This window comes from Sorex araneus, chromosome 1 (genome assembly GCF_027595985.1).
Source record: "Sorex araneus isolate mSorAra2 chromosome 1, mSorAra2.pri, whole genome shotgun sequence".
NCBI classification, from domain to species: Eukaryota; Metazoa; Chordata; class Mammalia; order Eulipotyphla; family Soricidae; genus Sorex; species Sorex araneus.
This window is the reverse complement of record NC_073302.1, coordinates 274,415,988-274,560,166: the sequence shown is the minus strand read 5'-3', so window position 1 is coordinate 274,560,166 and position 144,179 is coordinate 274,415,988. Positions and strand designations below refer to the sequence as shown.

The 144,179-nt window shown below is 39.9% G+C and overlaps 1 protein-coding gene across 12 annotated transcripts; it reads left to right on the top strand.

Moving 5' to 3' along the window:
• The first annotated feature begins 40,812 nt into the window (after nucleotides 1–40,812).
• Nucleotides 40,813–128,898, top strand: RBM26 (RNA binding motif protein 26). Of its 12 annotated transcripts, none has more exons than XM_055130628.1 (24): nucleotides 40,815–40,965; nucleotides 65,145–65,263; nucleotides 66,049–66,185; nucleotides 68,544–68,632; nucleotides 70,481–70,698; nucleotides 73,678–73,938; nucleotides 75,002–75,241; nucleotides 75,684–75,824; nucleotides 76,164–76,304; nucleotides 78,204–78,315; nucleotides 79,803–79,962; nucleotides 83,940–84,104; nucleotides 84,858–84,989; nucleotides 86,937–87,008; nucleotides 93,676–93,801; nucleotides 94,393–94,467; nucleotides 98,571–98,738; nucleotides 100,542–100,646; nucleotides 101,960–102,160; nucleotides 104,857–104,943; nucleotides 118,222–118,335; nucleotides 119,913–121,083; nucleotides 121,706–121,764; nucleotides 125,758–128,898. In XM_055130628.1, exons 1-22 carry the CDS (start codon nucleotides 40,895–40,897, stop codon nucleotides 120,000–120,002), a joined length of 3,024 nt encoding a protein of 1,007 aa, XP_054986603.1. In that variant the 5' UTR covers nucleotides 40,815–40,894; the 3' UTR covers nucleotides 120,003–121,083; nucleotides 121,706–121,764; nucleotides 125,758–128,898. The 12 variants fall into 12 exon arrangements, with proteins under 12 accessions (XP_054986679.1, XP_054986747.1, XP_054986603.1 ...); XM_055130563.1 differs by having other exon boundaries at nucleotides 76,149–76,304; XM_055130418.1 differs by having other exon boundaries at nucleotides 75,654–75,824; nucleotides 76,149–76,304; nucleotides 121,709–121,764; nucleotides 125,761–128,898.
• Nucleotides 128,899–144,179: the final 15,281 nt, after the last annotated feature.

Sequence of the window (144,179 nt, the reverse complement as noted above, 5' to 3'; positions counted from 1 at the left end):
AACCCAGGCCTTCTGCGGCATTCCTCCAGTGTTTACGTGGGTCATTAATTGCTAATAAGTAATTACAAATTAATTAATTAATAGTAATATCTAATAAGTAAGTTATTAGGACAGTAGAAAGAGAAACTACTTCTACAGAAGTAGGAAAGTAGTATATAATTGTTTCTGATTCAGAGTGTATATTCTACAAGACACAAAAGACATACAGTGCAGAGTATATTCTGTAATAACCCCATATGTGTAGGAAGGTTCCTTCACACACACATGAACCATATGTGAATTTTCAATTAGCTATTTGCTAACAGTTAAGCCATTACACGAGGAGGTACTCAGAAGAATACTATTGACTAACTAATGTCTTACACTCCTGTAAACGGCATGAACCGTGATATGGTGTTGAGGGTATACTCTCCAAATCTGAGGACTGCACAACATTTGAAGGAATGTAGAATCAATTGAATAAGTATTAAGATAATTTATAACCTTAAAATTAGAATTTATTTAGCTGAATTACAAGTTATTATGGAGCTCACAAGTTATTGTAGACAAGTTGGTATTAAGATTATAGAGAAAGACAAACAGGCCTGAAAAAGCAGGAAAACATTGAAAAATTAAAAGCAAGCAACTAGAACTAGTCCTCCCTGACATAAAACATAGTATGGACAAATCCTCTGTCGTTAACACACAAGTACGGGAATAGTGTAATAGAACCAAGCCGAATGTTGGAACCCGAGGTGAGTCTCATGACGATGTGAAAAGTGCAAAAACAAGAACAAAAATGGCAACAGTGGAAGATCTCTGAACTTGCAACCAACAAAGCTTAATTCAAAATCAAATGCATAATGAATCTGAGGTGTTTCTGTCAACACTTGCCATGTTGCATTTCTGGATGAAAAGGGATATTTAGGGGGAAAGTTTAAGAAGTCATGAAATAGAAGAGCCCAAATTAATTCCAAATGCTTATGAAAACATATGGCAAAAGCAAGAGGTCAAAGTTACTCTTCACATCACTAGGTTGAAGAGAAGTTTTTAAAATGGTTCAAAGTTGGGCCTGAGCCATAATACAGAGGGCAAAGTTCTTGCATTGCACACAGCCAATTTAGGGTTCAATCCCTGGCATCATCCCACATGGTTCCCTGAGCCCCGCCAGTAACAATCCCTGAGCACAGAGCAAGGAGTAAGCCCTTACCACTGCTGAGTGTGGCCCTCCAAACAAAAATAAATAAATTGGTTCAGGATTTGGGCCAATGAGATAGTACAGCAGAAAGAGAGCATGATTTGCACGAGGCTGACCCAGGTTCAGTCCCTAACACCACAGATGGTTCCCTGAGCCCTGAGCCCTGAGCACAGAGCCAGATGTAATGCCTGAGCACTGCAGGGTGTGATCTAAAATAAAAAAAAAAAAATCCTCGGGGCTGGAGAGATAGCACAGTGGGTAAGGCGTTTGCCTTGCACGCGGCCGACCCGGGTTCAAATCCCAGCATCCCATATGGTCCCCTGAGCACGGCAGGGGTAATTCCTGAGTGCAGAGCCAGGAGTAACCCCTGTGCATCGCCAGGTGTGACCCAAAAAGCAAAAAAAAAAAAAAAAAAATCCTCCAAGGTCTACTGGTAGCCATTTGGAAAAACATAAAAATAGATGTACAACTCACACCCAAAATTTAAATTTCAAATATATTTGGAATCAAAATATAAATTTTTATTTTTTATTTTTGCTTTTTGGGTCACACCCAGCAATGCTCAGGGGTTACTCCTGGCTTTGTACTCAGGAATTACTCCTGGCGGTGCTTGGGGGACCATATGGGATGCCGGGGATTGAACCCGGGTCGGCCGCATGCAAGGCAAACGCACTACCCGCTGTGCTATCGCTCCAGCCCCCTCAAAATATAAATTTTAAATTCTTAAAGTATTAAAAAGAAAATGGATGTCTTCTCTTTAACATGAGTGTAATGAAAGGCTTTCTAATCATGACTTAAAATCCAGAAACAACAACAACAAAATAATGCATTTAATTCTTCTTTGTGCCTCAAGAAGAAAAGCCAAGGTACAATGACCAAAAAAATGACAAAAATTATCTGATTTTTATGAAACAGATAATTTGTTGTTTATGACAAATTATCTTAAACAACAAATCTTGAAATTGGGAGACTGTAGCTAAAGTAGCGATTTATAGCATTAAATATTTATGTCAGAGGGAAAATGTCTCAAATCAATAATGTATGTTTCCAATTTTAGAACTCGCAAAAGAAGAGAAAAACTATAGGTAAGAAAAATAAAGGTATTAATAAAGACTTCAATCAATCTAAAGTAGAGAAAGGAAGTAAAATCAAAAACTAGTTCTATAGGGAGAAAGTGATAAACTTCTAGCAACACTGGCAAAAAAGGAAAATGCATTAGTCATAGTAGTAATATCAGAAATTCAACAGAGTATTTTGCTATAGACATCAAAGAAAATAAGTAAATATTATGCACAATTTTATGAACATTAACTCATAGATATTAAGATTCAAAGGGTCAATTACCTGAAAATTATAAATCACCAGATTTACCTAAGCTGAGACACAAAACCTACATTGTATATTCACCAGATCAACTTCATGGCTTATATTCCTTTGAAAAATGAATATCTAGCTGAATTATTTTATAGAAAATTCTAATATCTAAAGAGTAAAAATGCTTGTATACAATCTCCCTCAGGAGCTAGGAATGGAGAGAGCACTTCTCATTCTAAGAAGCTCTATACCAAATCCAAAGGCAGAAGAAAACTACACACTCATACTCTCAAGAATCTATACACTTAAGTCTTAACTAATTATTAGCAAATAAAATCTAACAGTATTTAAAAAGAAAAAATATCACAGCCAAGTGGTGTTTATTTCAGACATACAGAACTCCTTTGCTCAGTATTGAAAATTTGATCCTTGTCACTCAGCATGTAACCAGGAAGGGTCAGTCCATTTCCTCTTGCAGCTCTGCGGCCAATCAATGGAGAGACGTGGTGACGGGTGGTGAAAACATTTTATTAGCAGGCCCACAGGTCAGTAGGTGGTGGGTGCATCCTCATGCACCTGTCTACACAATCACAAGAAGTGGTTTTTATGGAGAGAGATAACACAGAAGTATATCTTGAGAACAGATGATTTGCAGGCTAGCTTGTCTCCAGAATGAAGAATGAATTTCCTCTTAGCTGGTCTCCTGAAGCACACTCTGTCCTACAGCGGCTCAAACCGTTTGTTTAAAAGAGGGAGGGATGAGATGAGGACAGTTGCCCTTACTTCTAGACTGGAAGAGGGGTAAAGCCAGGGAAGTTTTCTGATTTCTAGTATTGAACTCAGCTCTCTTTAGGATGAACATCAACAGATGAGCAGTCCTTTAAAAAACACCACCTGGTGGGGCCGGAGCGATAGCACAGCGGGGAGGGCGTTTGCCTTGCACGCGGCCAACCCGGGTTCGATCCCCGGCATCCCATATGGTCCCCCAAGCACCGCCAGGAGTAATTCCTGAGTGCAAAGCCAGGAGTAACCCCTGAGCATCGCTGGGTGTGACCCCCCCCCCCAAAAAAAAAGCAAAAAAAAAAAAAAAAAACCACCACCTGGTGACCTGAGCAAGAGAACTAAGGGTGAAAGGTGCTGGGACGGAAGACCTGTGTAGGACTCTAGGCATCCCATATGGTACCCCGAGCACTGCCAGAAGTAATTATTGAGTGCAAAGCCAGGAGTAACTCCTGAGCATCACCCAATGTGTCCCCACCCACACCCCCACACAGAAGAAAAATGAATAGACAATTCCTCAACCTAATAAAAGGTATATACCAAAAACCCATAGCTAACCTCTACGCTAAAAAGCCTTCAGTCAAATATATATACATATATACATATACGTATACGTACATATTATGTATGCTGTAGGCAAGATATCACTATTTTATAACTTTGATACAAAGGTTTCTCTAACAGATGATGTGAATCCCATATTTGCCTGCATAATATATGAAAAAGAAAATCTCTCTTTTCTCCATTTCCCCGGGATATTATTAAATTTTCTTTGATACATTTTCTTATAACTTTGGTTTTTAAAAAGTCAGAATTTCAAAGAATATTTTGTTTTAACTTTTTCCCTTTAATAAGGCAGAAATGGTTCCATTATAAGAACAACAATGAAAAGCAATTCTGCTGAGAAATACCCCTAGGTCTTCCCTTTATGTTGTACTCAGTGTAATTTGATCATTTCGTTTGCATGCTGAAAAGGTAATAGAATTTTCTTACTTGTTTATGAAACACAGCTCATGATGTTCTGTAATTTCTAAACCCTGCTTCAAGTGTTGTTAAATGTTCCCTTTATAAAAGGGATATCAAAAGGCCAAATTTAATTCAATCAGTTTTATATTCTATTTATATGGAATTTTAAAAACTGAAGCTCAATTTATCTTATAAGCCTCAGTAATATTTGCTTCTGTCCAGATAGAATGTTAGTAGGATTCATAACAACTACAAACTGATAGTTCATTATAAATGTTTTTACAATTAAATAACTAAAAAGAGGGGCTGGAGCGATAGCACAGCGGGTAGGGTGTTTACCTTGCACTCGGGCGACCCGGGTTTGATTCCCAGCATCCCATATGATCTCCCAGAACTGCCTGGAGTAATTCCTGAGTGCAGAGCCAGAAGTAACCCCTGTGCACTACTGGGTGTGACCCAAAAAGCAAAAAATAAACAAACAAACAAACAAATAAATAAATAAATAGATAAATAGATAGATAAATAAACAAATAAATAAATAAATAAAAGGAGAACTTATAAAATTTTCTAAATGTTTTTATTTTCTCTTAGTATAGAAGCTTGACTGAGAGTTAAAATGTGTAAGATCAACATAAGATCAACATCACTGTCACTGTCATCCCATCGTTCGTCAATTTACTTGAGTGGGCACCAGTAATGTCTTTATTCCTCTCAGCCCTGAGATTTTTGTTTTTTTGGCTTTTTTGGGTCACACCTGGAGATGCACAGGGGTTACTCCTGGCTCTGCATTCAGGAATTACTTCTGACAGTGCTCAGGGGACCATATGGGATGCTGGGAATCAAACTCGGGTAGGCTGCGTGCAAGGCAAACCCCAATCCCCTGTGCTATCGCTCCAGTCCCCCACACCCATATTTTTTAACAGAAGAAAATTGTTTCCTCTTCATGATGGCTGAAATTAATCCTACAATCTTTTGGATCATAATGCATAAGACCCCACAGTGCAGGGGACAAAGAAAGTCAAGTACAGCAAATAGGGCACTTGCTTTGCAAGTGACTGGCCCAGGTTTGCTCCCCTGCAGTCCATATGGTCCCCTGAGCACTGCAAGGAGTGATCCCTGAGCACAGCTGTGTGTAGCCCAACCCCCTCCTCTGTACAAACCAACAAGCCCACAACAATGTAAATGTAGCTTAATCAAAAGAAAATTATTAATGAAAAACACTTTTTCAGTTCAACCCCACTTTCACACGAAGTACCAAGTGGGTTTTTTAATTTATTATTTTTTAAATTTATGAAGTACCAAATAAATGCAGTAAAATTTAGGCTAGGCTGTGGTTTGAGTGCTAAACGACATGCTCGCAGGTGGGAGGTGCTGGGTCCAAGCTCCAGTACCAGATGCTACCTGAACCAAGCACTGTCAGGAGTGGTCAGCTCAATAAGTTTTCTTAAGTAGTAAAATTTCTATGATTTTAACTGAGAATTTCCTAATAATCTCCAAACAGGTGCTTATTAAAACTAAACTCCACTAGGGGCCAGAGCGATAGCACAGCGGGTAGGGTGTCTGCCTTGCACGCGGCCGACCTGGGTTCGATCCCCGGCATCCCATATGGTCTCCCCAGCACCGCCAGGAGTAACCCCTGTGCATCGCTGGATGTGACCCAAAAAGCTAAAAAAAAAACTAAACTCCACTAGAAGGTAATAATTTGAGACCAGAAGGCCGATCATAAAGCTAAATAAAAAGAGAGTCCTTATACCAATAGAACTATAATTCAATCTGTGCTATTCAAGATTTTGTTTTTCTTATAAGATTATAAGAATGGTTCTTGTGTTCATGATTATTCTGAGAAATAACTGGAGACAGTTCCTCTTTAGTAGAATAAGGTTTAAAACTCATGCAACGTCTTTATCTTTTTAATTCTTTTAAAAGACTGTTATTAATTTTTTTTCAAAGGCATGCTGAGAAATGATAGTTTTGTCTATTTCCTGGTTTGGTACATACTGTATAACCCAGTGCAGCCCATTCATCTACATTACTCATATCTATCACTGAATAATTGAAAGTAGACCTCACACGTGGGCACTTATTGCATTATCTTCTCATACATTCTTAATATTGTATTGCTGATAAGTTGATGATGCACACCTTTATATTAGTGATAAATCTTTAATCAGATGTGCTGAACTTGAAATATCTGCTTTCTTTCTTCCCCAAATATTAAATTCATAATTTTGATTTGTGGTTAGGGTTGGTCTATATCCTCTGAATATTGAGTGCTTAGGGGAATCTCTTTCCGGAAATTAATTATACCAAAAAGAGAAGTAACATTACAAATACGTCTGTAACATTTGATAAGAAATATTCCTCTCGCTGAATTATAGCTGAAAACCATGAGAAGTGTTTTAAGGTTTTGCCTGTGACTTTCACAATTAAGTCTATTTGTTTATTCAATCTACAAAGATTTCCTGAATTACTCCCTAGAAGCAGAGTCTGAAGTGGGAATTCTTTTGTTTGTTTGTTTGTTTTTGTCTTGAGGTCACACCCAGCGATGCAGGGGTTACTCCTGGCTCAGGCAATCAGGAATTACTCCTGGCAGTGCTGAGGGACCATATGGGATGCTGGAAATCGAACCCTCACCCGAGTGCAAGGCAAACGCCCTACCCGCTGTGTTATCTCTCCAGCCCCTGAAGTGGGAATTCTTTTGGAAAGGATTAGCTGAGGGAGTAGGCAAAATAGCACAAGATGAAGGTGGGGGCCAGGGGATAAAGTTTAGCCAGGCTGGGGTCTCATCAGGACAATAACTTTAGTCTAGTCCCACAGGAAGTTTGGTCCCATCTTGAGGAAACGGGGCTAAAGTTGTATGCAATGAGTTTAAGAGAAAAAAAAAATGGGTAGCTAAAATGGATACATAATTATAAAAATAAACTAAAAGTTATCCCCAAGCAGGAGGTAAGAATAAAAGATAAGAGAAGAAGACTTAGTGGTCTATTTTCAAATCCCTAGACTTACATAGCCAAAATTGGGAATTTTCCTTTTCTCTTAAAATCTTTTGACTTGAGTATTCATGCTGTCTCTAGGTATTCAGCCACTATTCCAAACAGCCAAACTTTGGAGTTTGGGCTCTGTTTCTTTTAAAAATTCCTCTTTTTGTTTGTCTTGGTTTGGGTTTAGGGGGCACACCTATAATGCTGGGAGGTAAGGGGGCTACTCCCAGCATCCTCAGAGAATTGGACCCAGGGCTCCTGCATGCAAAGAATATGGTCCAGCTTTTGAGAGCTCTTTTCCTGGTTATATACCAGAACTCCTAACATTGAGTTCTTGGATGCCCAAAAGGTCTCTGTATAAAACTTAAAGGGTAATTTTAATTTGTGAATATGTTTTTTAAAACTATGTTTTTAAGTGACTTGTTTCAGTTTGGGGGCCACACCTAGTGATGTTTACCATATTGTAAATACTCATCTGTCACTGTCACTGTCATCCTGTTGCTCATTGATTTGCTTGAGTAGGCACCAGTAATGTCTCCATCGTGAGACTTGTTACTGTTTTTGGCATGTTGAATATGCCACGGGTAGCTTGCCAGGCTCTGCCATGCAGGCAAGATACTCTCGGTAGCTTGCCAGGTTCTTGGAGAGGGATGGAGGAATTGAACCCGGGTCGGCTGCATGCAAGGCAAATGTCCTACCCGTTGTGCTATCGCTCCAGCCCGTGAAGGCTCATATATTCTTATATTACAAATACTACATTTTAAAGTGTTTTAAATATAGTTGATTTTCTTTGTAATCTTGCACTTATTCCAAATACTATTCTTCTGTTTTATTTTTGGGTTCTTGCGGGGGCCACACCTGGTGGCCCTGTGCTCAGGGATCACTTCTGGTGGTGCTTAAGAGATCATGTGGGTGCCAGGGATTGAACTAGAGTTGGCCACATGCAAGGCAAGCACCTTGACTCATACACTCTCTCCAAGCCCATATTTATGAATTACTCTTGCCAGGCCTATATTTATGAAGATTTATAATCTTTAGCTCATTTTTAAGCAAATTAAAATTGCATCTCACCACGTCATCATTCATTTTAGTGTTATGATAGTATAATATCTCATTAATAATGAAATTCTCATGGTTATGCTAATAGCATGGCATGATTGCTATATGTCTTAGAAACATTTAATGATTAAAAGATATTTATTCTGATTAATTCATGCAGTAGTTATCAATGGATGATAAAACAAGTGTGCGAAAGTTTGAGAAGTAGCTGCTGGAAAGATAAAGTGGTGGGTTAAATACTTGCCTTGAAGCTGACCCATCAACAAGAGTTTGATCCTCAGCACCCTGACATCCCCACCCCCACCCAGGAGAGATCCCTGAGAGCAGAGTCAGGCATAAACCCTGAGCACTGCTAAGTGTGGACCAAAACCTAGGGGGAAAAAAAGCTTAAGGAGTAACAGAATAGTTGCATACTTTTAAAGTGTTGCTTTAATAGAAGTTTATTCATTATAAGAGGTAAACTTAGTAATGGCAGAGTGGAGAAACATGCAGACCCCTCCTTGGCCAAATGAGCAGGTTCTCATTACCAATAGTGAGATAAATCGATCACCGTTGCCTTTTAGTGTATGCACTAAGAACAGGGCAGCATTTCTAGCTTAAGTGCATAACTGAAGCGAGTCATAGAAAGACATCAGACACACCCTAATTCGAGGAACACTACAAAGTAATTGCCCAGAACTCTTCGTAGACATCAGCTTTATGAAACACAAAGAACATCTCAGGACTTTGGAATGGGGGGGGAATGTAAAGCAATATGACAACCGCCTATCATGCACAGACTTACATTTCTTTTGCTATCGTTGGCATTGCGGTAACAAAGAGTAAATCAGTAGAAAGGCAAAATAGTCAATTATGGTATCTGTCCTACTTTCCAAATCTGGAAAATTGTGCTGTAAATATATGGAAAATATTCTTGATTTAAGGAAATACGCATTGGAGTGTGTAACAGGAAAAAGTATCCTATCTGCAACTTATGGTTTAATAGTCTAGAAATGTTTGTGCATGTGTTTGTCTATGTATGGAGAGAGTAAAGCTAAAGATGGTGAGAACAATGAAAGATAACATTTTTGGAATAGAGTGAAGGTTATTCTAGAATCCTTGTCCTACTTTTGAAACTTTTCTGTAAGCACACAATTATGTTAAAACAAAAGACTCATAATCCTAAATATACTCACCATCATATCAAACATTGAAAAATATGATATCTCCATTTCTAACCCCACCATCAGTTATTTTTAGGTACTGGAAAATTTTCTTCATACCTTTTTTTTTTGCTCTGCCCCATTTTCTTATTTCACTGGAGAACTTGTGCTGTTCTCTTTTGTTTATTATTTCCCAAGGGCAGATAATGCTGAGTTTCAAACATATGGTCATTTTCATTTTCTGCCCATCACCTGCAAAAATATCCCCCCCAAAATCCTTGAGATAAACTAAAATAAGGATTAGAAATTTAGAGCAGCATGACTCATATATATTTGGAGTCAGCACTTTTGGTTGTTCAATGATTCAATTCATGACCTTGGAAAAAAACATTCAGAGCTTTGTGCCCTGTTCTCATAATCTTTCTCCCAGAGCTGTCACTGCAGTGTTGAATTAACTTAGCATCGTGCTTTAATTTGAATCCCCATGATTTGGGCATTAAAGGAGTTACCACAAATATCCCTATCAACTGGAGAGGAAAAGTCTCTTTATGATATAGAATTACCAATATTGGCTTGTGATATACTGTCTCCCTGTAGGTATGATGTTTTGAATATTACAAAATAGAGATCATGCAAGAGATTTAAGGACATGGTTATTTTGCCTCTTTTTGTCTTTCTACTTGTAGACTAGAAATGAACTTTTATTTCTGGAGCTGCCTAAAATAATTTTTTCTTTTCCCTTTGAAGTGTTTAACTTCTATACCAGGCCTGCTGTTTTCTGCATGACATCTAGTCACTCGGTTTCTGATTTTATGTTTCTTTTAAAAAAATTTTTATTAGAGAATCACTGTGATGTACTGTAAAAAACTAAAGCTCGCTGAGGGGTGTGAGCACTCGCGGGCTCTCCGGGCGGCTCTGTCTCACCACCCGAGTTCGGTGCTCTGGAATAGCTGTGTATGGACTGGATCGGGATGGCCATTGGCCAAGGACAGGCGAAGGAAGAACGAGGACCAAGCTGGTTGCTGATTAGTTACCGTTTATTCAATCTTCCATCTTTCCCATCTCCCGCACTCCCAGATCCCTCCTCTCTCTTGATCTACTCCAGCCTCTCTGGCTTCTCTAGTCTCTCCTCCTACTCTCTTCCACCTTGCCCTCTAGGCTACACCCAGCCAGGTAGCAAAATCAACATAAGAAAGCCCTTCCTGAGGGCAGGGCATTCCAAAGCCCTTCTTGACTCTTAAGGTTTTTTTTCCTTTCCTTAGTCCAAACACTTATTAACATCTTACTACTAGTTATTTTTGTATGGACATAGCAAGAGGTACATTGAGGCTAGCAAGGCAGCTCTCCTGGCAACATCTTGCCACAGACTCAGACTACAGCACTCAGGCCAGATTAATCACTCCTAACCCTAGCAGGGTCCAAATCTAGTTATCACTGTTTGGATCATGACAACATTTGTCCATGATCAAGCTCTTAACTTATAGTTAAGCATTAAGCACTTTGGCCAGGCCCATCTCCATGCCAGGGTAGCACACAACTCACCGCTTGCCCTGGGTCCGTCTCATCCCTCCTCAGGACCCTGCTTTTGGGGGTGCTAGGAAGAAAGGGCAGCTGAGGCTTAGGTCGAGAGAACAGATGCCCAGGAGGAAAATATCATGTAGAGTCAAATGACTCCCAGGTTACAAAAGCACAGCATTTGCTAAGTCTTCCTGTGTCCATACAAAAAGGACATTGCTCTGAATAATCTCTGCAAAGGACTCAAGGAGAAGAGAAAAACAATATTTACAAGTCAACAGAACACTAAGAAAGAAGCTACAAATAAACACAGAGGAATGGGAGCACCATAATGGGAGTAACCCAATAAACCTAAATTACCTGAGGCTATGTAATCCTACAATGTACAGTTAAAATTTATGAACTTTTGTGTTGGCATTTCACTCATACAGTGATTGTTTACCCGTCCCTCCACCAGTGCCTATTCACCTCCACGATTTTGTGTTTTCCTTAGGGCAATATGCTTCCCTGAGATCAGTTCCTGTGGTTTCTGTGTGGCAGATTCTAAACGAAGGAGAGTCATGAGTCAGATCTGACCACTGAGAGCAGCAACTGACCGTGTGCAGTGACAGGCTCTGGAGCAGACAAGGAATAGCCAGCAGGGTGAGCATCTTTGCTGAGTCATCCTAAGGTTACTAAGGAACTTGAACGGGAGGATTCCTTTCCACTGGGCTCGCTGCTCTGGGCCATTGAAAGCCCAGTCTTCCTAGTAACTCTCTTGCCACCACGAAGGAGAGAATGCCTCATCTTATTTTCAGTTTAGATAAAAGCAGAGCTAAGAGTTCCAAGGATGCAATTCCCTAATTAGACCGTATGGGATCTAAACTGCCTTTGCCAGTGTAGAAATAACTGCAGTCTGCTAAAGTGGACCATTAGATTCAGTAACTATTCAATATCCATTTCACACTAATACTCAGTAATGTCAATGCAATTTCATTCAAGGTGCCAATTATTCCTTTAAAAAAAAAAAAACTTCCCAGCTTCCTTTTCTTTATTTTTTCTTTTTGGGTCACACCTGGCGATGCACAGGGGTTACTTCTGGCTCATGCACTCAGGAATTACTCCTGGCTCATGCACTCAGGAATTACTCCTGGCAGTGCTGGGAGACCATATGGGATGCCAGGGATCGAACCCATGTTGGCTGCATGCAAAGCAAATGCCCTACCCACTGTGGGATTGGTCCTGCCCCCCAGCTTCCTTTTTATGTGGATACACCCATGCAACCCAGGGAAGAATACACAAGTAATAGTGAGATAACAGCAGAAATTAGAGGTTGAGGTTGAGGTAATTTTTTAAAATTTCATTTTTATTTAGTTTTGTATTTTTACCAGTTTCATTTAAGTACTGGGATGTTCAGTACTGTTAATTGCACTTTTCATGCATATGTCATTCCAGCATCAGTCACTAAGGACCCACCTTTCTCAACCTGCATCTTAAGGACTCCTCCCAGCCACCCCCTCCTCCAAAAGTTCAGTTCCATAAACAAAATATCCAGTTCTGATGCTGTCAGCCTCACTATGTTTTCCCCTTACTATATTTCTTTATATTCCACATATGAAAGAGATTTTTAAAAAATTATTGTGGAGGTGATCAGACCTTTATCCATGCAGATAAACAGAGCTGAACTCCTGAAACTCCACAAAATTATAAAATAAGTTGATAAAGCATTTCTTTTTAAAAATACTGTATGTTTTTCTCCTTTTACAAGCATACATTTTTAAATGTAATATAACTAATTCTATGCAAATACACTTGAAATTTATAATATACTAAGAATGAAAAGAGAATTAAAAAATTTCTTATTGAATCACTATGAGATACATATTTACAAAGTTGTTTATGATTGGGTTTTAGTCACACAGTGTTCCAACACTGGTAGTTCCTTCACCAAGTGTACATTTCCCAACCTCCCCTCCCCCCACACTGACCCCTGTATGTCTCTATGACAAACATTTTTCTTCACTCTCTCAGGAGAAAAGAATTAAGAAAATTGGTTTGTTTGCTTACTTAATTTGGGTGCCACACCCAATGTTGCTCAGACGTTGCTCCTGGCTCTGTGCTCAGAGATCACTCCTGGTTCGAGGCAAGCATTCTAACCACTGTGAAAAGCTTGGGATGGGAGATGTGTGCTTAAAGTAGATAAAGGACCCAACATGATAGCCTCTCAGTATCTGTATTGCAAACCATAATGCCCCGAAGTAGAGAGAGAATACGGGGGAAATTGTCTGCCATAGAGGCAGGAGGAGGGGTGTGTGTGGGGGAGTTACTGGGACATTGATGGTGGAAAATGTGCACTGATGGAGGGATAGGTATGACTGTATGACTGAAACTCAAACATGAAAGCTTTGTAACTGTATCTCACAGTGATTCAATTAAAAAAAAATGTGGCAGTTCAGAGTCACCAAATTCACCAAGCTCAATATAAAATTCTAATGACCCAAAATTTAAAGGGCATTAACCAACATTGGTATTGGTACATCTGACTGTGGAAAATAAAATTTGTATGCTGAGGAAATACCAGAAGATAATGTGGCCACACAGATCAGAAAGGCCAAATCTCGCTAATAAACAGAGATCTCCTACAAATGAATATGAAATAACCAAATGGAAAATTGGGCAAAGAAAATTAGAAGTTCAAAGAAAGGAAATTAAAAAAATGTTTATTTGTTTCTTTTCCATTTTTGGGGTTTGTTTTTGGGTCACTCCCAGCTGTGCTCAGGGATTACTTTTACTCCTGGCTCTGTGCTCATGATTCACTGCCGGAGGTGCTCAGGGAACATATGGGATGCCAGGGGTTGAGCCCAAGCCAGCTGCGTGCAAGGCAAGCACCCTACTCACTGTACTATCTCTCTGGCCCCAGGAAATGCAAATGTTTCTAACACAGATGTTCAGCTCACTGGAAATAAGAAAAATGTGAATTATACCTTCAACTAGATAAAATTTTCATCTGTAGTGTTGACAAAACCCAAAAGATTGAGAACATTCAGTTGGCAATATTGTGATACAATTGGTCCATTGCTTTCTAGGGAATAGATATGTTCTCTACACAATGACTTGACAATATATATTATTATTACAAATTCCTAGGTCCTTCACATAACAGTTCCAATGAGCTTCAGACATAATCTTCCCAATAATGTGGCACACATGTTCAAGGCTATTTGGTGCGCGCGCGCGTGTGTGTGTGTGTGTGTGTGTGTGTGTGTGTGTGTGTGTGTGTGCATATTTATGATGCTCAGGGCTTACTCCAATTCTGTGTTCAGGGATCACTCCTGGCGGCCCAGAGGACAATATGGGGTGCTAGGAATCAAATCCAAGTCAGTGTGTGCAAGGCAAGCACCCTACCCACTGTACCATCACTCTGGGACCCATAAAGTTTATTATTGAGGTAGTGTTTTAAACAACTCAAAAGTTCAACAACCAGTAGGTAAATAAATGTACTTGTTACCTACTGTACAAATTTTTCTTTCAAAAATTAATTTTGGAGGACTAGGGCAATGGTACAGTGGGTAGGGTTTTGTCTTGCACACAGCTGACCTGAGTTCTATTCCTAGTACCCCATATGTTTTCCAGAGCCTCACCAAGATTGATCCTTGAATGCAGAGCCAGGAGAAAGTCCTGAACCACCAGTGCGCCCCTCTCCTCCTCAAAAATACCCCACTATTTTGGGAACAGTGAAGGGAACTATACCCAGAGCCTCATCTGAGCAAGGCAAGTGCTTTACCACTGAGCCACAGCCAGGCCCCTCTTTTAAAAAGTGAAGTTCACTACTATAGACTTACGGGAAAATTTCCATAACGCATTGTGAGAAAAAAACAACAAATATACAGTATATGGGGGGCTGGAGCGATAGCACAGCGGGTAGGGCGCTTGCCTTGCATGCAGCTGACCCGGGTTTGATTCCCGGCATCCCATATGGTCCCCTGAGCACCGCCAGGGCTGATTCCTGAGTGCAGAGCCAGGAGTAACCCCTGTGCATCGCTGAGTGTGACTCAAAAAAGAAAAAAAATATACAGTACATGATATGTTGCTTTCTGTTGAGTAAACTAAGGATGAAACATACTCATGTATGGATATTTATTCACAAATAAATTCTAAAAAAATACACAAGAAATTCATCTAATGTACTTATATGTACATGGAGGGACTAAAATTTGAATTTATGGTAATATGCATAAATTACATGAATTTTATTACATGCAAGCAATAATTTTAAAATATTATATTTTATCAATTTTAGTGTTACTGGATTCTTTTTCTTTTTTAAGTTATTCTTTTTGTTGATTGAGTTTACATGATTTACAGTATTTTTAATGGTTTCCCATATACATAATTCCAACACAACACTCATCACCATACACTCACCCCCTCACCCCAGGTCCCCAATGTCCCTCTCTTTCAACCCTGACACACAAATTAAGTCTTGTGGATCAGGTCTCTCGTGATGTTGCTTCTGGCTTTCTGTTACTACTTTGCTGTGCATCTTTAAGCCTTCTATACATTCTGTATCTATTCCTTTCCTCCTGACTGACTTCACTCAGCACAAATCCTCAATGTTCCTTCCATGTTTCTGCAAACTACATGATTATTTTTTCCTTAGAGCTGCATAGTATTCCATTTTATATGTATACCATAACTTCTTGATTGATTCATTCACCTCTAGTTGGGCATCGGCACGGTTTCCATATCTTTAGTATTATACTAGTGTGCTGCAATAAACACGCATATGCATATATCCTTTTGAATGAGTGTTCTTGTTGTTTTGGAATAATTACCAAGAAGTGGTATAACTGGTTTATGTGGGAGTTCCATTCCTATTTTTTGGTTGTTGTTTTGAGAGATCTCCATATTGCTTTCCGTAGCGGCAAAACCAGAAGATATTCCCACCAACTATGGATGAGGTGCTGGAAGGTTTCAATTTTAGTTTATCTCACCTTATGATAAATAGATCTCTTTGAAAACAAGATTTAAGTAAGGATTATTGACAACATAGTTGGAAAGTGTATCACTTTAGTTGACTTCCATTTCCAATTTAGTTTGGGAGGAGTAAATTTATACACACATATATATCCATATATATTCATATTTTATTTTTTTGCTTTTTTTGGGTCACACCTGCTGATGCTCACTCAGGGATCACTTTAGGTGGGGACTTGGTGGACCATATGGGACCCTGGGGTCAAACCCAGATAGGCGGAGTGCAATGCAAACGCCCTCCATGCTGTACTATATCTCAGGTACTTGAAATATTCTTTTTTTTTTCTTGCATATTTACAGCGGATAGGGCATTTGCCTTGCATGAGGCCGACCAGGGTTCGATTCCTCCATCTCTCTCAGAGAGACCGGCAAGCTATAGAGAGTATCCCGCCCTCATGGCAGTGCCTGGCAAGCTACCCGTGACATATTCAGTATGCCAAAAACAGTAACAAGTCTCACAATGGAGAGTTACTGGTGCCCGCTGGAGCAAATCGATGAGCAATGGGATGACAGTGATACAGTGATACAGTGATACATTTTTTCAGAACCTAGCAGTTTTTAAGTTTTCTTTAATAAGTGCAAAACAAAGATGTTTGAGCGCCCCCTGCTGGCTCTAAGGTAGTATATGACAGCATACATTGGTTTGGAAAGAAATTATTGTAATACCATTAATTCATCTGACAATTTTAAAGATGTTAGTTTTAAATTGTGTATTTTTACAAAATATAAGAAATGCTAATCTAATATTCCACTAACATTGGCAATTAATGTGAGCCTTTCTAATTACTGATACAATTTTATTTAGTATGAACATGATTTATTTGGAACGTACGTAAGTATAGTAGCAAATAAGTTTGTTGCATATTTCTGCATGCAAGCACAAAATATGTCCAGGAGGATTTTAGTTTTTATTTTAGTATGGCTTTCAAATTGTATGAATTATAAATTCTATATGTTGTGTTATTGTATTAATGCCTAGCAAATGACAGTTCTGTGAGCAACGCTGGACAGATAGTACAGCAGGTAGGGTACTTGCCTTGCATGGAGCCAATGTGGGTTTGATCTCTGGCACCCTGTATGGTCCCCTGAGCACTGCCAGGAATGACCCCTGAGCGCAGAGCCCGGAGTGGTCCCAGAGCACTGCTGGGTGTGGTCCCTGCCCAAAATAAAATAACTCAGATGGCCCAGGCAATGGCTCAGTGAGCTGAGTGTATACTTTGCATGCAAGAATCTAGGGTTTCTTCCCATGGTACCCTGAGCATTTCTGGGAGCTTTCTAGCTCAGCACGGAACTAGAATTCACTGAGAACTACTGGATGTAGTCCCTGTGAGGAAAACAGTTTAGGGTCCCTGCAAATGGCTACTCATGCTGGAGTGGGGTCCCAGGGGTGGGGATCCCGTGTAAGCCGCCGCTATATGTGCTCTCTTGTGTACCACAAACAAGCATGTGTGAGTCCTGGTAGCACTGCAACCACGCCGGAGTACAAGCTCCACAATCAAATATGTGAGTAACTTCCGAAGATCTCAACAGCTCTTGAGGGGAAGGATGTCCTTTTGTTTGTTGGGGTGTTTTTTTGGGGGGGTGGTAGGGGCACATCTGGCAATGCTCAGCGGTTACTCCTGGCTCTGCACTCAGAAATCACTCCTGGTGGTGCTCAGGGGACCATAGGGGATGCTGGGTATCGACCAGGTAGATTGCGTGAAAGACAAGCACCTCACCCACTATACTATTGCGCCAGCCCCTCATTTTCATTCTTAATTAACTTTTATTTAATTTTAATTATTTTGGTGAAGGAAAGTCATTTTTACTTTTTTTGGGGGGGGCGTGGCGTGCCGCACACCAGGGGATGCTCAAGGGTTACTCCTGGCTCTGCTGAGGAATTACTCCTGACCTTGCTTACACCATATGGGATGCTGGGAATTGAACTCCAGGTCTGCTCTGGCAAGGCAAACTCCCTACCCACTGTACTATCACCCCTGAAGCAAGACAGTCTTTATCAGTTTATTTAGAAAGATGTGAAGGGAGGGAGAGAGGAGTACATGTTCAAGACCGAACAGCAGCTTCTCCAGAGGGGAAATAGGCAGGCGAGGAACATAGAGCCAGGCAAGTGGGAACATGGCCGTGAGGGGCAAGCCTGGCTTCCTTTTAAAATCAGGCTTCTCATATTGCCAAAAAGTATATATAGAGAGTATGGGGAATATTGTCTACCATAGAGGCAGGGGAGGGTGGGAAAGGGGGGGTATACCCAGGATATTGGTGGTGGGGAATGTGCATTGGTGGAGGGATGGGTGCTTGATCATTGTGAGATTGTAACTCAAACATGAAAGCTTGTAGCTATCTCATGGTGATTCAATAAAATTAAAAAAAATTCACTGTCACTATTATCCCGTTGCTCATCGATTTGTTCGAGCGAGCACCAGTAACGTCTCTCATTGAGAGACTTATTGTTACTGTTTATGGCATATCCAATACGCATGGGGAGCTTGCCAGGCTCTGCCGCGAGGGCTCGATACTCTCAGTAGCTTGTCGGGCTCTCCAAGACGGGCGGAGGAATCGAACTCGGGTCAGCCATATGAAAGGCGAATGCCCAACCACTGTGCTATCGCTCCAGCCTAGGCTTCACATATTGCCAAAAAGTACATAGAGAGAGTATGGGGAATATTGTCTGTCATGGAGGCAGGGGGAGGGTGGGAAAGGGGGGGTATACCCGGGATATTGGTGGTGGGGAATGTACACTGGTGGAAGGACGGATGTTTGATCATTGCATGATTGTAACCCAAACATGAAAGCTTGTAACTATCTCATGGTGATTCAATAATTTTTTTTTTAAATAATAAAACCAGGCTTCTTTTTGTTTCTCTTATCCATTCTATTTCCCCCTTGTTTGTTGTGCGTATTCTGAGGTCTCGAGAGGAGTAACAGAACATCGACTTACCCGTACTGAACATTCCATACAGAATCCAGGAGAGCCCAAATGGTAGAACACGTCCCTAGTATGTGCGTGACCCTGAGTTTGCACTCAGCAGCACAAGGACCCCTGGGAACTGTCAGGTCACCCCTGGCTGCCGAGTTCTGCCAGGATGCAAAGCACCGATGCACCTCAGCAATGAACATTCAGACCCTCCACTGTGCTCGCTCCCCCAACTCACCTTAATATGGCCCCTACTGTTAAAAAAGGCTATAAGCATTCAAGAGTTTCTATTGCATTTCCTATTTACTTTATCTGCTAGTGTTCATGGTGAACAGGATACTTAATAGCCTTTGTTATTTCTGTTCTAATGGCGCAAATCTTATTCCAGCTCTGGTGTGATCTATTTTATTTTCTTTTTCTCACTGCTGAGGAACCAACCCAGGACCTCTAGCTATATCCTCAAGTTCCGTTTCCAAATCTGTACAGATTGCAGCGGGAACATTTACACCATGGAAACTGGCAAATGCTACATACAGAGCTGGATTTGATTGATTTTGGATTTGGGACAGTGATGCCAAAAAAAAGTTACATAGTTACATCTGTGCCCCCCCCCCCCAAGTCATCTGAAACATTTTGCAAGAACCAATTTGCTCCTTGGAATTTGTAGGAGAGAACGATACATTGTGATCAATAATACATAATGATTTATAAAGTATGTGCTACATATTTTTCTATCTTCAAGTCATTTACCAACATGCGGATATAGCCATGCATTTTAGTTTTTTCTAGAAAGCCAGTTGCTGAACATAAAGCAGCGCAGAATGCCAGAGTATCTCCAAAAGAAATCTAGGCCAGGTAGCAGCCCGTTCTCTGCTGAGACTCCTGGATGCCTCATTCCCAGAGTACGTGCCCAGCCTCGGGGGAAGCGCCCTGATTTTAAAATAGGTCCACAGATTCCTTCATGCACCTTGTTTCTGAAGGTGACCCCAAATTTTCCCCCTCACCCCCCTGTGGATTGTCCTTAATGACTCTAATGAGTACACTGTGATGGAGTTGACACTGCTCCACTCCCATGGCTGATTCCTCATTGTGGCAGTTCACTGTCTCCGTCCTGTTTGGACGACACTTAAGGCTGGGGAGAGAGAATGAGAGAGAAGGCTTCTGCCTTGCATGCCAGCAATGCAGGTTTGATCCCAGGCACATGGCACACCCTTATCACCCCCTCCCCACCCCCCAAGCAACTCCAGGGCTGACTTCTGAGCACAGAGCCTGGAATAACTCCTGAGCACCCTCAGTACGTGCCCTTAAACACCAACCTAACCTGGGGGTCAGAGGGCTCCAGCAACTGCCATTTGAGAGGGAGATTCTCCACCCCCAGTAGAGGTGTTTGATGACAGGACCCAAGGAAACATTTTGGCTTCAAATTATGGGAGAAACAGTTTCCAAATCTCTCAGCTAAACAGCTCTCGGAGTCTTCCATCACAGAAAATAGATCTGCGATAACTCTTGCTCTCTGCCACATGGTTCCAAAGCAATTCATCACATGGCATCAGTAACTGATATAGGTAGGGAAGACTCATCATCGTCTTAAACTTCCTCTTGGACTTTGGGAGACCGTGAGACCTAAGATATTCATAAGGACCAACTCTGTTGGAGGAAGGCAACTTTCCACAAATATCCGAAAAGTAAGCTGTTCAGATTCCGGTTGTGCAGAAACCACCAATACCACTGGTCTTTAGTTGCTTCCTTCAGTCCATTAGATTCAGCTTTCCCTGCCAAGTCCCGGGAGACCTGACGACCTCATTCACCTTGGCTGAGAGGCCTTGGTAGTTGGCTTATGGCAGGTAAATAACTTGAAGTTGGAAGAGAGGGGAAATGAGTCATATCTAAGTGGTACATCCCTGGATTCTCCTATCTATACATTTAAAAAAAGATACCGACCTGAACTGTTGCCAAAAAAGAAATGCAACAAAAAAAGTTAGCTTGAAAAGTTTTAAAGGGGCTTGAGAGAGCTCAAAAAAAAAAAAAAAAAAAGCACATCTTTGCATGTGGAAGGCACAGGTTCAATCCCCAGCACAGCATGATCCCCAAGCACTTCTGGCAATGACTCCCAAGCATGGAGTCAGGAATAACCCCTGAACACCTCTAGGTGTGGTCCCCAAACAGACATATCAATCAGTCAGTCAATCTGCAAGGAGGCTGGAGAGATAGTTCAGTGGGTAAGGCATTTGCCTTGAATATGGCCAACCCAAATTTGACCCCCAGCACCTCATATGATCCCCCAAGCTTACACCAAGAGTAAGCCCTGAGCACTGCTAGGTCATTGTCACTGTCATCCCATTGCGCACTGATTTGCTTGAGCAGGCACCAGTAACGTCTCCATCAAGAGACTTGTTACTGTTTTTGGCATATCAAATATGCCATGGGTAGCTTGCCAGGCTCTACCATGTAGGCGAGATACTCTCAGTAGCTTGCTGGGTTCTCCAAGAGGGGCAGAGGAATTGAACCCGGGTTGGCTGCATGCAAGGCGAACATCCTACCCACTGCGCTATTGCTCCAGCACTGGATGTGCCTTAAAAATCAAAAGCAAATAAATGGTTATAAAATATTTTAAAGGCATATAATATGTAAAATATGTATTTTTATCATTGTTCTTCTTCAGCACAGAAGAACAATTTCCATCTACCAGTACCTAGGCTACATAGTAACTGCTCAATAAATATTTGGTGAGCAAGGAATAAAAATTCCTTAAAAGGCATCCATTGGGGCTAGAGAGATCGTATAGCCAGTAAGGCATTTGCCTTGCACGTGGGTGACCCGGGTTCCATCCCCAGCATCTCTTATGATCCCCTGTGCACTGCCAAGAGTAATTCCTGAGTGCAAAGCAACCCCGAGCATCCCCCAGTGTGGCCTGAAAATGAACAAATAAACAACCCCCCAAAAGGCATTCCTAGCTGATCATTTCAAAGAGGGCTTTGGGGACTAAAGCCAAGAGCTCCTGATGCTGTCACTGAAGGCAAAGTCTCTCCAAGACGCAGTGGCCGCTGAGAAGAAGCAGGCTGGGTGGACCTGCAGGGCTGTGAGACGCCCCCACCCCCACCCACTCCACGACGGCTACGGGGAAGGGTATCTGCGCCTACTCTCCTCAGGGCCTCTGATCTAGGATTTCATTCAAATGTTCTCTGGATGTGCTGCAGGTGAGACCAGAGCAGCAGCAAAGTGAAACATGGAGGGGGGAAGGAACCACAATCGGACATGACCTTAGTAAAAAGTTATTGACTATTTCTTAGTCAATTTGTTGAGAAAACAACAACAAATCTGAAGTAATGATTTTCTTAAGTGTAAGCATGCTATTGCGATAATTACCAAGGGAGGCCAAAAATAAGATACACAGACATACACCTATGCATGTATATGAGAACAGTAATATTATAACATGAGAGCATGTTATAATACTGTTCTCATTTTAGGAAAACATGCAGAAAGATTAAGTGCTTGTCCAAGAGAAGCCCGGGAGCTTAAATCCTTCTCCAATATGCAGGTCTTAGGGGGCCTAACTGGGCCTCATGGGTCACACTGTTTGCCACTGCACCCTGGGAGGGACAAATATAGGGCTGAAGGAACCATGTTGCTGTCAGGCCGAGTGAACTCGTTAATGAGATTAACCCAAGAGCACCTCCCACCGGCTTCCCTTTGTTCCCGGCAGGGGTCCTGAGCTGCTCTGCCCACCTGTTTTGGTGAGTGTGAAAAGCTGGGGTCCCCACGCTGGCCAAGAACACAGTTTGCTAGGTCTTTGTCCAGAGCCAGCAAAACTCTTCCTGTGCACACGATTGCTCAGGAGAGCACCCGTCCTTAATTCAACAAGAAAACCACTAGACTGGCAACAGAAAGGTCAAGACGAATATATCTGCTAATTAGCTAGTGCACCCAGATCCTAGCAAATGTAGGCTCTGTTGTACAAGCGGAATCAGAATTTTGGTTCTTACCTCATTGGAAGAAGCCGAGTCTCAAAGGTTTTAATGAGATTTTGGAAAGTTCCATAGTGGGAGGTGGTAAAGATTTTGGCAGAGTCTGCGCTGACCCATGACCTCATGAAGTGAATGACTGGGGCCAGGGAGAGGGGATAAGAGGGAAGGATTTTCATGCAGCCAACCCCAGTTAGATTCCTGGCACTGCCTATGATCCCCTGGACCCCACCACTAGGATCTGGGAGCACTAGCTAATTACCGGGTAAGTTTGTATTGACCTTTCTATGGCCAGTTTAGTGGTTTTTTCTTTAACCAATGACTCCTGAGCAGAAAGCCAGAAACACAGCCCCTGGCCATTGCTGGACATGAACTTCCTGCCCCCAAAGAAGTTTGTGTCCTTTTCGCTTGTGGAGATAATGTCCCAAATCCAGTCTAATGTAGTGGGCCCCTCCATCTGCATCAGAAACATTCCTGTATGTATGGGATTGTTGGAATTTACTTATTTTCTCTGGGGGGCCATTTAGGGATCTTCCTGGTTCCATGCTCAGGAATAATTCCTAATGGGGAGCCATATATGATACCTCCTGCACTATCTTTTTGGCCTGGGATTATTGGAATTGACAAGCTTAAAATGCTGTTCTCACCCGTGATGCTGTTTGGATAGCAAGGCACAGTTCAGCAAGGTAAGAAGTGATGGTAACTGATGAAGTCTGTGAAATCTGGCTCTTCAGTCTCTCTCCAGCTTTGCTGGCATGCTCACGAGTTGTGGGATCTCAAAGGAATTAGTTCATTTTTCCATATCTTCATACTTTCCTCAACAAAGAAGCAGGGTAAAGGGTGGTAGCTACTTCAAAGGTCTATTGCATAAATTATGTAAAATTTAGGTAGTACACATTCAGAAAATGTTTTAATAAAATCCTATATCTATCATCTCTTTAGATTCGGTACTTTTGCATGAACTATTCAAAGTGTTCATGTCTTAATTTCTTAAGAAAAGGACAATAAAAAAAAATAACTCACGATGGGCCAGGGAGATGTCTTCAAGGACTGGAGAACATTCTTTGCCTCTAGAAGCCCTAGGTTTAATCGTTAATGCTACAAGGTCCCCCAAGCACTTCCTGGAGAGGCCCATGAGCACAGCTGAATGTAACCATGAGCCCCTTCACCCCTCCAAGAGAGAAAAATATAGTACCTAATTGATAAGATTGTTGGTGATTTGAAAATAAATGATTGTAGCTTGTCTAGCACTCAATGTATGTAGATAAATGGTAGAGTTTAACAAAATGGTAGTTAAAAAGTAGTTTCTTCTGAACTCTATAACACTGCAATTCTATATTTATTATGACACATATATTGGGATGTGACAGGCAGAGAGTCTCTTGCCCAAGAGCCTGGCTGTCTTTTCAGGGGCCCCTAGGAGGGGATGGACATCAGCTTCCCTCCCTGCCGAAGACCTCTGAAGCAGAGCTACAGCCATGCTCAAGGCCCCTCTCCACACGTTCGGACGAACCTCACGCATGAAGGTACCAGCAGAGGAACCCAGGTGTGTGTGTGGGACCTGGGGCTGAAACCTCCAAGCCTGCTCCACCCAGATTTCCCATTTCCCAGTAGCTAGGCGGTCACACCAAGGGATTGCCCCCCTCCCCCCCACCCCCACTGCCGTAATCCCATCAATGGCCAGCATCCAGAGACTTAAAAGCAAGCTCCGGGAAGCGCGGTCGCTTCATGGCCTCACGATACCTTATAGCCTACTTCTCCCTCTGGGAGAACATGACAAACCACTGAGAGTTTCCTGCCCACATGGGAGAGCCTCACAAAGTCCCCATGGTGTATTAATACACTAAAACCAGTAACAAGCTGGGTCTCATTCCCCTGACCCTGAAAGAGCCTCCAATGTGGCATAGTTGGGAAGGACGAGTAGAGAGGCTTCTAAAATCTCAGGGCTAGGACAAATGGAGACGTTATTGAGACTGCTCGAGAAATTTGATGATCAATGGGATGATGATGATGATGGTGATGATGATGATGATGATGATGATGATGATGATGATAATGATGATGATGATGATATTGGGACAGAGAACTCTCCCCTCTCTTTCTTTGGGGCCCATATCTTGTGCCGTGCTCAGGGATCACTCCCTGTAGTGCTTGGGGGAATCTTCTGAAGCCAGAGGTCTTACATGGGGTTCTTGAATGCAAAGACTGTGCTGGAGTTCTTTGAGCTACCTCCCCAGGTCCAAACAGGAAATTTTTCATTTCCTTTCGACAAATGGAAAACCAGCTCAGTTGACAATAGGACAAAACCAAGATCCTGACTTCAAACAGAAACCAATGCCTGCAAAAACTTCATTACTAACTGCAAAATAGAAATCACAATAATACCATTTTCAATTTACACCCTAACACTAGCTCATTCAGATCCATAGCACTGTTATCCCATTGTTCATCGATTTGCTCAAGCAGGCACCAGTAACGTCTCCATTGTGAGACTTGTTACTGTTTTGGGCATATTGAATAAGCCATGAGTAGCTTGCCAGGCTCTGCCATGCGGGCGAGATACTCTCGATAGCTTGCCGGGCTTTCCGAGAGGGGTGGAGGAATCAAACCCGGGTTAGCTGCATGCAAGGCAAATGCCCTAACCACTGTGTTATCGCTCCAGCCCACTCAGATTCATGGTGTTCTAAACAAGACCGTAGATAAACAAACATTAACTTCACGAAAGGTGATTTATCCTAAGGTAAAAATGCTGATTGTTTCAGAAATTTCTGGCTTTTAAGTTCTGACTAATCTGCTCCAGGCCCATTTTATACACTCTAAGGATAGGCCTCCAATTACTTCTATTCGATGAACAAAACAAAACAACTAGAAAGTCTTCAAAGGGCCTGGAATGTGGCTCTGTGGTGGCGCACAAGCTCTCACGTGGTTTAGCCGTGGGGTCAACCACCAGCTCCTTACAAAACAAAAACAAACAAAAAATCCTAGAAAGTCAAACTGCTACTGCTTCCAATGCTGGCATCCCTGTTGTATCTCTCTGCAGAAAGTAAACAAGTCTATCTGGGGGCGGGGTGGAGGGGGGAAGAAAATTTTAATAGAATTTTATCCATTGACACTGATGGTGGAATTGGTGTGGGAGCATAAAACCCAGCTAAAAATGGCATGTAAATTATGGTGCCTTAATAGCTAATTAATTTAAAAAATAATTAAAAATAATAAAATTTTGAAACATGTACACAAAAAAATTTAAAAGGGCATGAACATATTCTGTAAAAAAAAACCCCCAAAAATACAACACCACTATTTATTGTAAATGAAATGGTGGGAATCAAACAGTGAATGGAAAAAAGTTTTTGCATACAAGGAGCCTAATCCAAGAAGCCTAATCTTTTAATATGATAGACAAATATTAACATGGTGTACTAGAATTAGAACAGAGATAAACTCTCTGGATATGCAGCCTAGTTAGGGAAGGCTTCCCGGAGGAAGGTTATTTTCAAGCTATGTTCTGAGGATGATAAAGAATTAGGTAAAAAATAGGATTGGGCAAGGTGAATGTTCTAATAAAATAGATAAGACTTGTTTTGTTTGCTTTTTTGGTTTTGGGTCACACTCAGCAGTGAGTGCTCAGGGGTTACTCCTGGCTCTGCACTCAGGAATCACATCTGGCAAGCTCTGGGGACCATATGGGATGCCAGGGATTGAACCTGGGTCAGCTATATACAAGGCAAGGGTAATCTACATGCTGTCCCGTCAATCCAGCCCCACCCTATCCCCCAAAGACTTCTTAGGTAAAGGAAGAACAAAAGAGAGTAGAAAGTAAATTTACTTGCAGTAACAGTTTAAATAAAGAACTTTGTAGGCCTAATGCATCAACAATTGTAGCACTGTCATCCCATTATTCATAGATTTGCTCGAGCAGGCACCAGTAATGTCTCCATTGTGAGACTTGTTGTTACTGTTTTTGGCATATCAAATACACCACGGGTAGCTTGTCAAGTTACAAATTCAAAATAAAATAATTCAAAATAAAGTAATGCTAACTATGAAATACATGCAGAGAAATACTTGTGTCTGGTTTTTCTCAATGGGTTTGCTTTTGCACTTTAAACAATACCCCAGCTTCTCTAAAGGATGTATTCATCTTTCTGCTTCTCCAGCAGGTACCAGTTGATCTCCGACATGATACACAATTGCTTATTTGAGGAACCACAAGTTCTTTGGCATGGCAGTTCTGTAGAGTGTGAAAAGTAAAGGAGAGATGAAGTTGCACAGCTAAGTGGGCACCATAAAAGTAGTGAAAGGCCTACAAAACACCGTGGAGATGTAGGTTCTGCACCAGATCTCCACATAACCACACAATCACAGAGCCAATAATGCAATAACTCTCATCACTGGAATGGATTGGTTTCTCAACACTTATAAAAATTATGTTTATTCTATAGTGTAGTCTATTAAAGGTGAATGGCATCATACCCTTTTCATTTTATTTTATTCATTTATTTTTATTTTAAATTAATTTATCTATTTTTAATTGGTGAATCGCCATGAGGGTACAGTTACAGATTTACACATTTTCGTGCTTGTGTTTCCCTCATACGATGTTTGAGAACCCATCCCTCTACCGGTGCCCATTCCCCAACACAAATGAACCAGTATCCCTCCCACCACCCAAGCCCATCCCCCCACACCACCCCATCTCTGTGGCAGGGTATTCCCTTTTGTTCTCTCTCTCCTTTTGAGTGTTGTGCTTTGCAATAGGGTTATTGAGTGGCCACTGTGTTCAATCTATAGTCTTTCAGCACGCATCTCCCTTCCCACACAGGTTCCCTAACCACATTTTACTTAGTGTTCCTTTCTCTATCTGAGCTGCCTTTTCGCCCAGTATGTGAGGCCTTCCAAGCCACAGAGCCAACCGCCTGGTACTTATTTCTACTATTCTTGGGTGTTAGTCTCCTACTCTGTTATTTTATATTCCACAGATGAACGCAATCTTTCTATGTCTCTCTCTCTCTTTCTGACTCATTTCACTTAGCATGATACTTTCCATGTTGATCCACTTATATGCAAAGTTCATGACTTCATCTTTTCTAACAGCTGCATAGTATTCCATTGTATAGATGTACCAAAGTTTCTTTAACCAGTCATCTGTCCTCGGGTACTCAAGTTTTTTCCAGATTCTGGCTATTGTAAACAGTGCTGTGATGAACATATAAGTGCAGATGTCATTTCGACTATACTTTTTTGCTCCTCCAGGATATATTCCCAGAAGTGGTATTGCTGGGTCAAATGAAAGCTCAATTTCTAATTTTTTGAGAAGTGTCCATATTGTTTTCCAAAAGGGCTGAACCAGTCGGCATTCCCACCTACAGTGTAGAAGGGTTCCTTTCTCCCCACATCCTCACCAACAGCGGTTGCTTTTGTTCTTTTGGATGTGTGCCAGTCTCTGTGGTGTGAGGTGGTATCTCATAGTTGTTTTGATCTGCATCTCCCTGATGATTTGTGATGAAGGGCATTTTTTCATGTGCCTTTTGGCCATTTGTATCTCTTCCTTGGGAAAGTTTCTGTTCATTTCTTTGCCTCATTTTCCGATGGGGTTGGATGTTTTCTTCTCGTAGAGTTCAACCAGTGCCTTATATACCCTTGATATCAACCCCTTATCAGATGGGTGTTGGGTGAATATCTTTTCCCATTCTGTAGATTGTCTTTGTATTCTGGTTACTGTATCTTTTGCGGTGCAGAAGCTTCTTAGTTTAATATAGTCCCACCTGTTTATTTCTGTTTCTGTTTGGTTGATCAGTTCCGTGTCACCTTTGAAGATACCTTTAGCTTCAATATCGTGGAGGGTTTTGCCGACTTTGTCTTCAATGTACCTTATGGATTGTGGTCTGATGTTGAGGTCTTTAATCCATTTTGATCTGACTTTTGTGCATGGTGTCAGGTCGAGGTCTAAGCCCATTCTTTTGCATGTGGTTGTCCAGTTGTGCCAGCACCATTTGCTAAAGAGGCTTTCCTTGCTCCACTTCACATTTCTTGCTCCCTTATCAAAGATTAGATGATCATACATTTGGGGTTGTGTGTAGGGATATTCTACCCTGTTCCATTGGTCTATGACTCTGCCTTTGTTCCAGCACCATGCTGTTTTAATTGTTACCGCTTTGTAGTAAAGTTTAAGGTTGGGGAGGGTGACACCTCCCATCGTCTTTTTCCCAAGAATTGTTCTAGATATCCATGGGTGTTTGTTGTTCCATATGAATTTCAGGATTGCTTGACCCATTTCTTTGAAGAATTTCATGGGTATCCATATAGAGATCGCGTTAAATCTGTATAACGCTTTGGGGAGTATTGCCATTTTGACAATGTTGATTCTCCCTACTCAGCATCATACCTTTTTTTTTAAAAAAAAAACATGCCTACCTGGGGCTGGAGTGATAGCACAACGGGTAGGACGTTTGTCTTGCACGTGGCTGATCTGGGCTCAATTCCCAGTATCCCATATGGTCCCCTGAGGACCACCAGGAGTAATTCCTGAGTGCATGAGCCAGAACTAACCCCTGTGCATTGCTGAGTATGACCCAAAAAACATTAAAAAATATGTGTACCTTAATTTAATAAATACTTTCTTGCTAACCCCATCTTAATTGGCAATTATGAATCTCTTTGCTGGTGAAGGGGCTTGCCTTGATGCTGAAGGCAGCTGACTGATCAGAACAGCAGTGGTTGAAAGGAGGGTAGATGTGGCAACTTCTTAAAATCAGAGAGCTACAAAGTTGATTAAGCTGAGGAGATGTCCACAGAGCTGAAATGCATGTTTTACATGTGGAGGCCTGGGCTTGATCCTAAGGACTACATTTCTTCTCAAGCACCTCCATGAAGCACCCCACACATACACACACCCAGCACCAAGTCCCTGTGGCCTGTGATGCCGAGATGGCATCATTGCTTAAACCTCATGGACCCTTTAGCTCCGGTTCTTTCTCATGCAGTTTCCCCACTTCTCTGTCTTCACAGAATTGAAGAGCGCTTCTTCAAAGAATCTTGAAGGAAAATTAGGCTCCAGCTTAAGGAAATAGTCCAGCTAGTTTGATCACTGCAGTCTACTCCAACTTTATATCAACATTAAGTCGATGTCACCTTCTTGTCAGTTATCTGTAAAGTGGAACTTCTCTTTTACAGGCTTTTCTTTTGCAGTCACATTTTGTCCAAGTGTTTGCACAGAGGCCTAGTTTTCAGTCTATCTCAGCTTTTAACTTGCTTTCTTCACTAAGCTTAGTCATTTCTAGCTTTTGATTTAAAATGAGAGACACACAACTCTTGCTTTTACTTGCACACTTAGATGCCATGGAAGATCATTAACTGGCTTAACTTTAAGTTGTTGTATCTCAGGGAATAGGGAGGCCTTGAGAGAGAATGGGGGTGAGGAGAGAGGGGGCAGAGGAGGAAAAGGAAAGATGCACTCAGAGCACACACAATTTTTATTCTTTTGCCATTTGATATTGGTGCAGTTCATTGTGCCCTCAAACAATTATAATGACATCAAAAATCACTGATCATAGAGCAATCCTAACAGATAAAATAGAAAGTAAAATGCTTGAAAGAACAGTGAGGATTACCAAAGTGTAATACTGACACAAAATGAATGATGTTGTTGGGAAAAGGAGCTAACAGACTTGCTTGTTGCAGGGTTGCTGCAAATTTTCAATCTCTGAAAAATACAATAATAGCTGGAAAATGCAACAGAGTGAATATAATGAGGTGGGCTTTAGTAATAACGTGCTTAGAGATGAGGTCTTGTTCTTTACTGACCCAACTGACATATACTCAGTGTGTATGTTAAGACAACTTGCATTCTAGTCGTAAAATTTAACTGCAAACTTATGAGCATTTTCATAAACAAATGAAAAGTTCTTAGCATAGTGTTAAATGCCGTTAAAACAAAAATCATTTCAGTGAAGTATTACTACCAATACATTGATGTTTCAGGCAATTGGAGAGTCCACAAAAGGTTTTAAATCTGTAGTGACAGGGCCAGACTGATAGTACAATAGGTAGGGCATTTGCTTGACATGCTTGACCTGGGGTCAATCCCTGAGTACCAGCAGGAGCAATTCTTGAGTGTAGAGCTAGGAGTAAGCCCTGAGCTCTGCCAGGTGAAAACCAGAAACCAGAAAAAAAAATGTACTGACATTATTAAAATGGATTTTGATGGAGATTTCTTTGCCTGCTGCATGTATGGTCTGGGTTGAATGATGATTGGTTCTAGGTGTTCTTAGGAAGAAGATACAATGATTGATGGGATGGAAGTTAAAAAAAAGATTATACCTAAGTTTTTGATTTGAGAAATTGTTGGATGGTGATAGTTCTCTTTAAGAGCAGTATCAAAGGAATTGAAGAAAAATTGTTTAGTTCAGAGAATGAAATAAGTTTTGGCAGATTTGAAATTCCTGAAAGATAATCATCAACAGGCATTTCATAGGGAAATAATCTTAAAATATATTTGTGTATGTGTATAAACATATATATACATTACATATATGAAGTTTATTGGCATGAGTATTAGTAACTTAAATTATGGGAATAAATGAGATGGACCAAGGATAAGGTTTACATTAAGAAAAAGGCCAAAAATATAATTCGGAGACAATAACATGTCTTATAATTTCAGGAAATGGCTGAAGTTCAAGAAATGATCTGAAATAAATTGTGGATTATGAGAGAAATAGAACAAAAATCTCCCCCCAAACAAAAAATTTAAAGCCAGGAGAGTATAGTACAATGAAACTGTAAGGGGAAATATTTTCTAAGAGTATGAAGACAAAGTCTAATGCTATAGTTTCTCAAACAATATAAAACTCTAAAATGTATAAAATTGGGTGGGAGAGATAGCTCAATGAGCTGCAAGCACACTACACTGCATGCAGGAGGCTCCGAATTTATCCCTGGCACCACATGGTCCCTTGAGCACCAGTGGAAAGGGTTCCCTGGACACTATCGGATGTTTCACCCAAACCTAAAATAATAAATAAAAAACACTTAATAAAGTCATTAGATTTAGGGGGCTGGAGAGATAGCACAGCGGGTAGGGCGTTTGCCTTGCACGCGGCCGACCCGGGTTCAAATCCCAGCATCCCATATGGTCCCCTGAGCATGGCCAGGGGTAATTCCTGAGTGCAGAGCCAGGAGTAACCCCTGTGAATCGCCAGGTGTGACCCAAAAAGCAAAAAAAAAAAAAAAAAAAAAAAAAAGTCATTAGATTTAGTCAATGCCAGAAACAGGCAGGTTATAAATATCACTGGCTAATGTGTTTTAAAAAAACCTAATTCACCTTGAGTTGGTGTGGAAGGGAGAAGGGAAGCATCTAGAACTCTTGTCTGTAAAGCCGAGAGAATTAAGAGTGGGAACTGAAACCAAACCTGCTGTTGATGGAGAGGAATTTGTTTGCTTGTTTTGTAATAGAAAGGTAATGTAATAGAAAGAATGCATAGTAATAGAAAGTAACAGTTTTGTAATAGAAAGATGATGTAATAGAAAGAATGTATAATAATAGAAAGTAACAGTTTTGTAACAGAAAGGCTAGCTCACCTACATTGAAAATTTGTTACTGTAGTTGCTGCCTTCAACAGTATCACAGTTCAACTTTTTGTGTAACTTTTTGCTGGATCCATTTCAGCAGCTGTTGCTTTAAAAGGGAAAGAAAACAAGCTCCCCAATCTGGGAGAAATTTAAGCATAGGACTAGTTAATGAGGGAGACTTTTGTTGTTGTAAACCGAAATACCTTTCATTTAAAGACTGACAATCCCTAACACTTTCCATCTTGCCGAGACAATTACAAATCTCTCTCTCCTCACATTCCCCTATATGCTCCTTCCGCCTGTCTACATTCTCCAATCAAATGTCACTCCTGGTTCCATGATGCAGGTCAATTATGCACCCCCACCAAAAGTCAGCCTAAATATATGAATATTTTCCCTTCTGCTCCTTCCCTCCCTTCCTCCCTCCCTCCCTCCCTCCTCTGGTCCCTCTCTTCTTACATTTTTGAGTGGTCCAGCAGTGTTGCAGGGAATTGGGCATGGAGGTTGTTTGAAACTGGAGGGAGCAATGTGGCAAAGTCAGCCCGGCAATGTAGGCCTGTCAGTTAGATGCTTGGGCCTGGTGACTGTGCTCAAGCCTTGCAGTGCTCGGCGGCCACCATGCCACACAAGAGATTAAATTTGGGACGAGTGTGCTGGGCATGAACTCGGTTACTTGACCATCTCCTCTTCCTCCCCCACTTCTTCCCTTCTGGACTAGAATGTGTATTTCCCTCCTCCGGATCATCTTGTGGGAGAAACTGGAAGTTCGAGGGTCTCACATTCCCAGCAGTGCTTTACTCTCGCTGAATCGTCATCCTCAGGGAATTCACAGAGGGAAGGGGAGCAGCCCCCATTTTGCCCTGAATGCTCGTGGCCTGCTGCAGGTACTCATTCCTCTCTCCTACCACAAAAGTATCCTCCAAACTGGCCAAATGCCAGTGCTTGTTCTCAGCAGTATTTTTATCCAAAAGATGCTAAAATGCCAGGATAATAGAGTACTAGAATTGGGAGTTGTATTGTTGATACACTGAACTCTTTCATTTTATGCCACAGTAGGAAATACAAGTCCTTCCATTTTAGAGAATCAACATCCAAGGACAACACAATTCGAAGCACTTGTGTACTTTTGGGGTTAGGGGGAATGCACACACAGTGGTGCTCTGGAAAAACTCAGGAGACCACATGGTGCGGAGGAGATTGAGTAAAGTATGTACTCGGCCCATTGAGCTATCTCTTCTGCACCTACTTGTATACTTTTAAAGCTTCTAATAGCTATATTACCATGGTAAAAAAAGAATCTGGTGAAGTTAATATTTTGTTCATCCTAATTTATCTGGAATATCAGCACTCCAATGTCAAATTCAAAAAAAGATTTATAGAGTTCTAAGTCGTTAAAATATGGTATGTTTTCCACACACACAGATCATTTCAACTTAAACAAATCACATTTTCAGTGCTAAATACCCAGATAGACTCAGTGTTCTGATACTGGACAGTATAGCTTTAAAACTTTAATGTCTCATGTGGGTTTTTCTTTGTATCTGATCTCTGTTGTTTCTGAGTTAGGTCATTTTCCTCTGCTGCAGTTCTGACCCCTAATGTGTGAGTTTAGTTTGAATTTCAGAAGCCCTAATTAAAGTTCTTGATGTCATTACCATTTTAATACACAGTCTTTTCCTAAGGCAAGCAACAAGAACAAAATGTAAAGATGAACCTTCAAAAGTTTATTTCTCCTCTCACTTCTAATATAGTCAGAGAATAATAAAAGAGGGAAAAAGTAACCAGAGTATGTGTGATTTTCTTCCAACTTTTTGCTTGAAAGAGACCTCAATAATTGTTGCAAAAATGAATGAAACAAAATGGTAGAACCCGCATAGAAGCTCTAGAAGGATGAAAAGCATGCAAACATGCAAATATTGGCTTCTCATGGAATTGAAAGGTTAAATTTGTGAATCTTCTTTGCTTCTCTTAGTGTGGTTTCCTTGAGGCTTTTAATTCATAGAAGAGCTAATGGAATGGTTTGAGGTAGCAGTGCAGACAGAGGAATCCCCTCAGTCCTGACTCTCAGGCTAAACTATCAGACTCTCACTCTCTTAGTTTTGTTCCTCAATGTTTACTTAACAGAAAAGCACTGAGAGCTTACTGAGTTCTAGGAATGTCTTTAGGAATAAGAGAAAATTGTAATAAAATTAGGCAAGGTAGGCTGGGGATACAGTACAACAGGTAAGGCACTGGAATGTTGCTTGAATGCAGTGGACCTGGGTTCAATTGCTGGCACTTCACATGGTCCAGGAGCACTTCCAAGAATGACCCCTGAGTGAAGAGCTAGGAGTAAGAGCTAAGAACCACTGGTGTGCCCACACAAGACAAATCTTCTCCTCAAAAGCACCTGCCACAGAAGCAAGAAGAAAGAGAAATGGAGTACATTGGCAGAGGGAAGTGGACACTGGTGAAGGGATTGATATGGAACATTCTTCATTTTCTTAGTTTATTTTCAGTTTGGTCCCCTGAGCTGAGATTTAAGACAGACTTTGCATTTATTTGTTTTTTTGTTTGTTTTGGGACTGGAGCAATAGCACAGCAGGCAGGGTGTTTGCCTCACACGCAGCTGACACGGGTTTGATTTCTTCATTCCTCGTCCCTCTCGGAGAGCCTGGCAAGCTATCGAGAGTATCCCACCCGCATGGCAGAGCCTGGCAAGCTACTCGTAGCATATTCAATATGCCAAGAACAGTAACAACAAGTCTCACAATGGGGATGTTACTGGTGCCCGCGCGAGCAAATTGATGAACAATGAGATGACAGTGCTACAGTGCAGTTTTTCGGCCACACCCAGCAGTAGCACTGTAGCACTGTCTCCCCGTTGTTCATTGATTTGCTCGAGTGGGCATCAGTAATGTCTCCATTGTGAAACTTGTTATGTTTTTGGCATATCGAATACACCACAGGTAACTTGCCAGGCTCTGCCATGCAGGCAGGATACTCTCTGTAGCTTGCCAGGCTCTCCGAGAGGGACGAGAAGGATGGAGGAATCGAACCCGAGTTGGCAGCGTGCAAGGCAAATGCCCTACCTGCTATGCTATCGCCCCAGTCTGGTATGGAACGTTATGTGCCTAAAGTGAAATAATGCATAACTTTGTAATTCATGATAAATCAATACAAATAAATGACAGCTAAAAAATTAGGCAAGGTTTCTGCTCTCTTAGTGCCAATATTCTATCCAGTTTATTAGTCATTAGTAGGGATCATTTTGTTTCCTTGTTTCCCTGTGTTCTTTGCAGGTAGGGTCGGGGTTGTCTGACCACAGCAGGTGGTGTCCAGGGCTTTCTCAGGCTCTGTGCTCGGGGTCACTCCTCAGGGACTATCCACAGCAACAGGCATAGAACTGGGACCAATTGTGTGCAGGCCAAGCACAAGGCAAGTGCCTTAATCCATATACTATCTCTCTGGCTCTGCTTGCCTTATGTTTTAGGATTTAAAAAAAATATGGAACATTTTATGTGAATACAAAAAATCAAAATAAGTGTTATCTTTCCAATTGTCCAGTTTCTATAATGGTCCATCTTAGTTCACTGATACGCCACCTCTCTTTACCCCATTAAAAAGTATTTTTTAATCCCATTTGATTTTTATTTTTTATTGAATCACCATGAGAAAAGTTACAAAGCTTTCAGGTTTAAGTCTTAGTCATACAATGATCAAACAACCATCACTTCACCAGTGCACATGTTCCACCACCAAGAACCCCACTATACCTCCCATCCCACCCATCCCCCACACCCACCTGTGTGGCTGATGATTTTCACTTTACTCTTTCTTTACTTTGATTACATTCAATATTTTAGCAGAAAGCTCACTATTATTATTTGGAATTTACCCCCCTCCCCCCAAAATCAGACCTGCTGAAAAGGCATCATTTGATCATTTGTTTTCCGTTGCTGAGAATGAAGAGCATATGAGGTTGCATGGCTGCAGTAGTGGCCACACGGTCTTGAATTTCTGGTATTTTAGTAATTAAGTCCAGAGAAATTTATGTCAGAAGTCACGTCACTGCAAGCTAGTAACTCTGGTTAGTGGGCTCTATAAGATGGTGGTTGCTATGTCGCCGCTGATAGGAAAGGTGGAGAGAGAAAAACCTTTCCCCTCCCGGGGCATCATGGGGCCGTGGCTTAGTTCAGTCTAGAGGCATCTCTGCAAGAAGCCGCTGGGTGTCGAAAGTAGTTAGTGGGCCTCTGGGATGATGTTCTTTTAAGAATGGAGGACCCGTTCATGTGCGGCTACTTGGGGTCTCGTCTGGGCAGAGAGCCTTAATCCCATTTTAAATTGTTTTGACAGCATCATGCTTCACTGCCATATGGTTTTTAATACTACCTGTATTTTCCTTCAGATACTGAGATTTGTATTTATCTGTAATCATCTATGGCAGTTTGTATAAGAGACTTTGTAAGTGTGTGCATGTGTGTGAACATGTAACACAGACGACTATCCATACATGTCTTTTTAATGTTATGATTATAAGCGACCACAACCATACCATAAAGTGTTCCACAGCATCTCGGAGCAAGAGATGGAGTTGCTTTTTTTTTTTTCTTTTTGGGTCACACCCAGCGATGCTCAGGGGTTACTCCTGGCTTTGCACTCAGGAATTACTCCTGGCAGTGCTTGGGGGGACCATATGGGATGCCGGGGATCGAACCCGGGTCGGCCGCGTGCAAGGCAAACGCCATACCCGCTGTGCTATCACTCCGGCCCCAAGAGATGGAGTTGCTTTGATCAGATATAAACAAAGTGACCACTGAAGAGCTGGTGATTGTCCCTCTAGTTCATTTTTACCAGAAAAAAATTGATTCTCTTACAGGGAACAGGTAGCATATCCAGGGCTTCCAGTGTATACTGTGAGCAAATGTTGATGTGCTTTTCTGAAATTACCTAAGGACAGTTTTGGAAAATTAGTTAAAATAGTTAAAAATAGTTTAAAAAGTCTAGTTGAAAATCCGAATCAGGTTCCTGTTTACCTAACCTGATGTCCTCTCACATGTGTCTGACCTTTCGGAAGATCCTGGTTCTTTCTTATCTCAGGAACATCCCACAGGCTATTATACTGTCTGGAATATTTTCTTCTCAATCTTGTTTCATATGAACAACTTCTACTTATTATTTACTTTTCTTAATATGAGAATATCCTGTCCTTAGAGAAACCATGCTTGAGCTTTCCAAGTCTGTTTGTATAATGGTTCATATTTCTACTTTGTTTTATGCCTAATAAAATTGAAAATCATAAAAAATTCCCTAAAAATTGATTTGATAAATGTTCTTTCTATATTAGGTTCAAAGCTTCCTAAGGCATATGTCTTTTTTGGGGGGTGGGGCGTATTTACACCATTGTAAGTAACATAGAAAACCATCAGTTAGTATCCACTGAATAAAGAATTTAAGAGTTAAAAGCTGGAGATAAAAGATATAACTTATGAAGCTGAAGTTATGAAAAGAGAGGATACAGGAATTTGATTTAGAGTATTACATGCTCATCGATTTGTTCGAGCGGGCACCAGTAACGTCTCTCATCGAGAGACTTATTGTTACTGTTTTTGGCATATCCAATACGCGCAGGTAGCTTGCCAGGCTCTGCCGTGCGGGCTCGATACTCTTGGTAGCTTGCCGGGCTCTCCGAGAGGGGCGGAGGAATTGAACATGGGTCGGCCTGTGAAAGGCAAACGCCCAACCTCTGGGCTATAGCTCCAGCCCGAAACATATGTAAATTAAAAAAAAAATGATAGTGGCCAGATATGTGGCTTAGTAGTAGAGAATTTGCTTTGTTTGTGTGATGACTTGGAATCAGTTTCTGCTGCACTAAAGCCAAATTAAAAAAAAAAAAAAAGCAAACCTCAAACTAAGAACAAAAACAAAAATCAACCAAAGAAACAAACAAAAAAACAGGTGCTAAATAGGCCAAAGGTCTATTAGAATGTCTTGGAAAAGATTATATTAATCTGAGGTGGTGACTCCGTGCATCCCCCTCCCCTCCACTCTATTCTCTATTTTCTTTTTTAATTGGCGGTATGACCTGGAGATTATGTTTTTCTAAGATGAAAATCAATGAATAAATATTGGATGAGTGACTGAATGAAATTAAAAGACATGGTGACTTAGGTTTTAAGATGGAACTGGACTAGAAGGGATGTTTAGATTTTATTAATTTTATTTATAAAAATAAGAATGAGAGGCTGTAGAGATAGTACAGGGGTTAATAAACTTGCCTTGCAGCGTGACCATGTTTGGTTCACTCAGGCATTTCCATATGGTCTCCTGAGCACGGCCAAGGGTCACTTCTTTTTTTTTTCTTTTTTCTTTTTGGGTCACACCCGACAATGCACAGGGGTTACTCCTGGCTCTGCACTCAGGAATCACTCCTGGCGGTGCTCAGGGGACCATATGGGATGCTGGAATCAAACCATCTTCAGCTGAAAAACTTGATTAAAAAACTAAGCCCCCATTTTCCCTGACACCTCCAATCCTCAAAAACTCCATTCTGCTTCCTGCCTAGGCGACCGGCTACTCTTAAGACCTTAGGTACTCATCTAAGTGGCATCAAACAATATTTGCCCTCTTTTTTTTCCTTTTTTTTTATTAGTGAATCACCATGAGTTACAGTTACAAACTGGTGAATTTTCAAGTTTGCATTTTATTTATATCCCTGCACCAGTGCCCAGTCCCCTCCACCAATGTTCCCAGTATCCCTCCCACCCTCCTACCCCATCCCCCCCCACCTCACCCCACTTCTGTGGCAATATTTGCCCTCCTGTGTCTGGTTCACTCAAGAGATGAGCTAAATCATTTTATCCGGCACACTCCGAGGAGTTGGCTTCTAATTAGCATCCTACTCCACGCGCCCTATTTTGAAAGGGAAGTCGGGCTGTGTGGGATCGTCTCCACTTGTTGCTTCGGGACACACGCCTCTGGGAAATCATAACCCGCGCTAACAGGCCATTTCATTTACCACTGTCTGCCATAAAGAGCTTTTATTGGTCTGCTTGTCTTTAGATCGTGAATTATTTCCATCCCATTATAGGTTTATGGGCACCAGACCTTTTGTGGCAGCCTACTTAGTATCTGCGTGGTAATAAAGAAGTTAGTAGAAGAACTCCGACAGAAATCAAACGTCGTCTCACGACCGCGCTGCGAGGCGCACTTCCTCTCGCCACACGCCTGACAGGGAAAGGCTTTGCACCGTGAAAATCAAACCAAAAATTATCAAGGAGTAATAAAGTACTATTAGCGACAGGGACCACTTTGCTGATCAATAGTGGGTGGGGGCTGGGGGTGGGGGAATGTGAATGGCTGGAGATGATGGGCGCACTAGGCTTCCTCACCTTTCACTGGGTGGGGGGAGGGGGGTCCCTATGTCACTTTGCGCGTTGCCAACCACGTCGAGGGGCTGGGGACAAGTACCTAAGCCGCGGGAGCGGGACCGCCACTGCTCCTTGCAGCCCGTGTGCCCCCAGTCTCACCCCTGGCACACACCCAGGATGGGTTTTCGAGGGAAACGGTGGCGGCGGGGGGGGGGGGGGCACAGACCTGCGCCGCAGGGTGCCCCCGGCCGCCACTGGGGCAGGCACAGGGGCTCAGGCAGCGACGACGCAGCGCTCAGGTCTGCGCCCACCGGGACGCCCCGCGCTCGCGTCGCTACCGAGCCCGACGTCCACGGCAGCTGCGCAAGAGCGAGAAGGCCCTTCCGGTCAGCAGCCCAGCGAGGCGCCCCGAGGCCGCGCCGCTTGGCCCCCCGACCCCCCGACCCCCCGCCGCCGCCGCCGCACCTCAGCGCCCAGCGCGCTCTCCCGAACGCTCTTACGTTTCCTCCCGGCAGGCGCCGGGAGCCACCGCGAGACTTGGGCCATGTCTCGCGAGACTTAGCGGCAGCCATCTTCTTGGGGGTGCTGGGAGCCGGGGAAGACCCCCCGAATCGTTCCCATTGAGCCGCCCTCCGTCGTCGCTTTCCGCCCGGGTGCCTCCTCGTCGCTGCCCGCCAGCCGCCTGGGCCGGGGTGGGGGGGAGGGGTGGTGCCGAGGCCGCGCGCGCGAGAGCCCGGGCCGCGGCGGCGCGTGTCGCCACCGCCGCCGTGTCGGCGTCTCCGGAGCCGCGCCGGGGCTCGGAGGGAAAGGGGAGGGCCCGGGCCGGACCGTTGCGGCCGCGCTAGCCCGGCGCGGGGCTCTGGGTGCGTGTGTCCGCGTGTGCGCGTGTGTGTGTGTGCGTGTGTGTGTGTGTGCGCGTGTGTCGGGGGTGGGGAGCCGTCCGGGCGGCGGGAGCTCCGGGGCCCCCCTGAACGCCCGGCCTGTGGGCCCCCCGCCCCCCGCGAACGGCCCGCCGCTACCTGCCAGCCGGCGCCTCCCACCGCGGCCCACGCGGGCGGCGCGCGGAGGCGGGGGCGGGGGCCGCGGCGGCCGGGGCGGCCGCGACCGGGGCGGGCGGACGAGCGGCGCCGGGCCTCGGGGCCGCCGTGGATGGTCTCTAAGATGATCATCGAAAACTTCGAGGCGCTCAAGTCCTGGCTCAGCAAGACTCTGGAGCCCATGTGAGTGGCCCCGGTGGGGGTGGGGGCGGGGGTGTGGTGGGGGCGGCGGCCGGCCCCTTGCAGGGGCGGGGAACGGGGGGAGAGGGGGGACACCCGGGTGCGGGCTCGGGCCGCCATCCCCCCACAAGTGCCTGCGGTGGAGGACGGGGCGGCGGACGGAGGGCTGGGGCGCGCTGCTTCTGCTGCTGCTGCTGCTGCTGCTGCTGCTGCTCCTGCTCCTCCTCCTCCTCCCCCTCCCCTCCTCCCCCCCCTCCTCCCCCTCCCCTGCTTCCACCCTCGCCCTGGGTTTCAGGATACACACTGGAGAGCGGTTTTTTTTTTTTTTTTTTGGTCGCTGCATTTGAGCCTCCAACAGATGGATGTCTGCTGCGCCTGTTTTCCCGTTATACGTACTGACCCACCCCCATCCCTCCCCTCCCTCCCCTGCCCGGCCCTGCACACAAACCTCTCTCTCTCCTCCCCCCTTCCCTCTCCCTCTCTCTCTCTCTCTCTCTCTCTCTCTCTCTCTCTCTCTCTCTCTCCTCCCTCCGTTTCTCCTTCCGCTCTCCCACTTCTCTCTCCTGTTTGGGACCTCCCTTCAGAGCGGTTTCTTGTAGGGAATTCGAACGCTTGCCCACCCTGGATTATTTAACTGTTTTTTTTTTTTTAATGGAAGCATTGGAGATTGGAACACATTGAGTCTAGATCTCTCTTTCTTTCTCGTTTGCGCTCTCTCTCTTTATCTCTCTCTCTCTCTTTCTCTTTCTTTCTCTTTTGAACCTACGTGCAGACTCTCTGAAAGCAAGGGGAGTGCGCCTTTTCTAATTGGAGAAGTAACAGGTGGGAAGGTACCCAGTAAAATTCCCTTCGCCCACCTACGCGACGCGCTTGGCTTGGCGAGAGGAAGAAAATGCAATGTGACCATATGGCGTCTTCCGCAGCTTTGGTGTGCCACGACTCCTCCAGTGTGTTGGGCCGGGGAGGGTTCAGACTGCTGCAACGTCTTCATTTGAGAAAATTCAGCGAGTCTTTTTTTTTTTTTTTTTTTAAAGATGCATTTCTTGAAACGTTAAAGGGAGGGGCGGGAACATCTTGACTAGTGCTTTAAAACGACAGGACTGATTTACAGGACCTTAAAATGCACCTTGGACATTTACTAAGCACCTCCTTTACGGTGGGAGGCTTTGGGGCAGGACTGTTTAAATCCACAGTTAAGATGTAAGAGCAAGTAAGGTAAATGGCAGTTTTGGGATAGGTCTTTCCAATTCCACTGTCAAAATTTAGGAGACAACTAAGGTAAAGCGCATTAATAGTAATAGAGGATCATTTAAGAGAGTGCTTAGAAGGCTCCTCAGAAGAGGCGACTTATTAGAAATGTCCAAGGAGGTAAAGAAATTGCATGTTTGGAGAACAGCGTTAGGGAAGGTTGCAGCACGTTCAAAGGCCGGGGAGCAGAAATGATTGTGGTGGGGTCCAAGAGAAGGAACATTTGTGGGGATATGGCACTTTGTGATGAGCAGAGCCTAGAAAGCCACCAAGTCAGAGAAGCAAGCAGGAGCCAGTCATGTTGGATCACTTAGGCTGTGGTCAAGAATAAGGATTTACCGCGGCCATAGAGATACTACAGTGGTTAGGGCATTTGCCGTGCACATGGCCGACCCTTGTTCTATCCCTGGCATCCCCGGACTGCTGCCAGGAGTAATTCCTGAGTACAGAACCAAAAGTAATCACTGAGCATCGCTGGGTGTGACCCAAAAAGCCAAAAGAAAAAAAAAAGGATTTAGCTTATAAGGGTGGGCATGAGATGATTTAAAGCAGGCGAGGAGGGGTTGTGGAGATGGAAATAAGGAGAGCATCAGAAGGGCACTGCCAGGCAGAGATGAAGGTAGTTTGCATTCGAGTGACAGTGCAGACAGAACCAAATGTTTCTTAAGATATCTGATAGACATCTGATAGACATCTTGACGGATTGGATATGGGAGATGAGGGAAGGGAAACTGACTTATGACTTAAGATGTGATCCTAAGCAGCTGTTTCATGGCAGAGTTAGGCTGGAGAGGACAGATGGCCGGAAGAAGGTAGGGTGGTTGGATAGGAGCACTGAGTATTTGGAAATATGAGTCTGGTACTCAGGTCAGAGAAATTTGGAGTCAGGTAGAAATAGTCGGAAATTGCCTCGGGAGAGTGTGTAGATCGGAAGAGAAGGTGAGCTGTGAGATAGGAGAAAACCGTCACTGAGGACCGCGTGACGAAAGAGACAAGTAGGCAGGTGGCGGTCTCTGTTTGCGCAGGGTAGGTGTCCCGGGTAGGTGCACAGAGTGGTTTCTCGGGAGCAGGCTGCTGCAGATAGACGTCCTGCCTGGGTGGACCTGTAGCTGAGGGGGCAGCGCCAGGGCCACAGTGGCCGCCTGAGCATGCTGTCTCCACTCCTCACCTTGCTCAGTGCTGGGTACGCTGCTTTGCTCATTGTCTCTGAAAGGGGAAAAGAATCCGTTCTCCTTAAAAGGGCCTCATTAGTACACAGTCAGTATTAGGTGAATAGTAAACGGTAAAATATTTTAAGTTGAAATAGCATTCCTTCAAGCCTTGAGTTTTTAAATCCGTATTTCCGTTTTCCCACTAGCTTTAAAGGTGAAAGCTGCTTACTGTGTATACTTAATGTATATACTTAGTGTCTTTATTCTTTTTCTGTAAAGTGTACTCAATGTGTCGCCTACTCAGAAGATTGTAACACTGCAGTCATTACCATTGGAATAAATCAGGCACTACCACTAGCGGAGTGCAAACAATGATGGGAGTTGGGATTGGACCTTTTACAATGTTGGTAGTAGTTGTAAATTTGAGCCCTTATCTTGGTCTTGCTTCTAATTGACTTTTATTTATTTATTTATTTTTTATTGAACCACTGTGAGATACACAGTTACAAAGTATTCATCATTGGGGTTTCAGTCATACAATGTTTCATCACCATCCTTCACCTGTGTACATTTCCAGCCACCAGTGTCTGTTTCCCTCCTGCCAAGGGTGTGTCAGTCTCTCTCTCTCCCTCTCTCCCTTTCGCCTCCCTTCTCCTCTCCTCTCTCTCCTCCTCCTCTCTCTTTATCTCCTATTTGTAATACAGGTACAGACTGGTTATCATGTATATAATGTACCTTTACCTTCTCTCAGCACTCAGTTTTTGTTGAGTGATCATTTCCAACTATCATTGTAATTGACTCATTTTAGACAGTGACTGACTTATAAAAACATATTCAGATTAAGACCTACTAAGGACCTCAAGATGTATTAAATGTTATTTTCCCCCCTTTCTTTAAACTTTGCTAAACAGCATGTATTTGAGAAACATTTGGACATGCATAAGATGTAACTTAAAACTTGCGGAGGTGGGGACCTGAACCATGGAGCAGTGGGCAAGGTGCCTGCTTGCGTTGTACGCAGCTGACTTACAACTGACTTAGCTTCAGTCCGCAGCACCACATATGGTGCCCCGACAGGACTGATCCTTGAGCTTAGAGTCAGGAGTAAGCTGGTCCACATACCACCCCCCCCACCCCCCAAAAGAGAAAACCCAAAGTGGTATATTTGGTAAATACATAGGGGTCTGGGAGATGCTTTCAAAGGGCTGTGGCCCGGGCTTTGCATGTGGGAGCCCTAGGTTTCATCTCCAGGACGCCATGGTTTCCTCTGAGTATGAGCACTGCTGGGAGTGGCCTCTGAACTCTGCTGAGTGACCTCCAAACTGATATTAAAAATTTAAAAAAGCCACAAACTTGTAGACTTTCTAAACTACTTGTGCTAATAAGTAAATTATTTTATCCATACATTTGAATATATTAATACAGCAAGCATTTATTGCAGATCTGCTCTGTGTGCTAAGCAGTGTGTGTTAGATATTATGGAAACGAGAATCAACATAAAATGACTATCTTCATGTTCTTTACTGTTTAGCAGACATGTTGAATGTATAATTACAGGTCTAGTGAGTACAGATTGCTGTTGAAGGATATGTCTGAGGAGTTTAGAATGGCTTTCCTGGCATGATAACATTTGGTTTCAGCCAGGAAGGATGAAGAGAACTTTGTTGGAACTAGTTTGGGAGTGAGGGGCTAGAGAGATAGTACAGTGGGTCAGGTACTTGCGTTGTATATGGCCAACATGGGTTTCACCCCCAGCCTCCCACAGGGTCCCCCGAGGCCCTGCCAGGAGATAAGTTCTGAACACAGAGCCAGGAGTAACCCCTGAGCATCACCAGATAATGGGTCCAACCTCCCTCTAAACCCCCAACTGCACTCCCCCAAAAAGTTTGTGAATGGAGATACTAAGGCAGCATTTTATTTTTTGGTTTGTCTTGGGGCCAAACCTGGCACTACTTGGGCTTACTCCTCGGACGACGCTCTGCAGTCACTCCTGGAGATGCCTGGGATCCTCTACTGTGGCAGGGTGCAGGGATCTAGTAGGAGTTGGCCTTGCGCAAGGCAAGTGTTTACCTTTGTTCCTGAACGCTCTCTCCTGCCTCCCGTCTAGGCTTTGGGAAAGGGTTATAGGAAAACCTAAAAAAATGAAAAAAAAAAATGTTTTGGAATTGAAAGAAATTTAAAGCAAGAGCAGGGGAATAACAGCATTGGATAACTTTGGAGAGAGGGAGCCAGATCACGAGGGCTTTTGTCGAGTCATGTTAAGGATTTTGTTCTTGAAAGATTGGGGGATGCCAACAGAGGATAGTTTTCAAGTTGATATTAAAAAAAAAAAAAACCCAGTTGCTTTCTATACATGAAATTTGGCAGTGTAGGTATTTCAGGGTTCTTGTTTTTCTTATAAATTATTGAAGATATAGGTGCTAAGTTTGTTGGCTTGAAATTCTTAATAAGACTGATGTCAAACATTTGCTTAGTCATACTTGATAGTAAAATAAATGTAGATAATGGTCTCTTAACATTGTTGCTTTTTGATAATGTGAAGTTCTGTAAAAGAAGATTTAAGTCTTTATTTTTTGATAAAATTTTTTGATTTTCCTTTTTAAACAAAGTTTTTACTTGGTTGTATTTGAAAAATGAGTTTATGCGTCACTATTGTGGTAATTGAATAAAATGACGGACTTTTAGCTGAAGGGAAACCTCGGGGTCTACTGAAACTTAATTTGTCAGATAGTAAAAATGAGACAGAAATAGACTTTGTGATGTGCTTGGGTTTTGAGTTTGTACTAAAAGAAAAAATGTCTAGTTTTTGCTCTTGCTGTGATGTAGCACAGGAAAGGTAATGTTTTATAGTGAAAGTAATTTTTTTTTTTTTTTTTTTGCTTTTTGAGTCACACCTGGCGATGCACAGGGGTTACTCCTGGCTCTGCACTCAGGAATTACTCCTGGCGGTGCTCAGGGGACTTGAACCCGGGTCGGCCGCGTGCAGGGCAAACGCCCTACCCGCTTTGCTATCGCTCCAGCCCCTAGTGAAAGTAATTTTTATGTCTACATAGAGCAGACTTCAGTTTCTGCCACTTTGTGTGTGATCTAGGACATATTACCTCCCATTTCTTTAATAATGCAAGTAGCATTATACTTGTTTCCTTCTGTCGTTGAAAAATTGAATGAAGTAAATTTTAAGAATCATACCTCCTTAAGTGTTGGTGGATTAAAACACAAAACGTTACATTACTAATATTACCATTGCTACTATTCTTAATTCCCACTATCCTGCCACTGCTGCCTAAAATTGTATTCTGAAGTTCAGGGAGGTTAGCCTTGATGTCTCCATTTCGCAGGTGATAATGTTGAGGCATTGAAGCGTGTCAAGTAGCTAGCTCGCATGTAACTAGCTCACATGTGGCTGAATGTAACTAGCCAGCATGTGGGATTTAAACTCAAGGCTTATGATTCTGAAGCAGTTTTCTTGTTTACTGCTATGCAACATAGTGTGTTCTTTTCTATTACTATATATACTTTTTTTTAAAGATTACATTTTCATTGTAGCTGTTACAGCAAGGGAACATAATTTGTTTATATGTTTTAAATTTAAGAAGAATGTCAGAGTTGTAATCTTTGCCCATTTACTCACACTGTATGATACCTTTTCACCAAAATAAACATTTCATTTCTATTTTGCAGGAAGTACTGAAAAATAATCTCTCATTCCTTCCTTCTTAATTCCCTGTTTCTGTAGATTTCTTCGAGGGGAGTTAGCCTCCCATTCCTTAAGAGAAAAGCTCAGCCAAAATAGGAGAACCAAAGCAAAAACAAAACCATGCTTTCTTCTACTTGCTTAAAAATTTGTTTGTGGTGGGCAGGGTTCAGCATCAGGGTTCATTTTTGATTAGGCAATAAGGAGGGTGACCATGTAGTGCTGGGGGTTAAACCCTGGCTTCTACCATGTGCAGCATGCATGCCAGCCCTTAGCTATCTCCCTGGGCCTAGAGTCCCTTTTTAATTTAATTTTTTTTTTTTTTTTTTTTTTGCTTTTTGGGTCACACCAGGCAGTGCTCAGGGGCTACTCCTGTCTCTGCATTCAGGAGTTACTCCTGACCGTGCTTGGAGGACCATTTGGGATGCCGGGGATCAAACCCCGGTTGGCTGCGTGCAAGGCAAGTACCCTCCCTGCTGTACTATGGCTCCAGCCCCTCTAGTCTCTGTCCCGTTCACTTTTATTCCCTTTCGTGGGTAAATGTGGAGATAGCAGTCATGCTTAAACTTTGGCTCATTTAACCCTTTTCAATGCCTCACAGTATGATTTCTTACATGCAACCAAAATTGCCTCACTTTTACTGATGAGATTAATAAATATAAAGATTTTAAAATACATTTTATATTCTCCAAAGTGTGCAATGTTACATTCTTATTTAATTTTTTAATAGAAATTTTTGAATTTTGGAGAGTTAGAGGTCTACACCTCGCAGTTCAGGGGTCGTTTCTGATGGTGCTCGAGGAATTGGCCACGTGCAGGACCAAGCGTCTTACCCCGTAAGCTCCCTCTGAGGCCCCTGCCTTTTGGTTTAAAATAGTTTCATCTCAGGTCCATAATACTTTGGTTTTCTTATTTTTCAAATTCATATTTCCCCTTTTCTTTTTATTGTATATTTTCAAGTTATGTCCTCTTACCTGTTTTTTTCTTACCCCCAGGATTTCTATGCTTTGCATCTCATTTACAATCACTGTCATGTATGGTTTCTAGTACAGATTCTGGTGACAGTTTTTGGTGTGTTTGTAGTCTTTGAAAATTTGATTAAAGACTTTCTTCCCTTAGATGTTGTATAGGCTATATACAAATATATGTTGAATTTCAGAACTTTTCCAAAGGAGTTTATGTTCTGTGTTTACTTTTCACGTGTCTTTATGTCTAATTGCTCCTCGAAACCTTGAGCTACTATCTCCAACAGCTTTACATCTGCATGTTGAGAGCTACTCAAGCTTGAGCTAAATGGTTTCTGAGTTGTTTTGTTCTTCCTTCGTCCCAGGAAATCGAGAATGTATGAGAGAAATGAGTGATAGTGAGCCCTTTCCACCAAAACTCACTATGTTCAAATTACCTTATTAAGGAATAATACCTTTTTTAGTTTACAAATGGTAACTTCTGAAATAGATAAAAGGTAATGAAAAAAAAAATTGGGGGTTGGGATGGGGATTGGGCCATACCTGGCTATGCCCAGGATTTACTTACGGCTCTGTGCTCAGGGATCACTCCTGGCAGTGCTCAGGGGACCATATGTGGTGTTATGATTGAACCTGGATCAGCCTTCAGCAAGGCAGGTGTCTTACCTGCTGTATCAACTCTCTGGCTTTTCATTTAGCTTCCCTATGTATGTATGAAATAATGAACCGAGTTTGTTTCTCAGGTGAGTCTTACATGTTTTACCAGCATCAGCATGTTAATGTATTTCTCTTTCTCTTCTTTCTTTTCCCCCCATAATTGGCAGTATATTTGGAGGTTGTTCCATATAATTCATGAGGCTTGTTGGGTTTTTTTTTTGTTTTGTTTTCTAAAGCCTCTATTGTATTTTGTATTTTGGGGCAGGGAGCTTTCCGAATGGCTCCAGGAAGCTTGGAGAGCTCCACCAGTGAATCTCTGACAGCTCTGTTGGTGGTTCAGTGCAAAAGCCTGGGAGTGTGATGCTTAGGCTCTTCGTGGCCAAGGTTACCCAGGCCACCCCCTAAGGCGTATCATACGCAGCCGTGCTTGGGGACCTTCAGAGCTGTGCTCTGTGATCTCAGGGGACCAGGTGTTGCCAGGAATCGAACTCACTGAACTGTGTCTCATCTCCATATATGGTGTTTTAGTGTAAAGGATATATCATGATTTATCCATGTGTATTGGTAACTGAATAAATATGGATACATATATATTTAGTACATGTAAATTTGTGGTTGCTATGTATAAGTTTGTAATTGACAAACATACCACTTGAGTAAATTTTGAAGGTTATAGCAACCTTTGTGCCATATAACAGGGTTTAGATAGTCTCTAGAAAGTTCTTTTCTAGTCTGTAGAAATCTTCTTATCTGGATTTTCCTTTTTTTAACCGAACAAAGGCAGCTACTTTTTTGTTGTTTTGGTTTGGTTTGGATTTGGGCCATCTGCAGCTGTACTCAGGGCTTATTCCTTACTCTGTACTCGGGAGTCACTCCTGGCAGTGCTCGGGGAGCTGTACCATGTGCTAGGGATTGAACCCTGGTCAGCTGTGTGTGAAGCAAGTACCTTAACCTGCTGTACTGTCTCTCTGTCCCAGCCACCTTCTAACTTAGCATTTATGGTTGTGGCTGCTCTAAATATTCTTACTGAAATCTTCGTGGAAGTATTTCTTTTTAGGGGCCTAAAGGCCTGGAAGGATATTTATGAGGCCATTGGATAAGGGTATGTTTACCCTTAGAAACTGCCAAATTGATTCTGAAGTGGTTGGACCAGTTTAAGTAGCTGCCTGCATTGTATACAGAGTTTTTCTGTTTCCCTATATCCTTTGCAATATTTGTCATAGTCCAAGTTCTTAAAGAAAATTTTTAATTGAGGTAACATTTTCAAGAATCTAAGTGTTGAAGAGTACAAAATGTCACACCACTCCTACCATATAGTGCCAGTATCACTTTACCTGTCACTGTATCACTCTCATCCTGTTGTTAGTTGATTTACTCGAGCAGGTACCAGTAACATCACTATTCCTCGCAGCCCTGAGATTTTAAGAGCCTCTCCTTACTCGTCTTTCCAACGGTTGGAGGCTCTTTCAGGGTCAGGGGAATGAGACCTATCATTACTGTCTTTGCCATATTGAATACGCCACGGGTTAGATTCTTTTGGCCTACCTACTGCCCCTTGATATTGTCAGGTTCTCTTTTCCCCCTCCCTCTCCCTCTCTTTCCCTCCCTGTGTCTCTTCCCCCCACTCTGTCTCCCTCTCTCCCCTCCCCCCGCCCCTTTCCTCTTCTCCCACCCTTCTCTTTGGGCCATCCCAGGGGTGCTCAGGGCTTCTGGCTCTGCACTCAGTGGTCATGGTGGTGCTCAGGGGTCCATATGGTGTGCTGGGGCTTGAATTTAGTTCGGCTGCTTGCAAGGCAAGCACCCTACCTGCTGTCCTGTCGCTTCAGCTGCTCTCTCATTTCACAGTGTGAAGTATCTTTAGTTTAATTCATTTTATGACTTTAATTTACTTTTTTTTTTTGAATGACATGTTATTGAAGACTTTCTTGGTTACTGGCCATCACATTTTATGAAGCATCTTATTTTTATTTTGTTGAGGATTTTTCATTTACTGGCTACCGTATCTTATTTTATGAAAAAAAAATGTTTGTCTCTTTTTTGGGTGGGGAGCATGTCTGCAGTGATTGTGGATCATTCCTGGCAGGGTTTGGGGGACCCTGTGCTCTGCTGGTGATGGAACTTGAGTCAGTGTGTGCAAAGCAAGCACCTTAACCGCTACCACTAGCTCTCTGGTCCATCTTGCTTATTTTTAAAGTTGGACTTTGGCTGTGGAGATGTCTCAGGGTTGGAAGGCATGGTAACCCTGGCACTGTATAGTCTCTTGAGCCACCATGCCATGTGTTATCTTGCCGCTCTCCCCCAAAAAACCCAAAATAGGACTTTGGGGGGCTTGAGAAATAGTACAGTGGATAAGATGCTTGCCTTCCATGTAACTGCTACAGGTTCACTACCTAGCACTCCCTCTGGTCCTCCAGCTGGAGTGCCCCCTGAGCACAATGTAAGGAGTAAGTTGAGCACAGCTGTATGTGGCCCCAACACAACAAAATATTGGACTTCAGTTCTTTATATGTTTATTTAAAATGTATGTATTGTGGATCCTTATATCCCAACACTGGCTTACATATAATGATAGCTTTGTGAGCAGAAAAAATTTTTTTTTAAAGAAGTGCTTTTTGTGTGTCACATATGATACCACATATGGTTCCCCAGGCACTGCTGGAGTAAGACCTGAGCAGAACCAGATGTGACTGCCCACCCGCTTCTGAAGTGACTTTTGTCCCTTTGATTGGGAATGTGGCTCAGCGGTAGAGCATATGAACACATACCTTGGGTGTATGAAGTGTCCTGGGTTTGATCTTGGCACTACAGAAACAACTTTTATGTATCCCTTTGCTTCTCATTTGGTTATTTTCTGTTTTCAATCCTCAAATTGTTTTTCCTCTGTGGTATTTGATTTGTTGTAAAAGAATTCTTTATTTCTCATGTATTAATTTTATTTCCAGGTTTTCCCATTTAACTCTTTTTAGCAATGTGTAGTAGTTGGAGCGTGCAATCTTTTGTGCACGTCTGTGTAGTCCATTAAATTCTTTAGTATTTTTATCATCGTTTTAAAGTCAGATAATCTGTGAATGTTTCCATGAAATTTTTCTTTTGTGGATCACTTTCTCTTACTATTTTGTGTTCCTTGTTATTTGATCTTAAGCTGAACAATGTGTGTAAAAGAATACTGAGGTAAAATCCTAAGTAAATAAGATTGAACTTATTTATTTATTTATTATAATTTATTGATTTTTTAATTAGTGAGTCACAGTGAGAGTACAGTTACAGATTCACACATTTTCGTGCTTGTTTTACCCTCATGCAATATTCGAGAGCCCATCCCTCCACCAGTGTCCATTCTCCACCGCTTACGAACCCAGTATCCCTCCCACCCCCCTATCCCATCCCCCCAACCCACTCCGCCTCTGTGGCAGAGCATTCCAATTTGTTCTCTCTCTCTCCTTTTGGGTGTCGTGGTTTGCAATAGGGGTATTGAGTGGCCATCGTGTACAGTCTCTAGTCTACTTTCAGCACAAATCTCCCTTCCCAGGCAGGATCTCCAACCACATTTTACTTGGTGTTCCCTTCTCTATCTGGGATGACTTTCCCCCAGCGTGTGAGGCTAGCTTCGAAGCCATGGAGACAACCTCCTGGTATTATAAACTACTATTCTTGGGTATTAGTCTCCTACTCTGCCATTTTATATATAGATGAGTGCAATCTTTCTATGTCTGTCCCTCTCTTTCTGACTCATTTCACTTAGCATGATACTTTCCATGTTGATGCACTTACATGCAACGTTCATGACTTCATTTTTTCTAATAGCTGCATAGTATTCCATTGTATAGATGTACCAAAGTTTCTTTAACTAGTCATCTGTTCTTGGGCACTCAGGTTTTTTCCAGGAGATTGAACTTATTTAGATTTAGGTTTTTTTTTTTTGGGGGGGGGCACACTTTGCATACTTATGGTTTATTCCCGACTTCTGCTTGGTGATCACTTCTCATGGAACCCGGGGTCTGTTTGTATGTCAGGTCAGCTACATGCAAGGTAAAGTGCCTTCCCCTCTGTATTCTCTATTTGGCCCCAAAGAGTGATCTCTAGTAGGGTCACTCTTTAGTTAGGTCGTTAGAAATGGAGGCTTAGGCGATTGCTTTGAACTTAATCTGGGCCTGGGTTTTGTAACACCTTTTCATTTGATTCAGTTCAGGTGTTTAGTGGTCAGGAATAGGATTTTCCCTTTCTTGGAATGTGAAGTCTGTAACAGTGAGGTCCTGGATATCTGTGTATGCTGTACCTCCAGGTTGCCAGTTTTTGCAACTAAAAAAATCTCTTCTTGTTCACATTCTTGCTGCCAGTTTTTTGAGGATGCCAAGATCTCTTTGTTGTTTAGTCCAGCTTTCTTGCTTTAATTATTTCTGGAGTTAACTTTCAGCAATATTGCTTTGTTGCTTCTTCCCATATCTTTCATAGAGTAACTGTCCTCCTCTCTGTAAAGGCTTGGAATGCTGCACGAGGTTTTTTTCAGCTCTCTAGCTCCACTTCCAGACTTTGAAAGTTGTGGTGCCTTTGCAGATGGATGGATCGCTTTTACTACTCGGTTTTCAAAATGACTCCAGAATTTGGGTGGTTAAAGCCGCTTTGTGACTTAGAGTTTTTGGTGTTCTAATCTCTTGACAGTCCATAGGTGATGTCTTTATCTCCATCTTGCCTTTCTAGTAAGGATGAGGATAATCATGATCTCTTATGATCATGATCATGATCTCTTGTAATTGTGCAGTGTGTAGTTGACTTACCATCTCTTGAGCCTTCATTTCCTTAGACTTTTGGAACTCCTAATGTGGTTTATTGTGGATTTGTCTTCTGCTTAGAGTAAACAAAACTGTCTTATCGTTATGAGCCATACATGCATATTTTTGTGTGTGTTGATTATTATTCTCTTACATTTTATATTCTGTCCCTGGCTTCTTAAAAAGTGAATTGGGGCTCGGAGGTAACTCAAAGGACTGGAGTGTTCTCTTAGTATGCAGAGGAGCCCATGCATGTTCCCACATGCACTGATGTGCATGGCTGTCCCCCAAAGAGTTGATTTGTAGAAACTTCATATTTTAGGGAAGTTCAGATATGGGCTACAATTTCCTGCTACTTAGGTATTTGTTATGAAACTGCTTATGATAATTAAAAATTTTTTTCTTCAGATTTTATTTTATTTATTTATTTTTCTTTATGCTTTTTTTGGGGGGGTCACACCCAGCGATGATCAGGGGTTACTCCTGGCTTTGCACTCAGGAATTACTCCTGGCGGTGCTTGGGGGACCATATGGGATGCCGGGGATCGAACCCGGGTCGGCCGCGTGCAAGGCAAATGCCCTACCCGCTGTGTTATTGCTCCGGCCCCCCAGATTTTATCTTATTTTATTTTTTTATTTTTGCTTTTTGGGTCACACCTGGCGATGCTCAGGGGTTACTCCTGGCTCTGCACTCAGGAATTACTCCTGGCGGTACTTGGGGGACCATAAGGGATGCCAGGAATGGAACCTGGGTTGGCTGCATGCAAAGCGTACATACCCCTACCTGCTGTGCTATTGCTCCAGCCCTGCTTCTGATAATTTTTTTAACTAAAGAAATCTAATAGAAATATTATGTAGCTCTGTGATGAAGATAGATGATGATGATGTAACAGTGATTATCGGTAGTAGTGCTAATTATATAAGTGTACTGATTATCTTAAATAGCAAGTCAGTGAGCCTGAAAATAAACTCAGTCATGTTATATCCTCATAGGTCTGTGGTAATGTATTATCCATGGCTTGTATGGATTTTTTTTTTGGAGGTGGAGGTGGTTTGTATTACACTTGGCAGCGACCAAGGCTTGCTTCTGCCCTGTGCTTAGGGATCACTTGTGGTACTGCTTAGCAGACCAATGCTGCGCCAGGGATCGAACCACAGTTGATTGCATGCATGGTGAGCATTTAACCCCTGTACTCGGTGTCCCTGGTTTAACAAAAAATTATTGTGGTTATACCTGACATTGCTCAGTTGGCTTCAAAGTGTTTTCCTGCTTAAGTCACCTCCTCAGCTCTGTGATCTATTTTTATTGTTGTTGTTTGTTTGTTTCTGGGCCACACTTGGTGATACTCAGGGGTTACTCCTGTCTCTGTGCTGAGGAATTCCTCCTGGCTGTGCTTTGGGAACTGTATGGGATGCTGGGGATAGAACCCTGGTTGACTGCATGCAGGACAAACATCCTACCCACTGAACTATTGCTCCAGCCTGTGTGATTTTATTTTTAACACTAAGTATTTTACTCTTCTGAAATGTGTTTGACCATCAGATAAAAAGTATGGATCAAACCTCGTTTCATTTTTATTCACATGTATATGTTTATGTGAGTATACAGTTAATTTTGATACATGTAGCTGTATAATCCCATTTTTTCCTAAGTAGTTGAAACAGTAAGTTCTTGTTCATATTTGGGCTTATTCAAGGCTTTTTATATTACTGCAGGTTTATTAGACTACTTTTAATTTTTAGGGATTTTTAATTCCTAAAACTAGTCCCTTGTCTTTGATTTCAGGACTTCCCTGTCTGTCTTTGCTTAATTTTCTTTTTCTCACAATATTTGATTATAAGAAATTTCAAATATATTGAAAAATCGAGTGAATTTTATAGTAATATACCCACATACTCATCATTTAGTTCTGCCATTAACATTTTATTATACTCTTATTTTTGATATATTTCAGAGTAATTGCAGGCATCAGTCTATCTAATACTTTAGTATGCAAATTGTTACTTAGTTTTCAGTTGAAATTTTTATGCAAATCATATGTACCGGTAGTGAATTTTTTTTTTTTTTTTTTTTTTTTGCTTTTTGGGTCACACCCGGTGATGCACAGGGGTCACTGTTGGCTCTGCACTCAGGAATTACCCCTGGTGGTTCTCAGGGGACCATATGGGATGCTGGGAATCGAACCCAGGTCGGCTGTGTGCACGGCAAAAACCCTACCTGCTGTGCTGTCGCTCCAGCCCTTGTAGTGAGTTTTGACAAAGGATCATACCTTTGTTGCTATTTTTGTTTTGCTTTTGCGCCATACACAGCTGTGCTGAGGGCTTACACCTGGCTCTGCACTTAGAAATTACTCCTGGTGGTACTCAAGGGACCTTATGTGATGCCAGGGATTGAACGCAGGTTGGTTGTTAGCTCATGTTTACATCTGTCTTAATTGGGTTTGACTTTATTTGAGGAGTTGTTCTTTGTGAATTTGGACTGATAAATTCCTAATTAAATATGCCCTTCTATACAGTGAGCCTATTCTTTCTGTGGGTTCTGCATCAGCGGATTTAATCAATTATGCATAGTCTCAGTTTCTCTGTCTCTGTCTCCCTCTCTCTGTTAGCTAGCTCTGCCATGATTGTGTCTGAACTGAAGTGGACTGACTTTTTCCATGTCATTGTTCCTTAAAAAATATAATATGTCTGGTTACTTAGTATTCATATTATATTAAGTATAATTCATATTAGATATACTAAGTAAACAGCAAATGTCTGTCTCTATAATATTCACATAATACTAGGATTTTTGGGCCACACTCAACAGTGCTTATTTCTATCTGTTCTCAGGGATCACTCCTGGCAGACTCAGGGGACCATATGGGGTGCTGGGGATCTGACGCAGGGCAGCTGCATGCAAGTCAGATGCCTTACCCTTTGTACTATTGCTCCAGCCCAGTAATCTAGAAATGATGAGAAATTTATGGGAGGATAGCCTTAGGTTATAATGCAAATTTTATACCCTTTTGTTTATGGGCTTTGGACATCTCTTATACTCCAAGATGGAGCACGCTGGAACCAGTTCTTTAAACCACCCATACTGAGAGATGGTTCTAATGTAGTAGTTAGCACACACTTTTCAAGATACTATGATTGGTTTTGGAGATAAAATAGGTATTGTTACTTAAGAGTCCCTGTAGGAAAAAGAGATATGCAACCATTAGTACCAGTTAACAGGGTGGGAATAAAGGCAAATCTTTTTGGTTTGGGTGGGGGTCAGAGGCTCCTAAACAGTGCTCAGGGAGGCCAGGAGGAACCAGGGATCAATTAGGTTCCTGATTCCTGTGTGGTCATCCTGGCCTCTGCTTTTTTTTTTTTAAGGCCATACCCAGCAGTGCTGAGATCTTTTGCCTAACAGTGCTGGGCTGGGAAGTGAATTGGGGTCAGCCATGTCACATGTGCAAGGCATGCATATCTTAAAATACGACAATTCAGGAGAAATACGTAAAATATTTCTGTTTAATCGAATTTGTCATTTGTTCCTCTCAGGAATTTGATTGTGTTCATGAGTACTGAGATAAGGGAATTCTGTGACTCAGAAAATCTAGAAGGAAAATATTTTTTTTGGATTACTTGCTGATTAATTGTAAAGGTCTTGGGAATGAATGAGAAAAGACAGGGTAATGAAAGTTTATGTGTTTTATTCTTAAAAATGAAACACCTTTCCAGTTCAGATGGTTTAGTGCCTTTGTTTTAAAAATACACAGAACAAGCCTAGGAAAATAAAATGTTAATCCGGATTACTTAACTAATGAATAAAGTAGTGATGCACTAAACTAAAAGTTTGAAAGCCTGGCAGGTGTTTTAGAGTTTAGTCCTCGGATTTTTTTTCCCCTCTTTTTTTTTTTTTTTTAAAGCACAATGCTTTATTATTCAAGGTATAGGGAGGTTTGGAGGGCAGTGTTGGTTTGAAAGGAAATAGCACTTAAAACCTAGTAAATCGCAGCACTGTTTACAGCAGCCGGAATCTGGAAAAAACCTGAGTGCCCGAGAACAAATGACTGGTTAAAGAAACTCTGGTACATCTATACAATGGAATACTATGCAGCTGTTAGAAAAAAATGAAGTCATGAACGTTGCATATAAGTGGATCAACATGGAAAGTATCATGCTAAGTGAAATGAGTCAGAAAGAGAGGACAGACATAGAAAGATTGCACTCATCTGTGGAATATAAAATGGCAGAGTAGGAGACTAATACCCAAGAATAGTAGTTTATAATACCAGGAGGTTGTCTCCATGGCTTCGAAGCTAGCCTCACACGCTGGGGGAAAGTCATCCCAGATAGAAAAGGGAACACCAAGTAAAATGTGGTTGGAGATCCCGCCTGGGAAGGGAGATTTGTGCTGAAAGTAGACTAGAGACTGTACATGATGGCCACTCAATACCCCTATTGCAAACCACAATACCCATTTGGAGAGAGAGAACAAAAGGGAATGCCCTGCCACAGAGGCAGGGTGGGGTGGGGGGGAGAGGGGCTGGGGGCTGGGAGGGATACGGGTTTATTGGTGGTGGAGAATGGGCACTGGTTGAGGGATGTGTTTGTGAACATTGTATGAGGGAAAAACAAGCTCGTAAATGTGTGAATCTGTATCTGTAACCTCATGGTGATTCACTAATTAAAGAATAAAATAAATAAAAACCCCCTAGTAACCAGTTTTTGACTGTATTCTAAGGCAAGAGGATACTAGCATCTTATCACTTTTTAGTTGCAAGTGATTCTGTTATAGATCTGTGCCCTTCCCACCCCTTGTGATGGAGAAGATGAGGCATTTACATGGACCAGTATGATTATGGGGATGAGAAGGCAGATTCCTTTCCCAAGCTTTCCTGTCTCTAATGTCAGCATAGAACTGCTCCGTGCCATCTTTTTCACTATTTCGAGGTCTATTTCACTATTTGTAAATCCAAGGAAGTGAATTTACAGGAAAGCAGGGCAGAAAGGGAGTCCTGGTGACATCATGAACTCCAAGATCCATTTATAACTGCCCACTATACGTAAATTCCTCCTTCTGAAAAACTTCTGTAAAGTTTTATTGTAAAGTATTTTTACATTAAATTTTAAGGGATTGTAAAAACTAAGTTAATTCTTTAAAACCCACAGTTTTAATTCTTAGTATTGGTTGTTATAAATTGTTGTTTTGTTTTTAGGCCATACCTGGTGGTGCTCAGGCATTGCTCCTGGGTGCTTGGAGACCATGTGGTATAGGGATCATACACAGGCCTTCTGAATGTAAAGCACATATTTCAGCCAGTTGAGCTCTCTCCCTGGCCATTTTATATCAATCAATTAATCAATTAATTAATTAATTTTTGATTTTTGGGTCACACCCAGCAGTGCACAGGGGTTACTCCTGGCTCTGCACTCAGAAATTACTCCTGGCGGTGCTGGGGACCATATGGGATGCTGGGAATCGAACCCATATGGCCCGAACCCATATGGTCGGCCGCATGCAAGGCAAAACACCTTGCCCGCTGTGCTATTGCTCCAGTCTGCCATTTTATATTTTATATGTGTGTGTGTGTGTGTGTGTGTGTGTGTATTTACCATTTTTATTGACGTGTGTGCCAGGATTTACAAATCTGTTAATTGTCCCTTTCATGCATACATGATTCCATCATGGTACTCTCACCAGTGTCCATTTTCCTCCATCAGCTACCCCCTGACCTTATGTAAGCACAGATCTATACATAAAAATTCTCTAGGCTTCCTTTCTGATGTTTGAAAAGGATGCTGAGATCAAAAGTTAGAGATCCACTGTTGTCAGTATGAAAAGGGATCACAGCTTTTCCTTTTTTTTAGAGGATGGGATGGGATTAGGGCAGGGGTTGGATCACACCCAGCGGTACTTGGGATATTCCTGGCTCTGCTAAGGAGTGACCCCTGGTCAGTGTTTCACCTTATATGGTCCCAGATAGCTAGCTTTGGCCAGCTGCATTGCAAGTTGGGTGCTTACCCCATGATCTTTACAGCTATATCTTGGGGCAGTATTTGGGAATGAGGCAACTGACTGAGTAGTTTTCAGTATTGTAGTTTCAGGTATTAGAATGTTTTCTCAGTGATAAATATGGTTTGCATGGTTCTTACAGATCATGTTTAGATATGCTTATTTTGTGATGGTGACAGTATTTTATAGAATGAAGTAATTGAGTAGATTTGCAATAATTTTTATGAGTAACCTTTATTGGCTGGAGTGATAGCACAGTGGGTAGGGCATTTGCCTCGCACACAGTCGACCCGGTTTCAATTCCTCTGCCCCTCTCAGAGAGCCCGGCAAGCTACTGAGAGTATCTTACCCGCACGGCAGAGCCTGGCAAGCTACCCGTGGCGTATTCGATATGCCAAAAACAGTAACAAGTCTCACAATGGAGGTGTTACAGGTACTCACTCAAGCAAATTGATGAGCAACGGGATGACAGTGATGGTGATACAGTGAACCTTTACTATAGCTGATTATTGCATACAAGTCTTATTTTACCACGTTTGGATAGAGGTGTGCAGTAAATTCTGGTAGTTGAATTTTTTAATATGTTTTACAACAGCTTTGATTTTCAGAAGAGTAATCCTAAGAACAGAGTAATAGAACCATGACTTTAATGCAAATAAGTTATTTTCTTTGAATATAAAACGAAAATTTGGTAAGAACAGATGTGGGTGTATATCCGTGTTCTAAAGTTACCAAGTTAAAATATGTAAATTTAATTTTTAATTCCCACTGCCACCTCCAGTTCCTCAGAATTACTGAAGATGAAGCTTGGGTTACATTCCAGCAGTTAACTTCAACTGAATTTCTATTGCCTTCTGTTTTACAAAAAATCAGAGTTTACTTACATATTTATTCAGAGTGACAAAAGTGAAAGCAGTGGCACTTCTTCCTGCGTGGAGTCCTGTTTCCTCTCTAGCCATCACTTTTCTGCTTTACTGAATCATTGTAATTTATTTTCCCCCAACTATTTCTTACTTTATCACATTTCTATTGAAATACTTAATGTTTCCGCCACCCTGTCTTTCACTTGTGCTGTTGGTGAAGTCAGGTCATCTCCTTTTTTTTTTTTTTTTTTTTTGCTTTTTGGGTCTCACCCGGCGATGCACAGGGGTTACTCCTGGCTTTGCGCTCAGGAGTTACTCCTGGCGGTGCTTAGGGGACCATATGGGATGCTGGGGATCGAACCCGGGTCGGCCGCGTGCAAGGCAAACGCCCTACCCGCTGTGCTATCACTCCAGCCCCATCATCTCCTTTTTTTTAATAATTCCTGGTTCTCCCAAGTCCCCATGCACACATGCTCCACACAGAGTTGAAGCATTCTGTGATTAGATTTATTCTTTGGGGGCCAGAAATACAATCCAGGAGTTAAGGTGCTCTCCTTGCAGCTAGGCCTGGTTCAATTCTTAACCCACAAGGTCCCCCAGTACAGCCTATGAGTGACTCCCAGCATCGTTGGGTGTGGATACAAAACAAAACAAATTAATTTTTGTTGGTATATTATGGTTTTGTTGTGCTAGGATGTGGAACTTTAAAATGAAAATTTCTGTTATAAGGGAGGAATAAAATCTGTGACTCTTAGCAGTGTTTTTTCTTCATCCTTTAGCATTTAAAAATCCGATTCTCTTTTTATCTCTTGAATCAGAAAAAATTTCAGCCCATTTTCACACATTTCCAGACGCTTGCTGTATAGAGGCATAGTTGTGTTTAGCTCTGACAAGACATGTAATTCAAATCACAGACCTATCATCTACCGTGGCAACTGGTGTAGTAAACAGTCTTGCTTGCCAGTGAGACAATTTCTTTTCTAAAATAACTGGACTCCCAGTTTTATTTTGCTTAGGAAGTTTAAATGTTTTTCACTAATTTTGCACAGTAAGTTAGCATTTCTAGGTGTTAGACAATGTAGTATTAGTGCTATTAAGACAAATAGAAAGGAGAACACATTTTTTTGCCTCTCACCCTGATTCATAACTTTCGATTAAATCATTAAACTTTGTGATTCAGATTACTTCTTACTCATTTGTAGTTTTCAGGTATGTGTTTTTTGATTAGCGAAAAACAGTGAAGTTAAAATAATTTTGACTTCTTATAGAACTTGTCTTCCAGTGCTACTTGTTTTGCTGTTAGCAGTGAAATAATAATTTTCTACAGTTTTAACTTTTTTTTTTTTTTTTTGCTTTTTGGGTCACACCCGGCGATGCACAGAGGTCACTCCTGGCTCTGCACTCAGGAATCACCCCTGGCGATGTTCAGGGGACCATATGGGATGCTGGGATTCGAACCCAGGTCGGCCGCGTGCAAGGCAAACGCCCTACCCGCTGTGCTATCACTCCAGCCCCACAGTTTTAACTTTTGACTAATATTTTGAAAAGTAATCTGCCTTTCAGCCTAGTTGAATCTCAGCATTTACAGTTAACGTTTATGTTGTTGATTTATTATGTTATTGTGGCTTTTATTGGTTTTTGCTTGTTTGAACTGATTCCTCTGAAGTATAGCTATTGACTTTTTTTCTTTTAGAGTGCTTGAAAAGAAAATTGCAAGTTCGCATATAGACTATTGACATTTTATCACTGTCACTGTCATCCTGTTGTTCATCGATTTGCTCGAGCGGGCACCAGTAACGTCTCCATTTTGAGACTTGTTATTGTTTTTGGCTTATCGAATACGCCACGGGTAGCTTGCCTGGCTCTGCCGTGTGGGTGAGATACTCTCGGTAGCTTGCCGGGCTCTCTGAAAGGGGCGGAGGAATCGAACCCCGGTCAGCTGCAAACGCCCTACCTGCTGTGCTATTACTCCAGCCCATTGACATTTTATATTAGTATAATACATTTTGCTTAAACTAATATCTATATTGACATTAACTGGATGGTGTACTATTTGATATTTCTATTTTATTTATTGTTCTATTTCAGTAACTTATTTTTAGGTAGCACGTTTTCAGTAGTGTAAAAGTTTTTTCGTTTCATTTTGGGGGGTCCTTTTTGTGCTACACTTGGTTGTGCTTAGGCGGGTTTCCAGGGCACACTGAGGGGTTTGTTTTTTTATTCTCTTGCAAGAGGTGATGAACTAAATGCGTTCAGGAGCCTCTGCTCTAGAATGGTGTTTCTCAGCCAGACAGCATACAGTGCCCTGTGTACCCCCCGAGCATTCCAAGGGGGCACCAGGTGGAAACCATATAAATAGGCACTCATGGCATGAGACTCGGGGACCAATCGGTAAGGTGGGGGAATACAGAAGGAAATAAGGTTGAGAGCACTACTCTAGAAGATGCTGAGAAATTTCTGCAGGAATTCTGTCTTTTGTAATTTGTTTTGTGAGTTATTTTCTTGATTTTATAGACTGTACAGTCCCAGTATGTACAGGGACTGGAGAGAGAATACAAGGGCTAAGGAATCATGCCTCGAGGACTCGGGGTTCATAAAGGGTGCTGGGGATTGTTAGGCAGGGAGGGTGGTAAGTACATGAGGTAAGTTAGAGGAGACCTTACCTGACTGTCAGCTAAGGATAGGGAGGTGGGGAGAGCATTGATTTTTGTTTATTAGGAGTAATGTGTTGAATAGGAGTTGGCGTCTGTAACTCGCCGTTCATAGCGAAAAGTAAGCTGTAGGTCTGATTTTTGGGCAGCTTATTTATTGTAAGAGACAATCTAGTGTGGCAGTGGACTTTGGATTTGTGAACTTTGGAATAAGAAATTTAGAGTTAAATTTGGTTTTGTGGATTTCTTTGTCTTCTTGGTTTGCTTAAACGTTTTCTGAATTTATAGTAAATGGAGAGTAACTTAAAGTACATGAAATACGGAGCACAAGTCATAGTAATAGTTAATTATTGCTTTTATTTTTATTTTCCTCACTTATATAAGATAAAAAGGCTTTCAGGGGCTGTAGTGATAGTAAACAAGTGGGGGTGCTTGCCTTGTGTGGAGCAGATCCATGTTCAGTCCCCAACAACCCATATAGTCCCAGAGTCATGCTAGGAGTAACCCTTGAGTACTGCCAGGTGTGACCCAGTTTATTTTATTTTTTAGTTTTTTTAATTAAAAATAAAAAATAGTGAATTGGTTCGCAGTATTTTTTTTATATATTGTTACTTATGCTGGGGATCAAACCCCAGGGTCTTGCACATAAAAAAGCATTCACTTCTCAACAGAATGATACTTGCAACCAATAGTCATCTTTAATTAGATAATTGAAACTTAGTTGAAAAGTTAGTTGGCTGTTTTTAAAGCTGATGGAGACTATTCAGGGTATCAAAAACTTCCTAAACCTTGTTTCTTCCAGTTTCCCGCTCTTAACCTTATTCCCTCTCCCCAACCCATGAGTAAACAGCTATTTGTTTGTACTTGTGTATATTTATTACTCAATATAGTTGTATCTAAAAAGTAATTTCTTTTCTCCTATGATAATTGTATACATCTTTTCCTCCATTTTGCTTTCTATTAATTTTATGAGGACTCTCTGAATCAGTGCCTGAGGCCTGGTGGACGTTATGGCAATACTTGACAGGGCCAGTCTGGTGTTTCTTCAGCCTGGTAGTGCTCAGGGGGTCCATAAGGACCACCTTGCACTGCTGGGCAGGAGGGCATCCAGTACTGAGGGTAGGACTTAGTTAACTTCTGTTGTCATTTGTTTTGATTATTTCGAAGTTTTTAACTCATACAATTAGATTACTCTTGTGACTAAATTGATATTAATTTTAAAAGCTCTTAATTTAGGCAGTTTCAGAATCTGTCTTGCAGTTGTTTTATATTTTTGTGCTTTAGTATTGTATCTGGAGTATATTATATCTCCAACCTAAGTGCTTAGAAAATAGCTGCCAAGGAACGTAGAAGATGGTGGTTAGTGGACTGGAACACGTACTTTACTTGGGGTTTGATTTCTGGACCGAAAGCAACCCTGAGCTCTACTGGGAGGGACTTCTGAGCATAAACCCAGAAATAACTCCTGAGCACACTGGGCTTTGCTCGGAATGCAAAAAGCAAGAAATTGCCAGATTAACTTGGTACCTTTAATGTGTAATCTTGTTCTTATTGATTAGAATGTCACCTTTATGAAATCTAAACTTGTGTATGTATGTTGGATCTATTTTAGGCATATTTCTGTTGCTAAAATAATAATGCTCTGTGTTTTTTTTTACCTTTTTTATTGCCTGTGTGGGGAAAAAACCTCTTTGTTTTATAAGCATCATTTTATACTCGTTTTTGATATTTTGATATTTGTGCTTTATCTTTTTGCTTTTAACCATAGCTTACTGGGTTTTTAATACATATATCATGGAGGATACTGAATAAAATCTATGTACACTTAAAATACATTTTTTAGCATAAGAAGGTATAGAGCAATAGTATATCAGGTAAGGCACTTGCCTTCATGTGGCTGTCCCAGGTTTGGTCCTGGCATCCCATATGGTTGGTCCCCTGAGCACCGCCAGGGTAATTCCTGAGTGCAGAGCCAGGGGTAAGCCCTGAGCATTGCTGGGTGTGGCCAAAAAACATAAAGAATAAAATGTTTTAAGGGAAAAATGTTTTTTTTATTGTGGTTCATGAGCCAATTTTTTATTTTATATGTATTAATTTTATCATACCCTATTAAGTCATTTTGTAACTGGAATTTGTAGCGCACACTGTTGTTTATGGCTTAATTCCTTCAACATTGCTTTTTTCCCTCCCTTCAGCTGTGATGCAGATCCATCAGCCCTAGCAAAATATGTGCTTGCTTTGGTAAAGAAAGACAAAAGTGAAAAAGAGTTAAAGGCATTATGCATAGATCAGCTGGATGTATTTCTTCAAAAAGGTAAGGTTTTTTGTATTAAAGTACAATAAGAGATTTTATTTAATAAATTAAGACTGTCCACAGGTATTAAAGGAATTCAGGATCCTTTTTTTTTTTTTTTTTTTTTTTTTTTGCTTTTTGGGTCACACCTGGCGATGCACAGGGGTTACTCCTGGCTATGCACTCAGGAATCACCCCTGGCCGTGCTCAGGGGACCATATGGGATGCTGGGATTTGAACCCGGGTCGGCCGCGTGCAAGGCAAACGCCCTACCCGCTGTGCTATCTCTCCAGCCCCCCTTTTTTTTTTTTTAAAAATACAATTTTAATTACTTAGAAGGGTCAAAGATAAATTCTTTTTTTTTTTTTTTTGGCTCATACCCAGCGATGCTCAGGGGTTACTCCTGGCTCTGCACTTAGGAATCACTCCTGGCGGTGCTTGGGGGACCATATGGGATGCCGGGAATTGAACCCGGGTCGGCCGCATGCAATTATAATTGTGTTTGGCATACTGGGCTTGGTACAAAGAATTAGTCATGGCAGGCAGTTACTGGTCGAGAGGCTCTGTTATAATCCCCAACACCTGGAGAAGAGAATGGGGTCTATGGTTTAAGTAGGTTAAGTGCTTTGGCATATTGGTTGCTATGCTATTGGTCTTAGTATTCTAGGCATACTTGTGGGGGGGGGGGAAAAGTGAAGGCATATTTGGTCGTGTTGATTAATGTGTGAATATGGAAAATTGATATCTTAAGTATAGTTTAATATATTTAAAAGTTTTTGTTCCTTTTAAAAAATTTTTCTTCTTAGAGACACAGATATTTGTGGAAAAACTTTTTGATGCTGTGAATACGAAGAGTTATCTACCTCCTCCAGAGCAGCCATCGTCAGGTAGCTTAAAGGTAGAATTTTTTCAGCACCAAGAAAAAGATATAAAAAAGGAAGAGGTAAGGGTTTGTGTTAAATCTAGTTTTTTTTTTTTAAATTTAGCTATAAAATGTAATTCACATGCCATTCACTTATCTATAGTTGGATGTTTTTTTAATATGTTTATATTTATAAGTTTGAAGTTATAACTGCTATAAAATTTCAGTACGTCCATTTAAACTGTATTAAGGAATAATTAAGTTGAGTTTTATTCCTGAGCATGTCTTAGGAGTACTTAACACCACCTTCAGGTATGATAGTTACAAACACACCTAGGGGACCCAACATACAGTCATGCTTTTTGCTATGATTTCTTTCTTTTTTTCTTTTTTTTTTAAAGAATATGTTCTGTTGTAATATGTAACCTTCCCAGTAGTGCTGGGGGCCACCAGAGTTGTGCCCTTCGGTGCTTGGGAGACCATGTGGTGCTGGGTATTGAATTTGCGCTGTATTTTAGTAAGTGAAAAGATGCAAATAAAAACCAAGTCCCTTTACAAAATTTTAAATTATTTTGGTTTTTAGGCAACAACCTGCCTGTTCAAGGCTTAGGTTACTCCTGATGCTACTTGGATACCATGTCTGGTGCTGGGGAATGAATCAGGGTCTGCTACATACAAGCCAAGGGCCTTAACCCCTGTGCTGTCTCTTTAGCCCCAGAAAAGCTATTTTTACCAGTGGAAGGACATAAAGTAAAATGAACAAAGAGTGAGAAAGTCTGAGGGAAAATAAACTGGGGAAAAGTGGGACTAAGCTTCCAGATGCCCATGTTAGTGCAGCCACAGAGGATCTGCTGAATGAGTAGAGACAGCGTGTGGACCTGGGAGAGTTCTTCAGAGACTCAGAGCCCGGAGTCCTAATGTAGAAATGGTTACACAGGCACCTTCTGCCAAATAGATAACAAAATTCCAGATTCCTAGGATAAATGCAGCTATTCAGGATGGACCATATTGTTTTAGGAATGGAACCTCCATAAATTAAAGTTCACAGATGTCAGCAATTGCAACTCTGCCTCTATAAACATAATGTGTTCAAAGGCCTCCTTTTAAAAAATTTCTGCACAGTACCTTATAGGTATGGACTACTGTTTTCTGTGATCTGTGAAGTTAGTGAGTGACAGCAGATCTGTTTCATTCTGTTCTATACACATTTGGCTGGAGTCTGCTTTTTAAGATAGCCAAATAAAAATACCTTTATAGGGGAGTGGAAATGACTTCATACTCTAATAGGTTTTGAATTTGCTGCCTTTTACACTTGGTAAGATTACCACTCTTTCCCCGAAAGACTTGTATAGTTTAAATCTTTTTAATTTGATGTTTAAAGATTGTAATTCAAGGAAAAATAATTCTAGACAATTAAACTATTATATTTCTGTTGTGAGCCTAGTTTTTGAACAAACAAATCTTGGTTTAAATGTTCACTTACCATTTACTGCTTAACTACCTTGAAAATACTTCTGATCCTTAGTTTACCCAGCTATAAAATTTATAGGATTATTGAAGAGTAGTAAAGTAATATAGTTCTCAGTATAGCATATGAAAAATAGTAGGTTCTCAGTAAATGACGGTTTTTGTGATTATTACAAGATTCATATATGGTGGAAGATGTAGTTGTGGTTTTAGTTTTTCCTTTAGACTTAATGTATTTTTCAGATGATGGAAGTAACAAATGTATATTATGTAATGTAAATAGATTTTTTTTTGCGGGAGTATGTATAAATGATACATAGATTACAAAACTTAATTCAACATTTCATGACTTTGTTTATTCTCTAAATTGTTTTTCTAGAACACTCATATCCTTGTGGAATTGGTGTTATGTCCTTGGGACATAACAGTGAAATCAGTGAAATCAGTGTTCTAAGCAGTTTAACAGGGACAATTGTGGCCCAGATAATTTGAGGCTGATGAAGTGAATGCTTTCCAAGATTACTTTTTATATAACTACTTAGGTTCATTTTAGAAGGAGGATATATACATAGCTTCTGTGCTGCTTTGTGAAACTGGAGAATTTTACTTTATGTATTGTTTTTCTCAATTGTTCTTCTCCCCTTCTCTTTCTCTCTCTCATGAATTGGCTAATTTTTATGCATCATACTTAACGCTGTATGCTTTAAATGTCTCACTATTGATATAATAAAGAATGGGGATTTACTAGCTTTTTTTAACCATTCACTGTTTACAATTTTTGTACCAGGCGTGTTCTTTCTTTTTCTTTTGTGGTACTGAGGATTGAAAAGCAATGGTTAAATGATTATACTTAAAAGAGAAATCTATTTTGTTTGAATATTTTAGAAGTTTCAATCGTTTGATTTGCTATCAGGTCATTGAAATAGTGACCTTACAAGGAACAATGTTAAAACACTACACTTTTTTTGTTAGATCACGAAAGAAGAAGAGCGTGAGAAGAAGTTTTCGAGAAGGCTAAATCACAGTCCTCCCCAGTCAAGTTCCCGATACAGAGAAAACAGGTGATTGATTAGTTCACTGATGTTCACTGTCTAGACAGATGTGCTTCAACCTTTTTATAACTGCTGATTGGCAGCTGTCCTGTATACTGGCCCATAATCTGGCAGTGAAAACTAAGGCAGGAAACCAGTGTTTACAACCTTTCTATAACCAGTCACTGAATTGGTATTTGAAGATCACTGGTGTAGCATGATTATCTTTTATTTGAATGTTTAGACTTTGAATATCTTTTACATTGGGTAATATAAAAGTCTTACTTTGTCTTAGTAAAGTATCGATTGGTCTTTTTCTACCAAGAATATATAGATATTGAAACTTGTAGGCCCTGGTAGTGAAAATTGAATTAATGCTTGGCAAATATTCTTATTATTAGTTTTAAAGGCCAGTGAAAAAACTTTTTAAAAGTTACTATTATTATTATTATTATTATTATTTTTTGCTTTTTGGGTGACACCTGGCGATGCACAGGGGTTACTCCTGGCTCTGCACTCAGGAACCACCCCGGGCCATGCTCAGGGGACCATATGGGATGCTGGGATTTGAACCGGGGTCGACCGCATGCAAAGCAAACGCCCTACCCGCTGTGCTATCTCTCCAGCCCCTATTATTATTATTTTTAATAGAAGAGCTGCACTGGTAATGATCAGAGAGGGTAAGGCATTGCTTAAGTTTATCCAGGTGGTTTTTTTTTTTTTAATTTTTTATTAGTGAATCACTGTGAAGTACAGTTACAGACTTAAAAACTTTGGTGCTTGCGTTTCAGTCATACAATGGTTGAGTGTCCATCCCTTGATCAGTGCCCATTTTCTACCAATGGTCCCAGCATCCCTCCCACTACCCCCAGCCTGTCCTCCCTCCCCCCACCCCCGCCTCTGTGGCAGGGCATTTCCTTTTGCTCTCTCTCTCCTTTGGGGTGTTGTGGTTTGCAGTAGAGGTATTAAGTGGCCATTATGTTTGGTCTCTAGTCTACTTTCAGCCCGCATCTCCCATCCCGAACGGGCCCTCCTAGCACCCTTTACTTGGTGGTCCCTTCTCTATCTGAGCTAAGGCCAGTAAAATTTTAATGGGAAACCTTCTGCCTCCCTCTCCATCCTTCCCCCCTCCCCCCGACATTTCTCTTTAGTGTGAAATTATTTTACCCATTAAGGCTTCAAATACATATATAGTAATGTGAATGTAATTCATTCCTACGTGACTATATGTACAGGAGCCAGAGCGATAGTACAATAGATAGTACACTTAGATAATAATTAGATCGTAGACTTACCTTCCACATGGCTGATACGAGTTCAATCCCTGGTATGTCATGTGGTCCTCCAAGCTTGCCCGAGTGATCCCTGAGCACAGAAGCAGGTGTAGACCCTGAGAATCGTCAGGTGTGACCCAAAAAGAAACTAAAAGACTACAGGGCAATAATATACACCATGAAATATATAGGCCTACATGCAGAGATACTTTGCTGTGTGAAACTAAAGACCATGAAAAGATTGCTTTCCTCTCAGTTATCCTTTAAATTTCTTTTTTTTTTTATTATCCTTTAAAGTTCCTTTTTATTTTTGGGAGGGGGGTTCACACCTGGCGATGCACACGGGTTACTCCTGGCTCTGCACTCAGGAATTACTCCTGGCGATGCTCAGGGGACCATATGGGATGCTGAGAATTGAACCTGGGTCAGCCGTGTACAAGGCAAACCGTCCTACCTGCTGTGCTATCGTTCCAGCCCCTAAAATTCTTTTTTTCAATATGAACCAGATACAGTAAATTTCTAGACTTGTATTCTGATGGTGGGGGAAAAAGAATAATTAGACAGTGGTTAAATATTACTTTCTCTGATCTTACATTGCTTTTAGAAGTCGTGATGAGAGGAAAAAAGATGATCGTTCTCGCAAGAGAGATTATGACCGAAACCCTCCTCGAAGAGACTCTTACAGAGACCGATACAATAGAAGACGAGGGCGAAGTCGAAGTTACAGCAGGAGTCGGAGTCGAAGCTGGAGTAAAGAGCGGCTTCGTGATAGGGATAGGGACAGAAGCAGGACACGAAGCAGAAGCAGGACGCGAAGCAGGGGTAAAAATCCGCATATCTGCATATTTTGTCATTTTTTTGGTTGTTTTGGGGGCCATACCTTAAAGCTGGGGACTTCATCCTTGGTGCTCAGAAGACCCTGTGGTGCCAGGAACCTAACCCACATCCTCGGCAGTCACTCTGCCATTGAAGAATATCCCCAACCCCTGGGGGAGAGGGGTGTTTGTGTACGTGTGTGTGAAGACCTTCATATTTGAGGGCTTTACATTTCCTTTAAGTTTTGTCAGTGTATTTGTCATTTTTTTGTTTTGATAGGTTTTGTGTTCCAAATGTATCTTTTAAAAATGTTATTTTATGAAGTAAAGCCACTATGAATTTCTAGTGCAGTCCCATCAGAATGACCACAATTAAAAAATTGACTTTATCCAGTGTTGATTAGACTGAAGAACTCTTTGGAAAATACTTTGCCAGTATATTAAAAATAATAGTCCACAGCTGCCAGATACCTAAGCCATTCTTTTTTCTAGGTACTTATTTGTCTTAGAAGAAAATGTAAATGTATATTTCTGTACACAGACATGTAATTAAGTGATAATGGTAACTTAATTTCTAATGGCCAAAAACTTAAGTAAATTGTGATATAATTATTGTGAATAAAAAGGAAGGAAACTGTTGATACATTAAACACAACAGATATGTCCTAAAGTAATTATTCTTGGTTAAAAAAAAAACAAAAAAGAGTGTATATACAAAATTTTTTAAAAAACAAATTATGGGAGAAAATTAGTTATTTTCAAGAATATTGGATGGATTATAACGGGATACTCTTGCGAGTGATGAGTATGTTCCATATTGTGTTGCTGAGTTTCACAGGTATATACATGGATTAAAATCCATGAAATTGTATACTTTAATTTGTAGTGGGGGGGGTTTGGGCCACACCTGGTAGTACTAAGGCACTACTCCTGGCTTTGTACTGAGGGCTCACTCCTAGCTGTGCTGGAGGAACCACATGCAGTGCCAGGGATCAAACCAGTGTCAACTAGATGCAAAGCAAATATCTTAATCCCTGAACTTTTTCTCTGCCCCTAAATTGTGTAGCTTAGGTATATTCAAATAATTATGTTTCAGTTATATCTAAAACTTATAAAAATGAAAAATTGTATTTCAGGTTTTTTTTTCTTTTTCTTTTATTTTTTCTTTTTGGGTCACACCCGACAATGCCCAGGGGTTACTCCTGGTTCTGCACTCAGGAATTACCCCTGGCACTGCTCAAGGGACCATATGGGATGCTGGAATTCGAACCCAGGTCGGCTGCGTGCAAGGCAAACGCCCTACCTGCTGTGCTATCGCTCCAGCCCCAAGGTTTTTGTATTTTTTAAGAGCATGTCATTTCCAACATGTATAGTTTCTCTGTCAATCCATGTTATGGAGAGGAAGCTTTTGCAGGCAATAAAATAGCTACAACACTTTTGAGCAAAACACTTTTATTCAAGCTTAGGATTTTTTTACCCTTGCAATCTTTATTGTTACCTTTAGTCTTGAGGAAATAGTATTTCTGTCTTGGTCTTTGTATGAGCTTTGTAATTTCTCTTTTGTACTTTTTTATTTTTGGGGGTGGCAGTAAGGAATTTGCATCATATCTGGTGCTTGGGTAACTCCTGGCAGTGCTTAGTGGATTAGAGGAGCTTGGGCAGTGGCAGGGAACAACATGTCTACTGTATGCAAGGCAAGCATACTATTTGTCTGGCTCCCAGTTTCTTTCTTCCTTTTAATTATCTCTGTGATCTAGATATATTAGATTGCTGCACATTGCTTCACTTATTCCTTTATTTTTTATTTTTTGGGGGGACTGGAGCGATAGTACAACAGATAGGGCGTTTGCCTTGCACGCGGCCGACCCAGGTTCAATTCCTCCATTCCTCTCAGAGAGCCTGGGAAGCCACCAAGAGTATTCCGCCTGCAGGGCAGAGCCTGGCAAGCTACCCGTGGTGTATTTGATATGCCAAAAACAGTAACAACAAGTCTCACGGTGGAGACATTACTGGTGCCCAATCGAGCAAATTGATAAGCAACGGGACAACAGTGCTACAGTGCTATTTTGGGGGCCACTCCCAAAGCTTAGTCCTAGCTTTGCACTCAGGGATCATGCCTGGCAGTGTTCAGGGGACCATGCTGGCAATCGAACCCAGCTTGGCTGAATGCTCAACACACTGTTTTATGGCTCTGACTCTTCGCTTAATCTCTTTCCTTTTACCATCTGAAAAAAGCCAAGTTAATTTCTTCATATTTAATATGAACTTATTTTTTCTTCCTTTTTTTAAAAGAAAGTTTTATTTTTGGGCCACGCTTGGCAGTACTCAGGGCTTACTCTTGATTTTGCATTCAGGCGTCACTCCTGGTGAATTTGGTAGACCACATGAGGTGCTGGATATTGAAAGCCAGTCTGCCATGTACAAGGCAATTATCTCACCCACTGTAGTAACTCTCTGGCTCCTAAACTCATTTTTCTACCTTCTTGGTTCATTCATTCTCACCTTTTCTGACTAATGTTTATTACAGTAAAGTAGTGTATATTTCTTTTATGCTTACAAAACACAAAACTAGTGTGTGATTCTTACATGTTTATAAACTAGTGTTTAGGATTTTTAGATGATTTCTAAATGTTCATTGAATAAGTTATGCTTTCATTGTGTATTCTATATATGGACTGACTTTATACTAAGATAGCTACAAAGGAAGTAGAAAAATCTCTTTACTGGAACAACTCCAAGAAAAAAAATACAATGAATTACATGCAGTTTTATAATGTAGTTTATATGGCAGAAACATAAATAGCTTATTTTGGAACATTATATATTTAATGAATACTTTTAAAAGTGGAATTTGTGTGATTTTGAACGTTTTCTCTGAATAGCTTAGCTTGTACAGATAGATATTCAGTATCACTGTTGTTTTTTGCATCTGGGACATTTACAAAAATAGTATATAGTTTTATAAGCCATTTATATTTTATTGCAGAAAGGGATCTGGTAAAACCTAAATATGACCTGGATAGAACAGATCCATTAGAAAACAATTATACGCCAGTCTCTTCAGTACCTAATATTTCATCTGGTCACTATCCTGTACCTACTTTGAGCAGCACTATTACAGTAATTGCTCCTACGCATCATGGTAATAACACTACCGAAAGTTGGTCTGAATTTCATGAAGACCAAGTGGACCATAACTCATACGTGCGACCACCTATGCCAAAGAAGCGGTGTAGAGACTATGATGGTAAGGCTTTCAATTGCTTCCTCATGTAGTGAATTAATATTTCTAGGCGATTGCATTCTGTACCGTTCTTTAAGTTGTAAAGGATTATGCAAAGACTTAGAGAAAATCGTGGAAAATTAAGTTTTTAAGCTCTTTTTGAAATTTCTCAATATTATTGAAATCCTCATTAGTCACCAATGACTGTTAAACACCAATATGAAAATAGTATTTATGTATTTTTGGAATTAAGTGAGTGAGTCAAGGAATTTGCTACTGACAAATTGTTGAGAAAACTCACTTGAAGGCATGCAGATTATATTTATTTTCCATATTTTTAAAAGTTTTAAGTAAGATTTAAGTTAGGGAAATGTTTCTAATGACAGAAGTCAGACTGTATTTGTACATGTAAGTTTTATATCATTTTGCTAGCCAGGAATATTCATTTTAATTTTGTTTTTGTTTGTTTTTTGGTGGTGGTGATGGGAGTTTGGGTCACAGCTGGCAGTGCTCTGCCCCAGGGTCACTCCTGTTGGGGCTCAGGGTGCTAGGTGTTGTGTTGGGGATTGGACCAGGGTTGGATTGCATGTAAGGGTTTATCCATTGTGCTATCTCTTCTGCCCCTGGTGATAGTTTTTAAGAATGTATGTTAGCTGTAATACTGGTCACTATTTTAAATTATTGTGAGTTAATAGGTAGCTCTTTATGGATTAATTATACTTGTGGTGCTGGGGACGGAACCCTGGGTTTCACACATAGGAAAACTGTGTTCCACCATCAGGCCACATTCTGGCCAAAAATAGCCCCATTTTATTTTTTTTATTTATTTATTTATTTATTTTTTTTTGCTTTTTGGGTCACACCCAGCGATGCTCAGGGATTACTCCTGGCTTTGCACTCAGGAATTACTCCTGGCGGTGCTTGGGGGACCATATGGGATGCCGAGGATCGAACCCGGGTCGGCCGCGTGCAAGGCAAACGCCCTACCCGCTGTGCTATCGCTCCAGCCCCCCATTTTAAAATATCTTACTTTTACTAACTTGATGCCCAACTCTTGTTCATTTCTTTTAACTGTATTTCCTCACAGAAAAGGGTTTCTGTATGAGAGGAGACATGTGCCCTTTTGATCATGGAAGTGACCCGGTAGTTGTAGAAGATGTGAATCTTCCTGGTATGCTGCCTTTCCCAGCGCAGCCTCCTGTTGTTGAAGGACCACCTCCTCCCGGTCTTCCCCCTCCTCCCCCGATTCTCACACCACCACCTGTGAACCTGAGGCCCCCAGTGCCTCCACCGGGCCCATTACCTCCCAGTCTACCACCTGTCACAGGTGAGTAAATAAGTCTGTGTGCCTGTATGTTACCTGTTTATTCATAATTTGTTTTTTAAAAAGTAATTTGATGCTTGCTTTTGTAAGAAAGTGAAATATTCCTATAGATGTTTACAGCTTCAGGGAACTAAGTGCAGGGTACTTCTGTTGCACTGTATCCCAGATTGTAAGCTATTCCAGAACTGTGGTCTCCTGTGGTTTTAAAGCGGCCTTGAATTTTGCATGTCCCTAATGAATTCTGCTGTTAGTGATCCTTTATAACTAAGTAAACTCATTTCGGAAGATATTAAAAGATATTTTACTCTGTAAATGAATGTAGTTATGAGTTTCATGTTTATAGATATTATGATTTGATAAATGAGACTATTATGTTGGGATGTACAATAACTTTTTTTTATTTGTTTGCTTTCAGATGATGTTTCTTATTCTTTGGTTTTGACAGGACCACCGCCACCACTTCCTCCTTTGCAGCCATCCGGCATGGATGCTCCCCCAAACTCTGCCACCAGCTCTGTTCCTACTGTAGTAACAACTGGCATTCATCACCAGCCTCCTCCTGCTCCACCTTCTCTTTTCACTGCAGGTGCAGTTTTGGCCCTCTATATGCTTTCAATAAAATCTAGCGTTAGAACAGAGTTGTATTTGAGCAATTCAGAAATGTTTAGAGCTCTATCAGTTTTTTCTCATTTAAAATTACAATATGTAGAAATGGTGATCATATATTAAATGTCAGTTTTAAATTAAGTTCTTTCAATGAAGTTTGAATTTAAAAAACAATTTCAATTTTTTCTATGTTTAATATATAAACCCTGTTACGTGTTAGCAGATTGTTACATTCATGTGTACTTTCTCTGTTTGAAAGGAAAATATTATTAAGTGGACTTCTATAATTGTTTTTTAATTACAGTTTTTGTATTACCAGATACATATGACACTGATGGCTATAATCCTGAAGCCCCAAGCATAACAAACACTTCCAGACCTATGTATAGACACAGAGTGCATGCACAAAGGCCTAACTTGATAGGACTGACATCAGGGGATATGGATTTGCCACCCAGAGGTACTGTGATTCATATCTTTTCTTCTTAACATTTTTATATCAGGAATAGCAAAACATTTACACACACCCATAATTGGAAGATGGTAAATATGTTTCTTAGATCCTTTTGTCACTCGAGAGAAAATGTAATGTCTCCTTCCTTGTGTTTGGTATTTGTTACACACACTTTTATCCAAGGGGAAAACATATATTTTCCAGGTTACTCTACTTGCAGGCTTAATTTGGTGTAGTTGAACTCCTTGAAGTACTGATTTCATTTGTAAAGGTAGATTCTTCCCAAGTTCAAATGATAAAATGAGGTGTATAGTCTTGTGCTTGATAGACATTTTGTATTTGATTTCTTGACATGTTAAAATTTGTTATTGTTTTCTGGTATGGCGCAGAAACCAGACAACAAAAATAATAACAAAGAAATGGTGCTGAGGCATATCCTAAATTCATTTAGTTGTGTGTTTATAAATACCAAGAATAGGATTAATCCAACTAATTTGTTCAATTTAAGAAAAAAATTATAAGTTGAATTTTTTTCTGTATGGATTAATGTTTGTATTAGTTTCCCATCACTGTATCACTGTCATCCCGTTCCTCATCGATTTGCTTGAGTGGGCACCAGTAACACCTCCACCGTGAGACTGGTTATTACTGTTTTTGGTATATCGAATACACCATGGGTAGCTTGCCAGGCTCTGCCGTGTGGCAAGATACTCTCGGTAGCTTGCCGGGCTCCCTGAGAGGGATTGAGGAATCGAACCTGGGTAGGCCACGTGCAAGGCAAACACCCTAAGTGTTTCCATATGAACAAGTATTTTATTTATTTATTTATTTTCTTTTTGGGTCACACCCGGCGATGCACAGGGGTCACTCCTGGCTCTGCACTCAGGTATTACTCCTGGCGGTGTTCAGGGGACCGTATGGGCTGCTGGGAATTGAACCTGGGTTGGCCTCGTGCAAGGCAAATGCCCTACCCACTGTGCTATTTCTCCAGCCCCATGAACAAATATTTTTAACTTTCTTGTCATGTGAGATTAACATTAAATATTTAGGTTTGGTGAAATGTACAATGTTCATCAGATTTTCATCTTAGTAAAACTGAAAAGTAGTAGATATTTCCTTTCTTTTATACATGATGAATATTTAGTTTTTAAACTCAAGTATGCTTACTTTTTCTTGTTTGTTTTTGTTGTTTGGGCCATACCTGGCAATACTCAGGGATACTCAGGATACTCAAAGCCAGGAATAATCCTGGCTTTGCACTCAGAAATCACTCCTGGCAGTGCTCAGGGGACCATATGTGATGCTGGGGATTTAATCCAGGTTGGCCATGTGCAAGGCAAATTCTCTATCCACTGTACTACCACTCTGGCTCCTACTATCAAGTATACTTTCAATTATGTAAACTATGAGTTCAAAGTCCAAAGATGATTTATTTACTTGTGGTTTTCTGAAGAGGATGATGACAGATGGGAAGAATGTCATGGGCTTGTAGAGTTTAATTTGGGGCTGAAGAGATAGCACAGTAGGTAAGACATACAGCCAGTAAGCACTTGCCTTGCTTGCGGCTGACTGAGGTTTGATCCCCTTATCCCCATCCTGTATGGTCCCCTTAGCGTCACCAGGAATAAATCCTGAGTGCAGAGCCCCAAGTAATCCTTTTAGCATTGCTGGTGTGTGGTCCTCCATCCCTACCTAAAACTGTTTAATTTAACATAGAATTACTGATTCTTCACAGAAATGAGTTAAAAAAAAATCTTGGCCTGTTATATTTAAATATACATATGGTTTTAAAATGTATGTTTGCACAAAATCCTAAAACTTTGTTTTCAATATGACTTAAGGAGGTAACGATGATATAATATTAATCTCTGTTTTCTTCCCCCTGTCCCTTTTGTTTTCAAACAGATAAACCTCCTAATAAAAGCAGTATGAGGATAGTAGTGGATTCAGAATCAAGGAAAAGAACCATTGGTTCTGGGGAGCCTGGAGTTTCTACAAAGAAGACTTGGTTTGATAAGTAAGCTGGCAGGAAAAATTGAAGCATTTTTATTGTTTAGTGGTTTTATGTGGGCCAAGGCAGGGGAGTGGTGCTTAAGAGGCCCTGGGGGCCATCCCGGTGATTCTTGGCCAAGAGGGTAAGTGGTTCAATGCAGGAATCTGAGGATGCCGTGCTGCTCAGGCCCTTTGGTGCCGGGTATTCCCTGGCCCACCTGGCAGTGCTGGGGGCTTCTAGGACTGCGTTAGTGTTGCTCTGGGAACCATGAGTACCAGGGAACGAACTTAAATTTGACCATTTTCAAGGCATTTCCCTTAATCCATGTGTTATCTTTCTAGCCTCTTGTGCAGTACTTTTTAGAATGGTTGCACTGTTAAGAAAGTATAGTATTCTTGTCAAAATAAAATTAACATTTTTTATAGACTTTCACTAAAGTACAAATTGTTTTCTTATGTGTGATAGAGAACACCAAAAAGAGGATGCCCTTAGATATCCTTTGACATCCAAGCAAAATATCTTGAATTTAGCGATCATTGAGTATAAGGAAGATGATGATCCATCATTTGGGAAGGAAATGTGTGTTTGGGTCTGGGAGGCAGCCTGTTTTGTAAGAGGTAGAAAATGCTCTGGATAGGCATTGAAGATGTCCAAGAAGGACTTCAGAGAGATGCTTTTATTGTTTTGTTTGTGTGTTTGTTTGGGGGCCATATCCAGTGATGCTCAGGGGTTCCTCCTGGGTCCTACACTCAAGAATTACTCCTGGCAGTGCTCTGGGAATCATATGGGATGCCAGGGATTCGAACCCTGGTCTACAACATGCAAGGCAAACACCCTACCTTACCCATACTATCTCTCTGGCCCCACACTTCAGAGAGATGGATAAGGAATCAGAATGTCTGTGAGATGATGATTTTCCAAATTTGCATTTGCGAGAGGAGAGACAAGGATCATGCTTATGAAGCTTTAACAGTGATTTAGTAATGATTTTTGGTTTTGGTTTTATCTTTAGTCCGGTGACTTAAGGCAAGTAGTGTACCTTTTATGGATCTACTGTTTTGTCCTTTTATTCAAGTGTCAGATGTATATGGTATAGTTCCAACAAAATTCTCTTTAAGTTGAGAAATTATTAAGATACTTTATTTGCTTTTTAATCTGTTTTAAAATAGGGCACATTTCAGTAAGCTAGTTTTTGTAGAAACAAAATAAAGGCTATGCAGATTGGCTGAAAGGGGGTTACCAAGACCTTTGCTACTAAGAATTCTAAGTAGGAGGTAATGAGAAATGAAAAGTTACCTACTTACCTGCTGTTTAACTTCTAAAAATATGCTTTTACTACTGATTAGGAAACTTTAAGTTTGGAAGAAAATTTTAATTTACCAACCAATAATTTCAGTTTTGGAAAAAAAAATTAACCTAAATTTTGATTCTTAATTCTTTTGTACTTAATATAGTGACTTGGAATTATAAGGGAATATTATTTAATTATTATTATTATTTTTTTGCTACAGACCAAATTTTAATAGAACAAACAGTCCAGGTTTCCAGAAAAAGGTTCAGTTTGGAAATGATAATACCAAACTTGAACTTCGGAAAGTTCCTCCGGAATTAAATAACATCAGCAAACTTAATGAACATTTCAGTCGCTTTGGAACCTTGGTTAACTTACAGGTAAGGGCCAGAAATCATTTGTTCTCTTTACCTAGTTATTTTAGGAAGGATCTTAATGTAGTAAGAAAAAAAACCTACTAAAGCAGTGTGATTTTAATCTGATTATTTTAGATAATAAATACCAAATAAGTTTGGTAGTAATCAGTGATTAGAAAATTGAACATGAGAAGAAGCTTTGTACTTTAGCGAACGGTGTTACTGAATACTTTTTACTTAGAAAAGGCATATTATTAAGATAATTTTTGTATGTCATTATTATAATTATGATTGGTCGTATTATTAAGTACTTTTTGTCATTATTATTAAGTCATTATTATTAAATTACAGAAAAGTTAAAGCTGTAGTGATAAAATATAATATAATCTAGTATTTTTTTTTCTCCTAAGGGTTTTTTGTTTGTCTTTTGGGGGCCAACATGGGGCATGGGGAAGCACACCCAAAGTGCTCTGGGCTTGACTCCTGGCTCTGCGTTCAGGGTTCCCCCTGGTGCTTTTTGGGGGACCACTTATGGTGTTGAAGATTGAACCCAGGCCAGCTCCTTGAAAGCACTCAAGCACTCTGGCACCATTTCCCTAGTTTTTAAACATCATTTCAGTGGAATGATTCAGTCAGTAAATCATTGTGACTGATTGATTAGTCAGAATTAAAATTATGTTTATTTTTCCTCTTACTTTTGAACAGCCTTCGAGATAAATACAGGCATAATTTATTTTAATTTAATTTTTAGTTGTGTTTTTTGCGCCTCCCTAGTGTTGCTCGTGAGGCCTGGGACCCTTCCTCAAGATTCTTAGTCATCTGCCAACTACAAGGGCCTACGGACGCGGTGCTCCTTGTATGTGGTGCTCAGGACCACCCAGGCAATCCAGCCGTGTTGGGGGCTTTCAGGGCTGCACCTGGTATTGCTTAGGGAATCGTGGTATTGGGGATGGAAACAGTTGGCTGTGTGATAGACCTTGTCCTGTCTGAAGCCCTAGAAGAGATAGAACAATTTTTCAGAGCTGAGGTGAAAGTATATGTTGTTTCTGTTTGTGTTTCTTTGTTCATGGGGTTCTGTCATTTGTAAAAAATACACAGGAGTACATGTGTGGAAGGGTGATTTGATGATGTGTGTTGTGGTGCTCTCTCTCTCTCTCTCTCTCCCCCTTTCTCCTCCTTCTCCTCTCTCTCTCTCTCTCTCTCTCTCTCTCTCTCTCTCTCTCTCTCTCTCATATGTCTCTGACCCTTACTTCTGACTCTGACGCCCTGTGACTTTACAGTCTTAATTTATATAGCAATCACATAGGGTGGTGATACATAGCTGGGTTGAACATTAATTAACACATCAACACAGAGGGGTAAGACCACCCCTCCAGGAAATTAACTCAAGGATAAAATCTCAGCTAAGGATTTTACTCCAGATTACTAGGAGATCCGCTTAAGGGCGGGATCCCATCCAGGGTGTGTCGCTTTTTTCTTTCCTCTAAGTAAATTTACTTCTAGTATTTCTAGCAGTGTCATTCTGTATGAGCACAGTAAGAGATATATCAGACTTAAAGTTTGGTTCTTCCTGAGGACATCTCACTATGTATTTCAGACACAGTCCTCAGGCCAGGTTAGTCTTCCTAACCCCAGCAGGGTCCTAATCTCGTCGTTACTTTTGGATCATGACAGCATTTGTCTATGACTGTGCTCTGAATTTATAGTTGAGTATTGTGGCACTTTGGCCTGGCCCATTTCAATGCCAGGGTAGCCCACAGCTTGCCCTGGGTCCATTCAGTTTCTCTTCAGGATCCTGCTTTTGGGGTGTTAGGAACTAAGGTCAACTGAGTTGAGAAAGCAGATGCCCAGGCGTAAATATTATTTGTAGTCAATCAACTCCCAAGTTACAAGAGCATAATATTAACTGTCTTCCTGTGCCCATACAGAAAGGATATTGCTTTAAGGTAAACCAAGTTCCCTGCGGCAAGGCTGAAAGGACATACTCAATGTTATCCTACAGTCATCTTTATTGATCCTTTTGCTGTATCTGCATACTGACATACTTGTGTAACTAAGCATATAAAATAGGTGCTTTTGAAAATCAATTTAACTTCATCCTAATTTATATTATAATGTAGATTCAAATTCCAATTATAAAATGCTCAAAATCATTCTTATAGTGAGTAATTGTTAGATATTTGCTATATGCTTTCTGATTTATGAGTTATTTACTTCATAACACTACAGAGTGGGCATTATTCTCATTATTCTCTTTGTGGATGAGAAAGTGGAAACACAGAAAGGTTTAATAATTTTTCATCTTCCATGGGTATAACAGGCAAAGTTTTAACTGGGTTGCTTAATTCAGGTCAATTTTGTTCATACTCACTTTTTATTGTTTTAAATTGTCAGTGGTTTATATACCACACTTTTGGAAAACACAGCTATTACTGAAAGAACAGAAAATTTCAGCTGAAATGCATTGGATGTTGCATATTAGGTGAATGGGTCCATATAATCACATACTTTTTAGAATCAGTTTCCTTATTTGTAAATCATTATTGTTGTTATTAAGTTGATCTTTATAGTTTCTTAACCTCTCCTAGTCTTGAGAATGTTAGAATTACAGATTTGGAAAAAAATTTGTTAATTTGTTTTTGTGTATGGGGTGGGTGGGGGGTCAGGAGACGATGCTGGGAATCAAATCCAGTGCTTCATGCATGGGAAGCATACACTTTACCTGTGAGCTACAGCCCTAGCCTACAAACTTGGAAAATATTTTGTGTGGAGTTTTCTTAAAGTTTGTGGTTAGAGCTTACTCTTTTCAATTACTATACTACTGTTTCCTGGTATGTTTTGTGGATCATATCCCTCATTAATGAGTATTTCTCAGAGTGTTGGAGATTTAAAAAAAAAAACATCACTTTGAACTGTTACATAAAATATTTGTTTTTGATACTGTAATGCACAATTTTTTTTTTCTTTTTGGGTCACACCTGGCAATGCATAGGGATCACTCCTGGCTCATGCACTCAGGAATCACCCCTGGCGGTGCTCAGGGGACCATATGGGATGCTGGGATTCGAACCCGGGTCAGCCATGTGCAAGGCAAACACCCTAGCTGCTGTGCTGTCTCTCTAGCCCCACAATTTTTTTTTTAATTGAATCACCATGTGAAAAGTTACAAAGCTTTCAGGCTTAAGTCTCAGTCATACAATGATCAAACACCCATCCCTTCACCAGTGCACATGTTCCATCACCAAGACCCCAGTATACCTCCCATCCCACCCCCACCCCCCGCCTGTGTGGCTGATGATTTTCACTTTACTTTCTCTTTACATTGATTATATTCAGTATTTCAACAGAAAACTCACTATTATTACTATTTGGAATTTCCCCCCAACAATCAGACCTGCTGAAAAGGCATCATTTGATAATTTGTTTTCCATTGCTGAGAATGGAGAGCATATGAGGTTTTGGATTTCTGGTAGTTTAGTAATTAAGTCCAGACAAATTTCTGCCAGAAGTCGCATCATTGCAAGCTTGTACCTCTGTTTAGTGGGCCTTATAAGATGGTGGTCGCTGGGAAAAGGTAATGCCGAGAGAGAAAGACCTTTCCCCTCCCGGAGCGGCATGGGGCTGTAGCTTACTTAGTTCACAGTGTAGAGGCATTTCTGCAAGAAGCCGTTGGGTGCTAAAAGTAGTTAGTTGGCCTCCGGGATCATGGGTGTTCAAGAACAGAGCTGCCATTCATGTGCGTGCGGCTGCTTCGGGTCACATCTGGGCAGAGCTGTAGTGCACAATTCTTGACTAAGATTTTCTAAGTGTTCTATGTCTACTCTGAATAATCCTCAGTTAACTGTATCCTATGTAGATAAGTAGAGTGGTAATAATCTAAGTACAAAGAAGTTTAAACATAGATTCTTACTTGGAAGAGCCAGCATTTTAGCTTAGGAATTTTGCTGTATAAAGCCATAGATGTGTTTGTAAATGCACTCTATTTCATTTCTAAACCTTAGGTTGCCTATAATGGTGATCCTGAAGGTGCCCTTATTCAATTTGCAACTCATGAAGAAGCAAAGAAAGCAATATCTAGTACAGAGGCAGTACTAAATAATCGCTTTATTAAGGTTTATTGGCACAGAGAAGGAAGCACCCAGCAATTACAAACTTCTTCTCCAAAGGTAAGAGAGAAATTTATGTGAAATTAATGACTTCAAAAATTCTCCGGGGCCCATGCAGTAGTACTGTGGGTAGGGTGCTTGTGCCTTGCATCGACCAGCTAGGATTCTGTCACCAGTACCCCAGGCCCCTGAGCACTACTGGGTGTGGCCCAACTCCCAATCCTAGGGGGGGAGAGAGAAAGAGAGAGGGGGAGGGAGGGCGAGCCTTAAGTTCAGGTAGATTTTAGTTAAGATCTTTTCTTTCATTAATTGTACAGACTTGAGAAAGTTACTTAACTTTTATCCTCTCTGTCATGTATTGAAGTTAATTCCTAGTTTGGACAATTAAAAGATCTATGTAAAGTTCTAGGTGGATAGTAGTCTACTTAGTTCATTGTAGCTGTGCGTATTCCAGAAACTCAGGCTATGGGTTCATCTTGGAAAGCTTTCCTTCTCCTTTTCTTTCCTCTTTCTCTTAACTGTGAATCAGTCAACTATGTTACATTAATTACCTGTAGTATAGCAGCTCCTTGCCCCCTCAGTTTATTTTTTTTTCATTAGAGGGAGAAGAGAGTGAAGGATAGATTCCACTTTCAGTTTTATTAAAAAAAATGTTTACGCAAAATATGTATGTGCAAAATATTGTGATTATAAATCACACTGAAAGTAATTTACACTTTCAGTGTAATTCTGCATGGCAATTTAGCAGAAAAGCAATGAAATTACTTAAATGCTTATGAACTAATAAGCTTGTTTAACAAATTTTGTTTTGAGGTCATACAGCCGTTAGTCCAGCAGCCCATTTTACCAGCTGTGAAACAGTCAGTCAAAGAGCGGTTGGGTCCAGTACCTTCAAGTACTCTTGAACCAGCAGAAGCCCAGAGTGCCAGTTCAGACCTTCCTCAGGTAAATGAAGCCTTACAGTTGGGCTTATTGCATGAAGGACTTTCAGTATATTAGTTTTGTTGATTTAAATTGTAGTTAGATATATGTCTATATAAAAATATAGTAGTCTATACATCTTTGAAATCAATTTGTAAGGTTTTTTTTTTAACCATTACCATAAGATTTTTTTTCATAATATTTGAATTGTAAATTCTTCTCTAATACTTATTTTTGAAAAAGAATTCTCTTCCACTTTATGGAGATTTTTCAGCAAACCTGCCTGAAAAATGATAGTCAGTACACATCAGTCAATCTTACTGCTCTGTGACCTTTTACTTAACTTGATTTCTATTCTGGAGATAATTATTTAGTAGACTGGCTTTTGGAGACTCAGACTCTCAGGTTTTAACATACTATATCAAATTACTTACACCGCTCTCTCAGAGCCTTGTATCACTTATTCCTGACTCTCAGATATGCTTCTCCATATGTTATTCCCTTCCCACACCCTTCCACATTTGAGTGGCAGTTTCTTGATTCTATACCCACAGTCTCTGAAATTTAGCTTTCCTTTGTCTCTGGTTGTTTCAGCATTTGCTATGTGTGAGTGTTAGGATATGGTGTCCTACATAACTAATGGGTGCCATCTTATTATTATTGTCCTAGATAATTCCTGAGGAGTTAAGATACTGAGATTCTATTTTAAAAATGCAAAATGTAATCTGGTAAAATATCAGTTACTGAAGAAAAAAAAAATCAACTCATTCCCAATCCCGTTATCCCAGATTGCCAAATAAAGTGCACTTGGCTAAAAAAGAAATATATTTAAGAAAAGTTTCATTTATAGTTCTCAGTTAAAAATTGTTTTTTGGGGGGAAGAGGGGCACTCCCAGTGGTGCTTGGAGATTAGTGCTCAGGGATCACTCCAGGCTGTGCTGGGGAGAACCATATGCAGTTCTGGGCGTCACACCTGATTTTGGCATTTGCTGGACAAGCACATTAACCCCTGTCTCTTTATTATTATTAACTTTTTTTCGTATATATTTTTTGTTGTTTGGGCAGCACCTGGTTAATATCACAGATCACTGCTGGTGATACTTAAGGATTCTGGGGATTAAACCCAGGTTCGCTGCTTGCTAGGCAAATGTTCTACTTGCTATACAATCATTTGGGCCCTAATTATGATGATGATGATGATGATGATGATGATGATGATGATGATGATTTGGGGGCTGTACCTAGTAGTGTTCAGGATTTACTGCTGAGTCTGTGCTCAGGGATTACCCCTGGTGGGGCTTGGGGACCATTGGGGTGCTGTGGTTCAGATCTGGGTTGGCGCTCTCCTTTATTAATTTTTAATAGTGTTCCCAATTTTGCTTGGAAAATTAGGGACCATTCCTGGTGATACTTGGGCCCTGCAACATAAGGGTTTAGCGGTTGGGCCCACTGATGCAGTGTTGCTTGAGTCTAGTGATATTGAGTGCCACCAGGGCCCCACATGCTGGTTGGGGATGCTGAGTAGTCACGTGGTGCCAGGGGTCACACTGGACACCCCTCGTGTGCATGCTGTTTATCTCCCTGCCTTGTGTGAGTTGCCTCCCTGTTGGAATCATTTCTCTGACCCAAAAGGTATAACTTGAGGATCAGGCAGATATAATAATTAGATCATATTAGGAAAGTCCTAACTTTTTTATCAACATAGAATTCTAAAAATCTATGGTTCTGTGTCATGGAAAGAACCTTGGCAACCACCTAGTTCAAACTTATCTTTGTAATATTTTATGATAGAGTAATAATGCATATTGTTTGTTTTCCACACATATTTTCTTTGAAAAGGCTCATTCTTTTGATTAACATTTATATCTACAGTGTTAGTATTACATGCTAGTAGAATGAGAATGTTCAGCATCCCAGTGAACTTATACATGTTTGGGGAAACACTGAATATGTCCATTTTAATTTTTTTAGAATGTAACTAAGTTATCTGTGAAGGACAGGTTGGGTTTTGTATCAAAGCCATCTGTTTCAGCAACTGAAAAGGTAAGAAGAATAGCATGATGTGTTTGTCTTGGCTTCATAAATGTTTTCAGATGGCATCTTAATTTTTTAATTTTTTCCATAGTTCTAAACTTTTGCTTCTTAATATTATCTGTATCTCTTTTTCCTACCTTATTGCTTTCCATTTGCTGAAAAAGAAAAATACTGCTTACCTTTTTTCTTTTTTGCTTCAGCATTTTAATACTTGTCACTTGCTGTTTTCCATGTGCTTCATACTTAATGTTTTTTATTTTGTTCTATTTATAAAGATGTTGTGTGTTTAATGGGAAAACTTTAGTGCCCTAATTGAAAAGGCCATGAATTTAGAATTTAACTTGACTTTCAGCTATGACTCATCACTTAACTAACTGCATGGCTGTGGGTAGTACTCTTAACCTTTCTGAACTTTTCTTGTTACTGGTTAAACGGTGATGGTAATAATTGTCTTTCTCATGGGAATTTGTGAGGATTAAATAAAATAATCTAAGTGTTTTGTGACTGGAAAAGTGGGATGTAAGTGTTGCTAATACCTTTTATAGCGTAGCCTGACAATCCATTTATTTCTTGTTTTTAAATGATTTGGTAAATACTGATTATTTATGGACTTAGTTCTACATAACTGGTACTCTTTTTCTGTTTATGTATGAATGAATACTTTGATCTTAAAATTTTTTTTTTTTTTTTTTTTTGCTTTTTGGGTCACACTTGGCGATGCACAGGGGTTACTCCTGGCTCTGCACTCAGGAATTACCCCTGGCCGTGCTCAGGGGACCATATGGGATGCTGGGATTTGAACCCGGGTCGGCCGCGTGCAAGGCAAACACCCTACCCGCTGTGCTATCTCTCCAGCCCCCGATCTTAAAATTTTAGGATTAGATAATCTAAGGCAGTAAGACCCCAAAATAGTCTCGTAGTTTATCTATATTTTGAGCTACTGTGTTAGGACTGGAATCTGTGTCTTGTATTTCTAATGTGTGATTCTTCCCATTGAGAAGATTATGTAGGTAATTGTCTGCCTTGGTAAATTAGGGATCCCATGAGATAACGGATCTGCTCTCTTCCTTGGTTTTCATTATTTAGTGTGTTAAACTTTGGCATTTCTAGAAATTTGATTCTGAATCTCATTTTGTTATCATTCCCCCTACCCCTTGGGCATCTTAATTCTTTAGGCATGACATCCTAAAATGACTCATTATTTCCTGTATAAATGAATCCCCTCGTCTCTGGAAGTGGTACCATTTTTCAAGTTGTGCAACCTAAATGCTGTAGAGTTATCTATTTACTAGTATATGTAGTTTCTTTCTCTCTCTGCCACCTTCAGTTCCCTGCTTCTGCCTGCAGTGACATTGCTGTTACCCCACCCCTTACCCCCAGTGTATGCTGCCACCATCCTACATCTTACTGGTAATTTCTTATGGGGGCTTTCATTTCCTCAGGTAAATTGCTTGGTTTCTAGTTCATCATATCTTAATTATTCCAGTTCTGTTATTTCTGCTTTAGCGTTTTTTGTGTGTGTTTATGTGTGATTTTCCTGAAGTGCATTTCTTCGTGCCTAATTGAATTCTAGTCAGTCTTTTAAAAGACTAAATATCTTTCTAACCTCTTCTGTATAAGCTCCTTATTTTTCCATGATAGGCTCCTTTTCTATGAATGCATTGTTTATGCTTTTAAATTCAGTAATATTCAGATACTTTCATTAGATTTTTTTCCTTGATAATAACTAAGGAATAAAAAAATAACAAGATGTGTTGTACTTAGCACAGGACTGTACAGTTTGGGAAATTCTAGACACATGGCATTGTTTAGATTCTGTTTTATGTCAAGACTTACGCTCTGAAATTGAAGAGTATACAAGTTACAATTTTTAAAGAATCTATTAGATTGTTTCATGCTATTTTCATTATTGCTTTTTCCCTTAGTCCTTTATTTATGTACTACAGTTTTTACACTTTTTTTTATGTAGCCTTAGGATAAAAGGGATAGAGAGTTGGAATTGACTGTGTAAATTCACTTAGGCAGTCACCATTAACTTAATTTATGAAAAAAATCACTAATAGTTGTAAGTTATTTATGAAAAAATTGCTTGGTAAATATTAAAAACTGTTTCAGTGAATGTAGGTATATAACTTTTAGTCAGCTTGTTTATAAGGTGGTATTTTACTTTGCTCTTTCTGGTTTATGTTTCCCAAGTCTAATGGTTTTGCTACAGAATCTTTAGAAGATTTTGAGAAGTCTTAGAGAAAATAAAATGTTTTCCATCAGTAAATTTTGGTTTTGGGGCCATCCTGGGTTACTTCTGGCTCTGCACTCAGGAATGACTTCTGGCGGTGCTCAGGGGACCATATGGGGCATTGGGGATTAAATCTGATTGCCACCTTGAAAGCAAGTGCCTTACTGCTGTAAGTACTGCTGTACTTCTATTCCACCATCATTAAATCTTACCGAAAAATACTCTTTTTTGAGGAAGGTGATGAGTTTATTGGTCACATTCTGTAGTGTTCAGGGGATACATCTGTAGGTACGAAGATTGTTCCCTGGCAGTGTTTGGGTACTATGCCAGGGTATGAACCTTGGCCTCTTGCATGAAATTATGCATATTGAGCATTTGAGCTATCTCCCCAGCCCCACAAATATTTTTAAATTGAAGGCAGTAGGATGCTTGAAACCAACACCTACGGAGTATCTTTTGTGCTTGTTAGAGCAAATAAGTACACAAATAGAAAATTTGATTTCCTTCCTACAAAGCCATTGAGACCCATTAGTGGTTTGCATTTAAGAGTCACACTGTCACACTGCCATCCCATTGTTCATCGATTTGCTTGAGCGGGCACCAGTAATGTCTCCATTGTAAGACGTGTTGTTACTGTTTTTGGCATATCAAATATGCCACGGGTACCTTGCCAGGCTCTGCCATGCGGGCGGGATACTCTAAGTAGCTTGCTGGGCTCTCGGAGAGGGACAGAAGAATCAAACCCGGATTGGCCATGTGCAAGGCAAACGCCCTACCCGCTGTGCTATCGCTTCAGCCCTACTTAAGAGTATGTCAAAGAATTGAAAGTCATGGAACTTGAAACTGATTTGTTATTACTAAATATAAAGATATTTCAGTGACTAGTAAATAGGTATTATTTGGATAGTTATTAATGAAATGTTTGAGCACTTTTGCTAACTTTGAAAGTTTGTGAAACTAAAGGTGACATTTCTATACGTCATCCTGGTTAACTTGTTTTTTTTGGGGGTGGGAGAGACTTGGGCCACACCCAGTGGTGGTCAGGGCTTACCTTTGATTTTGTACTCAGGAATCACTCCTGGTAGTGCTTAGGGGACCAAAAGCAGTGTTGTGAGTTGAACTGGAATTGGCCATCTCAAGGCAGGCACCTAGACCATTCTTCAGCTTATCTTGCTTAATTTTCCCTAAAACTCTCTTACAAGTTCTAGCACGATGAAGTGATTCAGTAGTGTTCTTACATTTACTGTATCAATTTTCGCATATCAAATTTAGAAGGATACATTGTTGCTTAGCAGTATTTTATGATTTCAAAATATTTGTTAATCCCCTTAATGTTAATTTGTTAGCATCTGTACCATGAATTTTTGTTTTTATTATTATTTTGTATTTGTTTGGGGGTCATATCTATTGCTCAGGGCTTACTCTTGGTTCTCTGCTCAATGATCATTCCTATGCTTGGAGAACTGTGTGCAGTGCCAGAGATCAAACCAGTGTCGGTCACATGCAAACACCTTACCTGCAGTTCTGTCTTTCAGTACATGGAGTCTTTGAAAGGAAATTGGTGTATAGTAAAACTTTAGGAATATGCGTGGCATTTGGACTTCAGCTGATTATTTGACAACTTATATTCTGTATAATGTCGAACAAATCTTTTTTTGAGGAGCCACATCTGTGGTGCTTGGGGAAGCATGTAGTACCAGGGGTCAAACTTTTGGTTCCCACATGCAAAATACGCATTCTAGCCCTGTGTGGGTTTCCTTGACCCATTAAACAAATCTTAACTACATTGCCAATGAAATACAATCATTTCTGCATTTCTCGACCTGGGCTAAATGGCCCCTTGTGTTGGTTCCCCAAGATATTTCAAAGGAGACAAAGATGAAAGTCACATAAGGGAGCAGAAGAAGGGAGGTTACGGAGTCATGGCACCATGCTAACAGTAAGGTGGAGCCACAGAAATGAAGTTCAGAAGTGGGTCATGGTCTGGAAAATGAGACACTGTTCTAAGTAACCTTTTGGATATTTAAACGTTTTGGGGGGTTATGTGTATTGAACATGTGCTCTAACACTGAGCTACATCTCTTGTCCTCATAAGCAGATTCTACTTTTCAACTCAAGTTTTGAATTTAACAGAGTTTTGATGTGAAACTTGGCAGGTATATGACAAGAAAGGAAAATCAGGACCATTTGTGTTACCAAGAATAGGTCTGGGGCCTCTGTAGGTACTACATGTACTCTAGTCCTTTGAGCTATCTCTCTGACCCATCTTTATGAATTTTGGTGTCATTAATAGTCTCATACTTGAACTGTACTTAGCTTATGATTGATAGATATCTAATATTTTACTTTTTTGAAGGCTACCTGCTAAATTTAATCTCTTGAATAGCTGGCTTAAAGTAGTAATATGTAAAGTAGAGATAGTGGTGAATAAGTATGTTGGCTGAGGTTTCTGAGAGTTAGCATGGTAGCAGCTCCTCAGCATTCAGATTAATGGACAAATGTTTAGCGTCTCTGAACATCTCCTAAATCATCTCTAAATCCACTTAAAAAAATTTTTTTTAATTTACTAGTTTACAGCATTGCAGAATTTCAGTGATAGATTTATTGCAAAAACCATCAAAAAGATCCTTCTACTGTTCTTATCCTAACCCATGTTGTTTTCTGTCTAATAACCACCACAGTGGTCACCAAAATTAGTACCAAGTTTAGGAGGTTTTTTTTTTTTTCCTGGCCAGTTTGATGTAGTTACTTATATTTCACATATGAATAAAATCATCTTAATCTCAAATTTTGCACGTTTTTGTCCTAAATGGCACAATTATCTTTGTTTTTTTTCCTTTTTTATTCCAGAGTAGCTACTCAGTTGCATATGTATACCACCGTTTCTTTATTCTTGTGATTGGATCATTTTAAGATCTAGTTTCTTAGCAACTTATAAATACATGATACAGTATTACTTTAGCCACCATCTGTACATTACATCTCCAGGACTTAATTTTATAATTGCATTGTATATACTTTATAACTAATTTTTAAAATTTTATATTATTTGGCCACCTTAAGATAATTTGAAATTAGAAAATATGGTTATAATGATTACTGTTTCCAATTTATTTGAGTATAGGAATGGTTTTTTAAATTTAAATTTGTGCAATACTTACATAGAAAATACTTTATGAAGCACTCATTTGGCATTTTCTTCGTCAGATTATCTTTTGTGTTCCTTTATAAAGTTGTTTCACCTTTTTAGGAAGGGGCAGGGGGCACCACAGTGTTACTTTGAGACCTTTTTTTTTTTTTAGATAATAGTTGTGCTCTGTGGAACTAGTCTAATTGGGAAGTACCAGCATACTATATGGGGTGCCAGGGATTGAAGCTGGGTTGGCCACTGCAAGCCTTACCCACTATACTATTGTCCCGGCCCCTTTTCTGCTTTTCTTAAGGGGTGATATGTGTGTGGTTTAGTGTGATGGGATGGTACTAGGTTAGGGATCAAACCAGGGTCCCACACATAAAAGGCTGCCATGTTTCATCCCAGCCCTACCTAAAAATTGTTTACTTGGATTGACTTCAGAAAAGTTGTCCATTTGATCGCTCACATTTGATTTTAATTTCTCATCACTTCAGACAACTTAGTGCAAAACAGGCAAGTTTTTTTGAGTATCTGGTGATACTGCTGAAGGCACTAAAGTTAGAGCAATGAATGATGTCCTTCAACCCAAACTGTTTGGATTCTGAGGACATTTAGACCCCATCGAGCAAGTTGAATTATTTGATAGATAAGCTTAGGTTCTCAGTTTAATATGTGTAATTACTAGAAGATGCTCAGTGAGAAAAGAGGTTTGTTTTTTGTTTTAAGACCCTTATTGTGTAGACAGAAAGATATACATAAGTTACCATGTTATCAGATCATTTTGACTAAATATTTAGTAACTGAGGAACAAAATTTTCAGAAAGGACCTGGGAAAAATAAAGAAATAATAAAGATTTGTAAAGGTCTTCATTGAGTGTGATGAATTTAAAAAAGAAGTTTTAAAAAAGAAGAAGCTATACAAGCATAGTAATTGAGAAGGAAGCAATATGAATAATTTTAGAACTGTGAATTGAAAATAGTATTAAACGTTGAGTGACAGCATCTGGTTTTGTCGTTGCTGTATTCTTATGTACGGTTACTGCTTCAATAATAAATAGATTTAATAATACATTTTTATTATGATGACAACTTTTGTGTATTTTTGCTTTTTCTGTAGGTATATGGTGATAATTTAAAATTTTTATTTTATAGTTTCCTTATTCATATCTTTCCTTTGAAAGCTGTAAATGTAATTTAGTTGGTACACATATATAAAACATTGAGTTCATTTCTCAGTTTTGAAAACGGGATTTAGGACATTGTAAATGCTTCATAAATATTTTAAGAAATTGAATTTGTATTGGTAGGTGTTGTCTACATCTACTGGCCTAACAAAAACAGTGTATAATCCCGCTGCTTTGAAGGCTGCACAAAAAAACTTACTTATTTCCACTTCTGCAATTGATAATAATGAAGCACAGAAAAAAAAGCAGGTAAGTCCATTTAGTATGCTACAAATGTATGTAGGAAGCTTTCGGAGTACATTTTTCAGTGCTCTTTGCAGTGCAGTTAAAAGGTGTCTTAATAATTGAAACATTGGGATAATTCAGTGGTAGATGCCACAGGAATGAAGTTCATGATGGTATAGATTCCATCCCTGCTACGCCCAAGTGCCTGAGGGGGATCCGTCTGCTGTGCTGTTTGTGATCCCTGGTCCACAGCACAGTGTCCAGGTCTTTAGTGCACAGCAGCTAAGTATGTAAGTCCCTGTGAGCATCATAAGCAAATGTGACCTCTGGTGTGCACTGCAAACAAGTGTGGTGACCTCTATTGATCGCAGAAACAAAAAGAGGGAAACTGGACCTCTGGGGCCACCTGAGTGGTGCTCGGGCTGCTGTGCTGTAGCCAGTGAGACGTGGGGCCACGATTCCAGGGAATGAGTTGGGATTCCATGCATGCAGGCCATGAGCCCTCACTGTCTTCTCTGCCTTCTCCCTGGCTTTACCCATACTTCTTTCCTCTTGATTAATGATTGAAAAAATAAATAGAAATGCAGTAATGGTCATTTTGATTCCTTTCTCCAGGAGGCACTGAAGCTTCAGCAAGATGTAAGGAAAAGGAAACAAGAAATTTTAGAAAAGCACATAGAAACACAGAAGGTAACATATTGAAGTGGCAACATACAACCATTATAACCTTAAATTGTTTTACAATATATCAGCCATCATGGGAAATAGATCTCAGAAATATATTTCAATGGAATTCATCATGGTCAAGTGAATATCAATGATAATGTATTTATCAATAGATAATATATTGGAGATGAGCATATATTAATTACTAGGTTTAGGATTGGAGGATTATAAATTGAACATGATCCTTAACTTGAAGAGAAGCACTTCTTCAGCGGGGTGGCTCTATAGTAGTTTGTTCTGCAGATGGTGTAATGGAACCTTTCTTTAGTGTTAAATTATGCCTTTACTTTATTTTTTTGGGAAGCACTATGATTTACAATACTGTGTATACAATGTTCCAACATCACATCCTCCACCAGAGTGTCGCCAGATTGATTTAGGATCATCTAGTCCTGTGTTGTCATTATTGACTATTAGCCACACCGCCCAATTGGAATACTCATTAAAATGAGTCTAATCCAAATTGAGGTGTACCCAAATACAGTAAGTAAGGTATACATCCTATTTCACAGACGTAATATAAAGTAACAATGGGCCTCATTCCCCTAACCCTGAAAGAGCCCCCAAAACGGCAGTGTTAAGTATGAGCAAGGAAAGGCTGATAAAATCTCAGGGACAAACTAGACTGCCAAAACGAAGAAGGTCTAAAATAACTGTACTTTCAACGCACGTACGCTGGCATGGGAAGCATCCATTGAGGACCTGATGGTGCAAGCACAGAAGATCAGGTATGACATCACTGGTCTGACCAAGACGAGAAGGCACCAATCACATCACGCCATTTTCAACACTGGAGAAGAACTGTTCCTCGGAATATGCGACAACAGAGGTGTCAGTGGCGTCGGTGTCCTGGTGTCCTTGTTAACACAAACTTGGCCATGAGCATTGATTCATTCGAATGCCTAACAACCCAAATTGGGACGATTACGCTTGAGTAGGTGTGGCTCACTGCCGGCAGTTTCTGTCTTCGTCATCTACGCACCAACATACAACTACGACGAAGAAGAAATTGAGAAGTTCTACATGGAGTTGGAGAAATTCTATAAAGACCACACCTGCTACAAGATCATTGACAGTGATTTTAATGCCAAGATAGGACTGAGAAGATCACCCAAAGAACTCCACCTTGGGACGCATGGCCTAGAAAGGAACGAACAGGGTGAGAGACTGTCTGAGTTCATCATGTCGACCAAGACCATCCACGGTAACTCACAGTTCCAGGAGGCCGAATCTAAATATAGGACATGGGAGTCTCCCAGTAGACAGTTCCACGACGAAATTGACCACATCATATTCAGTCCATGGTTTTGCCTGACCGATGTTGCTGTTGTCTCCAAATTACAAATGGGATCGGACCACCATCTCCTTCGTGCAAAATTCTACTTCACAGAGCGGGGAGAAAAGTCTGCAAAATTTAAGTCTAAGAAGGCAACTCCCAGGATGACCACCAACTGGGAGCTCTTTGGCACTATTGCAGCAACGTGGGAAGATGCCGTCCTTGACAACATCGATGAGGAATAAGATTGACTGGTTCAGGACCAGTCAATCTTAATTGCTCGAGGAATGCCGAGAGTGGGAAAGCCACAAACAGATCTCTGTCTTCAGAAACTCTTGAGCTCATTCGACAACGTGGTTTGGCACGAGCCTCAGGCAATCACAAGCCAATGTCCTAGCTCTTGAAGCTGTTCAGAGAAGCGATAAAGGAAGACCTCAAAGAGAGAAGGGCAGCAGTGTTGGCTGATGCAGCAGAAGCCAGGAAAGGTATTCACAACGCTCGCCTGTCCTTCGCCAACTACAAAAACAAGATGACTGCCCTCTGACGTCCTGATGGATCTATCACATCTTCCAGAAGAGCAATAGAGAGGATTATTCACGACTTCTACTTGGATCTGTTTGATAGCCACGTCCACGTGCCCACATACCAAATTCCGCAGGATGGATATGTCATTCCCAATGTTCTCCCTTCTGAAATCCAACACGCCATTTCGTTGGTAAAACGCATACAGCACCCGGTCCAGACAAGGTTAGACCCGAACATCTGAAGAATCTGCTGCCAGTACTCGTAGTACATTGGCTTGGCTCTTCACAAGCTACCTGTCCGAATGCAAGGTTCCGTCCCAATGGAAAACCAGCAGGACCATTCTGTTACACAAGAAGGGAGACATCCACGACATCAGCAGCTATTGCCCAATCTGCCTGTTGTCCGTTGTCTACAAATTGTTCACTCGAGTCACCCTGAATAGAATAGGCCAAACACTAGAAGGAGGACAACCAGGCGAGCAAGCCCGGTTCCGAAAAGGAGTCAGCATGATCGATCTTATCCAAACGGTGACCAAGCTCATTGAAGTTTCGAGAGAGTTCAAGATGCTGCTCTGTCTAACGTTCATCGATTTAAAGGCCTTTGATTCTCTTGAGATTGAAGCGGTCATCGAATCCCTAGCCAAACAGGGCGTTCAAACTGAATACATCAGGATCCTCCTCGAGCTGTATGAGGAATTCACCACCTGGATCTCACCATTCTACAAGGAAGTGATCATTGGCAGAAAGAGAGGGTTTCAGCAGGGTGATACCATTTCACCAAAACTCTTCAGTGCCACCCTCGAAAATGTCATGCGACAACTGGAATGGGAAGGAATGGGAGTGAAGATAGACAGTCAGCAACTACACTACCTCTGCTGCACTGATTCTAACTTCACTGATTCAAACATCATTCTAATAGCACCAAACATTAGCTAAGCAGCACCAGTGCTGGCCGACTTTGACCGCGAGTTGGAAAGGTCCAACTGCAGCTGAATCTTACCAAGACAATGTTCACGAAAAACGAACTAGTCCCCGACATTCCATTTGCTCTCTATGGATTGGACATCTCCGAATGCAGCAGCTACGTTTACCTGGGTCAAGAACTCAACATGAGGAATGACTTGGCACCAGAACTGCGCAGGAGGAAGAGAGCAGCGTGGAATGCCTTCAAGAGCATTGTAGAAATGGTTAAGAGGATGAAGAAGCTCCAGGCACATCTTTTCGACTCCACCATTCTTCTGTATTAACATAGGCCTCAGAGACTTGGGCCCTACGCAAACAGGATGAGAACTCTATTTGGGTAAAGAGGAATCAAAAGAGCTATGCTTGGAATATCACATTTCACTCAAAGTAAGAGAAGGAATCAGAGTTCCGACCTCCATTGACGATCAAGAATCAGTGACGCTGTATCATTTGCCAAGGCTTTGAAAATCAGACGGGCTGGACACGTAATGCAATTTAGAGATGACCACTGGACTAGAGCTGTTACCGACTGGATTCCACGGAACATCAAAAGACTTTGTGGCCGCCCACCTATGAGATGGTCAGACTTTCGTCAAAACCCTGAATGAACGGTTTGAGGCTCTTCGTGTTCCTGGAATGAGCAGATACCATTGGGCTACGCTAGCATGTGACAGGGACGAATTGAGATGTTACTGGCACCCACTTGAGCAAATCGAGGATCAACAGGATGACAAGTGACAAGTGACACAGTGGATATAAAGGAAAAAGGGAATGCATTTTAATAGTTCTCACTGAATTGTGACATATTGGGATATGCTAGGTTAATAGATCATATTGCTTGTTTGTTTTATGTGTTATCAAACTAAATTATACTTTTCCCTCCTTTTTAATGTGAGACTATTAGAAAATGAAAAATTTCGTATCTTGCATTTGTATAGTGCTTCAGTTTTACTCTAATTGTGTACTTCATTAGTGTTTGGTCTTAAGTATAGAAATAAGGTTGTGATAATTAAAATATTGAAAATATAAATGTATCTTTTCTAACTTAAACTTAAAAATTGTTGATAAAGAGGTATGCTTTATACTGAAAAATGCTTTTTACTAAAAATTGAAGCTGTCTTTACTCAGAATATATAATATTTTGTGATGTCTTCCATTTCTTGTCACCTTATTTCTGATTCATGTTGAGGTTATCTTTACATTTTGTTATGAATACACAACGTGAAAGTAGTGGGAACTTATTTTTTATGTGTTGTTATTGTTTTGTTAGAAATAGTAGGAATAAGTATTTTTCTTCTTGGCAGATGTTAATCTCAAAACTTGAGAAAAACAAAGCAATGAAGTCTGAAGATAAAGCTGAAATAATGAAAACTTTAGAGGTTTTGACAAAAAATATTACCAAGTTGAAAGATGAGGTCAAAGCTGTTTCTCCTGGACGCTGTCTTACTAAAAGTATAAAAACTAAGACTCAGGTATTTTCATTTGTTTTACTATTCATATTACTGGTTTTTAAGAAACATGAAAACACTGTATTAGTTAGAACATAGTTTTTCTTTAAGGTACATTAGCTTGAGATTTAATCATTGTTTGCTGTCATTTTCCCCCTCTTCATTAATAAGTAAATATAAGTAAACAAACTAGTAATTTAAATCTTTTTGGATTATGTTTGGAAGGTTAATTAGGAGGATAGTTAACAATAATCAGGAAAAATTAACTGGAGAAAAAAATTTATTTGTATTTGAGTGCTTAAAGAGTTTGGATTTATTTTCTGAGTAGTTGGGAATAAAAGTAAATGAACAGAGAATTAACATTCTAATAGCACTGTACAGAATGAATTAATTGAAAGGGGGGAAATTCTAGTGTATTATTAACTCATTAGATAGAAATAAGTGAACAAGATAATTTCAGGTAGTTTTTAGATTTTTTTTTTTTAAATTGGAATTTATACTTCTTACGTATGTCTTTACAAAATCATCCTGTGTTATACTGGTACTTCTGATTCTAATCTAACACCATAGTGCTTTTCCTTTTTTTTTTTTTTTTGTTTCTGGGTCATACTTAGCCTTGTCCAGGACTTAATTCTGGCTCTGAACTCAGGGATCATAATTGACAGTATACAGGGGACCAAATGGGATGCTGGGGATGCAACCTGGGTGGGCCATGTGTAAGGCAACAGTTACCCACTATTCTGTTATAGTGGATAAGTCTCTTCAGTCCTTTTTCCTTTTAGCCCATATTTTATCTTTCTTCCCGTAATGACAGTGTGGTTTTCTCTAATATTAGTATAGTTGACTCATTTACGGTACTGCAATCCTTTCCAAATAGATCCAGAGTTGCTACTCTAGTACTTCCTCTAGCTAAATTACTGTAAAATCCAGGATTTATTTGCATTCTTCACAACCTCTCAGTATATTTCACTATATAATATTATTTCCCTTTTGTATAGTTGTCAGTGTATTCGGTTTTGTATTTCACACCCCTGCTTTGCTCATTCAGTAGGTTTTTTTAAATTTTAAAACTTATTTTGGTGGTGGTGGGGGGCTGTTCTCCTGTACAGTGCTTGAGTACCCAGGGATCATTACCATCTACACTAAGCTCATCTCTGGGCCTAGTGACTCCGTGCTTGTGCCTATCATATAGTGAGTGCTGCTTGTGCTCAGCAGAGCTGAGGGCCACAAGGGCTACTCCGGGCTTGGATGCCACCAGCCATCTCAAGCACAAACTCAGGGCTTAGAGGATGTAAGACTTGTGCTCCAGTCCTTTGGACTGTGTCCCTGGCCCTAGTTTTATTTTTCAATGCATAAAACAGCAGGATTAAAAAGCTGAGCTGTTTTTCTTAGCACCTAGAGAAGTGGTACAGGAATTAAAACACATGCCTTGCATGCTGCCAACTCTAGTTCAACTCCGTGTCCTCTCAAGGTTCTGCAGAATGCAAATAAATCCTGAATCTCAATCTGCACTCAGGAATCACTCCTGTTGGTGCTCGGGTGACGACGTAAGATGCTGGGGATTGAACCTGGGTCAGCCACATGCAAGGCCCACACCCTACTAGCTATACTATCATTCCAACCCCCACATAAAAACTTCTGTAATGAAAAGTGGTCACAGTGGAAAAAGTTTAAGAAGCCTTGGATGAGACAGGAAGTGGTCAGTGGTGGGTGTACTGGAGACAGGAGGAATCAGAAGATTAAACAGGAATGTCCACAGGTTGATTGTAAGGAGTTTGGTGTAAATGAAGGATAACTAATATCAGTTAAAATGTTAATTATTTTTAGATGCAGAAAGAATTGCTTGACACAGAACTGGATTTATATAAGAAGATGCAAGCTGGAGAAGAAGTCACTGAACTTAGGAGAAAGTATACAGAATTACAGTTGGAAGTATGTTTTCATCATAACTATACTCTATTAGGGAGGAGCAGATGGCATTATGGTGGTTAATTTGAAAATACATGCCTCTGTGGTCAGCAGTTTTTATTCTGGCATACATACTTAAAGTTTTTACTAGAAAGGGGAGAGACTTACAGATGCTTTAAAGTTAATTAAAAGAAAATCTCTTGCATACTGCAAAGTGGCAACAGTTCTGCCTACATCCACCCATTTTGGTGACTATTGTTCTTTTTATTTAAATTTTTAAATTTTTATTTAGCTTGGGTTGGGGGCCTCATTAGCAGTGCTTAGGGCCTCTGCTGACTCTGCTCAGGGATCACTCCCGGAGGGCCGAGAAGTATGTGGTGCCAGTGATGGAACCCAAGTTGGCTGTGTGCAAACGCCCACCTATTATGTTATTTCTCCAGCCCTTTCTTCTTTATTTTTGTTCTCTCTTTTCCTGGGTCCAGAATCTGCCAAAGGCTTTCCATGTATTGTTATGGAAGTGTTCTGTGCAGATAGAACTGTATTGAAGTACATGCTTACTTAAGTTTTGCCTATAGATGGTGCTGTGGGTGTTTATAAAAACAAAAGAGAACTTTGTTATGATTTAGTTACATGATTATTTAAGGAAAAAAACCTAGAGAAATCCCTATACCTAAGAATTTTTAATGTTTGACAGATATTTAAAGAAATACATTTTCAAATACAGAGAATTAATGTATTTGATATGAGTATTATCTGAATGTAGTTGTATAATCTTACCGTTTGATGCCACGTTTAAAAAAATTGAAGGTTATTCCTTTCATTGAATCTTAGATTAATCTTTTTTTCAAAGGGTTGGTTTATTGACAGTAGTTTCCCAAATATTTTTAAAAAAGATTTATTATTTTTCATCTAGAAGAAATGTTACTATTACTATACACCTTCAAATACTGTGAAATTAATGAATCCTATCATTTAGGTGTATTTATGTTTTTCTGGTTTTCATTTTGATTTTCATTTTTTATTGTGCTAGGGCGGGCTGATGGGAGAGTATTTCCAATGATTTTCTGAGGCCCTAGTGCCTATCATCTTTTTTTATGGTGCCTTAGAAAACAGTAGAAGGAGGCATGTTTAATAACAAAAACATTGCCTAGGTTAATATTAGTTTTCTATATTTCTTAGTTATCTCCCTAAAAACTAAAAACCAACTTAAATTTATGAGATCCGTTTTCTTTCTAAGAAGTTATTTAAATAGTATGTCAAATTGTAGAAAAACTTAAATGTAGTAGCTGATTTGTGTTAATAATCATGATCTTTAATAAGTGTGTAATCTCTTCCAGGCTGCAAAACGGGGCATCCTTTCGTCAGGTCGGGGTAGAGGAGTCCATTCACGAGGCCGAGGTGCAGCTCACGGCCGCGGTCGGGGGAGAGGGCGAGGCCGAAGTGTGCCTGGTCACGCTGTGGTGGATCACCGCCCCCGCGCTCTGGAGATCTCTGCCTTTACAGAGAGTGATCGAGAAGATCTTCTTCCTCATTTTGCGGTACTTTCTTACTGCCCAACAAAACAGATACAGATAACCATTGTTGGGAATGATGGATATAATTAAAAAGGAAATTACGAAAATGACATGAGTAATTTAAACCCCTTAATCTGACTAAAGGGTGTGATTTATAGACAGTATTTCTTTTGCTAATTATTTTTTTTCAAACTGTAAGGGTTGATTGTTAAAGTATTATCTGAAAGAAATGTTTCTATTAATATAGACCTATGGATATTGTGAACTGAACGAAGTCCTATAATTTAGTTATATTTAATGTTTTTTTCTACCCCTGGGATAGAGGGTTTTCCCAGTGGTGTTCAGGTATCGTAAGGGTTGGGGGGACTACCCCATTGACACTTGGCTTGGCAGTGACCCAGTGCTCCGCCTGGTGGTGATGTGCAGTGTGGGCCTGGGGGTTCGGGGGTACCAGGTCTACCAGGGCTACTCTGGTGCTTGGGAGGCCAAGCAGTAGCAGAAACTGGTCCTAAGGAAGGCGTGTTCAAAGCCGGTACTCCGTTGCTTTGAGCCACCTCCCGTCCCTTAGTGATTACTCTTTTTTTCTTTTTGGGTCACACCCAGTGATGCACAGGGGTTATTCCTGGTTCATTCACTCAGGAATTATTCCTGGAGGTGCTTTGGGGGACCATATGGGACGCTGGGAATCAAACCTGGGTCGGCCGAGTGCAAGGCAAACGCCCTACCCGTTGTGTTATCGCTCCAGCTCCTTAGTGATTACTTTTAAGGAAATATAAATATATCACACAAGCCATCCAGATATTTTTTAAAGATGCATTATTTTATTTCCTTATGGTATCAGGGATTGAACTGAGGATTTCACACATTAAGTTGGAATTTTTGTTGTTGGTGGTATTTATGTTGTATTCTCTATTCAGCTAACTTAGAATGAAACAAATAAGTTTGGTATATGATCTTGAAGTTGGTCTTCGTTATGGTCAGGATAATAATTATAGGGAGTTAGTCCAATGGTGACACACTGATCTATTGGTGAGACACTGATCTATCAGAAAGGAGAATGGATTCTAATCCTTGCTCATTTATTATTTAACTTGTTGTTCCCAACATCCATTGGACTTATATTTAGAAAGGGAATGGGAACTACTACCTGCCAAAAGGCATTCATATTTAAATTTTGTGATTTTTTTTTTTTTTTTTAGTGATATCACGAGATTTTGCTGTTAAGCATTAATCTTGCCCTCAAAATTACAGTGATCATTCTGGAGATAACGAAGGAAATAACCTATTCTTTATCCTCAAGGATCTTACTTATATTGATTTAATAAAGACAAGTTAAACTACAAGCATAATTTATATTCAAGTTTGTTTAAAACTATAAATGCTTAAGTAAATTAGAGAAAGTTCACACAAGCATATATTAAAAAGAACAGTACAGAAAACTATTTTTGTTTCTGTTTTTGTTTTGGTCTGGTGGTGCTGGGGCTTCCTCCTGGCTCTGCACTCAGGAATGATTCCTGATGGGGCTTGGGAGACCATTATTACAAATTGTGATGAATATAATGCTTTCTATAATTTATCTCCTAGGACCAGTAGTAGTAGTAATAAAATATTGGCAGGTATTATTCTGATACCATATATAATTCGTTATATAAAGATTATAATGAGTTATTTTGACAATTCTGAGGTAAAATACCTGTGTTATGTCCATTTTAGAGATGAAGAAAATGAAGCTTGAAGAAATTAAAGTCCACACAGCTAGCAGCTGATAGCTGCGATCTGATTGATCGTAGAGTCCATTTTCCCTCCTCTGCAGATTTTTTCTGTGTAGAGTGTGTATGTGTATTAAATAAGAATTGAGATTTGTGGTTATAATTTAAAATGAGATTGTGATTATAACTTAATTTGGAGTATAAGAAAGAAGAAATAATTATAAATAAAGAACTGGAACTTTATGTGATAAGGTTGCTCTTTGTCAGAAAATTCTTCTAAAAAATAACAAAATAAATAAAATTCAGCAAGTGAAAGATGAGCTTAACTAAATGTAGTTTTTAAACATTTGATACCAGCATGTATGGAGTGTATAATAGTAAGAGTGAAAGCCCGGTGTAAAAATATTTCTTTTTTTTTCTTTTTGGACCACACTGGTGAGTGTCCTGGGAGCCATGTGACGCTGGGGATTGAACTCAGGCTCCCGGATACATTCTAGTCTTTTCAGCTGTCTCCTGACCAATGGAGTGTTAACTTTTTATTTATGATAAAAGTGACCTGGACCCTCATTCTAGCAGTTTCATTTGGGAAAATTGCCTAAAATTTTCTGGATCTTTTCTACCACCAACTTTAAGTTGGGAATGATTGAAAAAAAAATCTCATAAATATTCTAATGATACTCAGTATTCTGCTTTAGAAAGAATTTAGTATGATTTGGAATCAAAGTATAATGGAAGAACATTACAAAACTCAGATTTTTGACTCTTGTTTCTTTATTTAAATAAGAGTTCAGTCTACAGTGTAATTTTCCCTAAGAAAGTATAGAATTGTTAATTGTAAATAATATTAGCTCTTTTATGGAACTAAAATTCTTCACCCTTCTTTTCTCTTAATCACCTGTAATTATGTATTGTAGGTTATATTTATTGGTATTTAAATACTTAAAGCCATTAGGATTTTGGATGTTTCAAAATACTTATTTGGAGGAAATACTTTTTTTTTTTAATTTAAAGCAATATGGTGAAATTGAAGATTGTCAGATTGATGACTCTTCACTTCATGCAGTAATTACATTCAAGACAAGAGCAGAAGCTGAAGCAGTAAGTATTATAAATAATCTACTTTATTAATGACCCATTTGCTGTCCTAGAAGTACTGCTTTAAGGTTTTAATATAAATGAATTTTTTATGGAATCTTCAAAAAAATTTCAGCTGAGAATTTGTATTTTATAATCTGCTAACAATAGTTTGTTATGCACATAATTCTTACACCACACCCATAACTAGTGTCCCCACCTCCCTCTCAAGATTTCTGACAATGCCTCTCCTTTCAGTCCCCTGTTACCCTCCCCCCTCCGACTCTCTCTCTCTCTCTCTCTCTCTCTCTCTCTCTCCTCTCTCCTCTCTCCTCTCTCCTCTCTCTCTCTCTCTCTCTCTCTCTCTCTCTCTCTCTCTCTCTCTCTCCTCTCTCCTCTCTCCTCTCTCCTCTCTCCTCTCTCCTCTCTCCTCTCTCCTCTCTCCTCTCTCCTCTCTCTTCTCCAGTTCTCCAGTTCTCTAGTTCTCCAGTTCTCCAGTTCTCCAGTTCTCCTGTTCTGTTGCTTTTGGACCTCTGTTGCTATCTTGCTGTGTATCCCATATATGAGAGAGACTGTTCTGTAAATTGATGGACACTATTTGGTGCTGAAACATATGAAATGGTGTGGAGGTCCTGTCCTGTCCAGCAGGGAGGACCCTTTGTGGGGCTAAGGAGGGGACGCAGCTGAATGAACAGATGCAGAGCCAGAAGGAGGAGGAGAGAGAGAGAGTTTATTCTACTGCAGTTACAATACTTATACCTCTCTGCTGGGAGGAGGTAGTATTGTATGCGTGCTTGGATCCCCATATGAACAGTAATAAAATGCAGATCAGGCATGGGCGATGGCAAAACGGCCAAATGATAAGATTAGCAGTGGTGTCTTACCTGCTGTACTGTCGCTCCAGCCCCATCTACATAACTTTTTTAAAGCTTCTAAATTGATTTATTTCTCTTGTATTCATCCTGCCAATACAGTAGTACATTGATGGGCTTACTTCTTTTGTGGCACTGTAATTAGTAAAAAACTGTGGATCTGAATTTAGAAAAAAATGTTTAAAGGGACCTTGGAATTTTAGTTTGGTGGAGAGAAGTACTAGATAATTTTGCTGAAAGCAGTTCCTAGTTTTATCTTGTTTTGTTTTTGTTCTTGGACCACGTCCCACAGTTCTTAGGGTTTATAGTGTGTAATACTTCATTTAGACTCACAGTCTAAGTAAGAAGGTAAATGGTTCTGTCCAGTCTTGCTTAGTAATCCAGCTTCGCCCAAATGTCAATTCTTTGCATAATTGTATACTGGTTGCTAAATTTATCAGATTTCAGCCACTCTTTCTGATTCAATTTTCCATGTTTATTTATTCTCCATTGGTCAGTTTTCTTTTTGTGTACCTTCTTCATGTTTTAATTTATCTTATAACATGTTAATAGTTTTTCAAGGCTACTGTTTGGCTTTTCTCATGCCATGATTATTCACTTAAAGTACCTCCTGGTAGGCTTTTATACTTTCCCCCCCTTTTAATTGAATATATTTTTTACTTAAAATTTAGAATATTCTTATTTTTTATATTTTTATATAAAATTTAGAAGTTCCAGAAAGAATAATATGTGAGAGAATCAATATCTTAATAATACTATATCTTCCTCTAGTGCATATCACTATTTTGAGTCCTTCAATCTTGTTCTGTAAGAGTATTTTAAAGTTTTCTTTGTATAGATAATTTATATTACGTACTAGTTTCCACTAGTAATTTTTATTACTGTTTTTAAAATAATATATTTCTATTGCTTATATAAAGAAAAGTTTCTCATATTTTATCAATTATGTTACTGTCATATCACTATCTTACAAAATCATCTTTAAGAAAATGTTTTTATTTTGTTCTCAAGTGTTTTGATATTTAAATTGCTAAATAATAGTTTTGCCTCCGTCTTCGACACTAAATACTTAGTACTTTGTTGTTTAATAGTACCTTTAGAAAAAAGTTAGATAGCACTAGTAATAGTCATTTACTCATAAGTTGGCTTTGCCTTGGTCACAAAATGGGTAAAAAAATAAGCAGGAGTAAGTCTGAACACCACTAGATATGGCCCAAACTCCTCCCCGTTTCCCATCCCCCACCCCCAGAGTATAAAAAAGTATTATTATGTATGATTTTTAGATTAAGAAAGATGCAAATGACTGCTATTTTATTAAAAGTGTAATCTGCACTGTTTCAATTAGAAGTTTTTCTTGCTTTCAGATATTTATGGACAATAGGACTAGAGTTAGTCAATTTCATGTAATGAGAAATAATCTGAAAAGTATTCTGATTTCAGTATGAAGTAAAAAAATAAGTAGTAATGGTCTAGAATGATCAGATAAGAGAAAAATAGGACTATATATATAGAATTTTGTAGATTACAAAGTAGATGTTTTATTTATTTTAAAATAAAATAGTATAAAGTCATCTGACTTTTGGGCAAAACTTGTCCAACTGTGGGACAAAAAATAAGGCTCTATATTTGGGGAGGGAAGTAATTTGGGGCCACGCCCACCTGTGCTCAGTTTGCTCATGGGTTGCTCTAGGGACCATGTGTGCTGCCAGGGAATAAACTCACCTGCTGCTTCCTAGGTAGGAGCCTTTACCTGCAATACTATTTGCCTGCCCACCTGTAGCTTTTCATTCCAAAATAAATTGAAATCAGAAAAATTTTGAGATCTATTTGTGGTACCAAGGATCTAACTCAGGTGTTAGGGTCTCTTGCTTGCAAGGCATGATGAGCATTAGCACTGAGCAACGTCTTCGGTCCAGGAGAGGGGAGTACGTGGGGAGCTGGGTAGGGTGGGAGGGTATTCATGCAGAGATAGTGAAAGAGTAGGTTTCTGGAAGTAATGTTGCAGGCAGTTATTTAGAAGTCAGAATATCCAGAAGTCAAAAAAGTGAACGTCGATAAACACCAATCCTTGAAAATGGAAAGCTTCATGACACACACACACACACACACACACACAAACACATACACACAAAATAGCTAAAGAGTAACAGCAGTCTTTTCAGTGAAAATGTACACTGTAAAATAAAATAAAATACTGCTAAGCCACTCGAGAAATGTGAATGTGCTTAATATAAAATGGATATAGCAATTTAAGGAAAACGTGTGTTGATTAATGTAAGGAGAAAGTTGTAAAACAGGTAGAATGTTGTAAAACAAGTTTACACAGTTACATCTACAACCACTGTAAAATGCATTAATTTACCTACAGTAAACTACAGACGGGCAAAGCCCTGTATAAACTGTGTACATCCTTTCAGTATTTGCTTGGACTTAATGACCGAACATATAGTACTGGTTATCTCTTAGGGATGATGAGATGGATATGGATTATGATACTTCTACATATGTGTACTGAAATATTAAAGATCCCCCTCAAAAAAAAAAAAGAATCCTACAGAAAAAACTTGCATTGCAAAGACAGGATGTTGTGGCGTGAGTGATAGAGTGGGTAGATGCTTGCCTTGCGCATGTCCAACCTGTGTCCAGCCCCAGCCCCCTATGCGCCCCTGAATACTGCCAGGAGTGCTCCCCAGGTGTAGAAGCAGGGGTGAGACCTAAGCACCTTGGGGTGTGCCTCAGAGCAATAGTAACAAAATAGGTAAGATGTTACAAATTACCTGAAATAAAATTGCCCTTCAGAAAAGAACTCAGTGTTTGTTTTAAAGCTGAATTTTCAGGAGTTTCCAGTGAAGCATAGTTCATTTGTAAATCCTATAAGTACGTTTGAAGCTCTGGAGCCTAATTTGTTTCTGTTTTGGTGGGGAGCCGGGGGCGGAGGGGAGGGGGGGCTGTGCGCAGGTGTCACACCTGGCAGTGTGCAGGGCTTACTCCGGGCTCTGCCCTTAGAATTTCTGGCAGTGTTAGGGACCGAACGCAGTGGGCATGGGCACCTGCCTGCTTACTACCTTTCTGCCCCTTTCACCCACTGTAAGTTTTCCCTCCCTTAGTTTGGAACTGTTGCCACTCAGGCCATTTCATTTGTAAATATTTCCAAATGTGTCATGTAATATTTAAAGTTTTACAAAGCTAAAACAATTACAATATCATGGTACCTAAAAATACCTAAAACAGATTTATGTATTTTAAGTGCTAAATGCCTAGTTAGGGTTTGCGTGTTTCTATAATTTTTATATTCACTTTAAGGGTTCAGATAAGATTCAGTTTCTTGTGTGGGGGTCCACTTGGCAGTGCTCAGGGGCTAACTCCTGGCTCTCTGTGCAGGGGTCACTTACTGGCAGTACTTGGTGCCCAGAATCAAACCCTGGTCAGCTGTGTACAAGGCAAATGCCATGCTCTTGTACTATCTCTTGGGTCCACGGCTTAATTTTTTTTTTTTTTAAGTATCAGTTACTAGAAAATGTTTATTTTTTTTATTGATTTTTTTTGAATAAGAATTTTATTTTATTGAATCACCATTGGAAAATTACAGGTGCTTTCAGGCTTAAGTCTTAGTTACACAATGCTGAAACAACCATCCCTTCACCAGTGCCCATATCCCACCACCAAAAAAAAAAAAAACCCACACAGTACACCTCCCATCACGCACCCTCCTCCTGCCTTGTAACTGATAAGTTTCACTTTACTTTCTGTTTACTTTGATTATATTCAATATTTCAACACAAACCTCACTATTATTGTTAGGAGCACCCCACTAGAGTCAGACCTGTTGTGAAGAGAAATGAGGTCGGTTTTGGATTTCTGTACTTTAACAATTAAGTCCAGGGAGATTTCTTCCAGATACTGGATCATTGCAAGCCTGTGGTCCTCATAATATGGTGGTCACCACGCCCTTCATCCCCGGAAAGGAAGAGGCGAGAGAGAGAAATACCTTTCCCCTCCTGGGCGGGCATGGGGCCGCTGCTTAGTTCTCAGGCTGGAGACATTCTGTGAGGAGCTGCCCATGCCGAAAGTAGTTTAGCTGGGTCTGGATTCACGCTCGTGCAGCTGCGGAGAGGCCGCACACGCGTGTGGCCCCTGGGATCACATCTCGGCGGCAGGACCACGGTTTAATTTTAAAACTGTTACTTTGCAGTCATGAACATATCATGGTTATTAATTGATTCATTGTTATCTTTTATTGGTACATTTTGAATAGTGACTTGTACACAATTTTCTTTCTGGCAGGCCCTTTGTAGGCTATGGTAATTGGCTTTTGTTTCTGCCCCTTCCCCAGAACTTTGCTTCTGAAACTATGGCATTACGTAACTTTGAAAAAATTTGTTTTTAAAATAAAAGTAATTTATGATCAGTGTTTTTTTTTTTTTCTTTTTGGGTCACACCCTGTGATGCACAAGGGTTACTCCTGGCTCTGCACTCAGGAATTACTCCTGGCGGTGCTCAGGGGACCATATGGGATGCTGGGAATCGAACCCGGGTTGTCCGCGTGCAAGGCAAATGCCCTACCCGCTGTGCTATTGCTCCAGCCCCTGTGTTTGATTTTTAAATTTATTTTATTTTACCTGTATATCTGATATTACCTAAAGATTTTCTTGAATGAAAAGAGGTTGCACGTAGAAAAAGTTCGAGAAACCCTGTCTGTAAAAAACTAAAGAACGCCGAGGGGCGCGTGCACTCGCGGGCTCTCTAGGCGGCTCTGTCTCACCGCCCGCGTCCGGTGCCCCAGAACCGCTGTGTGTGCCGTCAGTCGAGGGCAGGCGACAGAAGGAAGAAGGAAGAAGGCCAAACTGGTTGCTCGATCCGTTTATTTCATTCTCTCCCTCCGCTTCTCTCCCGCTCTCCTGGATCTCTCCCCGTGGATCTGCCTCGTGGATCTGGCCCGTGGATCTGGCCCCCCAACCCACTCTCACAGCCTAGTTAAATCTCCACAGCATCAGGGGGTTGGGGCATACACGTAGGTGTGGTCACCATCAATAGGGTAAGGTTCCTTTCCCTTAGGGGATGCTTCTCCTAGGACTTAATTCTCTTTCAGCAGGAGGATCCACCCAAGGGCGGAGTCCCATGAATGTGTTTCTCTTCTCCTCAGCCAGCAAACATATAAGAATTCATAATATTAATTATTTTGTATGGACACAATAAGAGATGCATTAAAGCTTATAGAATTGCTCTCCTGGGGCCATCTCAATCTCAGACTACAGTGCTCAGGCCAGATCAGTCTTTCCTATCCCTGGCAGGGTCCCAGTCTCATAATTACTATTGGATCATGACAGCATTTGTCTATGATCAAGCTCTTAACTTATAGTTAAGAATTAGGCACTTTGGCCAGGCCCATCTCGATGCCAGGGTAGCACATAACTCACCGCTTGCCCTGGATCCTTCCTGTCCCACGTCGGGGACCCTACTTTGGGGTGCTAGGAACTGAGGGCAACTGAGGCTTAAGTGGAGAAAGCAGAGGCCCGGGAGGGAATATTCGAGGCCAATTAATTCCCAAGTTATAAAAACATAATATTGTCTTCTTGTGTCTATACAAAACAGACATAGCTTTAAAGTAAATTATTCAAAAGGCACAAGAAGAGGAGAAAGGCAATATTAACTTATATAATATAAATTCAGTATCCTAGGAAGGTCTGACCTTGTAAATTAGCAGAGTCGGATTAAGGGAAAGCCGAGGAATAACTCTTTTGGGGAAGAGAGCATGGAGAAGTGATTATAGCTAAACAAAGGGATGGGAGAGATTCGGGAACACCTTGATGGGTGTGACTGGGGTAAGCCTAAACTCTGGGTAAAACTGGGACAAGCTACTTGTGGCAAGGAGGGAAAGGGCAAAGTAATGTCATCCTACATCTCCCCCTTTTCTGTTTACAAAATTACAAAAATTTGAAATAGAAAGAGGAACAATTCTAACTACAGTACAATTCCAAATCACAGCACAATTCTAAATCACAATACAATCTTATTAGTTGTACTAAGATTTCAGTCTGACCCTGGGTCCAGAGCAGTGCTTATACACCTGTCATAAGGATTTATAAACTCATGAAGTTGTATGCTCTGAGATTTACAAAAATTACAATTTTTGTGTTTTTAGCTATTAGAAAAGAATCCATATAAGGCATTTCATTTTGGAAAAAATTGAGATTTTTAGCAATCTGTCAGGGTAATGAATTACTGCCTTAAAGAATGTAATTTTATATAATCAGGAGTTTTAATATATAGCACAGCGTTTGGGCTTTTGCCTTTCCCGCAGCTGACCTGAGTTCGATTCCTCCACCCCTCTTGGAGAGCCCGACAAGCTACCGAGAGTATCGAGCCCGAGAGGCAGAGCCTGGCAAGCTACCCGTGCGTATTGGATATGCCAAAAATAGTAACAATAGGTCTCAATGAGAGACGTTACTGGTGCCCACTCGGACAAATCGATGAGATTTGACAGTGATGACAGTGACAGGAATTGGGTCACATCTGGCAATACATCTGGCATTTTTTTCTTTTTGGGTCACACCCGATGATGCACAGGGGTCACTCCTGGCTCAGCACTCAGGAATTACCCCTGGCGGTGCTCAGGGAACCATATAGGATGCTGGAATCGAACCCGGATTGTCCGAGTGCAAGGCAAATGCCCTACCCGCTGTGCTGTTGCTCCAGCCCCTGTTATGTGACATTTTCAGTGGCATGAGAAAATAGATCTTCACATTTCCTTAAATGTCAGTTACTTCATTTAATACTAATTCCTTGTTAATTTCTTATATAGATTATCTCTTCATTGCTATAAGTATTGAGATAACCTACTTTTTTTGTTTGCTTGTTTTTTTTTGGGGGGTCGGGAGTGGTCAATTACTTTATCCTCATTTATGTTTAGATGTCTTATATCACTGTTTATTTTTCTGCCATTGTTTATTCATTTTACTTTAAGTTTTTTATTATTTTATTTTCTTTGGCTTCTTGTTTTATTTTGGTTTGGGGCCACATCTGGCATGGTGCTCAAGGCTGACTCTTGGCTCTGCCCACAACACTACTGGCAGGCTCAGGGGGACCATACTGGGTGCTGGAAATCAAACCCAGGTCTGCTCATACAAGGCTAGCACCCTAACCACTGTACTATCACTCCAGCCCCTTCTTTTTATTTTTTTGCGTATAGATGTTCTCCTTCCACCATTTCTTAAAGTCTGATGGTGATAAATACTCAACTTGATGGTTTCTGAAAAGCCTTTATTTTCCCATCGTACTTGAGTGGTTTTGCAGAGTATTCTAGTATGCCAATTTTTATCTTTTAGTAACATGGATATGTCATACTACTCTCTCCTGCTAGCTTGGGTTTCTGCTGAGAAATTTGATAAAACCATATATGGGTATCTTTGTAAGTCACTTCCCCACTTTATAGCCTGTGCCCTGGCATCTTCATTATTTTTCATGTATCATGGGCTGTATCCCAATTCAACAGTGATATGTCTTGTAATAGGTAGTTTTGGATTCAGAAATTTGAATTTCTCTCTGCTTTGTGGACAGTTGTGGTTCTTGAAAGTTCTCAGCCACTACTACTGCTTGTTTCGTTTCGGAAGTGCTGCCTGTGATGCTTGGGTGCCCTATGGTGGTCAAAGCCAGGCTACCTGCATGCAGAACATGTGCTCAGCCCATCGAGCTGTCTCTCTGGTCCCACCCAACTGTTAATCTTTGAGTAATATGGTCTTCTGCTTCCTTTTCTCTTCCTTTTGAAATTTCCTTTACTCTGGTGTTTACTCTTCTAATGGAATTTGATATTTCTCATAAGATCTCTTTCTCCTAAATCGTGCTTATCTACTCCTTCTCCACCTGATTAAATGCCATCATTTTTACCTTCCAATTTCTGAGGTCTTCCCTTACTAGATTGAGTTTATTGTGCTTTTCCTCCCCAGCCTTTGTCTTACGTCTCTTTGGTGAAGAACTCCACCTGCACTAGAATTCTCATAGCTGTTTTTGATGTACCTGCTTCTCTGTATTTGAGATTTTCTAACATTGTTAAGTCTCTTTGTTATGCCCGTCTCACTTCTTTTTTCTCTACTGTGTCTTTGTGTTTGCCCTTTGGAGATTTCTGCTTTTCTAGGGAATTCCACCTTATTTTTACAATTATGTGCTGAAATTTGTCTATGCCCTGGGTTACATTCACTTTGTTTCCTGCAGGTGGCACTGTGGCTTTTTTTTGTTCAGTTAACAGCCCCCAACCACCAACACCATCACTAGCACCACCTGCTACTTAGTTCACTGCTGTGATTTCTGTGGTGACTGGAGAGTACACATAGTTGATTGCAGTGCTTGCACCACTTGATGGATATTTGCCAGGAGTTGCAGGTTTTGTTGCTTAAGTGCTTTGTTGCAGTGTTCTTGGAGAGTCATACTCTTGCTGTGTTTGCACATGGCTTGGTTATAGTGCACCAGAGTACACACTTTCCCCTTTGACTCCAGAAATCTCAAACAACAGAGTTTCTGGGCTCAAATTGGGTCATGTGGGGCACAGTGCAAGGGTCTGAGCCAGCATTCTCACCTCCCTGACAACTTCCGAAAGGCACTGCGTGGGGATTTCTCTACCACCCTGTCCCCAAGTCACACCTCCACACCTGCACTGAGGCTTTAGGTTTAGAAGGCTCCTGTGTTTTCTGTTTTCATGATGGGGAGGGAAAGAAGTGGAAGGACCTTAAGATTAAAAACTGGGGGGGCCTGGAGTGATAGCACAGCGGGTAGGGCATTTGCCTTGCACGCGGCCGACCCGGATTTGATTCCCAGCATCCCATATGGTCCTCTGAGCACTGCCAGAGGTAATTCCTGAGTGCAGAGCCAGGAGTGACCCAAAAAGCAAAAAAAAAAAAAAAAGATTAAAAACTGGGATTGATCATTGTTGTCAGTGGAAAGGTGAGAGGGGAACATGTTCCTCCTCTGTGTATTTTCAGAGTGCTTTGGGGGTCTCTGTCTTTGCTCTGTGCTCAGATACGTGAATTATTTCAATTCTTTGACAGGAGTGTTGGGAGCTGTACACCCCAATCAACCACGTGCTTTGTACCTGAAACACAAGTTTTCTGTTCTGAAACTCCTGTTTCTTCTATCCTTGCCCCAAAATTCACTGATGGTTATGGATTATAACTTCCTCACATCTTCTTTCTTCTCCTAGCAGGACATGCTATAAATGCCTTCCCTTTCTTTCCCCTCCTTCATTTTTATGGTGCACAGTCAGCAGCTCTCATATACAGACAGATATGTCAAACTTAGTCAATCTGCACTGTAAGTTTGGTGAGGTTTTTTTCTGTGAATTGTCATTGATTTCTCATTGTGCTTTAGTGGAAAGCTTAGCTTGTCCAGCACGAATCCCCATTTCTTTAGAAATTTTTCTGAATTTTTTTGTCAAAAATAATATAAAAATTGTTAGTAACATTTTTGCAAGTATTAGCTGGTAAAAGAGTTATACAAGCAAGCTTTTTACATGAGACCAAGTAGAATTTTTATAGTGAAGTGTTCCTATGTAATAGTTTAACAATTATAAGTAGTTTCCAAACTAAAAATATTTCCAGTTATGTGACCTTGGGTAAGGCTGTTGACTAAAAAACTGGTAACTGCATATTTTAATTTTGTTTTATTTTGGTTGGTTTGAGGGTCACATCTGGCAATACATCTGGCAGTGTTCAAGGGCATACTTTTTTTTTTTTTCTTTTTGGGTCACACCCGATGATGCACAGGGGTCACTCCTGGCTCTGCACTCAGGAATTACCCCTGGCGGTGCTCAGGGAGATGCTGGGAATCGAACCCGGGTTGGCCGAGTGCAAGGCAAACGCCCTACCCGCTGTGCTATCGCTCCAGCCCCTCAAGGGCTTGCTTTTGACTGTGTTCAGGAGTCATTCCTCATAGTGTTAGATGAATATATGGTATGCCAGGAATTGCGCCCAGGCTGCCTCTGTGCAAGACAATTGCTTTACCTACTGTGCTATCTCTCTGGCCTCTTGAGCTGCATTTTAATAGGCAGAAAACTTTTAGATTTATAATAAATATATATGGAGTTATAAATTTGTAATTGGGGACTTTAATGCACAACTCATGGTCAGATGTATGTAATTGTTTAAGTATATGTAAAACTGTATATATGTAAATATATACATATATGTAAATGTGTATATATAAAATAAATATGTTGTATATATGTAAATATATAGTTGTTTCTACATTTCTTATTATGCTATCCTTTGAGATTGTGGAACTTTTGTGACTGAGTTACTTATATATTACTAATACTGATTTGTTGTTGTACCTTGCACTATTTTTTAATTTAATTATTTTGGTTTAAGGACCATACCTGACAGTACTTAAAGTATACTCCTGACTGACCTCAGGGTTCACTCCTGATGGGCATTCGCCCTGGATTGGCTGCATGCAAGGCCAATCCCCTACCCTCTGTACTATCGCTCCAGCTTCCATGTACTACTTTTTTTTTTTAAAATGAATCACCACGAGATACAGTTACAGACTTACAAACTTTGTGCTTATGTTTCAGTCATACAGTGATTGATTACCCATCCCTCCACCAGAGTGCATTCTCCACCACCAGTATTCTCAGTATCTCCCCTCTGTGGGCAGTGGGGGGCGGTCCTCTGCCTGCCATTCCCTTTTACTCTCTCTCTCCTTTTGGGTGTTATGGTTTGCAATACAGGTATTAAGTGGCCTTCGTGTTCAATCTATAGTCGATTTTCAGCACATATCTTCCATCCCGAGTGGGCCCTCCAAACATCTTTTGCTTTCTCTATCTGAGCTGTCCATTCCCCCAGCATGTGAGGCCAGCTTCCGAGCCGTGGAGCAAGCCTCCTGGTCCTTATCTCTACTATCCTTGGGTGTTAGTCTCCTATTCTGATACTTTTATTCCACAAATGAGTGTAGTCCTTCTATGTCTGTCCCTCTTTCTGACTCATTTCACTTAGTATCAACATTCATACTAAGTGAATGTTGATCTCTATGTTAATCCACATATATGCATATTTCATTACTTCATCTTTTCTAACAGCTGCATAGTATTCCATTGTGTAGATGTACCAAAGTTTCTTGAACCAGTCATCTGTTCTTGGGCACTCGGGTTTTTTCCAGGTTCTGGCTGTTATAAATAGTGCTGCAATGAAAATACTAGTACAGATGCCATTTCTACTATACTTTTTTGCATCTCTGGAATATATTTCCAGAAGTGGTATTGCTGGGTCAAATGGGAGCTCAATTTCTAATTTTTTGAGAAACGTCCATCATGTATTACTTTTTTAAGCCAGTCACTTAATGTAGCAGTAGTTGAATTTGATTATTTACTAAAGTTTTAGTATATTCACTCCTAAAAGCTTTTTAGGAAGTATTTCCATTTTTGCAAATTGAAGATCGACAGGATGACAAGTGATAAAAGTGATTTTTATTTCCAGTAAAAAGTTTCATTTTCTTCTTGGAGATTTTCAGTGTTATACTAATTATTTAGGCATCAAACAGCCCATGATGTAGTTTGAAAATTATTTACTTCTCATACATATATACATATCTAACCTTATGATTGCTTGTTCATATTGATAATAATGCTGTCCATATATTAACAAAAATTAGAATGCATTGAGCACTTAAGCTCATTTAGCCTTTGATTCAGAATCTTTAGCTCGATTTCTGAGTATTTTGGGATTTTTATCTGAAATAGCAACTGAAAAATCAGTTGCTATGGGATTTTTATCTGAAAAATCAAAAGAAGTAGCGAGTACCATTGTATTCTGAATACACAGCTTGTAACGTGGAGTTTGTAGGGAGTTTTTCCCGTTGTTTTGGAGCCTCCCCCACCCAGTGGTACTGAGGGCTTATTCCCAGCTCTGTGCTCAGGGAATCATTCCTGGTGTACAGAGGGGGACTTTATGCAGTGCCAGAGATTGAACTAAGATTAGCCGTATGCAAGGCAAGGGCCTTAAACCAGCCATGCTCCATAATGTTTTCTTAACAATCAGATATCACTACTTAATTACGTTAGGTTATGTGAGGTTTTGTTCTGGTTTTTGTTTTGGTGGGGCTACTTCTGTTTTGGTTCTCAGGACTTTCTCTTCCTTCTAGTACATGCTATGCCAGGGATCAAACACAGGAGCATGTAGATTATGTTCTTGAGCACTTCGAACTGTCTGGTTTGCCCCTTTTTGTTTTCTTTTTAAAGAAATATCAAATTACTTATACTGATTTTAAGGGTAAATAGAATGTTAATTAAAATTCATGATATTAAATATAGGGGTAAATAATTACAGAGCAAAATGATAATCTTTTTTTTTACTTGTGCTTATCTAATTTAAATATTAAGCACTGTAACATTTAATGTTTTCCCAATAAATGATTTTTTATTTTCCTGTATTCTTAATTGTTTCAGGCTGCAGTTCATGGAGCTCGTTTCAAAGGGCAGGATCTAAAGCTGGCATGGAATAAGCCAGTAACTAATATTTCAGCGGTTGAAACTGAAGAAGTGGAACCTGATGAAGAGGAAGTATGTTTTTTCTCTTTTCCATTTTGATTTTAACTCTATTTATATGTAAATTGTAATTTTATGTTTCTGATTATAACATTAAGTCTTCTGTTCCTGAGCTATATTCTGGTAGGGGATATCTGATAAATGTAAATAACCTTAAATTTTCTGGATTAATGAGAACTATGGATTGCTAATCCAAAAAGCTGTATACAAGCCCAGTTTTCGTTTACTTTTACAAGATAATTCATTAGATTTTTATCCACAGGAAATTCATAATATTTGAATTTTTAGAGCCTATATTCTACTCATATATTCTACTCGCTTTATTAACTTTTCAGGTTCCTTTATTTAAATTCTTATCATTTTAGTTTATTAGAATGAATGTTTGCTATATAATAGAACTGTGATAGGCACAAAATGAATAAGACACGGTCCCTATCATCAAGGAGCTTATTATCTGGAAAGGGGTAGTGACAGACACATAGGTAACTTTATTAAAGGCAGACTGATGCACTGAGTAAAGATTTGAACAATATGCTACGGGTATCCAGAGGAGGGAACGATTGTTTCTGCAAAACTCATAAAGGATGTGGTGAGAGGGAGCTGAACCTCAAGTGATTAAAAAAAAGGGGGAGTTGTTTCCATTACTTAGAGGTGGGGCAGGATTATAGTTGAGAAATTCATTCTATATAAAAAGCTAGGTGTGGGAGAGAACATTTTTCTTAAGAAACAGTCTGATGGCTGAGAAATATGTGTGTAAAGAGCAGTAGTGGGATAACCATTTTTAACCCATAACTTAAAAACAACAACGTTTATTGTTTAATCATGAAATAACTGTAGGAAATAGTTGAGGAAGTTGATAAAGAAAGGTTGGCCTTTATGAATTTCACAGTGGCACTTCATTTTGTTTGAAGAGCATTCAAGGCTGTTATACATATCTACAGTCAAATGCAAGAATAAAATGTTTATTTTGAATCTCATACATAATTTGTCATTTTATATTTTAGATTATACCTTTGTCCTTCCATGATTTTGAATTGAATGGGGAGAAAAGCAGGAGAGCTCCTGGTATTAGGTATTTTGAAAAGTTTGGAAAGTAGTCTGAGAAACTTCTGTAAAGGGAATGGATAAAAGAAAGGAATGTTATAAAAGAACATGTTTGTTACATATGGCAGAATATAGATTTGAATCTTTATATAGACTTCTGTGCAAAATGTTGATTGATTTAGTGTCCAGGATTAGACAGAGCAAATCAGAGAAGACTTATGGATGTTTTCTTTACAAAAAGAAATAACTATTGAGCAATACCTTTTAGTTATAGAACATGGCATAATTTAATAGAGACAGGAGGAATGGTATGTACAAAGGTTTACTTCTATATGTCTTTAGTGCTGGTTTGATACAAGCTATAGACGGTACTTAAGAGAAACCGGAGTGGTTAAAGGTTATTTATCATTGTTTCTTGAATGTTCTAGCTATAGAAAGTACCTTTCGTGTTCAGCTTAAGAGAAGTCATTGTTTAAAAGTGTCACCTTTTTTCTTTTCTTTTTTCTTTTTTTTTTTGGGTAAATTCCTAAATGCATTTTAACCTAAAGTTTCAGGAAGAGTCTTTGGTGGATGACTCATTACTTCAAGATGATGATGAAGAAGAAGAGGACAATGAATCGCGTTCTTGGAGAAGATGATTTGACTGATCATTGATCTGCATATGCTAGAACTCTACCTGTGTTTCATTAGTATTACCTAATGTACTTTTACATATTTGTAAAAAACAATTTTTGGTAAAATGTGATGAAGATGGATTTCACAAATAGAAAAAAAGAAGAAAACTACCTTCTGATCCTGTATTTTGAAAGATTGATGTTTGCGTTTTATTTCAGTAAACAATTGCAAAAGACATCACATTAGAAACATATGCAATGTTTTTATTACATACTTCTACTGAACATTACAGAATTCTTTGGGTTCTTTGTAATTTAAATGAATAGGTCTGAAAACTTATGACCAATACTTGTTATAACTTAGCAGATTTTTTGTTTTACTCCAAATAAGGAATGAATTTGCATTTAAAATATTAATGAATGTTTTCAAAAAATGGATAGATAACATAGTACTATAACTAAACTCTCCCGTTATGTATTCATAATATTACATAGTAGTATGCTTAGGCTTTACTATGTATTAGCCTTTTGTTGGACTTGTGTATGTATTTTACCATATGGGTTTTAATGATTACGGTGTATGACTGCTTTGCATATGAGTCCCTATGCATTCAGATGTGAAAAATAAAGTGGAATGGTCTCTCAAAAGAAAAGAAAAAAGAAAAGAAAACAATGACACAAAAAAAGGCCAAGACAATGTTCCTTGATTTAAAAAAAAAAAAGAAAAAAGAAAAAAAAAAACAAAGAAAAAATCTAAAATAAATAGACCATTCCAGATGGTGATCTACCCTTACCCCCAATTATCACTAAAAGAGCTTAATCACTAATTTATTCTTAACAATAATGGTTGCTGGTACCTTTATAATAATGTACAATCCATGTTTAAAATTTATACAACTTCAGTTTGGTTTGATCATACAAATTTTCAACAGATGTCTTAAAATTTAAAAGCAGGCTGATTAGTTTGGAACCAGACTTCAAGTAGTATTTGGTGAATAAGAAAACATCACATTACATTTTGGATGTATGAAAGAAAACTTGACCATTTGAAGATGTATGAATAAAGAAATGTACTATAGATACTACTTTAGGAAAACACTGTTTGGTAAGTGTTTCAGTCTGATATTTCAAGTGTGCATTTTCTATGCTTGTATAAAAATCTTTGACATTTGCAACAATATTGTGATTTTTTTTAATGGATTTCTCTGGCAAATGAATATGATCATTGAAAGTTGATTCAGCAGCTTCCAGAAAATAAGTGCATTCTTTATAGAATGAGGGGGCAGGAGATTACATACTTACCTTTTGAAATACATCATTTCGATTGCTAGTGTTTCTGCCCCTCCTCAGATTATAGTGATTATATTAAAAGCCACATTTTAAAAGATCACTTTCTCCCCAAGTTTGGGGCCCTTAGACACAAACTGCAGTTCTGCCCCTCTAATCTCCTGCCAATGAAATAACTAGTAGAATACTGTTAATTTTTTTTTCCCTCTCTCCCCACCAACACACACACTTAATTTGTGTATATATGTTCCTGCTGGTAATATTATTTCATAGAAATGCTGCACATGTTAATATTTAAGAATTCAGTATCAGATTCTTTTTGTCAAAATAGTGATTTTACTGAAAAAGTTCTTTATCTGGTATATTTTTATGTAGTCTCTTGTATTTTTACTATGTGCTATTCTAATTCATTAGGTAAGTTTGTTTTCTTTTCTTTTTAGTAGTCGTGAAAGATGCCATATTGGCAGAGGCTCACGTTTCTTCTCTTTACACCAAACAGGTATTATAAAGAAAGTAAATCTTTCAAAGGCCAGTTAAATCTGCGTACTGATTTTTGGCTTTATAAATTTATTAGCCTGCTATCTTTAAAAAAATTGTAAAATTCCCTTATGATTGGAATTATCTACTACTACTTAAATAACTTTACTAGTTTCCCTTATCTTAAATTTATTACTACCTAAACTTTAAGTGTTTTAAGCGATGTTGCTTTTAATAAATCAGAAGACAAATATATTTTAATTTGGTTCCAAAGACTTGAGGTAAATTTAGCAACTTTCATTAAGCTCACAATTATATATTTATTATTAATAAGATTTATTATGACTGTTACCTACTATTTGTATTGAGTTTTGGAAAATTAATATGTTTAATATTAATGTTCTACTTGTACTCAGTTGGAAGTTAAAATGATTTCTTTGCAATAGTTAATTCCCATTTTACAGATAAGGAAACTTGGGTTAATGGAAGTAGAGTGGTTGTCTAAAACCACAACTCAGAAGTAGAAGACTAGCTTTGAATTCAGACATTCTGATTTTGGCACCAAGTTTATTTATTTTTAAAAATTCTACATTGCTACCTCCTTTTAAATTATTGACTAAGCGTGAAATTGTGTTAGTAGTAAATGTTGAAGTTCTTGCACAAAATAAGTAGACTTCTTGGTCATTAGCTAGTAAACATAGTTCATATCTTTACCCTTCCTCCTAATACAGCACTTTGTTCATATCTGTTACAGTACTTATGTTGTAATATAATTTATCTGGTTTATATGTCTGTCTTCTCCACTAGATTACAAGCTCCTCTAGGAAGGGGACCATGTCTTATTCATCTTTTTATCTCTAGTGATTGTCACAAAGCCTGGCTCTTATGGGCACTCAGATGTTTGTTGGATAAATTAATGAATGGATGCACATAACTCCAATAATGGAGTGACAATTACCTCCCTTGTTAATTCTTATCAATTTTTTAATAATCTCTCTTGAAGGTCTTGGTCACTGGTACCATTTTGCTAACCAGTTTATACCATTGAGTTGCACACAAATGGGGTTACAGATGCACATGTATCTTTAATGAGATTTTCATATTATTACTAAGGCACCAATATTTTGGAATACTGTTTTGTAGTCATTTTCAGAAGTACCTTTTGAATTTAGTGCATATATTAAGTAAGCTAAGAGGCACTGATCTAATATCTCCTACTTGGATTAATATATCCAAAAATGGCCTGGCACTGAATATTTGACAAGGATTAAGAAAATTTGCTTTTGGGGGCCAGGGCAACAGTAAAATGGGTAGGGTGTTTGCAGTGCACATGGCTGTCCTGGGTTTAGTCTCAGCTTTCCCATATGGTTTCCAAACACACCACCAAGCGTAATTCCTGAGTGCAGAGCCAGGAATAACCCCTGAGCACCACCTCCCCCCCACCTCCTCCCCAACAGCTGGCCTCCCCACCCTCTTGCCACATTCACAATGTCAGCTTTGGACTTCAGCTCTGCAACTTCCTTTCTGGCCAGACACAGTCTGTCACTTACCCAGGTTTGTTTCCTTGTCTGTATAAAGAAAGGGACTGTACTAGACGACCTCTTGAGATTCACACCTGTAACTTTTCTTGAGGGGTACGTTAAGTGTTTTGATCTAAAACAGTTTAATACACCTAGTCCCGATTTGTTGTTTCTATTATTGTATCAATAGAAACAACTTAGATTTGGTTATGGTACACTAATTCATACAATGTGCCTTAGTTTTGTTTTGTGTATAATACTCCCAGATACTCTTCAGGCACAGATTCCTTTCACCCTGTGAAATGCAGTCTTTTGTGATCATTAGTACTTTTTCTTCCCACTTAAAACCTTTCCTTTTGCTTCTGAACTCGAACTTTAAAATTCTTTCATATTCCAATATGCTATGGAAAAATTTGAAATGCATTTTTAATTCTACAGGTCTCCTACCAAGTTCTTTTTGCTTAGAGAACAAATCTGGGCTGAGTTTTGAGAGAAAAAGGAATTGACATCAATGTAGGTAGCTATTTAATACAGGAAAAAAATTAAAGGAAATATCTTACTGGTTAAAAGATTGATTAGGATTACCACAAGGGATGGTTGTCATTTTACATATTTCATTCAGTATTTTATGTCTACTTAAAAAGTGTTTAAAATGTTATTGGATACTTGTAACATTTTAAAAATTAATTTTAGTATTTAACAGATACCCAGCATTTAATAATATGTTACAGAAATGGGAATGTGTACTATAGTTCTTATTTTACTGTATATGAGCAAATATAACAACTAAGTTTGCTATAAAGAAAAGACTTCACTGTTTTAAGCTGATTACCTGTAGAAAGTATTGCTGAGCTTAATTGAAGGAAATTTCTTGTTACTAGAACTGTTTGGGGGGCGAGAGAGGGCATGTATTTCCAATCTTAGAAAACTAAATGTTGGCTTTGTGGGTTTACAGAAAGAAAGCAAAAGTGGTTGCTTGTTTGGTGTGTTGAATGGCAATGGTGGTTTTAGAATATTATACAGACATTATCAGTCTTTTTCTTCCTCCCCTTTTATATATAATATGAACTAAAGAAAATGAATTTTAGTCCTTCTAAAATTTATATAAATATTTGTAAGCCTTCCTCCTCTACCTCCTCCTCCCTTCCTCCCCCTCACCCACTGTTAAAGCAAGAGTTTGAAACACGAAATTCTGGTTGTTCACATTTTGGTCTTACAGGGTTTTCCTTGTTCTAAAACCCTATAAATTAAAAGTTTAAATTTAATGTAGAATTATAACACCAGTATACATTATTTATAAGGCAATAAGTATATTTCCTTTTCTCAGATCTTGGGAACTACCTTATTATCATTAGCTTTTGAACTGCCTAGTTCTGAGGTATGTATATAGGCTTTTTCGAGAAGTGTATTTTTCATTCCCCTTGATCATGATCACAGCAGATAATCCAGTGAAAGAGACATTTTGGGGAATATAAGTGCTGTTATCAGTCATTTCTAATGAAAGCGCACTTTTAGTAGGAAAAAAGCCCAATATGGTAAATAATTTTCATATAGTGTTATATCCTCATTGCTTAGTGTAATTGAAAGAGTTTTTTTAACCTATTTGTGTCAACTTATTTTATTAACTTCTTTCTAAGCCCCTCCTTCATGCCCTTCCTTTTTATTTGATGCTATCACTTTCCCATCATTTGAAGTTGGTCTTTCTCTGTATACACTGTCTCATTTTGATGTTTTTCTTTATTTTTATTGTTGATCATTGTGCTTTGTATAGCATTTTGTCATAATGTGATTAAAGAATGAAAACGATTGTCATATGGAGTTTAAGGAAATTAGGTACACCTCACAATTTGAAATCATTGGGAAACAAATTATTCTTTTCATAAACAATATCTTAAAATTCACTCTTGATTTCTTGAAACTACTTGCCCACCTGAAATATAGTTTATAGTCTTGTCAGTTGCTACATTTCCTAACCAAAGATTTGATTCCTTTCCCCGCCCAAATTCAGAAAAGATTTTACTTAAGGGAAAAGGAGGCAGAGAAGTTCCTGATAACAGGAGACCCTAAACAGGGTTCCAGAGAAAGAAAGAAATCTTTCCCCTTTTGTGTGTTTTTAACAAAGGGAGAAGGTGTGAACACTTTTTACTATGCATAAAGAAGGTGGGCTAGTAGAAGAGGGATTAGGATATTGAGATGATTATCTTCTGGTATCTGGTCATCTAGGTTATTCTGTCTTCTTGGTTATCAGGTAATCAAAAATTTAGCTGTATTTCAGCACTGTTGTCTCCGCAGCCTAATGTTCTAAGGAGAATAGAGAGGTATTATTAAAATCATCTTGACCTGAAACTGATCCTTTGTCTAATTTGTGTGCAGCTTCTTTGTCACTTTCTCAAATAGATGTTTTTAATGTTTAGAAAAGTTGAAATCAATTCAGTTTTTAGATTTGTATGCTGTTCTCAAAGTTACTTTTTTTTAATAGTCTTCTCTTTTTCCAGCAGAGAGAGATCATCATTGCCTGAATTTAGCTTTGTGACCACCACAGCAAGAAGTGTTCCTCTCTGGAGACGACTGTTTAAAAATCATTTTGTCATTTTATGTTTGCCCCTTATCAATTTGGATATTTGTTTACATGTACTATAATTAGCATTTTATCTTTACAGTTCTCTAAGGGTACACCCGAGTCCAGAAGTATATCTGAGTGTGTGCTTTGTCTGACCTTTCTCATTTAAGTGTTTTCTCCTTTTATAGCCATTTATTTTTTTAAACACCATAAAAAGGATAAAAAAAACCTCTTGGTTTCCTAATATGCGATAAACTCAGTCTCAGCAAAGCTAAGAATTGTGTCTAGGACATCTCTAAAGCCATGAGGTTGTGTTTATTGGCATGAATAATTACAATGAAGAAAATAATTTAAAAGTTTAGCATGGGTTTTGTTTTAATTTTTCTGGAATTTAGGATACATATTTGGGGTTAGAATAGTCAAATAATTTTGAACAGATGATAAAAAACTTTTCTATATTGCACACTGTAATAACTTGCCTATCTTCTAAAAATACTTTTACCGAACCGAAGTTGTTGCCAATGCCACCTGCCCAAATAATTTTTTAATGTTTTGGTTCTTCAACACCAACACGGAGTATAGTTTTCTATCAAGAAATGCAGGATGATCTGTGGAGTAGACATGTTGAAATGAATTTATTTAATGTCTAGCTTTCACAATTTACCTTATTTTCTGCATATGCAATCAAGACTTCAAAGACAATCCTAAAAGCAAGGGGGAGTAGTGTGTCTGATATTGTAAAAAATTACAGATTTCCAGTCTTGAAAGGTGTATGTCCATATTTATTTATAATGTGGCTTATAACTATTTTTAGACTGATTAAATCTTATCCTACTGACCCAAAGTACTCTTTTTTATAAAATGAGCACAAAGAAAAGTGTTCACAAAGTTACGAATATTCCTTGAGTCTAATGAGGTATTTGAGGAGTTTTATTTGGAAATCTTTATCCGAAAGTTCAAATTACACTTAATTCTAGTCACTCTTTTTTTTCCAGTTCTTTCATCTATGCTCATATTTTTACTTCTTTGTGTTCAAAGTATTCTGCAAATGCCCTTTCCCCTAACCTCACCCTCCTGTGCATTGTGTTTGTTTTCATGAAAAATAAAAAAGAATGAACACATCAGTATAATGTAAATTATCTATTTTTATCCACAAAAGTTAGAGTGGGGAAAAGTATGTGTTTTGGAAGGTCTTCTAACATATTTATGACCTATTAGCCCACAAGGGATTTTGAAAATTGGCTCTTGTTTTAGTTCACATTTTTAAATTAGGGAGTTTATAAATACTTCCCAGGTGAGCTCTTTATCTTTTCTTTTTGCGGAAAGATTTCTACCTATGCAGTAGTGGTTTATGTGGTAGGTTAGAAACCCAAAGAACATTACCTGAAGAGACTGTACTTCTGTACCAGTTTGGTTGGCTAATGGATGTGGACCACAGGCCCAATCACTGTTAACTTTGTTTTGTCATCTTTCCCCCGACCCCCTTGTTTTTAAATTAAAAACAAAATAAAGCAAAGCTGACTGTGGCATTGAGAATCAGAAGTCTAGATGATTTGATTCTCACTAAGATCATTGCTCTTTTTAAAAAATGCTATGCTATCCAATAGGTCAGTTACATGAATTCCCTTATGCTGATCAATTGAAAATAAGGAGTTTTTCACGATTTCATTTTTCCTAAGTAGGATTCTCATGGAGCTATGTGTAGATAACTGTACAGAATCACTTGTGTAATTGAAGCTGTTTACCTCTGCATGATTGCATTATGGAAACCTTTTATATATCTTTATATTTTCAATATACTTAGATTTTACACTATTAGCTTCCCTACTCATGCGATATTTGTTTTTTTAATAGAGTTTATAAATATTTATGCTCAAAATACAGATCAATTGAATATTTTTGGTCTTGTTTACAAGATAAATAATACTTTACAAGTGATGCAGCCCCTCAAGTGTCTTAGGAAAAAGTCATTGGTGCTATAACCCTTCAATATCATTTTGAACTGTTACGTAACTTAACTATGATCGTTTGTGATTTACTCTAACATAGCAGCATAATTTAAAAAGTGATTTGCAGTCAGTCAGGTAAAGAGCCCAGCCCATTAAACCCACAATTTAAAGATATGATATACCATTAGAGCCCAGCTCCTAAAAAGAAATAGTTTCATTGGATTGTTGTTATTTCTTTTGATAAGAACAGTGTTAATCTGGCTGGAATAAATAATGATACATTCAGCGAGAATGATACAATCCGCTTGGCTCAGTTTTCCCATATTTGAAATGGAAAGCTTTTTTAGTCCTAAAACATGATGTAGCCCTGCTCTGCTCTGCTCTAAATTCCCGTCTGTCTTTTACTCAGCAGGAGGCAGGGTAATTCTTAAATATTTACAGAACATTTGATGAATTGTGAAGAGATGTATTATTTACATTGTACACGTTTTGCATCGATGGGTGTAGATTGTTCCTACATCTACAAGACTTCATTCCAGCACCTTAGTGAATGTTCTTAAGATACAATTTTTAAGTATCAGCAAAGCATTCATAGATGTTTACGTTTGATTCTCAGAATTCTGAACCTGTTTGAGGTGTGATATACTTCAGAACATGGATGGCACAAGATTTCCCGTAATAAGCAGTTTGCTTTAACTCAGTTTTGTGGATTGTTGAACCTAAAACACCAAAGGAGACTTCTCTTGTCTGGAGATTGGATTGTTCCAGTTTTTAATACCTGTGCCCATAGTGTCCCATTTCACGAATGTGTGTTGGCATGGGGAAAAAATTCCCTGCTCTTTCAGTGGAGCGAAAGTAATTGGTTAAGCTGTAGCAGCTTTTTTGGTTCTTTTCTTAAAGTGATTATAAAACTTGAACTAAAACAAGGTAAAACTTGAACTAGAAAACTACTATTGTATGCGTAGAATGTTTATAGTATAACATGTTTATGTGGGGTTGTCAACATTTTTATTATTTATAGTTGAATTATGTTGTTTTGTTTGTTAAATATCCATAATGTTTATTATTTTTATATTTTGAGAATTTTTTAAATAAAATAGTCTTACTAAAGAGTTAACTTTTAAAAATTGTCCTTCATCTTTTATTGTTAATGTAAAATAGAAAGAGAAATCTACCCTCAGGCACTGAAGAGTTGAGAGAATTCTGAAAATGTATAAAGAAATTTCTCCAGATCACCTCTTTCCCTGTTTACTGTCCATTCTCACTTAAAATTTTTCTTTCTTTTGGTACCAGTGTGTAATTAGCCTCGTGACTCACAATCTAAGTCTTCCACGCCCTTTTTCCAGATCGCGTCCTCCTCTCCACTACTGGAGGTTGTTTCCTTCTAATGGTTGTTGGGGGGAGTGGAGTGGCAAAAAGCTTTTCTTCCTGAGTGATAGAATAAAAATGCTGTTGTGTCGAAGAAGGACATAATATGGGATGATTTTGAGTTGAACTTGGATGTAAAATGCTTACACCCTCAACCCCAAACCCAATGAAAGCTTTCCAAACGTCCCTCCCTAATTTTCAGTATTTACATAAACGTTTTCCACTAATCTGATTTGTTCTTTTCAGCATTCATCATGTTCATTTCATATTTAATTTTATTGAATGACAAGAATTGCACTTTTTTTTAATCGCAGATAGGCCTTCTGGCACCTATAACATGCGATACATAAGTGTGGCAGTGACTTGCCTTTCACCTGCAATAGTGATTCTCCAACAAAATACAGTTTCAGAATGCACGGGCTTCAGTAAAAACTTAGTGAGGAGATCTGGTTGTGAAATAGAGAACTCTGACTGTAGGAATAGATTTCAGCTAATGTATAGTGGCATACTTTGTAAAATTCTTAAATTATGTGTTTGTATTGTCAGCCTGGTGAAATGTTACAGATCAGATATAACATATTGTTCTTTGACTTAACTGAGCAGTAGTTATTACTACATAAAGTGTGAAAGAATTTTTGGTACCTTGTTGGGTCACACCCACCTGTGTTCAGAGCTTACTCCTGACTCTGTGCTCAGGGATTATTCATAGTGGTGCCAAGGATTTAAAGCACAGTTGGCCCCATGCAAGGGCATAAATGCATTATCTCCTGTACTATCTGTCTGTCCCTCTAGATTTTTTGTTGTTGTTATTGCTGTTTTGGGGTTACACCTGGCGATGCACAGGGGTTACTCCTGGCTCTGCACTCAGGAATTACTCCTGGCAGTGCTCAGGGGACCATATGGGATGCTGGGAATTGAACCTGGGTCGGCTGCATACAAGGCAAATGCCCTACCCGTTGTGCTATCACTCCAGCCCCATCTAGATTTTTTTAAAAGGAAAATTGTCATATAAAACTTGTCATCTATGGCACCTTTGTACACTTAAAAATGGGATTAAATGGCCTACAATGTCTTGTTTTTGCATTTATGTTTACACATTTTTAAAAGCTTTCTCATATTTTGATGAATCATAACTACACTCAGTGCTTAGGAGGCCATGCGGTGCCTGGGATTGAACTGGGGTCAGCTGCATACACCCTTGTACTATCTCTCCAACCCCTTTAAAATTTTTTAGAACTTTTCTTTTTTCTATTTGCTTTTTTGGTTTTGGACCATACCTGGAGATGCCCAGAGCTTGCTTCTCTGCCCGCCTAAAGGTCATCTTCCTGGTGCTGTGGGGACCATGTAGTGGTGGGGATCAAACTGGGGTCAGCCTCAAATTTTCAAGAACTCATAATTAGTCTTTTGAAAGGTAGAGCAGATGATCTTTTCTTTCATTGAAATAGGTAAAATGGCAGATTCAGGATTGGATTTTGAATTTCTAAATTTCACATTCACTAGAAAGAAGTTTGAAATAATTTATAATAACATGCTCACCATGTTTGTAAACTCAACTATCTAAACTTTTTTCCAGAAAAGTGTAGCTGTTTTTATCATACAGTTTGTAAACATTGTTTACTATAACAAAAAGCATGAAATAAGATCTGAAAGGGAAAAAAATTACCTAAAAATGGAAAGGTAGATTAATGCACAAACAGAAAAAGGAGAGAGGAAGTGAGAAGGAAAGTGCCTCCAGTAGAGGGAGGTGGGTGGGCGGGGGACGGGTGTTGGGGACGGTGGTAGGGAAAAGGGACAAGGGCGGGAAGTGTGCACTGATGGAGTGATGGGTGCTGGCTTATTGTATGACAAACCCAGTTACGAACAGCTTTGGAATGGTCTATCACAGATACTCAGTGAAAAAAAATTTTTTTAATGAAAAGGTAATTCTATGTGCTTTGCTTTAATGTCAAACAGAACAGGCCAGTTTTGAAAAGATACTCCATGTGGTATGGAAGAAAACTTTGCAGACCATAAACATTTAATGAGTTAATTCGTCTGGATATTTTTTTAAATCCAAAAATACATTTGTCATGTTTTATCTAATACAACACTTGGTGACAATTTTATTACTTGAGGACTTGGCAGTGTATTTATAGGATTTTAAGTTGTCCTTGATTCACTTTATAAATCTAAGGTGTGTATAGAAATACACAGGTGTTCATTGTATTCAGTGCTATGAGAATTATACAGGAACTGGTGTGTTCTGAAAATTTTCAGTTTGGCACATGGGGTCAATGCAAAAATCAGTTTCAGACTTTGATTTCAAGGAGGATAGAGTACAGAGTAATTCATCAAAAGCTTTTAAAATATTTCACATTCTTAAGACATTTTAAGTGTTGACATGTTATTCATTCCATGTTACCAAAGATCTAATGAAATTTAAAAAATTCAGGGTGTATAGAAATAGGATGGAAGTCATGTCAAAGATGACATGTCAAAACCATTCTAGGTTTTCAGTTGGTTTTGTTTTTGTTTGGGGGGCCATAGCTGGTTGTGCTTAGGGGTTACTTCTGACTGCACTTAGGAATCACTCCTGGTTGTGCTAACGGAAGTATATGGGATGCTTGGGATCGAATGTGAGTCCTCTCCATGTAAGGCAAGTGCCTACCCACTATACTGTGGCTCTGACCTCACCATTCTAATTTTTTACAAATTAATAGACGTAAGACATAATGCCCTATCTACATTTTAGCTGTATTAGAGTTCTATGTAGAAACTATACACATTTCTAATTTTAGTTATCTAATATAGTTGAAACATATAGCTGTCAGTGTGTTCCAAATTTACGATAGTACTTTGTGATAAAGTAGTCTAAAAGGTAATATGCCACTTTTATAGAGTTTGTTGTGTTCACAAATACTAAGGAATATTAGGAAGATCTTTGCTGCTTAGTACTGATGTCATGAATGAGATAAAATAACAAAATCCACATAACTTGGCAGCTGTTTTTTTGATACCTCAGACAGATCTCAGTCCTTTTGAGGGGCCACACCCAGCACATGATGTTCACTGACGGTGCCTCATGGTGCTTCAGAGTCCTTATGTACTGTTGGGATGGGGGTCGAGGTTACCGCCTCACCTTTGCACTCTCCCCAGCCCTGGTCTTAGTCTCAGCACTCTTCATGTTTGCAGTGACAGGTATATTCACAGTACTAAAGAGCTTGAGAGCTACATACACTAAAAATGTGTTTGAATAAGCCAGCCATTCTTGGACTAACCCAGAGGTATAGATGTTTTAACTTGTATTCTCAAGAGCTCCAGTGAAACAGCCTCTAAGGCACCAGCTGTGAGAAGAGGATGATGGGTTACAGAATTTGTCCTGCACTGTGAAAGTTCTGATTGAAAACAGCCTTAGAGCAGGATGCTCATTTTAGGGTTTTGTCCCCCCTCCCCCCAGCTGATAGGCTTCATTGAGCATCAGTGTACATACCTTCTGCAAGAATCACTTAAGTTAGGAGTTGCTTTAGCTGAGTGAATTCCAGGGTTCTAGCCCCATTTCTTTGCCACAAGAGCCTTCAGTACAGTGTTATATTATCACAGAAAAGCCATAAACTGCACCATCAGTGTCCCAAAATTTTTGCTGAGCTATATGCATATGTGACCTATCATGACTGAAATCTTGCCTGGTGGGCCTGCCTCTATTCTTGCAGCCCAAACAGGGAGAGCTTTCCTATTTGGCTTTTAGAAAATAAAGGGGAGAGGGTCTCTCAAGGGGCCTGTGGCCCCTACAGTAATTGTTGGCTAAAGACAGCCCCAGTGCACTGAGGATAGAGTCAGCTTCTGTATGCTTAGCAGATGCTTCACCCTTTGAGCTCTCGCCTCCTACCCCCACCGCCCAACTGGCCTTTAACCCGAGCAGCTGCTCTTCCGTAATGTGTCTGCATTAGGTTTTATTGGAAGGGAACCATAACCTTTACAAGTATTAAAAAGCAATTTTGTTTGGAGCATTATATAACTGAAACCTGATCATGAACAACCTTGTAATTTGTGATTCAATTAAAAAAGAACAATGTTTGGAATGATAGTACAGTGGGTGTGGTGGTGTGGTGCTTGCCTTGCAAGTGACCAATCCAGGTTCCATCCTGGCGTCACATAAGGTCCCTTGATATCCTGGCGTCACATAAGCCCCACTAGGATCAATCCCTGAGCAAAGACCCTGGGTAAGTCCTAAGCACTGCTATGTGTGGTGTGTCACCCCCCCCCCCGCCACACACACACACACACACACACACACACAAAGCAAAACTATTTTATTGAATCATTGTGAGATAGTAACAAGCTTTCATGTTTCGGTTACAATCTCACAATGATCAAACACCCATCCCTCCACCAGTATACATTCCCCACCACCAATATCCCGGGTATATCCCTTTCCCATCCTCCCCCTGCCTCTATTGCAGACAGTATTCCCCATACTCTCTACCTTTGGGCATTATGGCTTGCAACACAGACACTGAGAGGTCCTTATGTTTGGTCCATTATCTGCTTTCGGCATGTATCTCCCATCCCAACTGGTTCCTCCAGCCATCATTTTCTTAGTGATCCCTTCTCTATTCCATCTGCCTTCACTCCTTTGCTCATGAAGCAGTCTTCCAGCTATGGGGCAATCTCCCTGGCCCTTGTATCTAATGTCCTTGTATACTCCACAAATGAGTGCAGTTCCTCTATGTCTGTCCCTCACTTTCTGAATCATTTCAGTTAGCATGATACTCTCCATGTCTATCCATTTATAAGCAAGTTTCATGACTTCATCTCTCCTAACAGCTACATAGTATTCCATTGTGTAGATGTACCAAAGTTTCTTTAACCAGTCATCTGTTTTAGGGCACTCGGGTTGTTTCCATATTTTGGCTATTGTGAACAGTGCTGCTGCAATGAATAAATAGGTACAGATGTCATTTCTACTGTGCTTTTTTGCATCTTCAGGATATATTCCCAGAAGTGGTATTGCGGGGTCATATGGAAGCTCAGTTTCTAGTTGCAAAACTAATCCTTACTACATTTTATCTCCCAAGTTGTGTTATGTTTGTTTTCTATAAATACGAAGCTCTTGTTCTTCCATTGTTTTTTGTTTTATTATTGCTTTTTGGGTCACACCCAGTGATGCACAGGGGTTACTCCTGGCTCATGCACTCAGGAATTACTCCTGGCGGTGCTCAGGGGACCATATGGGATGCTGAGAATTGAACCCAGGTCGGGCGAGTGCAAGGTAAAAGCCTTACCAGCTCTGCTATCGCTCCAGCCCCCTATTGTTTCTAAAAAGTTAACTGTGTGTAGTCTTAGGTAAATTGTTGAATAAAGTTAATTTGCAATTTAAAATATATCTCCATCCCTGGTTTCACTTTATAAATCTAACATTTAAAGAATGATAGTATTGAGCCCCCACGGCAGAGCCTGGCAAGCTACCCATGCGTATTGGATATGCCAAAAACAGTAACAATAAGTCTCTCAATGAGAGACGTTACTGGTGCCCATTCGAGCAAGTTGATAAGCAATGGGATGACAGTGACAGTGACAGCTGTTGTACTAAATTTTCAGAACATAAAAAAGGAAGTAATGCTTCCCAATTCAGTTTTTAAAGTTATTATTGTAGGATGAAAACCACCAAAACCAAACAAAAATCCAGCTACAGATCTATTCCTTTAATATAAATGTAAGAATCTTAGCAAAATGCTAGCAAACAATTTCACAATATATTTATAAAAATGATATTTGCTCTAGAAACAGCTGTTTCAGTGTTTAAAAGACAGCCACCAATCTTGAGGGACTAAACTGAGAAAAGAAAAGAAGACTATTTAAAAAAAAAAGACTATTAATTGAAGTATCCAGTCTAACATTCCCATAAAAATCAGAAAAATAGAAATAATTTTCTCTTATAATGCCAGGGTATAAAGCAACAAAACCTACAGTTAACTTCTACTTTATGTTGAGTGAACTTTTACTCCTCAAAAGAGAAACAAAATTAGGATGTCATTTCACTTATTCAGTATTGTACTGGAAGTTCTATCTAAATGGAATAGGCAAGAAAATAAAGCAACAAGTTGGAAAGAAAGAATGCCCACTTGCAGATAGCGTTATCTACATGCAAAATGCTATTTATAGAATAAGTGAACTTGTAGCGGGATTAAAGGTAAAACGCATTGTAATTCTGTTTCGTAATTTGTAATTCTGGTTACTAGCACTGGACACTGGAGACAAAAACAAAAGACCTAAATAAATGGAAAGACATTCTCTTCGTGGACTGGGTGACCCAGATACTGAAATATCTTGACGAAGTAGCACATAGTGCCACATAAGTGCATCAGATCCCTCCAAATTGCTGGACAGCAGTGTGCCCCAAAGTGGGATGACTGGGACAACTCGGGAGCAGCACCAGCTTCTGGTGCAATTGAGTACTTGGTGCACTTAAAATCAAAGTTTTTTTTTAGGGAGCTCCCTCAAAGGGGGGTGATAAGCCAAATAAGCTTAGGAACCTGTGGTAGGTATTTAATGATCAACAGAAAAATCTCCGTGAGACTTTTGTCATACAAGATTATCCTAACTGAAAGGAGTAGAATAACATTTTTTTTGGGGGGGGGGTAAACACCCGATGATTCACAAGGGTTAGTTAGTCCTGGCTCATGCGCTCAGGAATTACTCCTAGCGGTGCTCGGGGGACCATATGGGATGCTGGGAATCGAACCAGTGCAAGTTTCGAACCAGTCGGCTGTGTACAAGGCAAATGCCCTACCCACTGTGCTATTGCTCCAGCCCCTAGAATAACAATTCCTAAAGAATGAAGATCTTTCCAGAGGGGATGGAAGGATGGTGAAGTCTAGAGCACTTTGTTGCTGGTGGTGCACAGTAACTTTGTACATCAAAAACTGTAACGCTGTTGGAAGCATATCACCTAAATTACAATTAAAATTTTAAATGGGAGAAATCAGTTTGCCCAATTTTAAGACGAGCTGTAGAAATAAAGTCTCTTGGATACAGAATTAGCTATGTTAACAGTGGAACTGAGTAGAGAAACAGATAATGTCTTTTGACAAAAAAAAAGTAAATAATTGATAGACATTTTTAACTTGGGCACTCACTTTTAAAGTAGTTTGAGAATTACAGCCTATTTGAACAAATAATCCTGGAATAATTGAGCACTCTGAAACGACAAAAGCCAACCTAATTCTTACACTTCACCATGAACTCAAAATGAATCATGGACTAATGTAAGACTACACAATTTGGGAGGTGGCAGGGAGAAGAGAAAATCTTACGATTGAGGGTTAATCAACTGAGATACTACAAAAGAATGGTCCATAAAAAAACCTAAGTTAGATCTCATCAAAATTGAAAACTTGTTCAGGGCAAGAACATGTTAAATGAATGAAAAGACCAAGTAGAGTGGGAGAAAATTTTGCAAGCTACTTGTCTCGTATGTGTCAACACTTGTCTAAGAACACAGACTCAGGTCAAGGGTAAGGAAGAAAGTAACCCAAATAAAATGGTAAAAGACATTTTAACAGAGATGACATTCAGATGGCCAAAAGCACATGAAATGGCTTTAAACATCGCCTGCCATTAGAGAAATGGAAATTAAGCCACAAAATAACCACTATATATCTACCAAAATGATCAAAGGAAAAGAGTGAGACGCCAATGACAAGTAAGAGAAACTGGTGAAAATGTGAAATTGTGCAGAATTTCTGGCGACAGGAAATATATGTTCTTAGGCACTGTGATTTACAAAGTTGTTATAAAGTTTCAGGCATGTAATGTTTCAGTTAGTCCCACCACAAGTCCATGTCCCTCCACCTGCCTCAGGTTCTCACCACAAAACTTGTGTCCTTAGCAGACACATTTCTAAGTTGAATTGTTGCATTTGGGTCCCATGCTTATAGTGGTGCTAACTCAAACAAGCTGTATAAATCTCTCACCCCTTCTACCACCAATGAGTCAGAGCCTCTGACACTCGTATGCTGAGGACTCCAGGCCTCCTCCTCTTGCCTCCCCTCCATTTCCCTCCCTCCCTGGCATTTTCATCTCTAATCTGGTGCAGTGAGGCAGTATCTTAAATAGGGGGAGTATGCAGCTAGCACAGGAACCAGAAATTAGACAATTGAGCATTTTATGGTCTTTTTTCCACAAGTTTATTAAAGGTTCATTCATAATACTAATTTTTTTAGAAGATATTTGTTTATTAAAAACTTGGGCATAACTCCTATCTTTGGATGAATGGTTAAACATCCATTTCATGGAACTGTGTTTAGGAATAAGATATAAATTTGTGATAGCCATTTTTCCAAGCCCCAACCTGGATAAACTTCTAGAGTTGAATCTAGAAGTCAATCCCAAAAGGCTACTTTTTTTTAAATTTATTTATTTTTAATTAGAGAATCACCGTGAGGGTACAGTTACAGATTTATACACTTTTGTGCTTATACTTCCCTCATACAAAGTTCGGGAACTCATCCCTTCACCAGTGCCCATTCTCCACCACCCGTAAACCCAGCGTCCCTCCCACCCTCCCCAATCCCATCTCCCCCCCCACCCCACCCTGCCACTGTGGCAGGGCATTCCCTTCTGTTCTCTCTCTCTAATTAGCTGTTGTGGTTTGCAATAAAGGTGTTGAGTGGCCGCTGTGCTCAGTCTCTAGCCCTCATTCAGCCCGCAACTCCCTTCCCCCACATGGCCTTCGACTACAATGTAGTTGGTGATCGCTTCTCTGAGTTGACCTTTCCCCGGAACGTGAGGCCAGCCTCGAAGCCATGGAGTCAACCCCCTGGTACTTATCTACAGTTCTTGGGTGTTAGTCTCCCACTCTGTTATTCTATATACCATAGATGAGTGCAATCTTTCTATGTCTGTCTCTCTCTTTCTGACTCATTTCACTCAGCATGAAACTTTTCATGCCCATCCACTTAACTACAAAATTCTTGACCTCCTTTTTTTAACAGCTGCATAGTATTCCATTGTATAGATGTACCAAAGTTTCCTCAACCAGTCATCCGTTCTGGGGCATTCGGTTTTTTTCCAGATTCTGGCTATTGTAAACAGTGCTGCGATGAACATACATGTGCAGATGTTGTTTCCATTGTACTTTTTTGCCTCTCTGGGATATATTCCCAGCAGTGGTATTGCTGGGTCAAATGGGAATTCAATATCTAATTTTTTGAGAGTCGTCCAAATTGTTTTCCAGAAGGGCTGAACCAGTCGGCATTCCCACCAGCAGTGAAGAAGGGTCCCTTTCTCCCCACATCCTCTCCAACAGCGGTTGCTTTTGTTCTTTTGGATGTGTGCTAGTCTCTGTGGTGTGAGGTGGTATCTCATGGTTGTTTTGATCTGCATCTCTCTGATGATTAGTGATGCAGAGCACTTTTTCATGTGCCTCCAAAAGGCTACTTTTGTGTGATTTTATGAAATGTTCTTGAAATGATGAGATGGGAGCAAGTAAGGAGGTTTCAGGGTTTGTGACAGAGCTTAAGGGATCTTTTTGATGGGAAGTTTCCCTATCTTAACTATTATCAGTGTCAGTATGCTGTGCTTGTATATTGTTTTGCAGAATACACCCATGGAGAGAAAGATAAGGACTGTATGGGATCGTCATATTTCTTAAAAATGTATGCAAATTTTAAATTATCACAAGATTTAAAAAGGTAAAAGCAGATGACATCTGACAGGTTCCATCTTTGGGCACAATCTTGGAGGGATGTGTGTTTCCTCTAAAGAAGGGAAGTTGGGAACAAGAATAGGATAGAAAGATCTTGTTTTGCCTAGTTGAGGATTTTCTGAAGGGTATTGCAGACATGTTTCTCCCACTGCTCACACAGCAAGCAGTGCTAGTAAATGAAGTGGCTCTAAAGACATATTAACTCTTCTATTCTCAGTATTGCTCCTGAAAGTGACAGACCTAGGAAAGGGTAGCAGCGAAACAAATGACGTGTACCTGGTTCTTCCAGTCATTTACCATAGTCCAGGGGGTAACTGAAGATTTGGATATTTGTGGGAAACATCCAAAAGGTAGAAAACACATTAAAAACAAAACAAAACAAAACAAAAACTGGATTTAAATGCTTTGAAGGAAATAGTTATATGTGAATGTGGAATAAGTGGACCTGCCTTATGATGTAGAAAAGGTTTTTCATGAAAAATGATCTTTCCATTGTGATCGAAAACTGAACAGGAATATATTCTTTCTGGGGCAAGGTGAGGGATTATTGTTGTTATTATTATTGTTGTTGTTGTTGTTTTGGGACTACACCCAGCAATGCTCAAGGGTAATTCCTGGCTCTGTGCTCAGAAATAACTTCTGTTGCTCTAGGGCTCAAATGGGATGCTGGGGATCAAACCTGGGCCAGCCACGTGCAAGGCAAGTGGCCTAACCTACTGTACTATCTTTCCAGCCTTGGTGGTTATTCTTGACAAAATGAATCGCTTGTGCAAAAAAAAAATGGAGAGACAAAATATGGTACACTTAAAGAACAGGAAGAAGCCCAGTATCACTCCATTGCAGGGACATGCAATTACAGAAATATTTACCTAAAATGAAGATGAGACTGCAAGAGATTGGGGGTCACTCCTGGGGGTGCTCAGGAGATGGTGCTATGCCAAATAGTAAACCCAACACTCTTTCATGCCAAGCAAGTGCTCCAGTTCATTGAGCTGTCTCTCTGACCCTGGGGTTTCACTTTTGAGGATAGTTGACCACCATATTGTGGTTGATAATAAACTTTTCATTTGATCTTTCACTTAACCAAAAAATATTCGGACTATAAGCACAGTTCCTGGCTCACAGCTACCCAAAGTGTTGGCATCTCCAAAGCTCTAAGAGAGAGAAGAGTGTTTTACTAGGTTAGTGACATGACTTGGGGAAGCAGCTGAGGATTGAGTTTGTCAGTAGAACCAATCCCATCATTAGAATTCTCACCTCGACTCTTCCACTAGTGGGAATGAGGCAGAAACTGAGTTGTCCCCAAGGACCAGTGATTTAATCAAACATAGCTATGTAATGAAGCCTCTACAAAACACAAGAGCATGGGATTCTGAGACCTTTTAACTTGTAGCGGGGTGAATTTAGGAAGATTTGGGGAGAATGACACCTGCTCAGAGGATGTGTGACCACTGCACTCTTTTCCCACATCATCTCTTCCAACTTGCTATTCCTCAGTTACTAAGCGAATAGGTTTCCTGAGTTCTCTGTGACACTGGCAAATGAATTAATCTTGGGGGAAAGAAAGGGGGGCTGTGAACCTCTGATTTATAGCCAGTCAGGGCCCAGAAGCATAGATTACAGCCCAGGCTTGTGACTGACATCTGAAGAGAAAAATCTTGGGATATTGAGCTCTTTTCTTGAGGAATCTGAAATGATCAGAATTGAGCTGGAATGAATTCATAGATACCACCTATGCTGGCGTCCAGGAATTGCTTGGTAGTTGGAGAATATCCCACCCTCCCCATGCACTGCATACACTAACATGCACATGCATATATGTGCACACACCACACATATTGTGATTGGATTTGAGAATTCTATTTATAATCACTGTATCACTATTATCCTGTTGTTCATCCATTTGCCTGAGCGGGCGCCAGTAAAGTCTCCATTCGTCCATGTCACGTGCTAGTGTAGCCTGATGGTGTATTGGGGGATCTTTCAGGATCAGGGGAATGAGGATTGTCATTTTTAATGTTTTTGGCATATCAAGTATGCCACAGGTAGCTTGCCAGGCTCTGCCGTTTTGACAGGATGCTCTCGGTAGCTTGCCGGGCTCTTCAAGAGGGACCGAGGCTTTTGGGGGGCCTCTAATCGCCTTTACAGGTGTTCCCAGTCTACTGAATGTAAGCTTTTGGTTGACTGGCATATTGTAACGATCTGCACACTGACAAACACGCACCTGCCTGCATCTCTGGGCAGCACCTGGGACATCTGAGGCCTCAGGTTGATGAGTGAGGTTGATGGAGTGGACCCGGAGGTTGTTGAGCAGCTGGCAGAGCAGGACACTTTTGCAGAGGGTCAGTGCCAAGTCAAACACCTGCGCCCAGTCCCAGGTCACTTAGTGGCTGGCTGACAGCACCTCACAGTGGATGAGCCACTGCATGCACTGCTGCTGTGGCTCTATGTCTGACGGCGCTGCGACTCGCCCAGCTGGGGCTCCCGAGATGGTTTCTCCATGCCCCGCCGATGCCATTCTGTCTGAATCTTGCAAAACAGTCAGCGATGTCCATCAAGAATCACGTGTAGAGGGGCTGGAGTGATAGCAAAGTGGGTAGGGCATTTGCCTTGCATGTGGTGACCCGAGTTCGATTCCCAGCACCCCATATGGTCCCCCGAGCACTGCCAGGAGTAATTCCTGACTGCACTAGCCAGGAGTAACCCCTGTGCATCGCCAGGTGTGACCCCCAAAAAAACAAAACAAAACAAAAATAAGAATCATGTGTAGAGTTCCAGCAGGGATCACGCATACAGTTCCATGCCTGGCGTGATGAGCTGCATGTTGTCTAAGGCCAGATGGTGTGCTGGGTTCAGGAGAGCGTGAGGGGTCTGGGCAGCATTGGCACCATCTTGCCTTCAATAAAATATGGTGTGGTAATTATGGAAAATGAGTAGGGAGTGTCTTATGATGTGTCACATGGCTGCAAAAGCCTATTTATAGATATGCACATTCCTATTTATAGATATGCATATATTTCACGAACTGAACGAAAAAAGCCAATGGGATGAAGAAGATTCAGAGTAGAAGGGAATATGATCATAGTAAAGTAGAATTCATTTAACAGAAAAGTGAGTGAAATTATAAGCAGAAATCAAAATTGGAAGTAAGAACAGTAGAAAAAAATCAATGGAATAAAAATATTTTTGAAAGGTCAATAATATGGAAAACCTCTAACAAATCTGAAAAAGGAAAAAAGAGAAATGAGAGAAGTTCTAGTATCAGAAAGGAAATTGATGGTCTTACTATATACTTGCACCAAACAGATGAACCATTAGCAATTACTTGTAACATAAATTCAAAACCTTGATTGAAATGAGCTTATTTCTTGAAAGCTATAAACTACCAATCCTTACCAAAAGTAAAATAGATATTGGCACAGAAGATATTAAAAAAGCAAGTATGTATACTTTTTTTTTCTTTTTGGGTCAAACGCAACGGTGCTCGAGGGTTACTCCTGGCTCTGCACACAGGAATCACTCCTGGTGCTCACGGGACCATATGGGATGCCAGGGATCGAACCCAGCTCAGCTGCATGCAAGGCAAATGCCCTACCTGCTGTACTATCGTTCTGGCCCCAAATATGTATACTTTTTTTTTTTAATTGAATCATCATGTGAAAAGTTACAAAGCTTTCAGGCTTAAGTCTCCGTCATACAGTGATCAAACACCCATCCCTTCACCAGTGCACATGTTCCACCACCAAGAACCCCAGTATACCTCCCATCCCATCCCCACCCCCCATCTCTGTAGCTGATGATTTTCACTTTACTTTGATTATACTCAGTATTTCAACAGAAAACTCACTATTATTATTATTTGGGATTTCCCCCCAACAATCAGACCTGCCGAAAAGGCATCATTTGATAATTTGTTTTCCATTGCTGAGACTGGAGAGCATATGAGGTTTTGGATTTCTGGTATTTTAGTAATTAAGTCCAGAGAAATTTCTGCCAGAAGTCGCATCATTGCAAACTCGTACCTCTGTTTATAATCTTGTACCGATGGCAGTTGTCATGCCACCACCAGGGAAAGGAAAGGCCAAGAGAGAAAGACCTTTTTCCTCCCTGGGTGGCATGGGGTTGTAGCTTAGTTCACAGTCTAGAGGCATTTCTGCAAGAAACCGCTGAGTGCCAAAAGTAGTTAGTTGTCCTCCGGGATCATGGGCATTCAGGAACGGAGGGGCTGTTTGTGTGGAGCCACTCGGGGTCACATCTGGGCGGAGAGCGGCCCTAAGTATGTATACTTTTACAGTGGAGAGCCAGGATTCACCCCCAGCACACACATGGTTCCCTAACCACCCTTGTGAATGACCAACAAACCCTTTGTTAGAGGCAGCCCCTAAGCACCACCAGGTGGCACTCCCAAAGCAAAGAAATTAATAAAATAGATCACCCGAAGAATCCTAACTTTTTTAAGTAGAAATAAGATCTGTATAAAAGAATCAAATATAATTAAGAACTGAAAAAATACAAAATAATGAATTTAAAATTAAATACACTTAACAGAACATAGTAAGAAAATGATTAGTACACTTGTAAGCTTGAAAGTAAGGTTTCCTTGGAACTCCATTTTCCGCATATTTTATGAATTCTCGCTGGACCAACACAGGGCTTATTTCCCTTTTATAGAAGTCCCTAAGTATTAAATCAGTTTTGATAGAAAGTTCTTTTGCTTACATCTGTGGCAGATATAAGTTGCTAGGGTGTGCTGAGTGACATTTGAAATTTTAACATAATTTTATTACAAAATATTTTATTGCCTAAAATAAATACCTCAAATATTTGTAGAATGAATAGATTAGGCTTTCTTGTATTTTTCTGGGAACAGAAGGAAAATTGTATGCAAAAATAATACGAAAAGAGGTATTTGGAACTGGAGAGATAGTACAGTGGATAGGGTTTGCTGAGGCATGTTTGAGCCCCAGGCAGCCCATATGGTTCCTGCTGCCCCCTCCTCCCCCAGCACCACAAGGAGTAATCCCCAAGCGGGTAGCCAGGAGTAACCACTGAGCATCTCCTGGTGTGGCCCTAAAACAACTACAAAGGGATTAAAAATTAGGGCTATTAAGAAAAGAATCCAGGGGAATAAAGAATCCCAGGGAGGTTTGGGGTGGGGACAAGTGGTGGGGTAGGGAGGGTAACAAGGGCAAACACAGAATAAAAATTTCTTGTATAAGGAAAGAATGTGGTGGCTTATGTTTGCTGTGAGGAAAGATCAGAAAACATTGTTTTTCTTCCCATCCTGAAATATTTATTTCATGAACTTTTATCCCGAGGATCTGGGTAAAGGAGCATCTTTCCAGAGGAAATGTT

Bases quoted from the DNA above. Each gene is read 5' to 3' on its own strand.
- RBM26 (XM_055130359.1), top strand. From the start codon at position 40,895: ATGGTCTCTAAGATGATCATCGAAAACTTCGAGGCGCTCAAGTCCTGG. The intron at 70,699-73,677 runs GTAAAAATCCGC...ATTTTATTGCAG, and splicing joins AAGCAGGACGCGAAGCAGGG to AAAGGGATCTGGTAAAACCT. The intron at 94,468-98,570 runs GTAACATATTGA...TCTTCTTGGCAG, and splicing joins AGCACATAGAAACACAGAAG to ATGTTAATCTCAAAACTTGA.